Source organism: Astyanax mexicanus, chromosome 3 (genome assembly GCF_023375975.1).
Source record: "Astyanax mexicanus isolate ESR-SI-001 chromosome 3, AstMex3_surface, whole genome shotgun sequence".
NCBI classification, from domain to species: Eukaryota; Metazoa; Chordata; class Actinopteri; order Characiformes; family Acestrorhamphidae; genus Astyanax; species Astyanax mexicanus.
The window spans coordinates 34194154-34333687 of record NC_064410.1 but is presented as its reverse complement, the minus strand read 5'-3'; the positions used below and the strand labels follow the sequence as shown (position 1 = coordinate 34333687).

Below are 139534 nucleotides of genomic sequence, written 5' to 3'. Positions count from 1 at the left end.
TTTTTTTACATTGTCTTGACTGAAAGTGACAGCTTTTCTCTGCTTTAGCTGTGGAGAGCAATAAAAAAAAGTAACAGCCCAAAACAAAAAGTTCTAAAGCACTTCTAGCAGTGTTTTTAGTTTTACTGTAATAAATGTAAATGCTCAAACATTTAAAAACAGAGATACTTCTCATAATTGTACCCTGAAAGTTATAATATTGGTCTTTAGTGGGTCAGATGTGTTCCCTCTGAAGTACAAAGTCTTTCCTGACAGCAGGAAGTACATATTTGTACCATTTAACCAGCCATTCGGTTTTCTGTATCACTGTACAAATAAAATATATACAGCTCTGGAAAAAATTAAGAGACCACTTCCGTTTCTAAATCAGTTTCTCTGGTTTTGCTATTTATAGGTATATCATGTTTGAGTAAAATTAACATTGTTGTTTTATTCTATGAACTACGGACAACATTTCTCCCGAATAAAAATATTGTCATTTAGAGCATTTATTTCCAGAAAATGGGAAAAGGCTAAAATAACAAAAAAGACACAGAACTTTCAGACCTCAAGTAATGCAAAGAAAACAAGTTTATATTCATAAAGTTCAGAAATCAATATTTGGTGGAATTAGAGTTTTTATGCATCTTGGCATGTTCTCATCCACCAGTCTTACACACTGCTTTTAGACAACTTTATTTCACTCCTGGTGCAAAAATTCAAGCAGTTCAGCTTGGTTTGATGGCTTGTGATAATCCATCATTCTCTTGATTATATTCCAGAAGTTTTCAATTTTGTATAATCAAATAAATTCATATTTTTTTAAGCAGTCTTTTTTCAAGAGCTGTATATTTGAATAATAAATGTTTCATTTAAACGGCAGCCTATTTTGAATTATTACATTCTTGAAACTTATTCAATTGATGATAATGTTTATAATATTTATAATCTTTACTGGTACAAAAAAACATGGGTACGAAAAAGACTAAAAGGGAATCTGCTGTACCTCAATATAAGATACAGCCCTAGCGACAAGCTTTGTACTCTGTGCTTATTTTTCTAAGTGTGTTTAGGAACAATGAATTAGCTGGGTGCAAATATTACAACATACGTTGACTGTAACTCATGGACTCAAGGAGTGCTGTAACAGTCGCCAAACAGGCTATACAAACACACACACACGCACACAAACACAGATAATGAAACAGTTAATGTGCTGATTGATATAAACAAGCTCTCCAACATCAACATTTAATAATATCTTAGCATCTTTTTTTTAAATCCTTTTCAAAATGGTACACACTACTTATGCCAGCCTCCAAAAGGGAGATTTAAATAATATAGAAGTACATTCTGTGAAATAAAAAAAGGAAAATAAATTAAATATACATAAAAAAATCACAGGTGACATTTCTATGGAAACATGAGAAGAGGGCAGAGCATGTATTATTTAAACTGTATCTTTGTTAAATCGGCCTTCTTTTGACAAAATGTTAATATTTTGACGTGTTTTATGATGACCTTGTTCTGTTTCATAGATATATTCTGAATTTCTAAACTTATTTTAATTACCATGATATTTTTTTTTTCACAAAAGGTATCCTCAGCTAAGTATGACAATATAATACAATATAATAAATAAAGAAAGAAGTAAAATTAATATTTTAATGACTAAAGGACTTTAAACCATAGGATAACATACGTTTATATTTGTATTAATGTATTTATTCAGAGTAAGTTTTGAATAATGTATTGTTCCACAATATACAGTGTGTATTAAATTTAAACAACTACTCTCTGGACACAAAAGTCACGATATATTGAACCATATTGATATTGAACCATAAGTATGTTTCTGCAACATGTTTGCTATGTAGTCACTTTCATATGTGGTCCTAGTTCGGACACATATCCTGATTTGTGGGCGTGTGACATGAATGTGAATGATCAGATTGGATTTCATGTTTATTTTGCCCATACGCATGTGCATGGGGCTGCTGTCTTCAGCCAGATACAGGTCATGTACATTTATAATGTGTACTGTTAAGACAGCTGACTGTACTGTGTTCCAAACCACATCAATTTGTCTGTATGTGTTTTGAGCAGGTTGAAACAAGTTTTTTGGCTTTTTGGTGATGAGACTGGTGACAGTCAAAGTGATAAATCATTTTAATTGAAATTTTTTGTCAGACTATTCACAATATAAACACAAGTAGAAATATAAATTGTGGACTTCTATTTTACTATTGGTAACATTTTACAAAGGATATCTTTACAGCAATACTGGATTTTGTCCATCACTATCCTGTTGAAATGTAGGGTTTTACAGTTAATACGTATCACATATAAATCAACGCTTTGAGCTCAAAGATCTTTGCTTGTGTGTTGCTCCTGCACTGCATCAAGGCTGTGTTGCATAAAGCGAGACATGTACAACCACATTCTTGTAGGGCAATCTTCTCACTTAAAAGGAAGTGACAGGTCAGGAAATCACCTGTAGTTATTACCTACATCTTGAGAAACACGTCACTGGTTACAAATGAAGATGTCTTTCTTTTGTTAAAATATTAACTTGTCATTATTTACAGAAATACCTACCACATTGTGCTTCCTCAAATTGGCCACTTTATTAGAAACACCTACCTTGTGCTCCACTCACTGGCCACTTTATTAGAAACACCTACATTGTGCTTACACTTACTGTCCACTTTATTAGAAACTCCTACCACCTTGTGTTTTCACTCATTGGCCACTTTATTAGAAACACCTACCTTGTGCTTCCACTCACTGGCCACTTTATTAGAAACACCTACCTTGTGTTTACACTTACTGGCCACTTTATTAGAAACACCTACCTTGTGCTTACACTTATGGCCACTTTATTAGAAACACCTACCACCTTGTGTTTACACTCACTGGCCACTTTATTAGAAACACCTACCTTGTGCTTCAACTCACTGGCCACTTTATTAGAAACACCTACCTTGTGCTTCAACTCACTGGCCACTTTATTAGAAACACCTACATTGTCCTTACTCTCACTGACCACTTAATTAGAAACACTTGTCTTGTGCTTTCAGTCACAACCCTGGTTAGTTTCTGCTTACCGGACTGCTGTAGTGCATATATTATAGGGAAGGTTGTTCATTCTCAGCACAGCAGTGACTCTAACAGCAACTCTGTTTGTTTGTTTGTGTGTGGTTGTGCATGCCTTTGTTTGGTAGCAGTGGACAGGAAAGATACTATATGGTCCAGTTTCCCAAGTCTAGTCGTACACTGTATTTTTCTTTCAATAGAAAATCTCTATTTATAATGCAGCGCAGTCCAAGACTGTACCTCATAACCTCAGTGGCTACTTTTTCACATGGAACTTCAGAAAGTAAAAAGCCTTGCTTTTGTGTGGGAGTGCAGTGCAGCTAACATGCTGACCTAGTTTATGAATTGCTGGTTTACTTTACTTTTGTGTTGGCTAAGATGCTGTATCCAATAGGGTCCACAGTTTGTAGTACTATGTAAACATTGTCCATTTTGAAATAACTCACCAGTTTGATGTCATTGTTTCTAGGGTGCCATGAGAACTTGTTTATATGTGTAATCATATTCATCCTGGGGAATGTAGCCCTGCATAGAGGTTTTTGATTCTGAGTGTTTTTTGAATGGGCAAGAGTACAGCCCAGCCAATCACAGAAGAGCTTATTTATATACGTTTAAGTAACTTAAATTTATATTGGGAGAATACAGCAAAGTTAAAATGCTTCCTGACCACTGAAGTAATAGAAATGCATAGAAATGTTAAAGTCCCTCTAATGTCTTTGGTTTAAAGCTAATAAAACATAATGTTGTAGATTTAAAGGTAAGCACTGGTGCTGTGTTGTAAATGTATTCTAGACACTGATACTGTAAGGTACAGCAGGTACAGTAAGGTACAAATGGAAGTTAAGATATACATTTTGTTTCTTTTTGTGAGACCATTTACAGCTTCCTATATTATTGGGATGTTTTATTATCTCTAAATAGATATTAGATCCACCCTCCATCCCCACCCCATCCCTGTTAGAGCTTTGGTGTTAGGTTCTAACTTATATCCAACATTTAAATGTTTGTGGACACCCCTTCTAATAAATGCATTTAGCTACTTTAAGTTGCACTCATTGCTGACACAGATGTGCAAGTACACACACACACACACATCTTGTCTATTCTCTGTAGAGAAGAACTGCCATTAGAATTTGATTCTCTTAAGCAGATAAACATGAAACTGGTGGGTCTGTGCCTAATGCAAGGTTTGGGCTAGAGCATTGAGCTGTGGAGCAGAGGAACTATGTTCTCTGGAAAAAAAGATGTTCCATACAATACTTTTGGGATAAGTTAAGGAGAGGTGGATGAGTGGATATGTTAGAGTGGTGATCACCCGATATCTGGACTTCAATAATGCTTTTGTGGCAGAATGCAGTCAAATACTTTCAGGCCTGTAAAAACAGTTACACCACCAAACGCAGGGTAATCTCTTCAGAAGAAACATTGATACACCGATGTGTGTATCAATACTTTTGTCCATGTAGTGTATTATCACTGTTGTGTTTATGTGTTGATGCTTCAATTCAAAGTATTTTTTTTCAGAGGAACTGATGCTCCAGTTGGACAGGGTGTGTTCTGGATTGAGTCATCTGTCTCTCTTTGTCCCACTCTCTCTCTTTCTCTCTCTCTTACACACAGACAAAGGTAATCCTAAAATCCTCTACTATGAGACTCAGATGTCCTCATCCACCAGTCTGAAAGTCTGATACACTCATGTTTGTACGTTTTAACACACTCTCTTGTGCAAGTTCACAGATACTAACAAGGGTTTGGAGTCACATTCCCTCTGTCTACACCTTGGAGATGTCAGTCTTCATGCTGTGACAGGTTTGTATCAGACTCTAGAGAACATGGGAACCCTTGTGATTTGTGTGTGTGTGTGTGTGTGTGTGTGTGTGAGTGTGTTAGTTGAACTATTCCCAGTGCTCTCCTAGAGTAAGGCCAGTTCTTCCAGTTCCCATCAAACAACTAGTTTATCTGATCAGTTCTTCATTAAAATAAATCAGGTTATCAGCTGACTGGAGTTTACAGAGAACTCATCATCCAAACCTACATTATTCTTACTGTGCTCTTCTAACTGTGCTTTTCAATCTGTGTTCTTTAAACTTAGTTCATCTATTAAGGTTATTCTGTGTTTTTCTCACTTTGCTCTTTTTAATGTGCTTTTATAGATGTGCACTTCTAATTGTGTTTCTCTACTTGTGTTCAATCTGTGTTCTTTAAACTGTGTTCACCTAACAGGTTTTTTTCTGTGTTCTTCTAACTGTGCTCTTTTAGCTGTGCTTTTCGAGCTGTGCTATTCTAACAGTGTTCTGTTACTTGTTTTCTTCTACAGTGTTCTTTTAAATATGCTCATTTATTAGTCAGTGTTCTTTTAATTGTATTCATCTACCTGATTTATTACCAACTGCCTAAAAAAAAAAATATATATATATATATATAGTTCTACACCATCAAAATTCCCAAAAATAAAAAACCTCTGAATAAATGAAAGAATGATGAAATGGTAAAAGAGTTGAGTACAAGTTTATTTATTTATTTTGTAGAAAGGTTTCACTTTTGTTTTTATTTTTTTAGTTCTGTAAATGCCTTTGTTTTAAACAGTGTTCTTCACTCATCACTGCACAGAACTGTAATTTTATCCAGTATGACTTGAAATGAACTAGTGGTTAACAGTGGAAGGGAATGCTTGCTTTTGAATCTTGGAAACTATTTCATACAAAGTACAAAACAGACAGCATATCTGATGGCAGCTAAATTACAAAATCCCCTGTGTGTTTTTTCCCCTCTGCATTTCTTGGAAACTTTAATTACAGTCGCTACTTCAACAGTCTCGTTTAATACGCGGAAGGGCACAGGACAGAGATGGATTTGTGGGGCACAGAAAAGAAAGACATTATAAAAGAACAATTCAGTTCACTGGTTGAGGTATGAATGGGAGAGTGACAGTATGGTGGCTGTATTTACAGTTTTACAGTCAGAATCAAACTGTCTTGTTGAAATGTTACAAATATTGTATTTACAAACTATATCAAAAACCACTCCAATGTTGGAATTACAAGTAAGAAACTCAAAAGAGGGAAACTTGAATAGTTGAATACTTCTGAGTTTTGTAACTGTTGAGTTACAAAAGTAGAGAGACTTTTTCACATTGCAGTATTTGTCCAAAACATTCCTGGATGGTGTCATTAGTTATTTTATTTCTGCATAAAATAATAATTTCCAGAAAGTCCAACAAATCTATGCTAGCTAGCTACTTCAGCTAGAAGCTAACTGCTTCTTTATCCACACAGTTAATGACATTGTTCAGTTACAGCTAATGCAAGCCATCTAGCATTTTATAAATATCAGCAATTAGGCCAGCAAAAATAATGTTTTAAGTCAAAATCACAATATTCACCGATCACAGATCTTTCAAAAACATCTCTATTATGGCCAACTTTGCAAGAAGGGCCACTGCCACTCCACCAGGATCAACATTACAGTATCTCTGGTCAGTCATTTCTATGGTGTTTCCGTAATGGAATGTAGGCAGAGAGCAGAAACGACATCAGACATGCCTGAAGTTGTGATCTTGTTGTAATGTTTGCAGTCTCTCATTTTTCTTTTTAATACACATTGGTGAAATCAAATGAACCTGATTGATCACTGTACCTCAGATCCAGTCATTTAGCCAAGACATGTCTGGCAACTGAAGTTTGCTTCTTTAGATTTCAGTGAGAGATCCTAAGCTATCGTTGCTAACACACACTGAACTTAAGCTCTGTAAACACACGCCCAAAACGTCTTTTAGCCTGCTCAAAACACATTCAGCTCTGCATAAAAAACACTTCTCTGAATGAACTCCTGAGAATGAGAAGAATGAACTTCTCAGAATGTGCTGAATGTGGTTGTGAGGCTTAAAGGGTCAGTCCAGTTGAAGACTAATGAGAGGAAAGGTTTAGCTGCCTTACTAGACTAACTGCTAATTGCTAATGCCATCGTATTTAACTACAGTGAATCTGCAGTGTCTTAATAATTAAAATTGAAAACCTTCAGAAACATTGAGTTTGGTAAAATTGGCCACAGAATAGTGTATAAACAGCATTTTTACTTCAATACATAGTCTAATATTATCATTCTAGATCCTCAGTCTCCATTACTTTCTCTCTTTTTCTCTCAGATTCTAACTAGTAGATTTTCTATCCAGTAGGTTTTTGGGAATAAAATTAAATAAAAAAAATACCTGAATGGAAAAGATCAAACTATATAAAAATTAAACATCATAAATATTGCAAACGTACAAGGGCAAGGTAGAAGCATTATATCACTAAAGAGTATTTGTGAATTTTGAAATAAATCATTATGTATTGTATCCCTACATAAAATAACAATACTTTCCAGAAATTCCAACTTTACATCAGCTCTAAAACGTTACAGCCTTTGAATAAATAGCTATGTTTGCTAGCTGCTCATATCACCAAGCAGTTACTGACACTGTATAAAAACATCTGATTTAAGCTGTCAGAGGACTAAGGAAAGGTAGAAATGTTATATTAGTAAAGTCAATTTGCAAAAACTAGTTTTAGAAAAGTTTTTTTTGAATAAACGTTGTGGACACAAAGATAAGCTGTTTTTGCTTACAGCGGTTGATTGTTTTCTTAACTGTGAGAATCTTTAGTAGTACATTTTGGTGGGGTTTAATAATGGGTTTCCTGATCTAATGTTTGACACAGCTTTTTGTTTCAGTAAAACAATGTAAAAGTGTCTCTCTCTCTGTTCTCACACACTTGGGCATGCTTGCACACCAGCAGAAGCACTCATTGTATTAAAATGCCTCATGAAGGATGTGAGTCACTGAGCTGCCTGTGTGGCCACTGGTTGTGTTCAGTAAATGAGTCAGACTGTAGTTAAGCGCTTTGATGTGCCCAGTCTAGTCCTCTGGATTTTAACCCCACAACTTTTTGCCAGTGACTTTAGACTCCCATTTCCTTCTTGTTTCTGACTCTTTTATATTGTTTTTTTTTAAATAATATGCTGTTGGAAGAGGATACACACAACATTTAACCCTTAAAATAAATGGTTTACCCATTTATGTGAACCACAGTTCATTATTTAAAAACCATTATGACTTTTAACACTTGGAGCCCTATCGTACAGCCTGTGCAAGGCGTGTCTCGATGGTCATTGCTATCTTACATCTTACACCCTGCCAACAGTCCTGCCAACAGCCTTGCCGAAGGGCGTGGTGGCCTGGAAGTGAGGGGTGTTCAGGTGAATTTCTGGTGTATTCCTATCTTGGCTACTCAGGTGTTCCACGCCAACACCCCAGCACCCCCTTCCCCCCCCCCCCCCCCCTCGTTACAAACACAAGGATACAAACCCAACTTTTATATCAACTATAAACAGAATATTAAATAAAATAACATTGCTGGTCCTGTAAATGACCTACTCACACACCTTCACAGCGTGAACAAGTAGGTCAGTTTCCTCTGCTGAGTAGAGCAGAAGAGCTGCTTCGTTAAAATAGCAATCCGTCAAAGTCAGATTGCACCTGGTTCTTAAAAGTAATAGCAAGTGACACGCTGACAGGTTTCTTTCACTTTACACCCAAAACACACCCATGATAATTCAAAAGAATTAGTACATGCCTTTTGCGTGTTTTGATCCGCACAAGGCGTATTTTATGCGTCATTACGATATTAAACACACAAGGACAAACCCTAAATCCAGCTGTATGGTGCACAGTTGACGGCTCACCTACAGATCGATAAAATAGGGCCCATCATCTGTTATAAATATTTTATTATTTACAATTTAGTAGCCAATTTTAATTATTCATTATCTATTAGTATTTATTTAGCGTCTTCTATGACATAATCAGTAACTACTATCAATGGTACAGTTTCTACTATTAGGGATTATTTAGCATATACATTTAGTTATCTATTATAAATTATTTAGCATCTAGTATGAAATATTCAATATATATTATGAATGATTTAGAACTAATTATGACTTATTCAGTAACCACTATAAATTGGTGAGCATCTACAATTAATTATTCACTAATTACTATGAGTTATTCAGTATCTTCTATGAAGAGTTTATTAGCTGATTGAGTTTCTAATTATTCTCTACATTGCCATACTGTATATGATAAGAAATATTATTCATAGCAAATATTATTAATAAGAAGACATTTTCTTTCACTTATTAGATCATAATGCTAAGATTAAAGTATTATATTTGAGGAAAAATTCCTCCATGGGCTCGTCTCACTCCAGGGGTGTAATTGACCCAGTGCTCTTACACATTCCTCACATACCACATGCTTCTCGGGGATGACAAACTGCCTGTCTTGTACACAGCCCTGCTAAGGTGTAATGCATTGATGGAGAAACTAAAACAAAGGCTCTTTGTACCTTCACGTTTGCACCTGTGCACTTATAGCAAACATAACCTGTACAGACTATTGCACAGGTAAACATACAGTTAGGAAAACTGGTTTGGAGTGAACAGCCTGTAATGTGTATAAGGGTTTTATTCATACTAAATAACAGATCACACTCACATACTGATAAATCTTACAAACAAATTCATGACAACCTTTTAAACCTTACATTGTTTCATTTGTTTATGTCCTGCCTTTAATATGTTAGAACTAAACAATCAATAAGATGATTAATGAATTTCCTTGACTTGATTATGTGCGTTTTGACAGACACATGATTGTGATTTATTAACATATTTAAACGTTATAAGATTTTACAAGATCAGAATAATGCTTTTTTTATAATGCCTTGCTTTTCTTTACAAACTCTCACTTTATGTCAGGGAAGAAAATTCAGATTTCTTAGGTGTCATTTTCTTTAAGAACCACTGCTTGTTGAAACCTGCAGTGAAATAAATCCACTTCTGCCCCGCCCTGTCAGCAGCAGTTGACTGGAATCTCACTCACTACAGCACTTAAAGGGATAGTTCGGTATTTTTGACATGAGTCTGTATGGCATCATCATAACCAGTGTCGTGCATCCACACTGACTTACCCCCCACAGCGTCCTGTGAGCCGAGTTCTTGTCCAGTTTAGGTCAAAGCGAAAGTAGTCCGGCATGTTTGCTGGGGTCAGGAAAATAACTCCTTTTTCTTCCCAAAGCAGTACGTGTTCAAAAGAGTGATTTATTTACATCACAAAAAACTAACCCTGCAAAAGTCACGCCTCGTAAATCGCTTGGGTCCTACTTTCTCTCGTTCCATATCAATGCGCGCAGCGCTGCAACCTGACAGCTAGCCTACGTGTTTGGGTCGCTTTGTTTACTTCTCACTTGTTGACGCGTGCGCAGCTCGCTGTCAGAATGACGCGCACTGATACGAAATGAGAGAAAGTAGGACCCAAGTGATTTACGAGGCGTGACTTTTGCAGGGTTAGTTTTTTGTGATGTAAATAAATCACTCTTTTGAACACGTACTGCTTTGGGAAGAAAAAGGAGTTATTTTCCTGACCCCAGCAAACATGCCGGACTACTTTCGCTTTGACCTAAACTGGACAAGAACTCGGCTCACAGGACGCTGTGGGGGGTAAGTCAGTGTGGATGCACGACACTGGTTATGATGATGCCATACAGACTCATGTCAAAAATACCGAACTATCCCTTTAACTTTTACACAAGTAATGATTTGGCTTTTTTTTGTTTGTCAAGTATTTTTAAAAGCACTGATTAAAGTAAAATATATATATATATATTTTGGTCCAAATCCTTGTGATGATTGCTGACATCACAAAGGTTGAACACAGGTGGAATTCAGCTTTTTATCAGTTTTATCCTCTCAGAATTCTATAAAGTTTTTAATATTAAGAGAAGTGAAATTATCTATTTTATATGGGGCCCTATTTTATTGATCTGTCTGCAAGTTATCAACCGCACATCGCACAGCTTATTTAGGGCGTGTCAGTGTGTCTTTGGTATCGTGGCGACTCAAAAAAATATGGTTTGCATGACTCCAAATGCACAAATGTTCTCTTAATTATTTATAGGTTTGTTTTGAGCATAACGTGAAAAAGAGCCCCGCGCTCGGCGAGAGAGCCCCATGCCCGGCGAGTGAGCCCCCCACCCGGCGAAGCTATGCCCCGCGCTCGGCGAGTGAGCCCCGCGTGAAAGACAGCTCGTCCCTAGTGAGCACCTCTAGTGGTGGTGATAAATTACCTGACTGAATAAGCTAGCCAGTTAGCTTACCTGTTCAGGAGAAAAGTAGCAGTTCTGGGTCAGTCTTGTAGTTTATTTGAGCTCTAAGTCTCCACCGTGTAAACTCACAGCCAATATTCACTCTAGTTAAATTCCTTCTTTGGTCACTGAGCATTTTGAGACATGCTTTTAGGTATTCTGAATATAAAGTTTTCTTGTTGTTTTTTTTTGTTTGTTTGTTTTTTCAAAATTTTCCCATTTTCTCCCCAATTTTGCACAGCCAATTGCCCAATCCACTCATTAGGATACCCCAACAGGGTATCTAACACGTGAAGACTAACACATGCTTCCTCCAATACATGTGAAGTTAGCCACACTTCTTTTCGAGCTGCTGGGGAATACAGAATATTGAAATACCAGACACTGTGGTGCACTGTGGAAACTAACAAAAAAGATACCTGTTGTCACACTTTTTAACACTACATCATTAGTATCATTATTGGATGGTAAAGAGGCAGTGAAACGAGTGTTTGAAGGGGGGGGGGGACTGTGTTCTGGTTTACAGCTGCTTTAACTGCTTTTGAGGGCAGGGTGTCTGCTGAGCTCAGTCTGAGAAGATATTTGACCTGTTACGAGTTTAATGGTGATGGTGATGTTCAGCTGCGACTTCAGGATGTATGTTTGGCCTCTGCTGCTGTGGTTAGTTAATGCTGTGTTGACAGGTAAGCATCTTTTTATCTTTATTGAAGCATCTAAATTGTAGAGAAAATATAATTCAATTTTTGACTAAATGAACTTAAAGTTAAAAACCTTTTTTTTCTCTTTTCTTTCGGACGTAAACGCATTCATTTTGGCAGCAGCAATATTCAGTATTCCTGAAGTTTTTTTGTCCATTTTAATAATTAAATAATTTTAACTCGTAATGTTAAGAGTAAAATGATCAACCATTGATTTAAGTAATTTGACTCATTGTAGACAATACAATAATCATAACAGCCTGAGTGCTTATGGCTTTTGTTGTATAAAGTGTTTAAAATTAAAATTAAGATCTAAGATATTATATAGAACCTTTTTAAAATAGGGTCAAATAAGCATTACATTTTTTTATTATTATAAAAAAACTTTTTTTTTTAACTTTAAGTATGATTATTTTTGAGTATAATTAGTTTGCTTTATTAAAAAAAACAGGCATAGCTGAAGGTGGATCTGATAATAAGCTGAGAATAAGAATAATACGAGTTTTTGATATTTATTTATCAAGAGATTTGTGCAAAATTACACTAATAATTTACTGAATTAATTAGCTAATCAAATAACACACATTATAGTTTTGTCCTGTATAATAGTTTTGTCCTAATAGTTTTGTCATGTTTGTTACTACATTTTCAGACAACTGGGTTCCTGATTTTGAGTTATCCAAAAGCAGTGTGTAAGACTGATGGAGGAGAACAGGCCAAGATGCATAAAAACTGTGATTAAAAACCAGGGTTATTCCACCAAATATTATTTTCTGGACTCAAAACTTTATGAATATGAACTTTTTTTCTTTGCATTATTTGAGGTCTGAAAACTTTTTTCAGCCATTTCTCATTTTTAGGATTTGGGAGAAATGTTGTCCGTATTTTATAGAATAAAACAACAATGTTCATTTTACTTAAAAATATGCCTATAAATAGCAAAATCAGAGAACCAATTCAGAAACTCCCCAGTGCTCTCTTAATTCTTTCCGGAGCTGTATATTATTAATTTACCAATATACCTTATCAGTATATTTGCCTTTTTTTCTGTTTGGATAATTGCAAAATAAGCGGATAAGTAGCTTATTTTATATAGCTTACATGGCATATTTCATATTTTATGTAAAGCAGGCTGAGTAGGGAGCATTAGTGTAGATTTATCCAATAAGTGTCCAATAAGTGAAATAGACACATTTACATGTATATAAACGTGTTTAGTTTAGCAATGTAATAGCAGATTAACTTTTATCTTTTTTTAATGCAGATGAAGAGCCAAAAAAAATTAAAGTAGGTTTACTAACATCATTTTACTCAAACATATAGCTATAAATAGCAAAATCTGAGAAACTAATTCAGAAACTGAAGTGGACTCTTAATTTTTTAATATGTTTTTTTTTTATTACAGACTCAAATCCCTCCATCGTGACTCAGTGGCCAGATGTGGTGGTGGTAACAACTGGACAGACCGTTACTCTAAACTGCAGCGTGGTTGAGTTATATTCACCGTGCTGCAGTGTGACCTGGTTGAGAACCTACTCTGATAACATGACCCTGAGTAAAACCGACCCGTCTAAAGTCACTATAAAGTCTTCTTCATACGGATGGACTGAGGTGTGCTCTGCAGTCATCTCCAGTCAGACAGTGCAGGATTCCGGCATGTACTACTGTGTGGTGGTGCAAGGCAAGTTTGCCCACATTGGCAACGGTTCCAGGGTTATTGTGAAGGGTAAGAATCTGTGCACTGCTTTTTATATTTGGCAATTTTGAGCCATTGTCATGTTGCATGTTCCACCTTCGCTTTAGCTTTAGTTTATGAACATGTTGCCAAACAGTTTACAAAAGCACTCTTTAGTGAATAATTAGTATTGGATTCTTTGATGTAAAGCTTTCCAGGCCATGGTGCAACGTGGCCCCAACCCATGACCTCTCTGTGCTTCACAGCTGAGTTGAGGTTCTTGCTTTTGCCAGACACATATTCTATAATCTTTTGGGCTCATCTGCCCAGACCCCATTGTTCCATTGCTGTTCTTTGTGGAGGTGTGTCATTAAAGTTAAACGTGAGCAGTCTTATTCTGATGATAGACGGATGTACTTTGACACCAGTTGTAGCAAAAGTATCCCTACCTGTGGATCCCATAATAACATTTTAGGAATGTGTTGCACATACATTTTTTCTTTGTCTGGACAGTGACCAACCCCTGAGAGCGCCACAGATCTCACCACAGTGATACCACTCACATCAACACACAAGAGTAAATAAACTAAACATCAAAGGGTTTAATATGTTTAAAAATACTAATCCAGTGTACAGCTATAATTGATCATTCTAAATTAAAAAATCTGTTAAACAAAATAACTGCATTACAAATTTTGAAAAGAATGGGTTTAGTACTTAATTAGGGGCTATGTATATGTAAAGGCTATTTATATAGTAGTACTTCTTGATTTATATAAGGTATATCCTTATATATACATGTACATTTTTGTACATACTCTAAAATATTTATTGAAATAAATTATAGTAATCAGGTTTTATGTAGACAATGCAAAATTATTTTGGGCCCTAACTTATTCAGTTTTTTTATTATTTTATATACAGCTCTGGAAATAAAGAATAATAAAAAGTTAAAAAAGTAAAAAAAAAAATAAAGTTATGAGTTTCTTTAATTTTAAGAATTAAGAGGATTATCACAGGCCATCAAACCAAGCTGACCTGCTTGAATTTTTGCACCAGAAGTGGCATAAAGTTATCCAAAAGCAGTGTGTAAGACTGGTGGAGTAGAACATGCTAAGATGCATGAAAACTGTGATTAAAGGGTTATTCCACCAAATATTGATTTATAAACTCGTAAAATTTAATGAATGTAAACTTGTTTTCTTTGTGTTATTTGATGTCTGCATCTTTTTTGTTATTTCAGCCATTTCTCATTTTCTGCGAATAAATGCTCTAAATGACAAAATATTTTTATTTGGAATTTGAGAAACTTGGGATATTTGAGAAATATTTATAGTCATTTATAGAACAAAAAACACAATGTTCATTTTACTAATGTACCTAAAAATAGCAAAATCAGAGAAACTGATTCAGAAACTGATTCAGAAACTGATTCAGAAACTGACGTGGTCTCTTAATTCTTTCCAGAGATGTAGATAGGGCAACACATTTTATTTGTATTAAAGTAACTAAAACTTTGCTTTTATTACATAAATTACGTAAATAAAAAAAAAACACATTTTCTTATGACTTTAAGAAAACAACAAAACGTCATTTTTTCCAAGAGTTGCTTTGTTAAGGGAGAGGGAAACTGGAAGCAGTACACAACATTAAACCATTTTTAAACATCAGCTTTTATGTTGTGTGAATGCATAATCTGTGGTCTACACAGCAGTTTTTAAAAGGGCAACTCAAAAGACCATCTGGATGCATGAATAGTAATTTTCTTGGTTAAGATTTTCTTTAAATATAAAGAGATTTATTGTAACTGGCTATATGTTGAAGTTTTCTAAAGTCAAAAAACGCTCTTTAATACTATACATTTTTATGCATGCGTATGATACCATTGCTTACTATGCTCATTATTTTCACACTCTGATACGGAATAATCAACTAATTATTTTTTTTCTATTAATGTTCATTACAAATATGTCTATTCCCCAGATCCCCTTGTGTCTCCAGAAGTGGAGGTCACCTCTTCCGTGAGTTCCAGTGCCTCCATCGTGTCTCTGCAGTGTCTTGTCACTGGCGTTTTGCCAGCTCAGGTCAGGATGTATTGGCTCCTCGATGAAAGGCAGGTGATGGGACACACTCACTCTACACTGACATACACGTACAGTAATGCCCCCGAGTTTACCATCAACCAGCTGATTATTTCTGCTGAAGAGTGGCAGAGGCATCGGCTGTGTGTGTGCGTGGTGGAGTACGGCAGAGACACCTTCAACAAGACGCTTCAGCCACATGGTTGAGTATCTTTAAAATGTATAGTTTCTACATTAGTACATACATACAGTATATCACATAAGTACAATCAGTGCCAACATAAGCTGAAAATCTATTTACTTACATAGTTTTTGATACTTTAAACTCAAGTTTCAAGAATTAAATTGTAAGACCACACCCCAGAGACCCAATACCCAATTAAAAATCACACCTAGATTTTGAGAGTCAACTAGGACTGTAGAATTCACTCAGACTCACCACCTAGAGACTCAAGACTTGATTTTGACTTGCACTCTATAATCCCAAGACTTGACTTTTGGGATTCAGGATTCAGATGACCCAAGATTTTATTTGATTAGTATCCAGTGGGTCACAGCGGCACTATTTATAGCTCTGGAAAAAATTAAGAGACCACTTCAGTTTCTGAATCAGTTTCTCTGATTTTGCTATTTATAGGTATATGTTTGAGTAAAATAAACATTGCTGTTTTATTCTATAAACTACAGACAAATTCCAAATAAAGCTATTTTCATTTAGAGCATTTATCTGCAGAAAAATTTAAATGGCTGAAATAACAAAAAGATGCAGAGCTTTCAAACCTCAAATAATGCAAGAAAACAAGTTAATAATTATAAAGTTTTAAGAGTTCAGAAATCTATATTTGGTGGAATAATCCTGTTTTTTAATCACAGTTTTCATGCATCTTGACATGTTCTCCTCCACCAGTCATACACACTGCTTTTGGATAACTTTAAGCCAATCCTGGTGCAAAAACAGTTCAGCTTGGTTTGATGGCTTGTGATCATCCATCTTCCTCTTGATTACATTCCAGAGGTTTTTAATTTGGTAAAATCAAAGAATAATTTTTAAGTGGTCTCTTTTTTTTCCAGAGCTGTATATATCCCTGTGTCAGTTACTCCACCCCTGTTTAAAAATCTGCAAGGATATTCAAGCTCCATTTATTGGGTTATATCAAGGACACCATTAAGAACCTCTACTACTTCATAAAAAGACACCTTGCATGATGTGTCACACATGCATTACACACTACATACATTTAACAGGCTACATTATTTTGTTTTGTTTTTGTTTCGATGTTAAATGGTTGATTAAATTTTCACATGATCCTCAGTAAGGTTTGTGGTGGGTTAAGTGGTCCGCTAATTGCAAAAGGTCCCATTCCTCTAAATCTACAGACGCTTAAAACTTAATTTAGGCACAGGAATAAATTATCAATCTCATAATTGATAATCTCAAGACTAAAATCATTTTGAAAGATTCATAACTTCACTCTTAATCTGTACAAGAATCAATTGACACACATTGAGTGTACATTTAGTTGTGTCATGTGTGTGTGCCAAATAGTTTTTTTTTTCATCAAGCCCAATAAAACATTTTAGAGGGTGTGAGAACATTGTAAAAATGTAACAATATGTTCATCCTTATGCACATCCATATCAAAACAGTCTAAATCATATAAATTTCACTTTGATTATCTTAAATCAATATTACATTACATTACTGTTGATTTTTCCCTGCAGACACATGCAGTGTGTGTGGTGTTCTAAAACACCTATACATGACTCTGTCTTTGGTCTCCTGTCTTCTGATTTTGATAATAATAGCTGCAAAGTTGGCTTTGAAATTCAAAAATCAACAGAGGTGAGTATGCACACATTTCTTCATTTATAGAACTGTATGTATTTCTGAAGTTATCTGGTTGTCTGACTTTTTTTTTTATCATTTACAGGAACTGAAAAGAAGAGAGGATTATATGAATGAAATGAAAAACTATAACTGAACCTTCATAAAGAATTACAGAAAGATTTCATGTATATCCTCTTTCAGTCTTATGTTAAAGGTAACAATAAAAAAGTTAATTAAATCAATTTCTGTCTCCTTAGTTTAGAGTTTATACGGATGTTCATTCTGGATGTCTAAATATTAATTAACTATTTTTAAAAATTGCAAATTGTAGCTTCTATCTAATTAACCCTTTTGATGCCCAACTTGCGTCAAAAGTGACCCAACTGAGTTTTACTTTTCTATATCTTTGCAATGAATTTTAATCATTTAGTAGTCAAGGTATTCCTTAATTAACTTGTTTTAGATCATAGTACATCCTTGTTTTATTCATATTTTATGTAACTTCAGGTATGGCTGAGGGTTTCTATGATATATCTATGATAATAATTTCATTTAGCCACTCAGAATTAAAGGTATTTCTCAATTAACTTGTTTTTGATCATAGTACATCCATATTTTATTTTTACCTTTTTTTTTACTTTTTGAATAAAAGCCCTTTTTGAACTACCTCTCTAATTCACATATAGGTCAAAAATGACCCGCATTCATTTTCTATGTGAATTCATGTATGGCTAAATGTTTCTTTACCACAAAACTTTTTTGTTTTATATTTTTAAAGAAGCTATTGTATTTCTACATCTATAGGGTTACACACTCGGGTCACTAACTTCTGTTCAATAACTCTGAACCTCAGTAATGGTGTGTAGGTGTGCAAACGTGCATAAGGGCAGGTTTGTGTGCAGGATTTGTTGATGTCAGGTTGGTGTAGTGTGTGGACAGGAAGTGGCTGATTTTCTGCTGTTTTGGGGGCAGCTCTGTGTCCTCATTGTCTTAATGTGGAACGCAGCACCTGCAGTTAAGAAATTCAGTTCACTAATCATCCCATCAGCAGAAAAAATGCTGTTCTGAGAAGACTCTTTCACCGTGACCACAATCTAAACATAAAGGTACTGTTTCTGTGGTGTTACCCCTCTTCTCCCTGGGGTGGTTCTCTCAAACATATATCTTTATTATATTTTTAGGGGATATTTGTATTATATTCCTTTGTACCTTTTTTTCATTTCTTTTAACTGATACTGTTGGACCTGAAGAGTCATGCTGTACTTTTTGAGGATACATTTGCACTGTTTGTACCTCAGAGAAGAAAAATGCACCAGTTCAGTACCTTTTTTCTGACAGTATTTAAAATAGATGGTTAACACCAGACAGAACTGTATGTAACAAAAGGACAGTGACCCCAAAAGCAGTATGGAATGGACTAACATCAGCTTTTTAAAAAAGGCCTTTGGGGCCATACCTGGAAAGTATTTTCAGTATTTGTAATTTTAGTCTGAAGAGTCCGAATTCTACCAGAAGTTTAATGCTGACATTCTATATATATATATAAAAAAATGAAAAAGTATTTGCACACCTAAAGATGTCTTTTGTTTATACTTTTTTGTGATACTAATATTGTTTAGATTATCAAACAAACTTAAATGTCAGACTAAGCTAACCTGAGTGAATGTAAAAAACACTTTTTAATTGATAATTTAATATTTAATAAAGAAAAAAACTATCCAAACCAAACCCTGTGTAAAAAAAAGTGAAAAAGGAAATACTTTTTCACGCCACTGTATATAAACCCTCTAAATATAGAACTTTTGCACCAAATTCGAATTATATTCTCCTGACGAGAACACAAAAAAGAACAATAAACCTTTGGACCCCAACTGTTCTTACCCAAACTGTGTATACTTACATTTAACCAAAAATCAACCAAAACCACCCCCAAAGGAAGAGTGTAATTTATGCTTAAAAATATGCCTTTATCAAAGACAATGGGCTTAATTTATTCTCTGGAATATAGTATGTTTTTTGTGTCCCAATATTAAAACAGGTTAATGAAACAAAGCCTAATGTGATTTTAACTATCAATATTTCTTAAAATTAACATGTAACCTGTTGTTTGGTGTCAGTGTCAGTGTGTGAGTGGGTTTTGTAGTGTCAGTAGAAGACCAGAATATAAATAATAAAGTGGAAGAAAGTGAGGATGTACTCATCGTTCACTCAGTGGTTTAGTGTGTAGCGGTTACATGTTCAGCATGGACGCTCTGCTTCTGCTCGCTCTGATTTTTTTTGCTGCTTTAAGAGGTAAGGCATCCATATTTGTCTTAATATGTTTTTTTAGATTATTAAAGCTGAAAATGTCATACTAGAATTATTATTATTATGCTGACAGACACAAGCCGTAGCTGTAAAAATTGTAGTTATGTTTTGGTATTTAATGTACTACATTTACATGCACTCAAGATTCCAAAACTAATCAGGTTATGCATTTATCTGATTATTCGAGTGTTCATGTAATGCTTACTTGTGAACTCCAGTTAAGAGGGCTGAATTTAACTGTAATCAGATTTTCTGCACATGTATATGCGTAACTGTGTTCATTCGTTCGTTTTTCTCAGTCTGAGCATGCACACAAAGGTGAGTCAAAATGAACATGTTCACATTAAAGTTTTAAAAAATATATTTTATTTGACGTAATTTCCAGACACTTGGTTACTGTTGTGGTGAGGTCGAATTATAGTTTTAGACCCCAAATATTCAGCAAACTTTATTTAAATTGTGTATTTTTTTTTTCAATATAAGCTAAATATAACTGAAAACCATTTAAAAAGTTCCATTTGTGGTATAGATAAAGAAATATATTACGTTATCACTCTGGTTTTATATAACATGGTGTTTTTAATCCTGCTCAACTGCTACACAACATATGACTAAATTGGTTTTGTTCAAAATCTGTATTTCTGCATTTTTTGTATTGATTTGTACAAGTATATAGTATATATAGTATATTTGTACATAGTATATAGAGCCAAAATACAAGTACAGACAGAAAACATCCCATTCACTGTCACAGCAGATAGGTGGAGAAAAAGAAATTGAGTGTCTGATATTTGCCTATTGAATTAAAAGCAAGTCATCTGCTCATTTGATTGTATCCAACCCCAGAATTGTAGCGGCTTTAGCTTTATTTATCATCGCAGTAGTCTGCGATGATAAATAGAGACACAATGTCACAGTAGAATAAAAGCCATTGTTTCAAGAATCGTGGTTTGGGATTAAACCATTTAAATATAATAGTCTTTTTAGCAAAGATTAATTGCTATAAATCCCAAGCAAATCAGATATTGTAAATAAGATGTTCTCTCAGAATTTAGAAATCTGTATATTTTATATATAATTTCTCTCAGACAATATGTATTGAAATAAATACCTTGAAATATGAAATAACTAATTTATTTAATCCGTGATTAAGCTATTTAAATTTAAATAAAAAATATAAAGATAGAATTGTTGAGATACACACTCATATGTGAATTAAGTCAAATTGTTTAGTTTAGTTTTTTTTTTTTTTTGACTGAGATGCTTTAACGAAACCTGACCTAAGCATACAGCAATGTTCACACTTGAATTCAACATTATTGTACAATATATACTTTAATTGAATTATTTTAGTAAACTTAACCCAACACCTTAACTGGGTTAAGCAAGGTAAATCATTGTTTTTGTGTTTTATTACTTAATTGACTACTATTATATACCAAATAACAGAAACACTGACAGTTGAGTATGAGTTATTATAACTTGTTGTATTTAAGTTGTCCCAATGCCCAGTTATTAATTTCTTGAATACTTATTTCTTGAATATTTGCATTTGTTCAACACAGCTTGACATAAGCTATGTTACAAATTGTATTTTTGTAACATTCAAGGCTAACATTGTGGTTAAATTGCTCAACATACTTTATATTAAACTAATTATTCACATATTTTCCATGATATTTTTTTTCCATATGGGTGCCAAAATCTATGAAACATAATGTGGTGGTAAAATCAGTAGTTGCAGTTGTTTTTCCTTTCATAAATAAAAGCTGAATTGTGATTTGGAATTTGCAGTGCTGGCTGGCAGGATGGTGCAGTTCCCCCCGGTGGTGAAGGTGAGGTCAGGAGAGTCAGTAAGAATGAGCTGCCAGCTGAACGGAGTGAAGGCCTACTGCTACACTGTGGCCTGGCTGAGGGTCAGACCCAGCAGAGGGACACTGGCCATCAGTAAAGAAGCTTCCGGACTCCTCTGGAATCAAACCCTCCTCACACAGGGCACAGTGTGTCCAACAGTCATTCATAATGCAAAACCTGAGGATTCTGGGATCTATTACTGTACCGTTACAGACAAAAAGAAGATCTATATTGGCAATGGCACAAGTGTGTATGTGCAGGGTAAGTGTGTATGTAAATCTTCCTCATATCTCAGGACAGGTTAACTCTTTAGAATATATATATTTAAAAAGGAAAAATATGATTCTTTCATAATTATAATATTTATTGAATGTGTGATAAAATAGTAAAACTATTCAATTAATAAATAACACTAAAATGTATGACTATTTAAATGTAATATTAAAAAATACATTAATTCTAAATGGCAGGTAAAATTCTGTGTATTCTTAGCAGGCAAAATACACACAGGACACACTGTGTGCGGGGTAGAAGAAGTGTTTAATGAGGCAAAAGCACCCACGCATCTCACCCTTACTGTCTGGATCACAACAGACTGGAGGCCATTCTACAGCTAGCTCACCATCCCACACATGCGCAGACGTTCATCATTTTATCAGCTTTTAATTATGTTTAAAAAGTAGAAAAAACTGTATTCGTTTCAGATCCTGCAGTCTTAATAATAGTGCCACCAGAGCCAGGTCATGGACAGCTTGTCCACTTCCTATTTTCCTCAATATAGTAGTAAATTATTGCCAAGCACTAGAGGGAGCCCAAGAGTGAGTCCTGAAACAACAAATATAGCATATATATATATATATTTGAAATATACTTGGTTACTTTATTGTTTTTTGCAGTTATTTTAAAAAATGTCCAATCTTAGCTTTCATTTTTGTATTTCTGAGCTTCTGAGTTTTAGCACAGTTTTTACAGGTAGGCGGGGTTTAGAAGAAGACGTTCCCCTTGAATCTCCATTGGTCGCCTGATATTGGACTGACAGGTCTCTTGAACCCTCAGATGAGACATACCAAAATCGGGTGACCAATGGAGAATTAGGGGGAACGCCTTCGTCTAAACCCCGCCCACCTGTGAAAACTGCCAAAACTAAGAAGCAAAAAAAGGAAACCAAAACCAAATGAGAGATTTCAGAAGCAAAAAGTCTTTAGCAACAAAATCCACAAAAAATCCACTAAACTCAAAAATAAAACCTTTGAAATGGAACCTTTTTCGGTATTAAATTTCAATACGCCACCCTTCTTATAACTGCAGTTTAAATACTTTAACAATTATGATTTTGGTACTAAAACATTTGATATTGCTCTGTGCTACGAAATGAATACATTTTTCAGTATAAAATGATTAAATATTTATCAAATACGATTTTGCTCAGTTGCTCCATTAAAATCCGTTCATTTTGGACTTAATCAGGAGCGCCCTCTAGTGTCTGAAAAAAACAGCACAATTTCTCATTCTGCTTTCTGAAAGTTCTCTTTTCTTGTCTGAGCAGCACTCAGCTCCACAGCGCCCTCTGCTGAGCTGATCTGGTTCCGCCGCAGCTCCGCTTCCAGCTCTGCAGTACCTGTGCAGTGTGTGGTGAAAGGTGTAGTGCCATCACGGGTACAGGTGTACTGGAGTAAAGGTGTGAGGCGCGAGCGTGGTCAGGTGGAGTGTGTGTGGAGTGAGGGTGAAGTGTTTATAGTGAGTCAGACGCTGCTGAGGCCTGAGGACTGTGAGAGAGGAGAGAGCTGCGCCTGTGTGGTGGAGCATGAAGGACACACTCTCACCAAAACACTGCAACCAAACGGTAAGAGTGTAAAACCTAGTCTGACACTTATAAATAAATAAATATAATGGATAAACTAAAATATTAATCATAATAATAAAATAAATAAAAGTAATATAAAAATGGAGACAAATAAGTTATGATGTGAATGTATGTCATATTTACTAAGTGTGATTTTCTATTAATAGCCTAGTGTAAGGTAATATAAAATGCTATAGTTTAAATATAATAAGAGCAAAGTCACATATTAGAGAAAGGAATACTAGGTAACTAACTTTCAGGAATGCACTGAGAATTTTTTTTTTATTAAGAACAGTAGCAGGCAGTATAGTTTGCCTTTCTTGGGTGTCAAACAAGGCTGGTTTATGTGCTCAAATCATTAAATAATAATAAAAAAAAAATGTTTAAACGTCCATCAGTCTAAACAGGGTCAGGAAAACATTTATAGATTTCCCCTTTAAACACACATGCAAAGTGAGAAATGTGGAAAATGAGTTCTTTTAGTTAGAGTTAAACACAAAAACAGAGATATGTGTCAGAAATCTGGGCCCTAAATAAAGGGCCCTATTTTAGTGCCCTATAGGTGACACAAAGCCCAAATTAGGGTGTGTCAGTGGGCCTTTGCTATCATCACAATCTTTTGTATTCCCATCATACCCATCAATTAAAATAAATGCTTGTAGAGGTTTCATTCTTTTATTGGATCATTTAGCAGTTTTTATGTTATGTTATATTAATTTACCTAAATTAAATATTAGTGTTCTCTCGTTTCAATTTTGATTCATTAATATGCTCTCCATCATTTATCATCAAGGGCACTCTACTTCCAACCAGATACTCTAATGAATTTAATGAAATGTTAATACAATGTAATTTCAAGTTGCTGATGCCTCTAAATGTGGCTTACATAAACTAAGGTCTCTGATCTCTTTCTCACAGATATGCAGGAGGGATGCTACGCTGATGTTGCTCTACACCGAGCTTTAGGTCTCACCGCCTCTCTTCTGCTCTTCATCACTGCGGCCACAGCAGCGTCGTGCTCCACCAGGAAACAGCATGCAGTAGAAGTGTGATGTGTCACGTTTCTACAGAGTGAGTGTGAGGTTCTGGAATCAACATCAGCATCCAAGTCCAAAATGTAAAAAAGTTATAGATTATTTTAATTTTAATTATAAACATATTTTGTTGTTTTAAATCTGTAAAAAATATATATATTTAAAAAAATAATTAGATCTGATCATCGTTTTGAACAAAAATAATTTTTACTACATTGTTTGCATTTTTCAAATTCAAAATATTTTAAATGTGTGTAAATAATGGATTATTTTTATAGGTTCTTCTGTATATTCAGTACATTTTCAGTTTTATTTAGTGCTTAGATCTATATATTTATTTAAACCTCTGCTGTAGACTAATTACCTGAGCCTCACCACAAGCATTTCAGTGCATAATTGTCCTGCCATATGTTGTGCAAATGATAAGTAAACAGTGAAAAACGTTAACAATATTCTTTGTCATTCTCTAATTGTGGGTTATTTATTTGAAATAACTGGTTTAAAATGGCTACTTTTATAGCAACACCATTAAAAGTAAATGTGTAAAGTGCAGATGCTCTTGTTTACAAACAGTCTGTTGATATCTGTTGATGCTTGTTTGTAATAAAAACATTTTTACATTCGCCTGTTTTTTTATTATTCATGAATGTATTTATATTCATGTTTGCATCTGTTTCATTATATATAATTTCAAACAATGTGTACAAATTATGGTCATATGATTAAGCATGTAAACTATGCGAATTAGAAATATCTCTAATGCAGAAATAAATACACTGCTACACAAAAACCTTGCATAATTTAATCGTCATTTTTCACTTTTTTTCATATTTTAAATCGAGCAGTTATTCTTAACATATAAAGTCATAATAAATGGATCAAAGGAAATTCTTAAAAATGACCTCCATTGAACCTTTTGGAGAGTATGTTTTTTCTTCTTCTGTACTGTTTTTGTGTTTGTGATGTAATATATTGTAATGTAATCCAAAGCAATTTGCACTAAAGTAAATTATCTGCTAACTGGATATGGATGCTGTAATGACCAGGTGGGAGGGACAAGGGCAGATCCTTAAAAGAGGCTTTATTATGAATGGACAATACCAATACATTCAAAACAGGCAGCGAGAGGCAAAAATACAAAAATCAGCAAATTATTGGGTTAGTTTAAAGTCTAAAGTCGGTACATGGTAAAACAAAAACAATACAATACTCAAAAATCAGGCATGGGGTCATACACAGAGAAAACACAAAAATGGAAAATGCTTTGCAATGAATAATAGATTACCCAAATAAAACTCTCCAAAGAACTATGGAAAACAGGAGGTATATATACTATGGGGACCAGGTGAATCTACAAAATCAGGTGATTAAGAGCTAGGGAGGGAGAATCACGTGTTCAGTACAGTGAGGGGTGCAAGAGTCCGGGCACATATTTACATTTTATTTCAAATATCTCTTTTCTTCCAACAGTTTTAGTTTATAGTCAGTTTCTCTTTTAGACACTAAAAAAGAGACTTGTCAGTACAAGTAAGTATATATAATTGTATATTTTTGCTAAGCTGGAAAATTAAAGAGCTTAAGTTTTAATCAAAGGTTCAAACACACTGTGGTCTGGATTATAGCAGGAATATTCCACAACCTGCAAAAAAGAAAGAAGATCCATAACTTTAAAGATGCTCTATATAGATAAAAGGTAATCATCATCATGTCTGTGTTTACTCACTGTCCAGGTCTCTGAGGTGGGCTTCAGTAAGTTTTGTTTTCCTGTATTTAATTCAACAAAATTGTATTGTTTAGGTACCATAATTATATTGTATTTTTATGATATATTTGTATATTTGTTGTTTCATAGTAAGTTATTACCATGATTCTTCTGTTTGTCCTGAACCTTCCCCCCAAGGCCCCTGAAAAGACATGGATGCAGTTATAAACAGAAAGGCATATACACATCTTAATCCTACATTATGTTAATAAATGTACTAAAGGAATTTGGGATTAAAACAAAGGAATAACAAACCTTTTAGCTGCAGAGAAAATAAAAAATAAGGTAATTATGATATATGAGGACCAGTAAATAAATCTATTTATTTGAGTAACTATTACAGATTGTATATATTTAATTAATTAAAACTGAAATAAAAATTCATACATTTAGATATTTTTCTTTACCTCTGCAAAAACAAACGACAACAGTGACAGTGACAGTGACCGTGACGAATGCAACCCCGAAGCCCAGGTACAGAGGCCAGGTACACACACCTACAACTACATCCATAGAAAAAAAAAAATACAAATAAATATAAAAATAATGTTTCAAGATTAAGAAATACATACTGTTAATAAAATAAATAATTAGATGAATACATCTATTTTTATAGAAGAAAAATAAGTCCAAGGTCAGTACATGGTGAATCAAAACAAGGCAATACTTAAAAACAGGCATTGGGTAATACACAGAGAAAACACAAACAAGGAAAACGCTTGTAATTAATAATAGTTTACACAAATAAAACCCTCCAAAGAACTAGGGAAAACAGAAGTTATATATACTAAAGGGACCAGGTGAACCTAAAAGTCAGTTAATCCCTTAAAATACACTAAAAAGAGTCTTGTCAGTACGAGTACATAGTAGTTATAATAAGTAAAATACATCATTAGATGAATACATCTATTTTTATAGAAGAAAGTTAATAAGTCAAAAAAAGAATGACAAATGTGATGAGGAATGGAACAAACCAACCAAATATATAATTACCTTTCCATAGTTGGGCTACTACTACTAAAGCACATTGCTGGAATTTTTTCTTACCCTGTTTCTCCAGACGTTTAGAGGTGTTTTTGCCGTCGTATGCGACGAAACACTCGATCAGATCAGCTTTTCTCCACTCCTCCTCAGAAAGAGTGATCTGAGCTCGAGTGTATTCCTGAGCCGAATCACTGTTTTCTGTCCAGCTCGACTCTGTCCATCCTTCACGCTCAGTTTGGTCAATGATCCAGGAGACCTGTACCTGAGAGGGGACAGCTCCTATCACCAAACACTGCAGGGGAACGATGGGGCCGGACACGTCCAAAGGAGAGTACAAGATGATGGATGGATTGAAACGGGCAGGATCTACAACAGAGAGGACTATAAGTTATTCTGGAGAAAACACAGCCAATAATATGATAAAGTTAACTGCTATTGGTATCTGCTCAGTAACATGCCTCACTACAATATGTGGACGTTAATGGGTAACATATTTTTAAATATGTTTTATTTAAACTTTCGCATAGAACTTAGCATAACGGCAAAAGAGATTTATTACAGTTAGTTCGCCTAACTTTTATAAACTGCAAAAAGCCTCTGTTGCCATTATGCTAAAGTTCTATGTAAGACATTAAAAAGAAAACATTTTAATTTTCTTGGCTGCGTTTCCCAAAAGTGTTCAGGCCCAAGGTTGATTCTTAAATGTTTAAGCAAGTATTCCACTAAATCCTCTCTCTTTTATGATGATCCTAACACTAACGTGCTTGAGTGGAACTCTGTCCTGTATATTAACCCGTTACTGAATGTTATCACTTAGGAGGAGGAACAGACAAGAGACTAATGTTCTTTTTTGATTGAGATAGAGCGTAGTTTTAAAGGGAAATTGCAATTACAAAAATGAAATCATTGTGGGAAATGAAGATGGTAATTGTGCTATAAAAGGGTTGGTGGGAAAAGCAATCTTTAAAATGCATTGTCTGCAATCTTGTGCTTACCTTAACTCTCCTGTTATGTTTATTTGTCAGAAACAGCAATGGTGTTACCGGGTTAATTTGACCCAGTTCATGTATAATTATTCAAAAATCGGTCTGAAACTAAAGAAATCCTAAAAAGCAGTGTGATTACATTATTACTAACTCTATTGCTAATTAATCTATCAATATTTAGTGTAATGAAGTTGCATACCTCTTGCAGGTAATGGTTCAATTAGGATAATTTATTTGTTTTTCATAAAAAAAATACATGTTCAAACTTTTGTTTAAATATTTCACTATTTTATCACTTTTGAAAGACCAACATATAAAACAAAATTTTGTTTTAGTTTTTGCAAACGTGTTGCATTTTTTTATTGTGGCACAACCTATTTTTTACAGTGCTATTTTTTCTATGTATTTCTTAAGGTTGTCTGATTTTACTTTTTTTTTTTACTGATTTAATACTAAACTCACCCTGAAAGGTTCTTCAATAAATTACTAAAATCTGGTTACCTGTAATTTTATATTTTTTGACCAGTTACCACTGTCATTTGTAACTTTTGCAATTTTTCATTGAATTATTTTTTAATCTCATTATTAAATTATTTATCATTATATACATATTGTGTTTCAATTTTTATTACAGTATTCCTAATAGAAAATGTTGTTTTATGTAATCTTTGGTATTCCTTCTAAAGTATATTGTACTATGTCATGTTCTAACTGTACCAACATTGCATTTCCTGTTTTGGAATGGTGATGTGCTGATGTACAGAACTCCTGAAAAGCTATGAAAGTGATGAACTAGCCAGCAAATTTCGATGATTCTAAACTGCTACACTTATGTACACATATCTAAATTTTATTATTTTTACTACATTTACTACCATCTAACATAAATGTTGTTTTAGCGGCTATAGTTCCTACTTTACCATTATTTGTCTGTTTTTAAGGAAGCAAGACAGACAATATTAGAGGATTTATCCTAGATTTATAGTATCTGCCAATAGTCGTGGAATCATATAAGAATTTACATATTATAGGGACCATTTGCTGAAGTGAAATGCAGTGTTTGATAGTTAGAATCAGTACATTATCTTACCTGTGACGATGACCCGGGTGCCGTTTCCGATTAAAGCAATTAAATTATGAACACCTGTGCAGTAATACATGCCTGAGTCCTGCAGGGTCGCATTTGAGATGGTCAGGCTGCAGATTTTACCATTATCTTCAGGCTGGTCAGTTTTAGGTCCCTGGGATAGTTTTTGGATCAGTTTTCCAGTCCTCGGATCCATTTTGTGCCAAGATGTAGTAGAATAGCAATAAGAAACCGGCAGCTCATGGAGGCATTTCACTTTAAATGTATCTCCAACAAACACATGAAGAAGACCAGGGGACTGATCCAGCACAGACGAGAGAGAGGCTGCAATTTTGATAAACAATTATTAGTCTATGTATAATTATTCATGTTTTTATTAATAAATACATTTACTATTGGCACCATCATACATAAGACTCTCTATTTCTGTCTCTACCAAATCCTTCTTTAAGATCAAGCACTGCAAGTACCGAAAGTCAATAAGAAGAGACGTCAGTAAGCAGCATTCATAAATGTAACAGCTTATCAATTAATATTAGAGAAGCATCAGTACATCACTTTTGTATTTATTCATTTATTTTAATGTTGATTTATTTGGAAGTTTTATCTGGTTTTACTAGCTTTTGTTTTGACTTCCACTTTTTTTCCAATTTTATGTTACTTTTCTTTTAATTTTAGTACTTCTAAGTTAAAATCTTTTGTAATCTTATCTTATCTTATTTTTTATTTTGCCTTTTTTTGCAGTTTTACATTGCAGTTCTGTATTACTTTTTCTTTTTTTATTGTATTGTATTTCTATTATAATTAAGAGGAAGATGGATCAAACTAAGATGAGCTGGATCAAATCAAGCTGCTTAAATTCTTGCACCAGGATTTGCATAAAGTTATTCAAAAGCAGTGTGTAAGAGTGGTGGAGGAGAACAAGCCAAGATGCATGAAAACTGTGATTAAAAACCAGGGTTATTCCACCAAATATTAATTTCTGAACTATTAAAACTTTATGAATATGAACTTGATTGTTCTTCTTTGCATTATTTGAGGTTTTAAAGCTCTGCATCTTTTTTGTTATTTCAGCCATTTCTCATTTTCTGCAAATAAATGCTGTAAATGTCAATATTTTTATTTGGAATTTGGGAGAAGTGTTGTCCGTAGTTTATAGAATAAAACAACAATTTTCATTTCATTTTCAGTTCATTTTACTCAAACATAAACCTATAAATAGCAGAAACTGGAGTGGTCTCTTAATAAAGAACTGTATATGCCAAATGCCAAACCCATTAAAAAAATACAACGAATTGGACTATATACAGTTGTGTCTTTCAGGTTTGTCCGAAGTAACTGCTGTGTGGGTGTAATAAATTTCATTTATATAGAAACACATGTGAATCATGTACGTTTATCTTTTTAAAATAAATCCACCGTCATTCCAGAGAACACAGTTCCACTGCTCCACAGTTAAATACTGGGGCCTTATTCCCCCTCTACCCCTACATGGCATTAGGGGTGCTGCCAACAGGTTCAATTTATGTACTCCAAAAAGTCAGATTTAACTGGCAGTACTTCTCTACAAAGGCTAAACAAGCTGTTTGTAGATTTGCACACCTGTGTCAGCAACGGGACATATCAGTAGTATTAAATGCATTTATTAGAAGGAATGTCCACAGCTTGTCTCTAAAGAACATTGTTTGATAACTGAAATTTTAAAGGGAGAGCAACTGTGAATGACTTATAAGATTGTGAGACCTTTCATAAATATTTTACAATTCCCATTGATTTAAGAATTTAGATTTGAATTTTATTCTAATTTAACTTTTTTTAGTTTAATTAATATACTTCTATAATTTATCATTTTTAGAAAATGCAGAAAAAATGCAGACAAAAGACTTACTTTTTAGAGCATACACACAAACAATGAGCAGGACACAGGAACTCATGCTGAAAGTTGAGAAGATGAAAGAGATGGAGGTATGAGTGAGGTTTTATCTAAACCATCTACATTCTCAGCATCACTGTTCATCTCAGAAAGCTAAAGAAAGCCGGCCCCTTACACGCTCTTAAAAATAGTCTGCTGTTGAATCTGTACAATTTCACTAACTATTATAAACATCAACCAACATAAAGATCAGATCAGGAGGTTTCAAAGATGCAGTATGTTATAAATTTGTAAAACAATACTTAGGCTTCATAAAAATTAAATAGTAATAATTTATTAAGTATTAAAATACACATAAATATCTAATAGCCAGCTCTATGTGGATCAGTTTATTTAATCCACATTAAGTAAACACACTGTCCAACTACAGTAAAAATATTTCACACATTAAACGAGTCAATCTCATTTAGTGCAAAAGACTAGATCAGTAATCAGGATTTTTTTTCTATTTGATTCATTTTTTTTAAATTAGATTACATTTTTTTTGGAAGAGTTATTTTGAGTACTGTTGATTTTATTTAGTGTGTGTCACATTGTAGAACTGTGTGGCGAATGATTTTGCAAAGCCAACTGTTAGGTATGTCCATATTTCTTCATTTGTTAAAGTGTATCTCTTTTTGAAACTGTTTGATTCTCTGATATCTTTTTAATATTGTTTACAAAAATGGCAACTTACATGAAGAGAGGGCCATAGGAAGAAACAACAGTAGATTAAACCTGCACCTTGTGTAAAACTGAATGTGTTTAGCATGTTTTAAGGTGTTTGTAGACCATAACCATTTAGTATACAGTGGTATATAAAGGTTTGGGCACCCCTGATCATTTTCAAGATTTTCCTTTATGAATGATTGGTTGTTTGGATCATCAATTTCAGTTAAATATATCATATAGCAGATAAACACAGTGACATTTGAGAAGTGAAATGAAGTTTATAGGATTTACAGAAAGTGTGCAGAAATCTTTAAACAAAATTAGGCAGGTGCATAAATTTGGGAACCCCAACAGAAAAATTACATCAATATTTAGTAGATCCGCCTTTTGTAGAAACAACAGCCTCTAAACGCTTCCTATAGCTTCCAATGAGAGTCTGGCTTCTGGTTGAAGGTACGTATTTTGGATAATTTTCTTTACAAAACATCTCCAGTTCAGACAGATTTGATGGTTTTTGAGCATAAACGGCCCAATTTAAATCACACCACAGATTTTCAATAATATTCAGGTCTGGGGACTGAGATGATCAGAATTTTGTACTTGTTCCTCTGCATGAATGCTTTAGTAGATTTTAAGCAGTGTTTGGGGTCGATGTCTTGTTGAAGTATCCAGCCCCGGCTGTTCTCTGGAATCTGCTGATAATGACTGGAATCTATGCGACGCTTAACTTTTAACAGGATTCCAGTACCTGCAATGGACCATACAGCCTCACAGCATGATGGAACCACCAACAAGTTTTAAGTGTTTGTCTTGTGTTAATTTTACGCCATTCATACCTCCCTCCAAATAACTAAATTTTAGTTTCATCAGTCCACAGCACCTTATTCCAAAATGAAACTGGCTTGTCCTTATGTGCTTTAACATACCTCAAGCGACTCTGTTTGTGGCGTGTGCACAGAAAAGGCTTCTTCTGCATTACTCTCCCATACAGCCTCTCCTTGTGCAAAGTGCGCCAAATAGCTGAACGATGCACAGTGACCCCATCTGCAGTAAGATGATGATGTAGGTCTTTGGAGCTGGTCTGTGGGTTCACTATGACTGTTCTCACCATCCTTCACCTTTGCTTATCTGATATTTTTCTTGGCCTGCCACTTCGGGCCTTAACTAGAACTGTCCCTGTGGTTTTTTTTCATTTCCTCACTATGTTCCTCACATTGAAAAATGACAGCTGAAATCTCAGAGAGAGCTTTTTGTATCCTTCCCCTTAAACATAATGTTGAACAATCTTTGTTTTCAGGTCATTTGTGAGTTGGTTTGTTGCCACTCTTTAGAGAAGATGCAAAGAGGAGAAAAAAAATGCAGTTGGCCACCTTAACCCTTTCTCATAACTGGATCAACCTGTGTATGTAGGTCAAGGTTTAATACGCTTATCAAACAAATGTGTTCCAATAATTAGTGCTAATGGTATTCAAATCAATAAAACAACAAGGGTGCCCAAATTTATGCACCCACCTAATTTAGTTTAAAGAATTATTGCACACTTTTGTAAATCCTATAAACCTCATTTCACTTCTCGAATATCAGTGTGTTCATCTGCTATATGATATATTTAACTGAAATTGCTGATCTGAACAACCAATGATTTATAAAGGAAAATCATAAAAAAGATTAGGGGTGCCCAAACTTTTTCATACCATTGTATGTTATCTAGGATGAAAAGAAAAAATAAACATCTATTTTTAAATATAAATATTCAATTTAGCACCTTTAAAAAACATATAATGGCTGCTTTTTAGCCGCTTAACAATTACTAGCTAAGAGTACTTCTCTGCAGCAACAGTGTATTTTAAAGTATTTTCTTATACCTTTTTAAGACGCCTTATGCCAAAACACATTGCTTTGTCCGAAAAAGGATTTGTTGTTGAAAATAACAATTCAAATATTTTTTTTTAATTACTTTCTTAACAAAACTGGGTTTTATTCTAAATTATTTGCAACATTAATTGTTTGTGTTCTTCAAAATATAGTACAACATATAAAAATAAAAAAATCGAACTATACACTAAAGGATATTACATTTTTTTTTTACATCAGGATAGAATCAGATGTAGAATCAGGTTAAAGACTCACCACCTGGTTAAACAAGTGCTGGTTGTTTAGAATGAAAGTCTGCAGCTACACTGGCCCTTTCCGGATGTGGTTTGACACCCTTAAGTCAAGTCGAGTAGTTTTATTGTCAGTACTGCATATGTACAGGACCTATATTACTATCATTCCCAAAGTTACATCAAGTACAACAAAATATAATTATAAATAATAAAAGAATGAGAGACACTAAATGTACAATACAACAAGGTCACTGATATTGACATAAGTGAGACAAGAGATACAAGACAATAGTGCGATAGTGATGGGGGTGGATTAAAAAGGTAATGACCGTACCAGAATAAACAGAACCCGTATAAACATTAGTGCAAATATAGAGGTATAAAAGGCTGGTAAAGTGAATAAGTGCATACAGTTTTTTAAAGATAATTAAAGTGGGTATGGCAGTATAAGAAGAAGTGCAGGAATGGGATGTGTAAGTACATGTCAGTTCTTGAAAAGTTCCAGTACTGTTTAGATTCCAGTACTAAGTTCCAGTACTGGGGTGTCAGGATGCTGAGTGAGTGTGTGCTGGGGGCAGAATGAGGATGGGGTAGAGCAGGGAGAGAGTTGAGCATACTCACAGGCTGGTGGATGGAGCTGTACCTGTCTGCTGGTACTAATTTACAGCTCTGATTATAATTATTCTTAAAATAATAATTTTACACTTTTTATGCCACTAAATAATTCAACTGTGAGACGATGTGATGTGTGGTGCAACATGTGGCTATTGGCCTATGGTTATTTTTAAAGACAGTATGAAGTGTAAGCTGAATGTGTACATCTTGGGCTCTGTGTGGACAGGAAGTAACCTACAATGCTCTTTGTCGAGGGGCAGTTATGTTTCAGCGTCTTTCTTTTACTTGCGGTTGGACACAACACCTGCAGCTCAGTTTCGTACCACAGTTCAGTCCACTATTTGTCACGCAGGCGGAAAAACCTGCAGTTGAGAGAAAACTGCACCTCAACCACAGCAACCTCCTCTTTAACACCTTAGACTGCAGCCTTGTTAGAGTTTAAGATCGTCACTATTATATAACAGAAAAGGTGCAGCGAGTTCCTGTATGCTTTGATATGAAATAACCTTTCCATATTATAATCAGGGAATATACACTAATCTTGTTATTAAAAATTCCTAAGTGTTGGGGTTTATTTGTGTTGCTCCTAAGACTGATAAAATGCTTAAAGCTAAATTTTAAACGGGAAACTACTCTTTCGAACATAAATTACTTTGCAATACCTGAAACATATTATACCTGGGGAAAATAAGTTTTAAACATTTCTAAGAGTTTGGGTTTATTTGTGTGGTGAATGTAGTAAAGGCAGTTTCTCGATGAAGCTGTTTGCGTGCACCGCTGAGATGCTCTCTCACTCCAAAGACTGATAAAGTGCTTCAAGTAGTATTTTTAGTGAACTAAAAAGTTCAAAAGCAGTTAATAGTGTAATTTTTTATGTCCTGGATAAACAATAACTTAAAGATTAAATAATAGGGTTTGGTAAAATGTTTCTATGTTATCCACAAAGTGTGTATGTAAACTCTAGAAATGTCCCAATCTGAAAGAACACCAAAATGGCATTTGTTTATAGCTGTTTGTAGTTTATAGTAATTATCTGGTCAGGGCAAGCCCAAGCCTTTATTGGGCTTTTAGCAAAATCTCATTTGAAACCTCCACCACCTCCATGGAATGCTTTCTATTCGATAGGCTACACTGTGTGTATGATGTATTGACTATCGTTATCATTATTTGTAATTAGCTTACATTATACCAATGTTATTCTGGCTATTCTATTGTTTTAACCTTACAGGGGTAGCAAACTCACAAAACATTTTCCAATTAATTTTCAATTTTAAATACAGAGTGCTGTATAAGTGAAGCATATTTTCTTTCTTGTGACTGTTGTGTCTTCTGGGAACCTGACTGCAAGACACGTTTACCTTTGGCAAAATAAAAAAATATATAGGCAAATTTTACAACCCATCAACTCTTATCCTGTAAAAATTTAAATGAGGCATATTTAATTTATTTTACAACTTACTAGGCTACGGTCCATATGGAATGTAATACAATCCTGTCAATAGGTCCATGCATGCACTGGTAGGCTACACCCCAGTCTAGAGGTTTTCATTCATCAACTTTAACTAAACCCCCATTACTATACACTAATGCACCAAAGTCTATATTTAACAACTTAAATTTCCATTTTATTTGGTAGCCTATCTAATGTTAGTTACTGGGTACCTTGTATTAGCTAGCCAGCCTACCTGTCCAGAAACTAAACAGAACTGAAGGCTTGGGCTGTGAAAAAATGCTGTCCTACTCTCTCATTAGTGTAGATCACTACTGTACTTAAGTAGTAAAAGGCTGTATCGGTACTTTATTGGATATACTTTTTTCTCCTACTTCCACTTTTACTTCACTACATATTTTCTATGAGTTTAATACTTTTGATCAGATACTAACATATTTTTAACATGCTGCTTCGTTACTCGTTACCAGGGCTATTGCCAGTCCTTTTTAGGGGCTTAAAGGCCGCCAATAATAATATACGTTCTCTCCACTGAGCACACACACGTTTTTTCTTGTACTTCTGCTTTTAGTACTTGAGTAGAACATTTTAGAATAAACTACTTGAAATACTTAAGTACAAAAAAATTTAATACTTTAATACTTCTACTTAAGTATGATGCTTAAAGAACACTTCAACTTCTAGTCAAGTCTCTTTTTTGATAGACTACTTATACTTTTACTCAAGTCTGGATCTCTAGTACTTTATACATGTCTGATTATAGAGATATGTTATCAACAGCTGGAATTAATGCTATTTGAATTTCTATAAAATTCATTTTGCAATCTGCTCCCCAAGCCCACATGTTTTTTCAAGCTTGTCAGTCAACTTAACGTGACTTAATTTTAAGAGAAATACCTCAAATTACTGTGAGTATAACTATTGATTTTAATAAATTATCTGTGCACTTTTATAGTTCTTAGTGCCTCGTTTTACATGTCAGGATCCTGAGAATTCTACCAGTGAAGTGTGGAGCTACTTTAAGCTTGTTTATGAAGTAAAAATATGATTTCTTTGCATGGATAATGCTATGACCCTATTACTAGCATTGTAAGCCTGTTAGAAACTTTGGCTAAAAGCACTGTATTTCAGAATACTGGCGGTGTATGGATGTGGGTTATTCAACAAAAGTTTGTACTCGTCATCATGTTTCACTACATCCCAAGTCCATTTCACACCAGATTTCTACTTTAAATTACATCTTTGAAACAATGCAACACATTAGAACAATGTCAGAACCCAACCCTGCATCACTTACCTGACTTTTAGTAGACACCACCCCCACACCTAAAGTTAGTGAAGCTCTGAGCTGATCATTAAGTAATTTCTCTGCCTGTTATAATCACGCTGTTTAAAAGATAATCCTCACATTATTGAACTACATGAAGAAAACCTGAAATTAACTGTGCTCACCGGCTCGCAGTGTTGCCAGATTGGGTGGTTTCATGCCAAATGTCCAGTTGTGTCTGAAATTGTCTGGAGGAAACGCTGTGACTTGACAGGCGAACAAAACTACCAAGTGTTAGGAGTTTGGAAATTGAACTCATCAGTGTTTTAGTTAGATATTTAACCTTGCAGAGACAGAGCTCCTGCTGATGGAAATTTGAAGCTGTGTTTATGTTCGTTATTATATGTGAGTATTTATTTCTTTCATTGCTTGCAAGCTTAGTTTTATGTACTCTATTCATTTTTTTTGTTTGTGTGTCCATTGATACAATGCACAAAACACAGAATACAAACATGCAAATTCATTTAAATATATACTTTTTTGTAATTAGTGATATTTAAGATATTTAAGGTATTTGATTTAAGATCATGTTGGAATAAACCCTGTAATATTATTGACAGCTCTTTGGGTGGTTTACTCAGTATTTTGGCGGATCTGAAACACGTTTTACCCAGTGAATTGCGAATTATCTGATACCCACTGTAACAATTTGGCAACCCTGGTGGCTCGCTGTCCGCTCCGTTTGTCTGTTGCTTAGTAGCGAGACCTGCAATGCATGTTGGAATACATATAGCTCGCTTAGTAAGCACCGATGTTTACTATTAATCATGATGCATAATGGAAGTTTTTAGTGCCCTCAAAATCATGTTCGAATCCCCCCTTACGTTTCGGACACTCAAAGAAAAATGGCTGACATACTCAATAGTGCCCTAACTAGTAAATAGGGAGCCATTTCGGTCAATGGCGGACATATTGACCACTGAAGTCGTGTTGTCATTTTGTAGTTGGCCCATATTTGGGGTCCCTTTGGGGTTCTGTGTCTAAGCGGTTCAAGTCAATACGGGATTTGAATGGGCTTTTCAAAAACTGTCACATTTTCTGGTAAATAAATATGTTCAGAACCCTGTACGTTTTATACTGTGTACATTTACCTCCTTAATATCACTGGATCCTCTGAATTTCGAGATCGTTTAAGGGGAGTAATTAGAAAAATGCTAACTTTAAGCTAATGCTTAACTGCGTCACAGCACAGCGGCTGAAAATGCCTCCGGACTGGATTCTGCATAACAACAGCGAACTCCGGCCAGATCGTGTTTTGGATTATTATGCTTCTTCACAGAGGATCATTAAAGCATTTAAACAGGTGAAAACTCTTTCAGTAATGTTGAGCAGTGTGATGTTGAGCAGTGTAGTCTATGTTAGAGCTTTAAAAGGCAGATAATAAGAGAGAGTGGTTCTCAGTTAAGAAGCGCTTCCCTGAAGAGTTTAGTATTTAATTACGGTCATTAGTTTATACTAATTACAACACCTGACCCAAATAATCAACTAACAACTAACTAATCAACTAATCAACTAACTACCTGCCCTCACTGAGGCGACAACGAACCAGAAACACCCATTTATTTCACTGGATAATAAAGAGGGTAAATGTTAAAACGTGTTACAGCTGGTTCTGGAGTATCACTGACCTGTTTTAGTGATTTTATGCTGTATCGAGCTGCTCTCCTCAGTAAGGGCAGTTAGTTCATTATTAGGCTCAGCTGTGTTTAATATGCTCCTTAACTTACGGCCGGAGTTCTTTGGTGTTGCGCCGAAAACAGTCCCCTGCAGCGGCGCTGGGAGTTCAGTTCACTCCGCTTTAGCATTAGCTTAAAGTTAGCATTTTTCTCATTACGACTCTTAAACGATCTCATAATTCAGAGGATCCAGTGTTTTTCAGGAGTAAAATGTACACAGAATAAAACGTACAGGGGTCTAATCAGATTTATTTACCACAGAATGTGACAGAGGCCGGATTCTGAAAACTATTCATTTTTCTCATAGGGAGAAACCGCTTGAAACGGAAGCCGTACGAGGACTAGTGGGCGTGGCTAAAGGGCGGAGCATGTGTCAATAGGCTTGTTCGACTTAACCCGGCGCTGCGCAGTCCGATCGCCGCCTGGCTCGGTATGGTGCATGCTGGTTAGTTTTTTTGTCCGACTTGCGTCTGCGCCTTCATCACGTGACGATGACTTCCGGCGTTATAGTCCCGCGAGTGAAATCTGCCTGCAGCCGTCTGACCCAGGCGCTGCAGTTGCTTCCCACCAACTGCGGGAGCCTAGAGCCGCCCTGATGACGACAGAGATTAATCCCCATTGGTTAGAAGATCCACCGACACCTATCACGTGTGAATCTTTTTATTTTAAAATATATATCTCCTCTAAAACCCCTTAAAAACACAGTATTTACACTGTCATATCTAGTAGCAAGACAGTTCATTTTCATGCAGTATTCAAAAATATTTATTTGTTCATAATCTGCATTTTATATCATAATAAAGCTCAACTGCTATCATTTTTACTGTTTTATAAAGCGCCCTGAACTGCTCTTATTAATTATCTTTAAACCTACATAACTATTATACTGAGATCTACTTTTCTTTTCTTCTATTGTTTTTGTGTTGTGAAATGCGCTAAACAATTAAAGCTGTGTAAATGAGCATGATGTATTTATTTCCAAGAACAAAGGACAGAAAAGCTGGTCTGCAAATAAAAATTTAATCCCATTATTAATTTAGTACTACACAATACATCTGTAACATGACAGTATGTTTTGTGAATATTTATAACAAGTTTTTATCTCAATTTAATAACACTCATGTTATCTCTGTTTCACTTTTGCGATTTTATTCACACCAGAAGTAAACAAACAGCGCATTCATCGCGAGATCCTGTGTTGTTCACGTGGGCTGCAGGTGGAGACTGTCCGACCTGACTTCTCCGCTCCTCCACCCCGCCCACCTGCACGCGGCTGCTCTCGCTGACCAGCAAGGCGAGGCGCAGCCGCATCTCGAACAAGCCTAATATTTTTCGACTGCAGCACTGGGGCTCCGGCCTGCAGCATCCATTGACAGTATATATTAACTGGACCAAGCCATCCCGCTGATTTCAACGGAGCCAGGTGAGGCCAATCGTGTCACTTCCTGATCGGCTTCTCGTGGGGTGTTAACCGGGAAATTGAGAGACTGTGCAGGCGCCAGCATGACGCGAATCTTCCGCGTGCCGTGCAAACAACCGTACTGTTTATAAGAGCTGCACAAAACTATTTACTCCACAGTGAGAAAAGCTCCATTCCGTCCCATAATGGGGCTTTTATTGAATGAACAGCAGATAAAAATTCAGTAGAATTACTGATATCCAATATTAGTCCACGGATTTACTGAAGAATATTCATAGTGCGTCTATATAACAAGCATTTAGAAACTCAGTAATAAGAATAATAAATGTGTAATATAAATTACAGTTATATCTATACATTATAATTATCATAGTCTATCTTACTTCTATTTACTACTATCTTACTATCTACAATGTATTATAACTGATAGTAGTAGTATTATACTTGCATAATAAGAGGTTACTTTGACCCTGCTCTAATTCAATCAGCTCTGTACTTTTAAATTAAGAGAAGCAACTTCTCCAAACATTACAGCACGGTATTTTGGGTCGCTGTCGTTTTACGTCATTGTTAGCATAGTTGTATAAAAAAATATTTTCTAAAGCTATGAACAGATTATTAATCTTATGGATCAAAAGGCAGAAAATCTGTTCTTTGTAGAAAAGAACACGGGCCGTGTCATAATCGAAAACGGCTTGGAAATACATTTATTATTGGTTCAAAGACACCCCGAAATGAATGGATAGCTTTGCTCAAATGGTCCTCTCATCCCTTAGCAGCACACTTCCGGTGGCACGTTTTGGAAGGGAAAAGCTGAGGGCCTGGCAGCATCACATAGATGTATTTCGGTCACAGCCAAGGTGTGTCCTTTAATTAGTCCCCCCTGCACATAGGAACTAAACATCAGGTTGTAATGTCATGCTACAGGAATTATTTGTAATAGTTTAACATTGCATCACCACATTTAACTAACATTTTAACTTTTTAAACTATAGACCGTTTCAATGAGGAAAACAATAACAAAGCTACTGCGCATGTCTGTTCCTTTGACGCTTCCGGTGGCGCTATTTTCAAGTATACAGCTGTCAAAATGAGAGTGCATATTTCGCAAGTCTCCCGAAAACAGAGCAAACATAGGTCAGACATTAGTAAAAAGTGATCAAACCTCTTCTCCTGATCATTTTGATAATGATTTAAGAGGGAAGTTTTTTCCTCTGATTTAAAACGCTTGCCAGAGGTGATCACTATCTTGTTGAAACGGAGGCAGTGAAATCGCACCGCAGTTTGGGCGCATATAATTAGTTTCTCAGTGAAAAAGTTGGAAATACTTGTTATACCTGTAGTAGAGAAGGCATCATTATAGTGTATAGTGAGGTTGTAGCAAGTCAAACGCTATCCAACATGTGCTCTGCATGGTTTGTAGACAAGAAGGAGGGAGAAGTTGTGAGCGGACACTGTCACTGCATGGCAGGTTAGCAGTGTAAAAAACGAAAGCAGGCGTGTTTACTGTGGAGGATCAAAAATAACATAAGTATAAATAAATAAATAAATGTTGACATAAATAAATGAATAAATAAATAAATGTTGACATAAATAAATGCACATGATTTAATAAATAAATATATAAATAAGAAACGTATTTTTTTTACCTATACAATTATTTGTGCATGTGTTTCTTTATTTATATATTTATTTATTCATTTATATGTGCATTTGTTTATATATTTATTAATTTCAACATTAATTTATTTATTCATTTATTTATTTATACATTTATATGTGTATTTATTTATACTTATGTAATTTTTGGACCTCCATAGTTTACTTGTTTAAAGAACAATTTGACCTGATTTTCAATGTTTGTGACTCTCAGATTAGGTGAAGTTTGCATTCATGTTAAATTAAAAAGTTACGTCCACTGTTTTAAAAGCTGTTTACCGCTAAACGGAAGTGTCTTAGGAACAGCTACGTTACTTCCTACGCTCATTAATATTCCTCTGAAACGGTCTATAAAAGCAATACTGAATTATAATGAACTAAATATACAAATTATTTCCCTCTCACACTTATATCCTAGACATAGCACCAGAGAACGTCTAGAGAGGAGAATACCCACTTAAGTATGTGTTCTGAGTTTGTCAGGCACTAGAAGGCTCGTGGGCTCATATTTTCGCATTTAAGCCAAATCCTACTTTATAAATGATAATTTTACACTTAGGTCCACAATGCCCTCTGCTGGTTCAGCTACAGCTCTGCAGTGCTGCACTGATGCAAGTGTGGTAACCATGGCCTAAAAAACAACAGTGTGGTCAGTGAGATTGAGGGGAGAAAGTGAAGGGATGTTTGTGAATTACACCATGTTGCTTAGCAAGCCTTAGAGACACTGAGCAGAGGCACTGGTCACACAGTGATTAAAATGCTGGGATATTGGTTGCAGTGCTGTGGATTTAATACAGAGGTTTGTTAAGCTAGTTGCCACTACACTACACCTTTATCCCTCTCTGTTCAAGGGGTGCCATGTATTTCTCCAGACATTACACATATTGTAAGAAAGTTGCACATGACATTATTTTTTTCTTGTTGTTTATTTGTAGTCTTTCTTTTTATATCTTTATTTGCCACCCTACATATTATCAAGACTATTAACAATTTCAAAACGGCAAATGAGCCAAAGTTTATCCAAAAAGCTAATATTGACCTTAGCTCTCTGTGATGAGGCCCCATAACAGTTTATTTATTGAACAATGCAGTTGAAACCCAGAATACAATATATAAAATACCTTGAAATTTCACACAAAACACATAAAACAACAGATGAATTTAACATAATGTCATAAAGACATTATTCATAATAGCACTGTTGTGCAAAACAGTACCAGCTTAAAGTCTGGTCACACCTCTTCTCATTCAATTTAGAGATTTCTTTCTTTTTTATATTTTTTTACGAAGGCAACAAAGCTATACAGGAACATAAGCATAATTATTTTGTGAACAAAACGTGTGAAACAAACCAGAAATTAAAGTTTTATATTTTAGATTATAATAGCATATTTAGCTTTGATGAAAGATTGGCACACTCTTGCGAATGGGACCTTATCATAGAGCCCAGTGTGTTTAAAAAGAATATTTTTCATACTATGTTGTATTTCTTTTTTTTTTCCCCATATGTGTGCCCTTTAACATGTTGCCATTGACTTACTAATTATGATTAAAAAATCTGTTGCAGTAAGTTGTACTAACTGAGACAACTGTTTCCAGTTGATAGCTAAGCTTTTTCTGTAATTTGTTACTTAACAGAACAAACTAAAAGATAGTAAGAAATTACATAAAGAAAAAATTACTTCTGCTTCTTCAGGAATTATCTATTCACTGCAATGCACCAGAAAATAAACAGACTTTGTTTGAAATTAACTGATTACATTTTATTAGCAGCTCAAAGTATAAAGGGTTAAAATGTTTTACATGCATTTTAGTTTTAATTATAACTTCTGAAATCTGAAAGTGGTTTATATATATATATATATATATATATATATATATATATATATATATATATATATATATATATATATATGTGTGTATGATTACTTTCTCACAACAATGCAGGAGGGCTAGTACGCTGCTATTGCTCCTTATTGAGCTTTCGGTCCTTTCTTGTACTTCACAGAAAAATCATGTTTTACCACAAAACATGACATGCAGTATACTGTCATATGGGAGAAGATGTCTGCACTTCATTACATCAAAGATATAAAGAAATACACAAATTATACTTTATTAAATTTTATTATGATATATACAATATATATAAAATGTTTGTGAACATGCCTTCTAATAAATACACTTAGCTACTTTAATTCACACCTGTTGCTGACACAGATTTGCAAACGCACACACAGCTTATCTAGTCAAAGTAGAAAAGTACTGCCAATAGGACACTTTGGAGCAGATACACGTGAACCCAATGGCAAGTGCCGGGATAATGGGGTATAAACTCCCCCAGTATTGAGCTTTGGAGCAGTGGAACTGTGTTCTCTGCAATGATGGAGCTCCATTAACAGGTAGGTTCTCTCACATGCACATTTTGCATTATTATTGCTGCTGCTTTGTTCCTGAGGGAGGAACCGCATTTGGCCTCTGGTTTAAACTGTCGGGGTTTAAAGAGGAATACTCCACATCCTGCAATAAAAAAGTGACAAAAGTAAAATGACGGAGTTGCTTATATGGACAAGCACTACTTATTATTACATCCACTTACAGTCCAGGCTGGCCTCTCGGCTGCAGGCTTAAGTGTGTCTCGTTTTCCTGTGGTGGGAAAACAAACTTTCTTGAGTAGTAGTGATGAGGTACTTTATATATATATATATACATATACAGTGTTGTGCGTGAACAAGTTCAAAAGAATGAACACGCACATTTTTTCGTGAACGTTGAACTGAACGCAACACATTTTTTACTAAAGAACTTGAACGTGAATTAGTTCACAGTATGTGTCATGAACGGCAGACATTACTGTAAATGAACGTTGGCTAGTTAATGACATACTGACAACGACGCGGAGAGCGCAGAGCGCGAGGGCGAGAGAGATAGATACAGAGAAAGAGAGAGAGAGAGAGAGACCAATGACGGGTGTGAGAGAAAGCTCTGCAATAAAAAAAAAATGGCTAGTGGAAGTGATGGCACAGAGACAGACGTCGATTCTCCTTATATATATATATATATATATATATATATATGCTAGCTAATTCAGGTAGGGCTAAACTGTAATTGTGTAAATACACAGGTGATAAGTCATTTTGTAGGTAAAATTATGTGTTTAACAACCTGTTACAAATACACCAAAATGCAAGAAATCCATTAAACATTTTATGACACAAGTGCCCCCCCCCCCACATATTAAAATAGCATCTAAAACCCCTGTGTGTGCGCGTGTATATGTGTGTAAGAGAGAGAGAGATTTACCATAATTCTGTGGTTGGCTCTGAGTATTCCTCTTCCGGCACCTAAAATGACATGTTTTCAGTTTACATAATTATATAATATTAGACTATAATGTATTATGGTTTTTAGAATAAGAGCAAGAGACAAACCCTTTAGCTTTAGTGTCTTTCTGTCTCTCTAAAAGAAAAAAAAGAAAATAAATTAAATGAGACATCAAGTTTACTAAACAAATCTAATCTCTTTAATTGTTTATTAAATATTAGAGAAAAGCGAAACATACTATAACCTTATTTCATATTATTCCCCATTTCAGTCTTCCATAGCTAGACATATATATGTTTTGGTGAAACAGTTTGTAAAGTTCTGCCACATCAGGCATATATATTTTACCTTTACCTTTGCGTAAACAAACAGCAACCGTGACGGTGACACCAATGGTGAGGAATGCAACGCCGAACCCCAGGTACAGCAGCCATGCACACAGATCTATCTTATTACCTGATAAAGATAATGAAGTAATGACATTATTACATGTAGAGATACAAAATTGATTAAAAGATAAGCCAGGCTGATCAATGTGTATTAGTTAAAATAAAGACAAAACAGCACAATGTTTTCTCTGCTTGTATTGGACATTGATGAAATCTGACCTCTTCCTTTATTTAACCCATCCATGCAGTGAACACTTTTAGACTTTTTCACCAGACTGAGCTGATGCTGCTTAAATAAACAGCAGAAGATATAATGACTGAAAAGCTAGAAACTGTATTCACTTTAGATCACAGTATTTTGATGTTAAATTGATGTGTGATGACATGTAATGACACTGAACTGTTGACAGTTGGAAATACATTCTGAGTTCATTTCTGTCTACTGCTGTTAGGACTTTGCTCTACTTTTAAATAGGAAATGTTACTAAAATCATGGTGAACAGCACATATTAAAGTTATTATTAATTGCTAATTTGAAAGAAAGAAATGTGTGCACAAATGAATAAGGAACAAAATCTATAACATAACATTAAAACAATTCATCAATTAATATATATTTTAGAGGTGTAAGAAAATATTCATATATCTAAGTATTTTGATAATTTTGTTTCGCAATTCTGTTTTCATTTTTTTTTAAACACAGTATGAAATTTTTATTATTGGTTTGTATGCAAATATTGGTGTTGAAATTCTTTATATTTGTGTTGTGTTTAAACCCCTGTCATTAGATCCAGTTCTGATTAGATATGTTTTTATTTTATCACAGTTTACATAAAATCTTAATAAACCATTGCAATATATCACCTTGCTTACTGTATCGCAATATTATGTGCTATATTGAATTGTAACCCCTGTATTGCGATGTATCTCGCATTGCCAAGTTCTTGCCAATACACTGCCTTAACACATTCTCTGTAATCCAAAACCCTTAAATCTTTTTTAATATAATCTAAATCTGGCAGTTTTTCTTTATATTATTTTAAAATGTAAAGGGACTGTATTTATAATATAATTGACCCAATGCAAATTAAATTGTTATACATTGTTATTCATTCAAAATATGTTTTTTATTGCTGTGTCATGCTAAGTAGCACTTTTGGAGAAACAAGTTTTTTTTTCTTTCTTTGGATTGCTGTTGACATATTACACAAAGGACAATCTGTGTTTAAAGTTTAAAAGATGCAATTAAACAAACATATTTGAATATATCAAAGCCTTGTGATGATCTTACATTTATTATTTTATTTTACATATATAGGCCATTATTAAAAATTCAGCAATAAGAAGAATAAATGTGATTAGCTGTGATTAATCACAGCATATTTGTGTGATTCTTTTTTTGTTAATCGATCGATATCCCCAATTGCTATGTTACTGGAATTTTCTCTTACCCTGTTTCTCCAGACGTTTAGAGGTGTTTTTGCCGTCGTATGCGACGAAACACTCGATCAGATCAGCTTTCCTCCACTCTTCCTCAGAAAGAGTGATCTGAGCTCGAGTGTATTCCTGAGCCGAATCACTGTTTTCTGTCCAGCTCGACTCTGTCCATCCTCCACGCTCAGTTTGGTCAATGATCCAGGAGACCTGTACCTGAGAGGGGACAGCTCCCATCACCAAACACTGCAGGGGAACGATGGGGCCGGACACGTCCAAAGGAGAGTACAAGATGATGGATGGATTGAAACGGGCACGATCTACAACAAAGAGGACTATAATTTATTCTGGAGAAAACACAGCCAATAATATGATAAAGTTAACTGCTATTGGTATCTGCTCAGTAACATGCCTCACTACAATATGTGGACGTTAATGGGTAACATATATTTTTAAATATGTTTTATTTAAACTTTCGCATAGAACTTAGCATAACGGCAAAAGAGATTTATTACAGTTAGGTCGCCTAACTTTTATAAACTGCAAAAAGCCTCTGTTGCCATTATGCTAAGTTCTATGTAAGACATTAAAAAGAAAATTTTAATTTTCTTGGCTGCGTTTCCCAAAAGTGTTCAGGCCCAAGGTTGATTCTTAAATGTTTAAGCAAGTATTCCACTAAATCCTCTCTCTTTTATGATGATCCTAACACTAACGTGCTTGAGTGGAACTCTGTCCTGTATATTAACCCGTTACTGAATGTTATCACTTAGGAGGAGGAACAGACAAGAGACTAATGTTCTTTTTTGATTGAGATAGAGCGTAGTTTTAAAGGGAAATTGCAATTACAAAAATGAAATCATTGTGGGAAGAAGATGGTAATTGTGCTATAAAAGGGTTGGTGGGAAAAGCAATCTTTAAAATGCATTGTCTGCAATCTTGTGCTTACCTTAACTCTCCTGTTATGTTTATTTGTCAGAAACAGCAATGGCGTTACCGGGTTAATTTGACCCAGTTCATGTATAATTATTCAAAAATCGGTCTGAAACTAAAGAAATCCTAAAAAGCAGTGTGATTACATTATTACTAACTCTATTGCTAATTAATCTATCAATATTTAGTGTAATGAAGTTGCATACCTCTTGCAGGTAATGGTTCAATTAGGATAATTTATTTGTTTTTCATAAAAAAAAATACATGTTCAAACTTTTGTTTAAATATTTCACTATTTTATCACTTTTGAAAGACCAACATATAAAACAAAATTTTGTTTTAGTTTTTGCAAACGTGTTGCATTTTTTTATTGTGGCACAACCTATTTTTTACAGTGCTATTTTTCCTATGTATTTCTTAAGGTTGTCTGATTTTACTTTTTTTTTACTGATTTAATACTAAACTCACCCTGAAAGGTTCTTCAATAAATTACTAAAATCTGGTTACCTGTAATTTTATATTTTTTGACCAGTTACCACTGTCATTTGTAACTTTTGCAATTTTTCATTGAATTATTTTTTAATCTCATTATTAAATTATTTATCATTATATACATATTGTGTTTCAATTTTTATTACAGTATTCCTAATAGAAAATGTTGTTTTATGTAATCTTTGGTATTCCTTCTAAAGTATATTGTACTATGTCATGTTCTAACTGTACCAACATTGCATTTCCTGTTTTGGAATGGTGATGTGCTGATGTACAGAATTCTGAAAAGCTATGAAAGTGATGAACTAGCCAGCAAATTTCGATTATTCTAAACTGCTACACTTATGTACACATATCTAAATTTTATTATTTTTACTACATTTACTACCATCTAACATAAATATTGTTTTAGCGGCTATAGTTCCTACTTTACCATTATTTGTCTGTTTTTAAGGAAGCAAGACAGACAATATTAGAGGATTTATCCTAGATTTATAGTATCTGCCAATAGTCGTTTAATCATAAGAATTTACATATTATAGGGACCTATAGGGACATATTAAGTGAAATGCAGTGTTTGATAGTTAGAATCAGTACATTATCTTACCTGTGACGATGACCCGGGTGCCGTTTCCGATTAAAGCAATTAAATTATGAACACCTGTGCAGTAATACATGCCTGAGTCCTGCAGGGTCGCATTAGAGATGGTCAGGCTGCAGGTTTTACCATTATCTTCAAGCTGGTCAGTTTTAGGTCCCTGGGATAGTTTTTGGATCAGTTTTCCAGTCCTCGGATCCATTTTGTGCCAAGATGTAGTAGAATAGCAATAAGAAACCGGCAGCTCATGGAGGCATTTCACTTTAAATGTATCTCCAACAAACACATGAAGAAGACCAGGGGACTGATCCAGCACAGAAGAGAGAGAGGCTGCAAGCAAAAATAAATAAATAAATTAATAAATCAATGGTGGTGGAAAAAGTATCACAAAAAACAAATATTTAACTTAAAACTAAAAGTGATTTAGTAGCACAGAAGTGTTTATTCAGTATCTGATGACATACTGTGGGTGGTTTATCTTGTACATGACGGTACTCTTTACACTATAAATATCTTTATACATTTTAAATTATAGTGAATGTTTATTGTGAATAAAACATTGCAAACTTGCCTTTACACCTACTGAATTACTTAAGTAATTTTAGAAACAAGTAAGATTACTTTTAAATCGCAAAATATGTTATCAACTTCCATGTGAATAAAACTCCTTACACAGGCATAATTATTGCCTTTCAGTATATTACTGCTAGCTATAATTGTATGAATGTAAGGTACAGGTTTTTACAGATGGAGCTAATGAACACATTCAAGTCAGGTAAAATCCTTATGATCAGTGTTTAGTGTTTATCAGTAGACCAAACAAACTGGATTCAACTTTAAATTAACTGTAAATTTTAATGCTGAAGTCATGAGGAAAAATAATGTGGATAACCATATAATACTATCAAAACATGTTCAGAACCTTTTCTAAGCAGAGCACACTAAATTGTAAAGAACCATGTTTGTGAAACTTGAAATTATTACACTTATTTGACTTATTTGACATTGACTTATTAAAGGGCTTTTTATACACGTCTCATTTTAAAAATGTTTCTTCTTTGGCTTTTATTTTTAATATTGTTTGAATGCTCTTTAAATTTGTTCTTCTGAAACATCTCTTTTACAAAATGTGTGCTTTTTTATTATTCAGTAACAATTTCTTTAGTGAACAAGTTTTATGGCATCACCCTTAACAGGATTTAGACTGCAACTGAAAATATTTTTTTATTAAGTTACATAATATTTAAGTCTTTTTTTACAATGTTTGCCACTTATCATTAAAACTTACTCATAGAAACTTACAATCAATTATCAGGATGTGTAAAAAAATCAAAAGAAGCAATAAGAGTGGTTACCAAGTTAAAATAACTGATTAAAGTTATAAGAAAATTAAGGTCAATTTATCCTGCTAATATCTCTATATACTTAAAAAGACAGCAATAAGTTTCTTTCTGAATAGTTTCTTGTTGTTGCCAAAATACTAAAAACAATTTAAAGTTGTAATTTTAAATAACAAAAAAATAATTGTTTCTTTTAAACTGTATCTTAAATGTAAACATATTGTAATTGTATTGTATATATTTATGGTGAACAAAACCTTTTTTTTTTAACAGGTTTAGGGAGCAGAAATAGGAATACCATAGAACAGTTTAAGCAGATCAAATTTATATGCAGATATTTAAATCATGTCATTATCTGATCTATATTAATAATCCTATATTGCAGCTACTGTAACCTTCTAAATTTCAGCCTGATTAGAGATAATAAAGTCATGATTTAGAATAGTTGGTGAGAAAATGCAGAAAACAAAAAAAGACTTACTTTTTAGAGCACAAACACAACAAACAAGCAGAACCCAGGAACTCATGCTGAAAGTTAAAAAGTTAAAAGAGATGCCGGTACAAGCTCAGCCTTATCTGAACCATCTACATCACAGCATCACTGTTTCTTCTCCGAAAGCTGGAGGAGGCCGGCCCCTTACACAATCTTACAGATAAAATCTGTAAGGCTTCATAAATGCACTTGATGTGTCAGTTCAACATCAGCCGACATAAAAGATCAAAGAAAGGTCAAAGGACCAGTATCTTACATTAACTACAACATCTGTACATCGCATTGAAAAAAAAAATCAATAGCAATATTTTATGAAAAAATATGTATAAAGTTTGCCTGTGAAACTGATCATTTTTTTGAGGGTGGGGGGGGGGGGGGTGTATCAGAACCATATTATCAAAAATAAATCCACTGTTGAGTAGTAATATTCCACACTTTTACATCACCAGTACGAAAAGAACCAGGAAAAAAAAATATTCACAGTGAAAAACTTTACTTACAATTTGTAAATCAGATGTATTTGTTAATCAAATATTTATTTTTCAAAATTCACTGAAAATATGAGTAAATCTTAATATTTTGCACAAACACTTTTGTGTGAATTGCAGTAAATTTTAGAATGGTTTTCAGTGTATATCATTTTCATTGATTTTCACTGGAAAAAAATGTGAGGAGCGCTTTTTAAAAACAGCATATTTCAGTACTTTATGATGATTAAGTTAAAAATTGTGTTACAGTGAAATGTAGTTCATATACATGTCACACCAACGATCATTAAAGTATATATATATATTTTTTTTTTGTTTGTTTTTTTTTGTTTTTTTTTACAACCAAACTTTGAAAATAGCTTGCATTAAACAATTAGTTTTTTTTTTTTTCCCAGATTCCCATTGGCATTTTGACTGTCAGTCAAATGATTTACTGTTTCAATTCAATGGTTAATTTAAACTGAAATATTAGCTTGGTAACAGTAATAACTGGACCTTACAGTAACTAAGTACTTATAGCCACTATATATTTGAGCTTTGTTCAGCCATTCTGTCTGAAGTTAAACAGAATACTTCGTACTATTTTGAGCTTTGAGTTTTAAAATGTTTAATATTCTTGCATTTTTGTTTGAATAATACTAAAACAATGGCTGATATATTTTGAACAAATTTGTAAATGCATTTAGAAATTGTTTTGCCAAACAATAGCAAATGATTCTGAATGAACACGACACATATGGTAGTTGACTAATCTCCACACTTGACCTCCAGTGTATATCAGGCAATGATACTGGCAGGTAGAGCACAGATGTATTTATTTGAAAGATTTTGCAGGTGAGCAGTCAAAAATGTCTTGAAACTCAAGCTCACGTTTTTTTTGTTGTTGTTTAAATTTGTTCAAGTCAACACTGTCACTAACATAACTTACTATGTAGGCTTATTATTAAAATCTATATTTCAGTTTATTCACCATTGTTTCAACTGAAATGTTGCCACATGCACCTGAAAGGGTGACGGGCTCAAACCACAAAATCACACAGTCTCAATGTGTGTGGCTTTCAGCTGGCCTATATCATAGGTGTGATTGTATCAGTGTAGAAATGTAAAATTCAGGCCAGGTGTGCTGAGTTGTCCGTTAAGCGGACCCTCTCGACATCCTGCTTTGATTCTGCATTTTGCAGCTTGCTTTGTTCTAACCGCACGGGATACAGGAAAGCACAGCAGTGCGGCGCGAGCGCAGAGGGGCCACTTTACGCCTACGCCTCGCTATCCGCCTCAAGGTGTGGTTTTTCGACCCTTCACAAAAATCTACAGCATTTCTGACGCACGGTGGTCTATTCTCTTGCAGATCAGAGCAAAACTGACATTTGGTAGCAGCAAGGAAGCGAAAAAATTTATTAGTGCACTTTAGAGATTCAGAACATGAATTGTTGACTCTTTCTTAAGAAATTTGTCGCAGAAATATACCAATAAAAATTCACAGAGGTAACCATTACTGTGTTCAAGTTGTGTAAAGAAATGTATGAAGGTGCTTTTGGAAAGCGATATAATGACTTTAGATTTTTTGCAATGCTAAAACACATTTCAACTTTTAAAAAATAATAAACTGAAATGACTGTAAATAAGAATCTACATTTAATAAATCCTAAAAAGTTGTTTTTTTTTCAAGTAATTTACTTTACAGATGTATCTCACACAGTGTAATATTACTGGTTCCATAATATTTAAGTTTGTTAAAAGAAGACAATTGGAGTCATAATTTTAAGAGCAAAACAATCCCAAACCATTCTGCAGTTTCATGACTCTGACATAGACTGTTGGTTCAGACTTTCTCAAGAAAAAAATGTAGTCAACTCCATTTCCAAAAAAAATTGTATGATATGTAAAATGTAAATAAAAAACAAATTGCAATGATTTGCAACCTATATTTTATTCACAATAGAACACAGAACACATATCAGATATTACAAGTAAGACATTTGACCATTTCATTAAAAACAATCAATCATTTAGACCTTGATGGTACAACACATCCTTAATTAATTTTGCAGCAGATTTATTTTGCCTTTTTAAATTATGACTTGTATCTACCTGTTTTCAGAGACGTGAAGAATTTTCTGTCATCCAGTTCAACCACACACTGAACATCATCCATCCATTTCTCTGAGGGAAGAGTAATATGAGCTCTGGTAAACTCTAAAGCTGAATCGCTGTCATTCGTCCAGCCTGATTCTGTCCAACCGGTCATTACTCTCTTCCTAATGACCCAAGAAACGTGAACTTCAGACGGGGTGACCCCCATCACCAGACACTGCAGAGAGACATTCCACCCTGCACTCTCCTGTGGGACCTGTAGTATGAGTGTAGGCTGGCGATTGGGCTCTGGGGGTCTTGAAACTCAAGCTCACGTTTTTTTGTTGTTGTTTAAATTTGTTCAAGTCAACACTGTCACTAACATAACTTACTATGTAGGCTTATTATTAAAATCTATATTTCAGTTTATTCACCATTGTTTCAACTGAAATGTTGCCACATGCACCTGAAAGGGTGACGGGCTCAAACCACAAAATCACACTGTCTCAATGTGTGTGGCTTTCAGCTGGCCTATATCATAGGTGTGATTGTATCAGTGTAGAAATGTAAAATTCAGGCCAGGTGTGCTGAGTTGTCCGTTAAGCGGACCCTCTCGACATCCTGCTTTGATTCTGCATTTTGCAGCTTGCTTTGTTCTAACCGCACGGGATACAGGAAAGCACAGCAGTGCGGCGCGAGCGCAGAGGGGCCACTTTACGCCTACGCCTCGCTACCTGCCTCAAGGTGTGGTTTTTCGACCCTTCACAAAAATCTACAGAATTTCTGACGCACGGTGGTCTATTCTGTTGCAGATCAGAGCAAAATTGACATTTGGTAGCAGCAAGGAAGCGAAAAAATTTATTAGTGCACTTAAGAGATTCAGAACATGAATTGTTGACTCTTTCTTAAGAAATTTGTCGCAGAAATATACCAATAAAAATTCACAGAGGTAATCATTACTGTGTTCAAGTTGTGTAAAGAAATGTATGAAGGTGCTTTTGGAAAGCGATATAATGACTTTAGATTTTTTGCAATGCTAAAACACATTTCAACTTTTAAAAAATAATAAACTGAAATGACTGTAAATAAGAATCTACATTTAATAAATCCTAAAAAGTTGTTTTTTTTTCAAGTAATTTACTTTACAGATGTATCTCACACAGTGTAATATTACTGGTTCCATAATATTTAAGTTTGTTAAAAGAAGACAATTGGAGTCATAATTTTAAGAGCAAAACAATCCCAAACCATTCTGCAGTTTCATGACTCTGACATAGACTGTTGGTTCAGACTTTCTCAAGAAAAAAATGTAGTCAACTCCATTTCCAAAAAAAATTGTATGATATGTAAAATGTAAATAAAAAACAAATTGCAATGATTTGCAACCTATATTTTATTCACAATAGAACACAGAACACATATCAGATATTAAAAGTAAGACATTTGACCATTTCATTAAAAACAATCAATCATTTAGACCTTGATGGTACAACACATCCTAAAACGTAGAGGAATGTTGCGCACAGATCATAAGCTGTATGAGGTTCTGTTTGCCTGGGTGAGAAATTGAACCTCAGTCTGCTGCCTTCAGTGCTTATAGTCCCAGTAATTATTTGTTGTTTATTAATTTAATTTAATTTTTTAATCATTAATAAAAAAAAATAAACAATTTGATGAATATGTTTTTTTTTTTTTTTTACATTTTCTTACATACTTTACACATTTTTCCAATTACCGGTACTCACAAATTCAGGAGACTAATATTAACAACAAACTTCTATAACACTTCTAGCGAATCTGGCTTAAAGCAGTCCTGCTGTGATGTTCAGTATCAGTCAGGTCCAAGCTTGCATACTGCACTTCCTGTAATCAGTTCAGTAGTTAAGAATTATTTTACTTTAAAATGTTTATGAGATATACTGAGATAAGCATACTTTTCCGTACCGTTATGCACAATCCCTCTACTGTGTGTGTTCCCCGTTTACCTGAGAGAGAAAACAAAATTAGTATCTCCTAAATGACCTGAAATAAACTTTTTAACATTGACTTCCGATAAAGGTTAAGAATGTATAATCTCTGTCTTGTATAGTTGCTGTTTTGGAGATCCATGTTTTTCAGTTTACTAGAACTATAATCTGGATTAATTATAGTTAATTTTATTGGAACATTCAGAGTCATGTCTTAAATGTGAATTAAAAATATAAAGTGACAAACAATGGCTGAAACTAAAATAGAGCTACAGTCTATTCCCACATTGGAACTGTTTTTGTTAACTGTCAAATTCAGGAAATACATTTTTTCTCAGTAGCGGTAAATACATTAAGGTATTTGGTTTTAAAGTATATCATAAGCTTTACAACATACTACTACTACTACCAAGTGCTTAAAAGGTCTACAATTAAGTTTTTATTAAAACAATATTTTACTTTTGTATCATTACATAATAAGAAACTGAGAGTGATTTACCATTCCTGCGTCTGACCTGAGATGCTACACCATGAGACCTAAAATGAAAATAAGCTTATTTTTAGTCAAATGCATGGATAATCAGCTATGACAAACTGAAATGATCACAGAATGAGATACAAACCTCACAGTAAAACTCTTCTGTTTTGCTGAAAAATAACAGATCAACAGACAAATCGGTGAAAAATCATGTTCAGGCTTATGACAAGTATGAAGTGCTGTTTAGATCTTACCTAGGCATGTACGAACAGCAATAACGACAGTCACAACAATGATGACAAATGCTGCATTCAAGCCCAAGGAGAGTAAACATACATCTGAAAAGAAAAAAGTATATATTATTATTATTATTGTTGTTGTTATTATTATTAATTAATTAATTTTGCAGCAGATTTATTTTGCCTTTTTAAATTATGACTTGTATCTACCTGTTTTCAGAGACGTGAAGAATTTTCTGTCATCCAGTTCAACCACACACTGAACATCATCCATCCATTTCTCTGAGGGAAGAGTAATATGAGCTCTGGTAAACTCTAAAGCTGAATCGCTGTCATTCGTCCAGCCTGATTCTGTCCAACCGGTCATTACTCTCTTCCTAATGACCCAAGAAACGTGAACTTCAGACGGGGTGACCCCCATCACCAGACACTGCAGAGAGACATTCCACCCTGCACTCTCCTGTGGGACCTGTAGTATGAGTGTAGGCTGGCGATTGGGCTCTGGGGGTCAAGAAATGTAATTTGCATAAAAGTCCCACTTTTTATTTATAATTCTAGTTCAATTTGTTTTCATTTGGTTTATTCTATAACAACATACATTAAACTACCTTGTATTTTTATATTATTATATTATATTATCTGTTTACTGTACTTGTAATTGTGCATCTTCCAATGTGATTATTTTTTACCTTTAGAAGTTGACACTTTTCTTGCGTACGTTTTTATATAATAATTTTACAATTGATTTACGTTCAAATTCTGCATTAATAAGCTTCTGAAATCTAGTAATTGCCAAATAATTGTCAAATATGAAAAAGCTGTACAGGTGATACTTTTGCTGATGTAGATACACCTTGTGCTACAGGTAATAACTGTATATTCTAAGGGTCAACACAAAGGACAGCACAATTTGTATTTTCTGCCACGTAAATAAAATTACCTGTTACGATGACCCTGGAGCCGTTGCCCATGTACATCATAACAGTATACACAACGACACAGTAGTATATTCCTGAATCACGTACAGTTATGTTATGGAAAACTCCCAGACATTGTCCTTCTTCAAGCGTCTCAGTATTAATGGCTGTGGTTTTGTTCAGCTGTTGAGTTCTTGGGTGCAATTTATACCATGAGATAACATCGCACACTGTCATCAAATGCCCCAGATCACACTGCAGATAAGCTGTGCCTCCAAGTGGGACCTTCACGAGTTCAGGAGACTGACTGATGTTTGAAAGAACAGCTGAAAAACAGATAATATATAAAATGAGTATAAACAAAACTGCCATTAAATACAAACAGCACAGGTAATTTAAACAAATAGAAAATAAAGCTGGTACAAAATCCATTAATTAAAGCCATAGGTTTTCTTTAATTGTGCATAATTATGAGTAAATGTCATTAATCTTATATTCATTGAGATAAATTATAGAAATTGTTAGAATCAGAAAAAATGCATTTACCTTTTAAAGTGAACAAGCAATAAAGAATCAGTCTTCGATGCATCTTGAAAACAGCGGAAGAGCTTTAAAGGTAACCTTCATTCTCTGAACAGAAGCTGTTATATATACACCCACCCCTTCAATTGTGGCAAATATAGAAGAGGCCACTTTATCCAAACTAGCAAAACAGGCGACACATAAAAAAAAAAGAAAATAAAGAGTCCACAGGAGTAAAAAACCTTTTTAACTTTCAGTAATAGTCAATGTAATGACAGTCAATTCTATGTTTAATTCTATTCTAAAAGTAGGCATTTCTACTTGCCAGTTCAATTTTTTTAGGACAGCTGCCAGAATAACTTAATAGTAAAAAGTCAAAAACAGCTAAACTGAAGCTGCACGTTTTTTGCATGATAATGATTAGTGAGGACACCAAATACCCTAATAGCTGTTTTTCCCTATTTGGCAACTAGTCTCTGACTTAAACTGGAAGAAAGTTTTTTCCCCACTCCTCTATGCAGAATTCCCTTATTTGAGTGATATTTGAGAGTTTATTGCATACAAATGTTTTTAAACTGTTTTAAATTGTCCAAAATAATGCCAATAGGATTCAAATCTAAGCTTTGACTTGGCCAATACGGTGATCACAATTTCTTGCTTTTGATTATTTCTTGTGCATTTACTGGAATGTTTTGGGACATTGTCATTAAACATGGTTCACCTCCACTTTGCTATTCTTTTTGGACAGATGGTCTCACATTTTTTTAACTTACCTTTATTTTTATATGGGATATAATTGATAGTTGGTTATTTGATGGAGATTATTTAACCCAGACCCTCCTGTAACAAAGCAAATGCTGTGTTTATGACACAAATAATGTATTTTGTCACTGTGCCCAAACTCTAGTGTTGCCCTGATGTTGTGCATCTGGTGTTTCTGGTGATAGTTACATAAACTCTAACATTAGCTGTGACCAGAGCTACCTGTAGGTCCTGTGATGACATTTTAGGATTATTAGTGACGTCCTAACACATCTTGTGGTCTGTGCTTTTAAGCTGAACTTGCTAGGATGGTTGAATCTGGTCATGTTGGCAACAACCAGATATGAATAAAATTACACAGTTTAGAGAAGCATTTTGCAAGAATTTGTATTTTTTGTTTTTAAGCACATTAGAAAGTATAATTCAAATGAGCAATGAAGGACATACTTTAAACATTTCTGGACAAGCTGAGAGATATAATAATGAGTATAAAACTGATTAAATTAATGATGTGCACTGATGTGTTATAGTAATTTTGTTTGATTTTACACAAATCTACAAAGCTACCTGATTATAGTGAGCATTGTTCTGTTACATATAATAGAGATGTGAGTTTAAAGACCCATTAAAATGGCAAAGATTTTTACATCAAATGATGACAGTTTCTCACATTTACACATCTCTGTTACAAATATGGTTCTTTGTGGAACCTAAAGTGTTTCTTTTATCACATCTCAAACACCAACATTTTAGGAGTGTAATATCATGGCAAGACTGTACACACTGGTTTTACAGCAGTGGCCATCACTGTAGAAGACAACCAGGTGTTTATTTCCGCTTTTTCCTTTGGTCTAAACCACATAGGCGTCTCAAGTCAAATGCAGGAGTGAGCGAAGCGAGATGACCTGCAAAGCATAACGCCCACGGTTGCGAATGCTTAATGTTAAAAGCGGCATGACATTTGTGAACTGCTACAAAATCACTTTTGAGGTTGCCAAAATGCTGTCATGCACAAAGCAACAAAAACCCAGGTGCTGAAACTCAGTCTGTCACCTGCAGTCTTCATTCAACTGGACAAAACAGACAAATGGTCAAATAAAGCATATTTTATACAGAGGACCAATGCACAGGCCTCTTTGTTCACTGACACTCTATCAGCATCTTTCCCAATACTGGCTGGATCACACAGGTCAAATTTGCATTACTGCAAGTGTATATGACTGACAATAGCCGTGATATGTGATAATAATACATTCCCAGTTGCTAACTTAAATTAACAATAATGCTGGGCCCACTTCATGAAATTGATTAATGTAAAACGTATTGGACACAACTTTTTCAAATGTATCCTAAAGGAGAGTCAGCAGGACTTACAGTACACATTTTATAGAACTTAAATAAAAAAAAAAATTGTTTGTGAGATGTAATATTTAATGTTTATACATTTAAAAAATAAATTATTTTAACTAAAGACTTCTAGTTAGCATTACTGCTGGTAGTTTTCTTCAAATCTCAGGAGTATGAATTGGCTGCAAAACATTTTTCATTTTTATGGTGTAATACTAAATTACCATCTAATATTGTGAAGCATCTTTGGAGGGAAAAAAGCATTTAAAATACTCACATAAAACATATTGTTCTATTTATCATCAAGTGTTAGGTGAGGGGGGTGTTAGCAACAGAAAGAAAATGAATTTTCACATGATGACAGGCACTGTGAGAACGCAACAAAATGACTCATACAGTTTGTTGGAGCAAAATACATCACATGTAAAAGAACATACACTTTTTTTCGCCCTAAACTTTTTTAATACTGTTTTTGAATCGATAAATGTATTCTTTGGAAGAGAGCGTTCCTGTTTACATTTTCTCTCTCGCTATTTTTTGTCTGTATATGAAAGGTGTCCAGCGTTGTTTTTCTCTCTGGTAACATGTGGTCCACATTCTTGATCCATCAGAAAATCTGATAGGCTCAAGTCTGGAATCCTGGGCCATGTGCAGGATGCGAAGGATATTTATTGATCACAGAAGGAAATTATAGAAATTATACAGTGATAAGTTGGGGGGGTTGGGTTGTGGGAGGTATTTCTTCGGGGTGTAAATGGAAAACCAGTACAGCGCAGGCGCGTGCTTCACTAAAGTGAAGTCTTACAATCCTTACAGTGTCTCGCCTCCTTACTGTAATGTCTACAGCACATAAAATATAAATCCATTACACCAGCTAATGTAGCACAAACCACACAATAACCTTTATGGTCATAATAAATATATATTACAGCAAAATTCACAGTTAAACAGGATCTCTCCCACAGGAATCATTTGTTATTTGATTTTGATTAAACAGAAAATATCAATGTAACTGAAAGATACAAAAGCCTGTAGGCTTTTGTCCCACCTCATCCACATATTTTGACACTGGGACTACAATATTAAATGTTAAGTGGAGATGAATGCATTTGGCTAATGCTTTTTAATTAATTTTCAAAGCAGTCTAACAAAAATAGTTTAGCTTAAAAATTGTATTACACCAGTTTACTGTAAAACTGCTTATCTGAGTAACTAATTCCTCACTAGGTCTAACTTACTGCAGCGTCTGAAGCTTTTAGTTTCTTGTTCACATTTCCCTTCCGCCTTAAAAACACATTTCCATTCCACCTCAACAGTTTCCCTGCATTAAAACTAATTTTCTCTACGTAAGTGTTTTATGAGTTTTACACATTTGTGCTTAGGGTGTGCTGAAATCACAAAGAGTCCATATAAAACAGAATATGGATTTCCATTTGAATCTTTTGTTCCACCTTAAAAGCACCAAGAATAGTATCTACAGCCTGAAGCCTGTGTGCCGCGACAGCAGCATTTAAGGCGGAATGGTACATTAACAGCATTTAAGGTGAGATAGCAAATTCATGTGAGTTATTTATGTGAGGAAAAGTGTTTTTGAAGTACATATTTAAGAAAGCTAAGTAGATAGCAAGCTACTTACACTTAATGCTGTAGCTTGAGCTGCTTGCGTACCTTAACTTAGACGCCACCAATAACCAACCAGGCAGATAAACAAGAGGAATGCTTATTAACATGGAATGTATAATCCACTTTAGGGGTGTTTGAAATCGTTTCACAATATTCTTCCAGACATAGATACTGCATTGTTTTTGTAGTATTTAACATTACATGTAAGAAGTATATTTAAAAGTTTTGACCCCCCAAACTGTTATTTTTACCCCATGGGGGGTGATGACTTATTTCCCCCATAATTCGCACCCAGGCAGGCCACATGTCCATTACTTTCCCCTCTGAAAATATTAACTCGCTCTTGCTCTTGTTAGGGGTGAATCTGTAGGTGCATGCCTTCATGGTCATGTTTTTTACTTTTGTTTGATTACATTTTTTGCATAATTTGGAACAAAATCTGACCTAAATAAACTGACCCTTGAGAAAATTGTAGAAATAACTCCACAAGGGTTATTTGATGCTGAATGATATCAAAGTTACCACTTGGTAGCTATCTTTGCAATGATGTCAAGCAATTATCTCCAGTTATAAGAAACCATGCTTTGAAAATACTTGTCAAAATACTGGGAACTGATGATCAAATTACAGTCTTAAAATCTTATGAATTGATAAAAAAAATTAACAAGTTTGTGGTTTAAAACACATCCTGACTTTGACATAGACATTTTTATGACTTCTTTATTTCCAAATATAGTTTTGGTTTTGTTATTTCAAACAATTCTGACATTAGTAAAACCACAGCTCTGGTGCCCCCTACATGTTCACCTGCACCTTTACCATCCACTTCTTTCACTTCTTTTATCATTTTTTTTCTCTTGTGTCTTTTTAGGACGTTTCCAAGTTTAGTAAGAGTGTGACTGGCGCCATCTGGTGGTGATTAACATAAATAAATGCAACAGGAATGTAGTACGCTTTAAAAATAATATAAACCCAAGTACAAAAAAAAAACGTATTTTTCTATGCATAGAAACATCGTTAACTGATTTGTTTTTTAATATTTGTGAAGAGCGCATTTTTTCTTACTATTAAGTAAATTGCTATCTCTTTATTCTGAGATACTATCTCATTATTTTTAAAGAGTAAGTCATTATTTTGAGATAGTAAGTTATTATTTTAAGATAGTGGGTATGACTTAGAAGCAAAATAATAAGATAGTATCTCAAAATAATGACTTACTCTCTCAAAATAATGAGACAGATTCTCAAAATAATGACTTACTATCTCAAAATAATGACTTACTATCTCAAAATAATGAGACAGATTCTCAAAATAATGACTTACTATCTCAAAATAATGACTTACTATCTCAAAATAATGAGACAGATTCTCAAAATAATGACTTACTATCTCAAAATAATGACTTACTATCTCAAAATAATGACTTAGTATCTCAAAATATTGAGATTCTATCTTAAAATAATTACTTAGTATCTTAAAATATTGAGATAGTATCTCAAAATAATGACTTAGTATCTCACAAAATGAGATAGTATCCTAAAACAATGATTTAATATCTCAAAATAATCAGACAGTATCTCGACATAATGACTTACTATCTTACAGTTTTTCTCGATTGTTTACACACAAATATTGGTACTTGAAACACAATGACCACAAAATGTAACTCATGCACCAACCCCCTGAACCAATTCTGCTAAACTACAAGCACAATTCCTGCTTTACACTCAAATTGCAGTTCTAAAACACACTTTTTCCAAAACTCTACACACAATTGTCACGAAGAAAATCTCTTGTTTTCACAAGGAACACACTGTTATTCAAAACTCTAAAGTTAATTGCCCTACTATGCACACTGACTCCTCACATGGGCAAACACCTAACACACATGTTTCCACTCAGCAAACAGAGCTTTAGCATAAAAGGGCAACAGGTGAGCTCTTCTGTTTTGGAGCAATGGAGCCCAATGTTGTAAACAGAGGCAGAGCCAGAGCCAGAGGAGTGAGAGTAAGAGGAGGACGATGGGGAGGACGAGGACGAGGAAGGCCAAGGACAATCATTTCTGATGAGATCTGAGCCACTTTGGTTGACCATGTGGTCAACCATGGCCTAACAATGAGGGAGGCTGGGCAAAGAGTACAGCCAAATTTGAGCAGGTACACTGTAGCATCCATCATCCGGACTTTCCGCAATGAGAATAGGTAAGAAATCTACTCTCACTACAAAACTGCAGTACTGCATATCAATACAGTACTCAATGAGTACAGTAGTACGGTATTACCTGTGGACTGTTCTGTAGGACATTGTGTTTCGAGTATTTGGGAAATGTATTCCTACACAGTATTTACAGTATTGCACTCTTTGTATTGCAGAACTGAAAGATTACCAACAAGAGGTGGACGGGGCCGTCTTCTGTCTCCTGAACAGGAAACAGAGATCATGAACATGGTTCTTGAAAATAACGCCATTACCTTACGGCAAATACAAAGAAAAATAATAGAAAACAATGAGATATTTCAAAATATTGATAGGGTAAGTTTATCAACGCTGGACCGTGTCTTGCACAGAAATAAACTGAGGATGAAGCAGGTCTACAGGGTGCCATTTGAGCGCAATTCAGAAAGAGTCAAAGAATTGCGATATAACTATGTGCAAGTACGTCCTATACATTCCCACCCTTGATGCATACTGTCAACATTGTATATATCATACATATTTCTTTCTATTATATTGTAATCATAATGATTGTGCTTCACAATAGTGACCGCTCCATGTCTACTTCTGATATTGTCATGTGTGTTTCAGAGAGTCCTTGAGCTGGAGGTGGATGCAGTGGAGCACCAGTTCATCTTCATTGATGAGGTTGGATTCAACCTCACAAAAAGACGAAGGAGGGGAAGGAATATAATCTGCCAGCGTGCCATTGTTGAAGTCCCTGGCCAGCGCGGAGGGAACATCACAATGTGTGCAGCGATGACCCACCATGGCATCATCCATCACCATGCTACCCTTGGCCCCTACAACACTGCCCATCTGATCACATTCCTGGACACCCTACACAACACACTCATTCCACCAGATCAGATAGACGGCCCAGAGCAGCTCAGGTACGTTGTCATTTGGGACAACGTAAGCTTCCACCGGGCTGCTCTGGTTCATAACTGGTTCACTGACCACCCACGCTTTTCAGTTGTTTATCTCCCTCCATATTCTCCATTCCTCAATCCTATTGAGGAATTTTTTTCTGCCTGGAGATGGAAAGTGTACGACCTAAATTCAGAAACGCGTATACCCCTTTTCCAAGCTATGGAAGACGCATGTGGAGATATAGCAGTTGATGCTTTTCATGGCTGGATTCGCCATGCTAGGCGATATTTCCCCCGCTGCTTGGCCAGGGAAAACATTGCTTGTGATGTAGATGAGGTGCTGTGGCCAGACCGAAACAGAAGAAAGGATGCAGCATAGTTTATTTTGTTTTGTTTTTTTATTAATAACTGTATACAGTAAAATCTTCTGCACTGTATGTGCAACTTTGTGTCGGTTGGGATGTACACTGTGTACATTGTTTTGTGGGAAAAATAAAACATGTTTGTTACAGTATATTTGTGTGTTCTGAGTATAAAAACAATATTCTAAAATATTTTACAACGCACTTATGTATTTAATGTTTGTAGTAAGTGTAACACTGAACAAAAAGTCATAATGATGAATGGAGAATGGTGTTTTACACTGAGCACATCAGTGTTTAAATGCTTTTTTAAATTGTCTGTTCATATGATAGTTTGTGTGTGTCATCTGAACACAAAATGGCCTTTTGTGAAGAGATAAAACTGTTTTGAATGTAAAGTTTCATTTTGCAGGAGAATTGAAGGGTTTTGCCCATTGTGTGTGTGTTTGTTGGATTTGTGTGTAGAGTTCTGAGAATACGAGGCATGTTTTCAGAAATGTGTGTAAACAATCCAGAAAAACTGTAACATAATCAGACAGTCAATCAGACAATCTTAAAATACTGAGATAGTCTCTCAAAATAATAGGAAATAATGACTTAATATGTCAAAATATTGAGAAAGCAATTTATTTATATTTAAAAATGTGCTGGATTATTATTTTTTAGGTGGCAGGAATGGGCTTGCATAAATAAAATAGCAGTTTACTTAATAAAAAAAATGCGCTGTTTTTTTTTTTTTGGTGGTGGAAATAGGCTTCCATAAATAAGATAGCAGTTTACTTAGTAAAAAAATACGCTGTATTTTTTTAGGTGGCGGAAATAACCATAACCACCAGTGCAAATATATATATTTTTTGGCACGAACTAAATCTGCCCAGCTGATCTGCCCGGGTCGCTCCTGTCCCTCACCGACAGGTGGCGCCAAAACACATGAAAACTTTGCCCGAGATTTAACTAACCCACTAACAAAAGAAAAGCAGCTCTGCTGTGAGAGGCGACCAGGCGCACAGAGACTGAGAGAAAGCAGAGAGAAACTCCGTCAGGAGGGCGAGGACATGCGTGTTTTTGCTGCTGCTGGAACAGGGATTCAGCACACACGCGGCGTGCCGGGCTCGTTCGGGTTTGAGTTGTGTTTTGGGTCAAAGTGCGCAGATCCGCGGAGAAGAAAACAACGGAGCCGAGCTGCAGCAGCTCCAGCCCACGCCTGGACATGTGAGTACCTGATTAGCATCATCACCCCAGCAGAGCCTGAATAAAACCCTCTAAAACACACTGCACACTGATCCCAGAGCGACCAGCAGACCCGGGGGCTGTGTTTTTATCTGTTTATGAGTTTATAAAAGCTCGGAGGAGGTGGGTTTTTGGAGGCTGGTTCAGTCTGAGGTTAAGTTGGATAGTGAATCTTTAAAAACAGCCTCTAAACAGCCAACTGCTATTATTAACACCTGGTCAGATTAGCGTTAGATAACAAGCTGCAGCAGCGTGTTTACAGTACAAATTCAACAGGTCTAATGAACTCTCTCACCTGTCTGAGAGCTTGTTTTTGTGATTTTCTGCTTTGTATTTAACTGTTACGTGTATCTGGTGTTTGTAGTTCTCATGAGCTTTACTCTGCCTTTATCTGATTTCTGATAGCAGTAAGTAATTAGAAGGAGCAGCCTGAACCACACATGAATATTGATTCAGAAATAATAAGCAGTTTTTGTGTGCATGCACTCCTAATTAGGCTATTAATATCAAATATATACTAATATCTAACCTGCTTGTTGGAGATGGTCAGGTGTCTTTGAGGATCAGTGGCTGTGCTGTAAAGACAGTTATGTTCATATATAAGATGTTTATGCAGTGCCCAACCTCAGAGATCAGAATTGTAATTTAAACTCAGTTTATCCTCTAAATTTCAGTAATTAAATTAGATAGATGGCACATGGGTGGCTAGGGAGTGACTGTACCTTACCTTAGTATTATTTGTTGTGGTATAAGTAGATATGGTCTGTATAGATTGTGTGGGTGAGGTTATTCATATGGGTATGGATATAGGTTGTTACAGTGGTGTGTTTTACCAGCTTTTTTTCAAACACTTTTTATTTATGTTTGTCACTCCTAAATGTTTCAGATCTAATATCTAACCATTTAAAAAATGGTCAAAGATAGCACAAGTAAACATAGAGTGCCGTTTTTAAATTAAGGTTTTTATTATTAAGCGAGAAAAAAAATCCAAACCTACATGGATCTGTGTAAAAAAAAAAAAAAGTGTTAAAACATGACTTAACTGTGGTTTTTCAGACCAGAAATCTGTCACACCTGTTCTCAATCAAGAAATCTCTTATATAAAGCACCTACCTGATAAAACAAATTAGACCAAAAGATACTCATGCTAATGACCAAAAGATAATCATGCTAATGTCCAAAGACATTCAAGAACAAATGGAAAAGAAAGTAATTGAGATATCAGCCTGCAAAAGGTCATAAGGCAATTTCTAAAGTTTTGGCACTCAAGCAATCCACAGTGAAAGCCATTAATTACTAATGGCGAAAACGCGAAACAATGGTTAACCTCCCAGCATAATCTGGGAAGGTTAATCAGATTTATTTGATTGCTAGAATTACTGTTTTATTTTCAAAATGGGATTATCGACAGTGTACATCTTTAGATATAGAAGCTTTCAGAGGGAATTTTAGTAGATTTTCATATTTTGAGTAATGTAAGGAGGTATTTTTGCAGCTTGTTCAGTGTAAAACCTGCTTGTGATGTTGAAGGAAGCTATTTGCTCTTCTAGCTTTTACTCCCTTTACAATAAGGGGAATTTTAAAATCTAAAATTAGATCTCTCTCTAAATGGTTTTCTCCTATTTTGGCACATCTGCAAATACAAACGCTAATAAAATTAGCTTTAGTTGTTAAAACTACAAACATTTTAATCTTAATTGAGAATCGCTCATGCATGTGAAATTGAGATTATATTTTTTTTATAATTGCCCAGCTATATAGATTGTTATGGATATGTATTCATTTGTATGAGTATGAATATAAAGTGCTGTAAATTTGATTTATAGATTTTATTCAGCTGGATGAAGAAAGACAATATACTGTGTGCTGTACAAATGTCTTACAGACCTGAATCGCGTTGTCCATGGTGCACAATAGGATACAGTATGAAAATGGATAGAAACGTGTTAATCCTGCAGAAGTGTGGGTCACATGCCTGCTGTCATTTTTGCCATTTAGCAGCCTGTCTTGTCCAAAGCATGTACAGTAGTGTTTAGTTGTCCACTTAGTATATATCCCTGGCTAGTGTGATTAGGCTAGAGTACAAAGATACTTAAGTTTTGATATTCCCAAAGGTCAGTTGTGATCCCTAGATACAAATGCACTAGATGCACAATCCCTGACAGCTATAATAAACAAGCAATACATTATTCCTTATGTTAGAAATTCGGCCTTCAGGAACCAGGTGTCCGATTCAGGAGTCAGGAGACGGCTTCAGAGTTGACTTGAGTTTATTCACGTGCAGACAGAAAATCTACACGGGCACAGCTTAGTCAGTCGATCAGAAGCAATCTGACTAGGGATATTTTGAGGGGACATTATATACATTGGCTCCTGCTTTGAACACTGCAGGGTGGTCACTTTAATGGGGGTTTCAAATTAGCATATAAACGATGAGGGTCCCTGCAGAGGCATTCTATCACTTGCTACTTAAAAATAATGTGAAGAGAATTAAAAAAGTAAAGAAATATATGTGCAAGCAGACTCTGCTGATGTACACCTGTGGTTAGCACAATTTTATTTATTTTTTTTTTCAGCTACAATCCTGAAGGGCTTAATTCAACATAACTTGATTCAAGCACAGCTTGGTTCAAATGATCAAATTGTGCAATGCAGTTGTACTCCAAGTCCAGGATTAAGAACCACTGCCCTGTAACGCCTGTTTCAGCTCATCAGTTCAATTCAGGCCCAAGAGTAGTTGCTTTGTTAGATCAGAGAAGTCACCCAACCCTGGGAAAATCTGGCCTTCCAGGACATGTTGTGGGAGTGTTCCAGAGCAGGCTTTGGAGTTTTGGACTGTACCCAGTCTGAAGTGTGCACACTGACCACACTAATCGTCTTTTCTCAACAGTGCGACTCTGGGTCATGCAGCAGAGCCAGCCTGTGGCTGCTGTCCATGACGCTGCTATTTGCAAACTTTCAGCTGAATGAAGAAAGCTAATATACTGTATGCTTTAAAAATGTTTTACAGAACGGAATCTGGTTAAATGGACTGTTTTCTTCACATAAAATGGTACACAAAGAGAGTCTTACTCAGTATGAATAGAGATTTATAAAATATGTGTTTAGCCTGCAGTTAGGTTTGATTCCCACACTAAGCTGACAGTTTAATAGTGTGACCATATTTTGAACAAAATTTGAATAAAGAAAATTATAACTGGCACCTTGTTGTTGCTTAATCTGCTAATGCAACACGCTTAATGATAATAATAGATCTGTGGGATGTTTATGCTTTTGGTGTTTATCCAATACAACACTACTAAGAAAATGCTTGTGCTCCATGATCTATTATGTCCATAATGTCTGGTGCATTGATGCACTCTGAGTTATGAATGTAGGAGTAAATATTTATTAAGATTTTATTCAATTTACAGAAAGGCTTGTTATAGATAATGTTGACTATATTTAGGTTTTGATCCTTTTATTTGTTTGTATAAACTGCAAACTTTAAACAGCTTTTGGTGCTTTCTGTCAATGACACTGGGTGTCCTTGTTCTAGAAGTTGACCTTGCCCTCAAGAGACCCGTTGTGATACCGCAGCCTCTGTGGCTTGGAGTCAAAGAGGGCATACCTGATCTCACTCTCTGTGGGTGGTATGGATGATCTTTAAGGAAAGCATGTTTTGGCCCTTATTCTTGTAGTTGTGGAGGCATTGTGTTATAAGTAGTGCTAGTTAGTGTTTGACTACTTTGAGCAAAAAAAATTGTGGGGAAATGAACTGATGAAAGAAGTAAAGGCAGTAAATGGCTCAGATATTTCCCGCCTACAGCACTTCAGTCATTTTCCATGTTTGAGAAGTTTTCTGGGTCATAATTCATGTGTGCTTAATTATGTAATAATGAAGTAGCTGTTTGGTTTTCCCATACTTCAAGCCCCCGCCCACTTTCTTTTGATGGCTCATTTTTCCGTTGGTTCCTCTGTAACGCCCAGTGTAGAGGAAGCTTGGCATGGTCGTGTGAAATGAAGAGATATTTGCAAACTAAGAGATTATTTTCCCTCCACCCTGCTTCACCCCAGCCCCTCCCTGCATCAGAGCGTCTCTCACCTCTCTCTCACTCTTTTGCTCGCTCACACTCTTGCTCTCTTACTGTACTGCCTTCTGTTATGGTTGTTTACCCCCAGGTATCTTTCAGTTTAAAATTCCTGCAGAAAGATCCTGACCTGGTTGGTTTTCTCTGACACAAGGAAGTGCGCTAAAAGGTTTTTATTGGCACTTGTGCAGATTGATCTGATCTGATCTGACTCTGCTTCTGCTACTGTTCTTTAGGCATGGTAATTTTCACTAAATAAATCAACATTTTGTGGTATTTTTATCCATAAATTACAACTCATTTTCCATTACAACTCAGACCATTTTTCATTGACATGTTTTGTGGTTGCTGCTTTGGATTTAGCATGCCAGCATCTGCACAATGTAACTCTGGTTATAGAACGTGTCCACTAGCATTCGGCTTTTCATGTGGGTATGTCTGTGATGTTTTTGAATTGAAATGAAGCAACAGAAGCAGGCAATAATAAGTTCATACGATTTTAAATTTTAATCAACCTTGTTGTAATCTATAGTTCTGTAAATCCATAGTCTAACATTCTCAGCTTCTCTTCTGTGGTTACAAGGTGGCTGTTCTGTGTGTGTGTGTGAGGCTTGTATATGTGTGATGTAGCAGCCTACTGTTCCCAGGTTGGCTGGACGCAGCATGTCAGCTGGATTAATTTGAATAAAGTTGAGCTCTGCTGAACTTTTTTGCCAGACAGGGGGGCTGAATTCAACGCAACGCAACGCAACGCAACCTAGCGTGCACCACGGCATGCAGCGGCTCTCTATGTTGAAATATACTTCACTTGGTTCTGTATTTATTAGGTTGTACAGAAATGCATGTGTATAACTTTCATTTCCTCAATGTAGGAAATAATTTTTTGCATAATTCTGCTTTAGGTTATCCTGGACTATGGCTCTGAATTTAATCTGCATATTAATCATTGTTTTTTACTTTTTAATAGTCCGCAAAACTCTATACTAATAAAAGTTCTAGGTTGCACTTTTATGGAAAAGTAATTTTAACTAAGCTGTGTCTGTGATTGGTTAAGCAATGTGCTCATGGAAAGTAAATCAGTGACTGACATTATAAAATTACAAGAAACTCAAACTAAAGTCTAAGCAGAATGTAGCAACTTTCTTGTAGCTTTCTTGCTGAGGGTTGGCTCCTGCTGGATTTCCTTCACTCTGTGTCCATATATTTAGCCTGTTAGATTTGATTGCCTGGGCCTGGGCGATCTCCTAGATTATTCTTTGAACAGTTCACAAATAGCTATTGTATCACCAAACACAAATTTACCTTTGATTTGAGATAATATTTCATTATATGAAGGAAACGTAGCCTTAGGCATCTGATCTTAATGCTGTTTAGAATTGTCAGCTCTGTTTTGATTGGCTCTTGGAGTGTCCATGTCGATGAATGCCAGTGTGTATGTGGTACATCTTTCAGATTAATTATTGTTTTGACCAATTTTCTTTATATAATTTTCATTCTAAAAAAATTACTTCGTTTTTTAGACATTAAAACAAATATGCTTGTTATTTGTTAGCAGTTTAAACTACTTTTATAACAAGTTAAAGAAACATACCTCTGCAAAATTGATAATTTAATCTGCAGCAGTCACAGAAAGAAGATGTGTTGGCTTGTTGACTACTGGGTTTATTTGGAAATACTGTGCATTTTATCAGTATTTGATCAGACACTTTGGTCGTCTTGTGAGCAACAATAAACACATCTCTTTTGTCTAGAATAAAATAAGGTTTGACATCACTGATGTCAACGAGAAGGCCACGAGTGCTTATTTCCTGCAATCAGAAAGACAAGATGCTTATCATTTCCTGCCCTGATTTAGAGATTAGATCTTTGTATAGTATATAAATACGTTTTTTATTACTGTTTGAATGTCCTGTTTTTTACACGCTGTGGAACAAAAGGGTTGATCTGTGGAAAAAGAAAGACTAAAATCTTTCTAGCTTGTGTAAAGTCACAGTTGAACAGTGTGTGTTCTCATGTGCACATCTCTTTTGTGAAAGGAAATGCTAAGAGGATATGAAGAGAAGAGAAGCAAGAGGCCCTAGTTCGCAGAAATGCAATAAAAGGAGAACGCTCTGTCAGAAACGAGCTCTGTTTTTTTTTTTTTTTTTGCAATGTTTATCACAGTCTGAATGCGGCCTGTTTTTAGTTTATGTTTTGTTTGAAAGTGACTTTCATAAATTCAGTTTGTTCATACATTAACCATTTCTCATATATTCTCTGTTTAGAGGTATAATGGTATGTATATTTGTGTCGAACCATCACAGTAGTTTTGTGTGTGTGTGAATACAAAATACATGGTACACTGTAGTCAAATGATTGGCAGTACTGCTGTCAGAAATAAAGAATAATAAAGAATAATGATTCATGTAGGTTTTTCTCCCTTATAATGATTGTTGATCTGTGTGGTGATTGACAAAGATGATCCACACGCAACTAATAGATCTGTTCTATGGTAAGTTGGGCTCTGTGTTTGTGTTTCATATATGTAAGTGCAGAAAATGCAGTCTTCACTGACTGACTGTTACCCAGTAATGCAAATGAATGAAATCATTACTGTCTGTTTCTATACAACTTCATAGTATTAAGATCATATTATGATGATGGTGTGTGTTTCATGTGATGCTCACACTAAAATTCAACAATTTTAAGGTCAAATGCAAACCAACCCGAACTAATCATGTATAAGCGCTGATTATAAGTCAGACTACAAAATGCTTAGTATTTCAGGATTGTAATATTGATTAGCTGGGCTTTATGTAGGTAAACTTCTGTATAGCTCTGATACATCTGTATTGCTTTTCTCTGCTAGCTTGCTAGTTAGCAAGCTAAAGGCTTCATGTAAAATGACAACCAAAACTAGTGGGGCTATCCCTCAGATCTGCAAATATGCATTTTGACCACCTAGTACACTTGTACGATTCCATATTCTAAAGTAAACACATCGTTTGATATCATATTTTCTTCACCTTATCCCAAATTTGTCTGTGTGAATGTGTTTGCAGCCACTAACGCTGTCACGCTGTTTATCGATGCTGATTTATGACCGGTTAGCAAGGATGCTAATCCAGCAAGCTATCTACACAGCCATCTACTACCGTATTTTTCACACTATAAGGTGCACTTAAAATCCTTTAATATTCTCAATAATCAGTAGCGCCTTTAAATCCAGTGTGTCTTATGTATGAATTTTACCAGTCAGGTTGTAAGGAGCAGTAAAGCCACTCTGCCATATTGCAGCATTATACAGGAGTTTCTGTTTAAAAGAAAGTTTTGTTTACTTAGCTTTGCTTTAATTAACTTACACCATCCAGCAGCGAGACCTGCTGGATAAAAAAATAAAATAAATAAAAGTTCCTTATAGTGTCTATAAGTTTACTTAAAATGTGCCTTACAATACGGTGTCCCTTATAGTGCGAAAAATACGGTACTAAATTTTCTCACTCACTCACTCTGTCTCTCTCACACACAAACTCGTGCACACACACTCGCACGTGTAGTACAGTTAAAAAAAAAAAAAGGCTGCCACACTACAGTATTTATACTATGGTATACTTTCCAAAAATACAGGGAACTACCAGCATTTAAAAAAAACATTTGTTAAATCTCTCCAATAACAAGCATAGCTAAGTTTACATGTCTTGCTGATTAGCACACTAAGGCTACCTAATTAACGCAAATATGTGCTGTCAGAGAACTTAACCTTTTTTGGGCACCACTTAAACCTCTGCTGCGATTGGCTGTGACTTGTGTAACGTAGCTGTGATGTACATTAGAGTAACATGTTTAAGTTAGCTAGGAAGCTCTAAAAACAGTGCTAAAACAGGGCCTGAATCTAAGCATAACATAAACGCTAATTCTGTCACTTTTAAAGCCCTGTTTAAAATGTCGTTTGATGGCTGAAATTTGACAATTACCACTGCTCCTTATTTTCGAGTATCAAAAACAATGCAAAAATAGATAGGTGCTATTCTTTAAATCCTTTTTTATTCTTTGTTTTTCCCTTTTTTGCAGATAGTAATGGCACTAGAGTTTGCTTCTAATAGTGCAGCACAGTTGTATTGTGGAAGTAATGGCTAGATTTTGGTACAGCTGTGTTTAATGTGTGTTCATTACTTGGTGTAAATTACAGTGTGTTTTGTATTTTGTAGCACATTGTTCCCTTAGCAGGCTGATTACAAGCTCACTGTCAAATAACAAGGTCTGCATACCTCATGGGATATGCTGTTAAACATGTAGGGGCCTGCGAGCGGGAGATGATGGGTGTTTGATTCTTCTCTGTGGGACACTGTAGGAGTCTTTTCATGTTGGTGCCATGGATTTTGGGAAAGTCCCCTCGTATCACTGGATACTGAAAATGATATTTCTTTTAATTATAATCAGGCTTTGAAGGAAAAATGGTAAAATGTCAAATTTATTTTGAATAGTTTTCAAAATGACAATTTTGAAAACTTGACTCCTTATCACTTGTGAAATAAGATTAAACATGTATAGTTTACTCTCAAGACATATATGCAACCTGGGTCTTTGAAATTTGACACAGCAGCCAACAGATGTCTGTGATGACCAACATTACAATGGGGATGATGAGGGGATCTTCCACCCAGAGAGAGAGAAGCAGCATGACTGGGTCTTCAGGCAACCCCATCAATATCAGACTGCTGAGCCACTCCAAACTGCTTTTTGAATGAAGCGCAATAGAGAAAAGCCAATTAAAAGAGAGATAATTTATAAGTCTCAGTTTCAGCTCTTTCACCTGGTTTTAAAGTATCACTGGTACTTTTCTGTCCTGGATCAGTGTTGAAATGGTGCTTATAGGTCTTACTGGACAGCAGCTGTGGCTGAACTGACCAGGATATATTTGTCAGTGTGTTGATCCTCCTCTGGGGTCCACAAGCGGCCTCCTGATGGTTAAACCTATTACAGAGATTGGAACTCAAATGGACAGGAGCAGTGAGTGTGCAACTTAGACTTTGATCTGCAAGCCATGGTTCAGCTGTACTGTCAGTACAAATTCAAATCTACCCAGTGATCTTTTGCCTTTCTGCATACTTTCATTTCTGTATAAGTTTCAAGTTAAGTCTTGTCTGCTTATGACTTTCAGATAGGAGAAAGCTAATTCTAGAACTACACTGATGACTTTTACCAATTACATCTAGTTACCTCAAGTAAAGAGTATCTGGACTTTTTTCTTGAATTAACATGCATTCACACTTGGTAGTCAAATGCATCTCCAGTTATTCACATTGAAATTTGATTCCTGTGTGGGACAGATTATGTAAAGTCACTTGTTGCTCAATGATTTTACTGGTGTTTTGGTTGTACTAGGAGGGCTTTTGGTTGTCAAAAGTGTCAGAAAGATGAATGTGTTTACACTGCAATGACATTGCTAAGATACATCTTTAGGCCTGACATAATTTGCGTGATCGAAATTATTATTATTTTTTGTGGTCTGGCCTTATCTTGTGCATGCTTGAAATGACTAGGTATTAAAAGGGTCAAAAGGAATCTTGCTTAATCACTTCTGGTGATTGAATATTGTAATTCTTATATCCTAATTTGAATGAATAGCTATAATAAGTTCCTTGCACTTAAAGAGTGTACTTTATCCTATTATTGCATTTTATTTAAAAATATAATTCATTATGCTGTTATGTTGTCATTGTATCAGTGCCATAATCACATTTATTAATAATAATAATAATAATAATAATAACTCAAACTAAAATATTTATTTGTGGCCTAAATAGATCTTAACTTGTTTATTGTATAACAAATGCAACATCTTTAAATTGTGTAAAAAATACACTGGTTTAAAAATTTAATTAAAATGCACTTTACATTCCCCTCATTTAACACATTCATGGCAGAAAATGCACTCTCACTAGTGAATAGGGCAGTATTAACACCTCAGTGTCTGGGGAGCAGTAGGAAGGGGAATTATTTCTTCAGAATTGCTGCTGCCTGTGTTCTTTCACAACCCCCATTTGCTCATCTTCCATTATAATATCCATTATATTGGTGTTTGGTTCTGTTCCTGACAAAGTGCTTTAGAGCAGAACTTAAGATCAGTGGCCTGTTTATGTTTTACAGATAATATATTTAAAGGCACAGAAAATCAAGCTGATGCCAGTCTTTATGGAAACAAAATATACAATCTTTGCAAAAAATAGTTCTTATAGTAACAAACTAAATATCAGACTGACTTCATACCTGGAATTCTTTCTGTCTGAATTTTATTTAAAATGTTTTGTGCTTAAGTTTGGCATGTTTTATACTGTATGAAGAGTTAATTTGCAAAAACAGATAAAGGTATGTTTAAAGAACAACTTGCCTGTTTCTGCAAATTAGGTCTTCATATGTCAGTTATTGTTATAGTTAATAATTATACAGTTATAATATGATTAAGTCATAATTCTAGTCTGGCTTTAAAACTTAATTAAAAGTTTTTGTGGTAAGTTTTAAAAGCCTAACAAGAGTGCAGGCCTCTCACTTCAAAGCAGAAGTTTTGTAATATTCTTATTTTGCAATATATAATGTTTGCCAGTTATTCATTTCTTTTTTTGTCTTTTTGTGTGGAAATGATAGATGAATAATTTACTTTTGCAATACATCCAGTAATATTACAGTAAATGTTTTGCAAAGGAAATTTAGTCCTTCCTTTTGACCCGCAAGCATCAGACACTCATTATACGGTTTAGTTCATTTTTGTCCTTGCTGTCACACATTTATATTTCCAGTTTTGATATTTTGCTGTTCACAGTTTTGAAATAATTTATATTTTATCTCAATTTTTGGATGAATGAATCAATAAAAAGCTTTAAAATTACAGTGTTTTTTTTTACCTCTGTAAATTTTCCCATTTTGGAGATTTGAGGAAATTGCATGACAGCGACAGTGTGCTGTTTTAAAGTGACACATTGATCATACTACTGACCAGCTGTTGTGGTTTCAGTAATGTGATGGATAACAATTAAGCAAAAAAGGATGAGCGTGTAAAAGCATGCAACATTTAATCATTTCTTTTGCAACTACATTCATAAAATTTGAGTCTTTTGATGGAAGTGACTCAGTGGAACTGGGCTTACTCAGACTGGACTTAATCATGTGGTTGTAAAAATGGTGAAACTACACCAGTGCTGGACTGAGCAGACTGACAGGTCTTTTTCCCAGTGTGAATTAGAAAGCTTTGTCTGTATTTATTTTAACAGTGCTAAACACACTGTCTGCATTACTTTAAAATTAATTGATTTAATAAAATGTTTGTTCATTTGTATTACTTTATTTTTCGCACTATAAGGCTTGATTACAATCCTTTAATTTTCCAAAAAATCATCAGTGAGCCTTATAATCCGGAGCACCTTATGTATAAGTTTTACCAGTTGGGTTGTAAGGAGCAATAAAGCAGTATTGCTTTATTCAGGAGTTTCAGTTTAGTTCTCCAGCACCAAGACTGGAGCAGTATTGGCATTAGCCGCTGAGCGTGTTAAGCGCTAGCTATTTCGCCGTTCAGAGGTGAGTATTTTTGGTCTGTTGCCTGCTGCTCACCCCGGCTAGCGCTGCTGGAGCAGCATAAGCATTAGCCGCTAACCGCACTAAGCATTAGCTCTTTCGTCATTCAGAGGTGCGAATTATTGGCCTGTAACCTGCTGATAACCCTGGCTAGTACTGCTAGAGCAGCATTAGCTGCTAACTGTGCTATGTGCTAGCTCTTTTGCCATTCAGAGGCGAGAATATTGGACAGTAGCCTGCACGTTTACTGTGTTAAAACAAGCTAGGTGGGAAGAAACTCTAGCTAATATTGCCCTGGCTTACCGGAACTCTCAAGGTTCCTCAGTGTAGTGCTTTCAGGAGGCATTAACTAGCGCTAACCGCGCCTTGTGCTAGCGGTTGGCTGCTAATGTTAATGCTGCTGCACCCAGCCTTAGTGGAAATCTGGAAATCTAAGCTTACTGTAAGTAAATGGAAGCTCTTTACTCACCAAAATAAACGGTTTTCAGGAGAGAAATCTGTGTAGATTAACATCCAGCGCTCGTTTAAAAAATTAGTTTTGTTTACCCCACCACCACCCATCGGTGAGACTTGTCAAATTAGAATGAAAACACAGCGATAACCCTGTTTCTTACTAGTGTCACATAATGCGCCTTATAATCTGTTGCTCCTTATAGTGCAAAAAATATGTTTTAAAATTATAATATTTTTTATATATAAAATGTCTAGTCTCTGTACATCATAAATGTGTATACCGCCATCTGCATCAGCAGTAATATATGCATCTTCCCACATTGGTGCATCCCAACAATTACATTTCAGTATAATTTTTTACACACTTTACAAGGGAAATATTCAAAGAAAAAAATAACATCACCTTTGAAGCCCGCTACTGATGGCTACATTCTGTGCCAGCATGTTTTTTTCCTGTTAGGATTAGTTAATTGCTTTGCGGTTTTGAAGTATTAGAGATAATTAATAACACACAGTCTTCAACTTTTTTTCTATTATAAGCAAATTTGCAGAGCTGTCCTGAAACAGTCTGAGATGGTAGTGAGCACGGGTCTTATTTGTGAGTAAGGAAGATGAGTGATGCAGATTAATGGCTGGATCTGTGTGAGGTAAGCACCTCCTGTCCAGACAGACCTTACTCAGCTCAGCCCTGGTGCATGAGAGAAAGCCTGCTGACATATCTGTGTTAATCCCTCCATATTAAGTAGAGATGAGTAATCCTGTTATGTATGCTGATTGGGGAGTTGTGGGCTCTGGGCCATCAGAGTTCTGCAGTGGTGCATGAAAGATTTTTAGTTTTGTTTTATTGTTTTTTAGTTGTTGCACTACTTTCAGAATTTTAATCCAGTAGCACATGGGACTGAATATGAACTGTAGTCACACTTCAGTAAAGGAAATTAAATAACTAAAATTTGAAGCAGCATCATGTAGCATATTTTTGTCCTAAAATAACAGCATTAAAAAAATTTAATGCTTCATGGCATGTAATTAGGAAGAATAGCAATTGTTCAGTTATTATTCTGGGACCAAACACTGCTTACTGCATGATGCAACTTGTATAAAAATCCGGTAATGTAACTTTACTCTCAGTCCTCATTATCTTTCACTTTCAGAAACAAGTCCTGAATCTCTCAGCATAATGCAGCTTTAATTTTATAGAATTTGATATCAGAACATTAACATTTTTGAGGCCTGGCTCTGTATTTCTTGGCAAAATCCAGTCTGGCTTTCCTATTCCTCTGGCTAATTAGTGATTTGCATCTTCTGGTGAAGCCTGATTACAGTTATTTTAGGGTCTTTGTTTTTTTGACCTACAATATCTGTCATGCTCTTCTCCTGTTTACTTTGACCTACCTGTTGTTCATCTGTTACTTAGTACACCAGTGACTACTTTCTTCTTCAGGACAGTCCACACAATTTTACTGGCCATGGCCAATATTTGTGCAATGACTTGCACAATGGATTTTCCCATCTTATCTTAGTTTTCATATTGGTTACACAAATGTGAAACTTAGCATTGACATTTAGCGCTATTTATTGTTTGAATAATCAGTGTAATAAACCACACCTAAGTAACGAAACACACCTGGCAGTACAAGAAAAAATTGTGGGTCCCAACAGAAGGTACTATCTTCTGAACTGTTAGATCCAGATGTAAGTACCTGGAAATAAAAGCTGAAGCATTGATATTTATTCCAAACCCAAAGGTTTTCAGTCTACGGTAGGAATAAAGGGTTTGGCTTCACTGTTCCAGTCCCTTTAGAGGGGAGTGTACATTTGATATTTAAAGGTCCCCCGTTATGTTGCTGTAATTTGCGTTGAGGCATGGACTTTAAGACCTTTAAAGGTGTCCTGTGGTACCTAGGCTACTTTTGTGTGTAGCAGTTGTACACACTTGCAGAACCTCTTGCCATGGCTTTTGACAGTCAGACTCTTAGTAATTAGTCCGAAATTAGTCTTTGTCTCTTTGCATTTTGTTTTGTAGACCTAAAGCATGAGTCTGTAAAAAAAAAAATAGGACCAAGATTTCTCCCTAGAAGTCTCTTTATCTTTGTCATTTTCTGTATAACTTAATAGCGGTTCCCTTGTCATCACAATACTATCATCATGCTTTAAAATTGGTGTGATGTTCTTACTTGAAAAGCAGTTTTACAGTGAGTGCTCATTTCATCTGAAAAGCTCTACTGTAGATTTTAGAGATGCATTATATTTGAAAACTGAAAATATTTTGGCAACTCAAAATACATTTAAGATATTTAAGATTTAAGATATTTAACTTTCATGCAAAATACATGAAAACCTTCGGGATTTAAATGAATTTGTTCAGTTTTGGTTGTAAATTACTAGGTCAGAACTTGTTTTCAGAGCCCATCAAAGTGTTTATCATTACATGTATGGTGAGTGTTTGTATTCTTGGTTGGCATTGATTTCCACTGAGCCGTACCTTCATGAATCTCATTTTTTCCTCAGTACAGCTTAACAGCTTTACATTGACTTTAGTTAAGGCATGTGAGGCCTGCTCTTCTTCAGATGTTTTTTTTCTGTATCTTTGTCCTGTTGTGGTTGTTTTTATTCATTGCGCTTGGGGAGATTTTAAAAGGGCGTCCACTGTTGGGAAAGTTCCAGACTTTCTCCATTTGGACAGTATGTCTTTGTTTGTGTTATGGTAGAACTCTACAGCTTTAGAAATGACATCTGTAACCCTTTGCAGACTAATGGGTGTTCACATCCCTTTTTCTAAGGTCTTTAAGAATCTCACTTCCATGTGCCTGATGGGTCAACCTGTGTGCTGCCAGGTACATTTTGATTCAAAGCCCAGAGTTTGATTTAGTTTGAATAGGGTGGGTTTAAATCAATGGCTTGTTGTTTATTGCAGCACTCACACTGATTTAATGATTACTGATCTTTGTTAACTCTTAATTCAGTTGCCTTATCTGGAAAAGAAATGATTGCAAAATTGATACCTTCCACAAATACATCCTGATAAAAGTACAAAGCTTGGTCAGTTTTCTTGTCAGAGTCTGCTTACACACTTTTACAATTAACTACATATTCAAACTACATACTACGAAAGAAATGCACAAATTCTGGCAGTAATGAATCTTTGCACAACATTCTATGTTTGTCTTGGATGTCATTCAAGCAGAGGATCCAGGTTAACTTATGAAACAAAGCACAACTAATAAGTACTGCTTTGTAATCACCTTGGAGTTACTGCTTTTACTGTAATAATTTGCCCACAAGGCTGTGTTCCCATTTGCTCTTCCTTGTTTAGTTCTGCATCCTCCTAAGGGTTTTGTTTTTAGCTGTTTACCCCTTTCACATTTACAAGAACAAACCTTGAATTACAGTTTCGGGTTTACATCCCACTGCACTACAGTCTTTTTCATATAAAGAACAAACTTTGAAGTTTGTTAATCTTGACAGTGAGTGAATATTTTTACACACATGTTTATGACCCCAGGTTTAAAAAGTTAGTATATAAGTGTGTGAAACAGAACTACGTGTTATCAGACCCTTGCAGCAGATCTAGAGCACAGCAGCACAACTCCTCTTCAGTATTTCTAAATTCACTTATGCCAGCTCCAGTGGTCTAAACCAGATCTGGACCTAAGCTGAGAGGGTTTTTTAAGCATTTTATACCTGAAAGTCTGAACCAACATTCGGGTTGTGTTTTTTTTATTTATTTATTTATTTATTTATTTTTTGGGTGGGTACACTTGGTTCCGGTCCAGTTAGTTTTGGTTTCATGCTGTGGTTTAGTCAGAACACTTAAGAAATGTGCCATATCCTGTCATAATCACCTGACTTGTCTGTGTCGTCGTCATTTTCTGTTTTTTAGTGGGTGACCTATAGTCTGCCTTAACTTCCTGTAATTGGAACAATCCAAAAAAGGTTACTGTAAATGAATTGGACCAGGGCTCAGACTGATTCAGACCAGGACCACTACTTTTTGGTCTCTTTTGGCTACTTTCACCTTACCAGGCTGTTGTGACTCAAACCTGATTTTTTGCTCAGTGTGGCTCAGATCTGACTTTTTTATTGCTGTGTGAATGTGGCAAATCTGATTAGTTAAAATCAGATTTGAGTCACTTTCATATGTGGTCCCAAATTGGATATGTATCCAATCCAAGTACATGCAACATGAATGTAAACGGTCAAATCGGAATTCATGCTTCTTTTTTCTTTTACGCATGCGCTACGTGCTTCTCTCTGGTATTGGTACACACATCTCTTGGTGCAGCTGTGCAGCTATAGCTGCAAAAACAGCAAAAGCAAACCGCCTGGCCTTTTTTCTCCTCCTTGACCTGAGCATGTACTTTAGACCAGCTGTTTGCTATTGAGTCGTGTCTCAATTATGAGGTTTTTTTTTGTTGTTTGTGAAGAAGGTGACCTTTATACACAAATTAATGTGCGCATGTGAGACGTTTCAGGGACAAATTCGTTCACATTCACAAATGTAAGGTCACTTACAATTGTGAATGTGAACAGTTGAGATATTCAAATCTGATCTGAGCAAAACATCTGATTTGAGCACTGTGGCTTGTAATGGGAACGTAGCTTTAGTCTCCTGTAGTACAGACTTTATTTTGAGACACCTTTTACACCTGTTATTAAGATTTGGACTAAAACGTCTGAGCATCTGTACAGTGTTGCTTCATCTGTATCCACATACAATAAAGAATGCAGCAAATATCAGTTTATATTATATTGGCCATGCCACTCTTAAAAATAAATAAATAAATAAATAAATAAAATAAAAATAAAAAAATTATCGGTTAAATTATCCGATACAAATAGAATTCTGAAGCCACCATGCATTTCTATTCTTTTAATATTAAGACTAATTAAATTTAGTCTTTATAAACAACATTAACTTAGTTAACTTAAGACTCTTTTTGCGTAAAATAACATAGTAATAATAAAACATTGCTAATAAATAATGCAACCAAAAAAACATTGTGCCATCACAGAAAATGTATAAACTGCAAGTAGAAATAATTATATAAAAGAAATATATATAAAACTTTACTGTTAATAGCAAAACAAAAACAAAATAGACTCTTTTCAAGTCAGAGTGTGCATTTAATCTAAATATTATTTTATTTGTTATTTGTTATTTGGCACTGTCCTTCCAAATAATCCCTTTTCAACACATGAGCAGTAGTGAACACTATAGTGATCAGCATGTTTGTGCTGTATGTTGCAGGACTTTTCTGAATGGAGTAATATGTCCATCCATACCGTCATATGATGACAGCATTTGAGTGATCAGGTGTGTGATTTTCTGATGGACGAAAAGTTCCGTTATGACCGTATTCTGGCATGCTAGTTTGTAAATGTGAAAGAGGAAGAAAAGATGTCTTCAGACTTTAGAGGAAATGATGACTTATCAGAGCCTCCCTGGTGTTCCTGCTTTGAAGTAAAGCTGTCTGTAATATTGTGCTCTGCAGATGAGATGACGGCGGCTTTCTGTAAACAGAAGTGTTGTGTCTGTGGAAGGACTGTAGCAGATCTACACGCCAGCGCACAGGCTCGCAGTTAGCTGAACCATCCAGCCTCGTCTCCGTTCTCCTTCAGTTCACGATGGCGTTCTCACGGCTGCTCTCTGTCTGTTTATCACTGATCATCCTCATCAGCGACTGTCATGGTACCGCCATCCCTCGCATCACCTTTCCTCTGGGTAAGTTTGTTTTAGATATACACACCACTGAGCACATGCTTGAGGTCACTTTCCACATTAATTCTGTCATTAGTAATTAACAGTGGCTTTAAATACTGTATTACAAAACACAACTTCAAACTAATTTTATTGATGTCTTTATCAAAATACCAGTTCATCCAGGATTTTTATGAAGTGCAAGTATTTGTTAAATAATGATCTAATGCATTTGCTGTATTTATTTTCTTTTTATGATAATGTTTGGATTGTGGAACTTGTAAGTATTGATATTATTTAAAATTTTCATTTCATTGGATCTTTATCATTGATATCAATACCAATTTAGAATTAAAATCGGGTATTAATGTCACCGAAATGCCATACTCGATATTAAGTAGATATGAACTAGATTGTAACACATTTCCAGTATTTACATTATTTCAAACATCACTTTAAATATACATATAATTAGAACATAACTCTGGATATTAATATCATTATAATTGTTGATATTGGTTGAGTTAGATCTATGTATTAATAAACTGAAATTATTTAAAATCCTTTTACATGTGGATATTGTAGTACATATACCATTGCAATTTACCATTGCTGTGTACTAATGTCATAAAATTATCACTCTGGATACGAATATTCTTAGAGATTTATACAGGACATGATTTAGTCATTGAGATTCAGTACAAAAGAGTATCTTTAGTAATATATTATATTACAAAAATATTTTATCTCTGTATAGAATATTATCTGTATCAGTTACATGTAAAACACTAGAATTAGATTGAACAAAGACTGTAGGTATAAATGGTCAGTGAAGTTATTAATGTGTAAGTTTGGAAAACAGAGGTATGGTTGCTGTATTTTTGCAGCAGACATATATCCACAAATCCAAAACAGAAAAAAATGTAATTAACTAAAATGAAAATAAGTGGAGAATTGTGTGTGTATATAGTGCAAATGTTAACATTTAATAAAACTACAACTAACTACAAGAAAATATAGACTTCAGTCCAATATAGGGAATGTAAATTAAATGTGTATGAGTGTAATTAGGTATAAATTAGCAGTTATTTAAATATTTGAATACTGTATTTTATTAATTTTTTCACACCAGCAATTTCAGAGAGCTCATCATGGGAATTCCAAATTACTTATTAGCGTTTTTCCAAATTAGAAGCTTATAAATGTTTTAAACCAAATATTTTTTTAGATTAGAGAGACACAGAATACAGTTAACTATTGATGGAATATTAGGCTTAAAAAAGGTGAATACGTCTAAAGCCCAGTGTGATTTCCAGTATTCTGGTAGTCTCTAATATCAGTTAAAAAATGCCTGACTACTTTTTTTAATTGCAGTCATATCATTGTACTAATTATGTAAAAAGCTTTTGCCTCATTTACATAACAAAAATAATGAAGAATGAGTGAAAATTATATTGTAATGCAGTTTTAAATATTATTTGGTGTTTTTTTTTTGTTTTGTTTTGTTTTTTACTTATGATTGAGACATATATTGTTATTTATATATATATATATATTTTTTGTAACTGTCAGTACCAATAAATGTATGCAAAAATAAAAATTAAGTGTTAAATGCTACCTCTTAACCTCTTAAGGTGGGTCCAAACATGGAAAAGTTTGGGAGCGCCGCTTCTGTAGACTTACCAATCTAATATTTTCCCAGTTAACAATTTGCAAAATATAAATATAAATTTAGTATGAATTTCTCTCTCTTTTTTTTATTCTCATTAAAAAACACTTATGAAGGTTGACTCAGAGGTTGCAGTTCTGTCTGTGAATGGATAGAACTACAGTCGTTCACAAACAAGACAATAAGTCTGGTTTATTGCCTCTCACCAGAGCTCTACTTTTGATGGAAATTGTATTTATTGCTATAGTTCAGGAGTTGTTTTTCAGAAAGGGAAGATGTGGTCCTTTTTCTTTATTTATTTTTTTTGTTATCAAGGGCAGTTGTGATCGTTTTTTCTCTTTTAAGGGGCAATTATAGATGCCGCTATTGTCTTGGACTTGGATAAGCAGTCTGTTCTTAAAAGTAAACCTTGTTACAGCAGTTCTTCCCAACTTAGAAATTAGGTTAAAAAGACTTTAACTGGGGGCGCTCTCTTGGAGCTTAAGGAGTTGTAAATACTAATTTGTTGACTTTGCTCCAAAAAAAAAAAAATATAATATATATATATATATATATATATATATATATATATATATATATATATATATATATATATATATATATATATATTTTAAATAGTGCTTTATTATTAGACCTGTCACAAGATCTCTCTTAATTTTAAGACACTTTTATGACACTGGTGCAATGGTAATGTAATAGTAGCAATAAATGTAACATTGATTCTTTGACCCATTTGATGCTACACTGTAAAAAAAACACTGTAAAATTTACGGTAAAATACTGGCAGCTGTGGTTGCCAGAATTTTACCGTAAAATAAACAGTTGCCAAGAATTATACTGTAATATCTTTTACATGGCAACCGTTTATTTTACGGTAAAATTCTGGCAACCACAGCTGCCAGTATTTCACCGTAAAATCAACAGTTGTAAATGTATAAGATATTACAGTTTAATTCTTTTCAACAGTAAATTTCACATTCATAAACCGTTTTGTTTACAGTATATTCTTGTAAAAAAAAGTATATTACATTGTAAAAAGCCTACTGTAAAAAAAATTCTTGTCAAATTTACGGTGAAAAATTGGCAGCTGTGGTTGCCATTTTTTACCGTAAAAAATACAGTGATATTGTATATGGCTTTACAGTAAGGTATTTTAACACTTGTAAAAACAACAGTTTGAAAATGTACTAATAAAGAGGAGTTACTGTTAAAATAATGGTGAAATTGTGTATAAACTCATGGTATAGCTGTATAATTCACAATGTAACCCTGTTGCTTTTTAAGTGAAAAACTATCCATTCCACAGCATTTATTGTCCTATTTTATGGTCAATTTTTGTTACAACACTTGGTATGTGGTTGTGCAATAATTTTGATTCTTGCTGTAAACGTGTGTTGTTAACAACATACAGTTTTAAACAGCATGATCTTTATCAAAATCATTTCATTAACTGGACTACTGCTCACTTACAGCACAGAGATGTGCTCGGAGAGTAAAATCACTTATATATTCATAGTGTAAAACCCAGCCAAGTGGATAAAACCGCTATGAAACTACATCATGGTGACTTCTCTAAACTAAACATCTAATTAACATAACCACGCCCCATAGACAGCTGCATTACATCCCATTCAGACCCTGCGGATATCAATAAAATCCAGGAGCAAACAAACTCATTATATACAATGCCCTAATAATATCCTTCTCCTTCAATGTAATATACTTTTTTCACAAGAATATACTGTAAACAAAACGGTTTATGAATATGAAATTTACTGTTGACAAGAATTAAACTGTAATATCTTATACATTTGCAACTGTTTATTTTACGGTGAAATACTGGCAGCTGTGGTTGCCAGAATTTTACTGTAAAATAAACGGTTGCCATGTAGAAGATATTTCAGTACAATTCTTGGCAACCGTTTATTTTACGGTGAAATTCTGGCAACCACAGCTGCCAGTATTTTACCGTAAATTTTACATTTTTTCTCAGTGATTATAGAGTAATATGCTGTTTTTAATATTACAATCTATTACCATTGCCATGTCAGTTTTTTAATTTATGGTAATTCAATGTTTATTCTACAACAATAAGCTAGTTCTTGCTTTACGGTTTATTTCTGTTGCCATTTCACAGTTTTTCACTGTAATTTTCACGGACATTTTTTACAGTATTCAATGGTGAAAAGAATATTATTCATGACAAATAAATGTAGAAATTACAGTTTTAGCCGTTATCCAAATAATATGGAAATTTATTAATGGCTTGTGTATTTAACAGTAAAAAAAAATATTAATCACAAAAAATGAATGTAGAAATTACGGTTTTGCCTGTTGAGTAAAAATACGGAAATGTAATAATGGCTTGTATATTTAACAGTAAAAACATGTATTATTCACAAAACATGAATGTAGAAATTACGGTTTTGCTTGTTTAATAAAAATACGGAAATGTAATAATGGCTTGTATATTTAACAGTAAAAACATGTATTATTCACAAAAAATGAATGTAGAAATTACAGTTTTGGCTGTTATCTAAATAATACGGAAATGTAATAATGGCTTGTATATTTAACAAAGAAAAAATGTATTATTCACAAAAAAATAATGTAGAAATTACGGTTTTACCAGTTATCCAAAAATACGGAAAATTTCTGTTATAAACACAGTGCAAGAGAATTTTACGTTGAAATAATGTATTTTTTCCAGAGAAAATGTGTAAAAATTAGTGTATTGGATGATATATGAATTTACGGTATTTTGTTGTTACCGAAACAGTATTTAGCCTTTTTAGCGTTTACAGTCTTTTACTGTCATGGTTTGACAGTTTTTCACCGTAAATTCTATGGACATTTTTTACAGTGTAGTTGTAATTCTTTTTACTAGATAAATCCATGGGGGTATTTGTAATACTGTGTACTGGTCTGTGTTTACTGTAAATAGATAGGGAATGGACAGAGTTTTCTTACAAGGAAAAACAGGTGTTCTTAAGTAAAGGCAGTAGTTTTATACCTGACCTGGTGATATACGTATTATTACACATTCAAATGGCAAGTGTTTTGACTTAAAGTGACATCTCAAAGAATCATATGGGTGCTTTAATTGTTCTTTGCTTGACCATAAAGGATCATCACCTAAACAAAAGGTTCTGCACAGTGGTGGGAGTTAAATAATCCTTTTCAATTATACTTTTCCTTAAAGAGATTTCATGTAGACAGCAATTTCATTATATCAAATATTTGCTGGGTAGCAAACCAAATGCTAAGTATACTTCATCACTGTTGTTCAAAAACCTTCTATTTGCATGTTTTGCTTTTGATATTTTTTATGTATATCTAGCGGTGTCCCATTGTGACAAAATTCCACTTTATAAGGACTTTAATTTAAACAGTCAGAAAAACAAGGTTTATGTGTGATCTCTAAACATCACTAAACACACTGTTATTTAGTGATATTTAGATCTGTTCATTTAAACTTGTTATGCTCCATCCAGGTTGTCAAACATGCCTTTGAGTTTCCCAAGGGCCTCTGAGCCACATTTAAAGATCTCTGTAAAATGATATTGAGCCTGATATTAAATAATCTCTCTTAATTTCTCGACATTTAAGATTATCCTAATATTATACAACTTTAGAGAAAATAGCTTTGAATAAACCATTTTGTACTACTGGAAATTAACCAGTCGGCTCAAACAAAAAGGAATTATTGCAGATATGATTCTAGTGGCAGTGAGCTCCCAGCACTCTGCAGAAGTACCCTTTCACACAGGCATGTGCTTCAGGCATGGGCTTGTGCCTTTGTGAAAAAGCATGTTTTTAACACTATGTAAGTGTGGTGAACTGAAGCGCTTCCTCTTTCTGGTGTAAAATGCAGTATAAACTCTGCTCTGTTTTAAACATAGAATAATGTTTACACTGATGTGGGTTCCTCGACCCACTCACCCCATGCAGTGACTCTGTCAAGGGGGCAGCAACACAGTGTTTGACAACCACTGCAAAAAATAATGTTTATCACATTGTCAAAAAATTATGAAAATGTAAAAGAAATAATCTTGTGGCATGTTTATGCTCAGTAATAGTCCAAAATTTAGAAAATAAAAATGGTCTATTTGTGTTAAGCTCTGATCTAACCATTGCCCCTGCTGTATATTTATTTTTGTGTAGATTTTCTTTTAAATTAAGTCAGCCTGCTGCATGCCTGTTCTGTTAGAAAAATAACTAAAAGCTTTGAAAGTTAATGTTGAGTTATTTATCAAATTGTATTTACCATTTCAGACCCGAGTTATTTTCTAGTGATGGAATAATATGAGAGTGCTGTTTTCTGTCTGTAATGCACATAAAATAAGACACTACAGTCCTAATATAAATTCTATATTAAAATAAAATGTTAGTAATAAAATATTTTTTTCTTTAGTGTTCTTTAGTAAATTTTTTGTCCAGCACAGAAGGATGGGATTAAGCTACTGTTTAATTTGAAAGAAGATCAACATGATGTCCATTGTAATTGATGCAGGGCCTGAAAGGGTTATTAGATTTGAATTGGAAAACTTGAGCAGTATGTTAGGTGCTACAAATTGTTAATTGTAAATGCTAATTTAAACAGTTTATTTTTTCTCATTCTTTTAAACAAGACCCTTTATGGCCACGTCCCAGACTGGGATTAAGCCTAGTCTTAGACTACACAGCATTTATTTTGAACTGAAATTATCCATTGAAAAGAAAATATAATCTAAGACTAGGCTTAATCCCTGTCCAGGAAACTGGACTGACGCCAAGTGTTTGATATTTAGGTGAAGGAATTGCGACGCAAGAGAGGAAGTAGAGTAGCCCAGTTTGAATAGAAACAAGAAAGTAGACTCATGAAATTGCTGATGTGAGTAAAAGGTTGTTTTGTTTCTGTTTTGTAGCTTTTAAACATGAATGGAAGCCTTGTTCTCCGGGGGCAGAGTCTCACTAAGGAACACCGAATGGGGCCAGTTTGTTGAAAGTCAGGTCATTCAGAAATAGTGTTCACTGCTCTGTCTTTTCTTCTCCTCCTCCTCTCTCCTGAATCAGTCTACCTGTAAAGAGCTTAATTATATAGATTTTTTAAATGCAGTCGTCTGCTAAAAATTGAGGAAGAAGAATTAAACCTGATCAGAATATACTGTCTTAGTATGAAGCAGACATTTGAAGACAGAAATCATATAAATTGTGTGCATTTGGGGAGTTTTGTGAGATGAGGTAAAAAAAAAAAAATATATATATATATATATATATATATTATTATTTTTTTAAATTAGTAGGCTAACTTTGTGGTTAACTTTGGGGGAATTTTTCAGTTGCCCCAAAAAAGAAGTTTGATAATAAACTAAAGTCTTATGCAAGTTGTTGTGTCCATTTAGTGGATGTTTTAATTATAAATAAGTGAACAAATCCTAAATATGGCCATTTTCTCAACATTTTAGACAAAGAGTTTAACAAATTGGTAAAAAACATGACCAACATAATGTGCCATTACTTTTTGCAATATGTTCAATTATACAAATAAATAAGAAAAATCAGTCACACAGATTTTTGTGAAAACCAATTTCATCTCCAATTTAATTGCTAGAAACACAGTTTTATAGGTTGAAGTTGTTTGACATATATACTCTGCATGCATGCTAAAAATATGACAAACAAAGAGGCAATGCCATCATTTCTTTTTTTTGTTACAGTTTCTGCTCACAGCAACTTGTTCTCATCAAGATTCGCACCTTGTAGAAGGGGCTTAAGGAATCGCAATGTCACCCATACTAACTGTGAACATCCAGATCTCGCTTACAGAGTAAAACACTGAAAAAACATTTTATTTTAAATACTTCTTAAAGCAAATACTAAACAAATCATTGCTTTTATTTACCTTTCTTTTTAGAAATGTAATTTGCCGAACTTATCTGGAGTGGAATAAAAAAAAAACATACAAAGAGATCATTAAGAAAGTGTACAGAACCCTCAAACATTTTTGGCACAACCTATTTTTGCACCTAGGTCTAAGTAACAGTGTGTACCATTACTAAAACTATTTCTATGGAAGTGAATGTACAATGCGTTTGTTCAGTGTTTTGTCTTGTTTTTTGCTCTATTCTTCACATTTTTACACAATTTAAAGAACTGCCTGATTCAAATAATGTTTAAAATGAAAGACAACATAAATTGAGGTACAGGATTTTTCCTTGATGGCATTTTGCATTCTTTAAACTACATTTCATAACACAATATAGCAACTAGAATCTCTCTTTTACTCACACTTTACACATATATTAGATCGGTTTGAATCAAATTGCCATTTTAAAATCTAATAACTGTGCTTTACATAGGTAGTCAGTTATATTTTACCAGCAAATTGGGTAATTTTCACACCTGTACTTTGTTTCTCTGGTCTGTATCAGTTGAAGATTTCACGTACTTGGATCATTTTCTCCCTCTGTTTGGTTTGGTTTCACACAGGCATAACGCACCAAAGTCCTCTCCAATAAACCACATGATCATGTTATCTCCTCTGATTGGTCAGAGCTGTCTTGCGCGGGAGCAAGAAAGTAAATATAGTGAGAAGATTCTGTGTTCTAGCGCGTACAGTATATCTGTGCAGTGTGAAGCTGCTTTAACACTGAACGCTGAAATGCTGCGCTTTCAAACACAGTGTTTTCAATAGGACGTGTAGCGCAGATGTACATATAGTAAACATAGACGCGCAGCTGCGAGCAGTGAACACAGCACAGACTGCGTGTGCATGAAACAGAGACAGTGTTTATTCATAGCTGTGGTAATCAACATCTGGCTAATTCATCAGATTAAACTGCTCCTTAACAGCAGTTTAGCTCAATTAAAAAGGAGTATATTTGATAGCTGGTCAGAACCTCTCCAGAGATCGTTTGGGACTGAATGGAGACCCCCTCCTCTAGCTGATCTCGGTCTAGTTGTTTTGGTCTGCACCTGAGTGTGATTACTGTGTTCACACACAAGGTTACAAACTAACCGGTTTGTTTTAATTAGACCAATTTGTTCTTGTGTGAAAACTCTCTAAGATGTACCCATTCATTAGGTTACACTGCACTTCAAAGTTTTAAATTATGGGGTAAAATTAGCCTCCCTGTGTTGCAAAAGCTACTTGTGCTAATAGTCACTCCCACATTTTTTTTTTTGGTCAGAGGCTTCAATTGCATATTGTTAAACTTTGCAATGTAGGTTTGTGTATGCTATGCTGGTCGGCACAGGTTGAAGTGCTAATAGCGAGTTATTTTTTTGCTGAGCAAGAAACAGCAAGTGGTCATGTTTTGGCTACACAGCAGTTCTCCCCTGATGAGTCTGGTTTCAGGTTCCTCTGGGGTTAATAAGGCTTATTGGAGGCCCTTGTGTTCCCTGGTACCAGCAGTGCTAATCAGAGCTGTTAGCACAATATACTTCGGCACTTGTTTCATCTAATTATGTCAGCACCAGCATATGATCCATGCTAAGTACGGACGTGGGTTAGGATGGGTAGTTGATTTCAGCTGTGGCTCATAATCAACTGCAATTTTATTTTATTTTATTTTATTATAGATTGTTAGTTGTTACTAAAGATTGAGTTAAAAGTGGCCTTTACCTCTGTCAGAAAATGAGGAAATTAGCTCAGTGTGCCTTAGGTAATCAGCTGGGCTACAGACATTGTGCATATTCTGTATTTATTCCCTTTTTTGTGTTGTTTGTATATTCATTATTTTAACAAAAATCATGATAATAATGGTGGTCCACTCAAAATATTATGACTCTTGTTTTTATACGTGTTTGTTAACTTATCTCCACTTTGTGGTTCTATAATTATAGATAGTTGTCCTGTATCTGTTTTTCTGCATACTTTTATTATCTTCCTGTCACACTTTTCTCAGTGATCAGAACCAGGGGTGGCTCAAGCACTGTATTAAGGTGGATGTGCTACCCTGCTAAAATATAAGACCAGCTGGTGATCCAGAAAAAACATATCCACTGCTGCTTTTCCTGAATGACCAGCTGGTCTTGAGCTGGATTTTTTAGCAGGGTAGTCTCTATGTGTATCAGATAATTAATGTTAGAGAATAATAGAACGTAAGAAGAGACATGTGATGTCCCACTCCTGATATGGTGTGTGTGTGTGTGCGGCCAGTCAGTCATGGATATTGTGCTGTTTTCTAAAGTAAAGAACCAGATTCAGATTAATTGGAAGGTCAGGTAGGAGAATAATGTAAAATAAATATGATTGGCTTTCACTGTCCAGAGTAAAGTGAACAAATGCACAAAAAGAAAAATCTATACTGAGTTTTGAGTAGCTTCCCACTTTTAGATATTTAAATTGGACCAGATGACAGAGAATGCAGTTTTGGAAGAAATGTTTGGTAAAAGTGTGCTCAAAAGTTTTATCTTCTAATCTACTGAAAAGATGTTTAAAATGTACACACCTGTCCTCTGTACATAACCGTACATTTTTCTGATTTAAATCTAATATGATGATATAAAAAAATTCATTATATATATATATATATATATATATATATATATATATATATATATATATATATATATATATATATATATATATATATATATATATATATATATATATATATATATATAAGAATGGAGGGGGTGGCGACACTGGGTCTGGGTTTGTGGGTGCTCAGATCCTAGAATTTCCCCTTGTCAGGACCCCAAAGTGCATGTATTATTCAATATTGTGATTGTGAGTCAGTGTGTGTTGTGCAGGTAATAATAAATCGGATACAGCAGTGCTGCTGGAGTTTGTAAAAACCTCAGTGTCACTGCAGGACTGAGAATAATCCACCAACCAGAGTGATGTCCTGTTGACTGTGTCCTGGAAAACCGGAGGACTACAGTCTGTAATTATAGAATAACAAATTGCTTTAATATGATCAGTACTACTGTTACTACAACTGCTACTACTAATAGCAATTGTGATTATTTTAATGTCCATAATATTAATAATTATTCAAATGTTACTTTTACAACTTTTTTAAAAAGCCATGACAGGTTTTATTTCCCAGCACCTGCAGACCTATAGCAGCCCTATGAGAGCTCTAATGCAGATTCAGGATAAAACTGGTTTGTTTTTATAAAGTTCAGGAGTAAGTTAAAGAATGAGCTATAGGAGAGAATTCCTTCTCTAATTTAAACCAGTTCTGAGTAAATGTGCCCCTTGCTTTTGCAATTCCCACAATTCCTCAGCACTGTGTTGAGTTTCACATCCTCATGCTGAGAAGGCCTCACCACACTGACCACCCACAGGCCAGCTTAGCTGACTCTTGTCTGTTTCTAACCAGCTTGGACATAGACTCATGTTAGGGGTTTCCTGTATTTCCGCTGAACAGTTTTTCATATTTAACGAGAAATTTGCGTGTGTACAAAATAAAAAACAAACAACAGTTTTTATAGATTATCATTTTTATGAAGATGATTATCTTTATTCACAAGCAGATTAATTGATTTAGGTCATGCTCTGTGGGATAATAATAATAATAAAAAAAAAGAAAAAAAAAAAGAAAATGTAATAAATATTAATATTATTAATAAATAATAAAAAAAATGCAAAGCATGCAGTGCTGAGTTCAGTTTTTATCTTTGATCTCTGTTTGTGTTTGATGAATGATGACCTAGATCCGTTTCTGAAACCTCTGGCACGGTTCGGTCATCCTGTAAAAAGGTTTCATATAGAAATGTGAAAACTGCATCTGATGCTGAAGTGTTTTAGGACTGACAGAAGAAACAGTTTGATTGTTTAAATTATATTATCTGCCTACAGCTAATGTTGTACTGAACTAAACAAACTAAACTGACAAAAAGAAGGTTAAACAAGTCAAAAACAAATATTTTATAGTCTAAAATTGAGAGAATGCACATTTCTGGTACACGCCTATTGGCCAGGTATGCACAAACTTTTGCATCCATTTGTGTAAGATCATATTGAAGTATCGCAATATTTTGTTTTGCAATACTGTATACTTTTTCCAAAACACAGTATGAAGGAGACTAGGGGTGAAACATTATATCAATACATTACAGTGATACGTTATTAATATGTGGCATCAAATATCAATATTTTTATTGAAACATCTCTAAACTGGCTGGTGGACCTCTGCTGCAGTGGAAAAGGGGCTGGCTTTGGATTTTCTAACCAACAAACGTTCCTCCTGAGAAGTTGTCTTGTGGGGCCTGCCGGACCTGGGCTTGTCAAAAACATCTCCAGTCTCTACAAATCATTTTTTAATTCTCTGTACTTGATGCAGAGACACATTAAAGGTGCCAGCCGCCTCTGTAGTGGATCTGGTCTTCAGCCTCTTGATAATCAAGGCTTTGGTTGCTGGGTGGATTTTTGGCATGTTGTCAGAGGTCAAGTTGCAGTTCAAGTGAAGGTCAGGGGTGCTGGAGTTGATCAATATTTCTGCAGTGAAGCAATTTTATTTTTGTAAATTAAACCTCATTTGGGAGGGTTTCAGCTATAAGTAATTTCTTAAACCAATGGATGAATTTACACCTCACTATATAACAGTGTAGTAATGTTGTTAGGTCCCACTGTTCTGATTGCATAAAATGGAACCTTTCCTTTTACCATATTCAGATTTTATAAATGACTTAATTTAAACAATCTCAGGATATTGCCTTGCTTAAAATATTGCAATATGTTACTCTATATTAAACCGTAACCCCTATATTGTGATATGTTGTGGTATGTATCACCAAGTTCTTGCGAATTCACAGCCCTCAAGTGACATGATGTAAGTGTAAGAGTCATATCCTGGGCAGTGAACACGGTTCCTGTTAACTTACTCAGTTCAACATATTTTCATGAGGAAAAAAAAAAAATTCGAATATGTTTAATCAATAAAAACATTATCAAATTTATCACAGTAGAGATCAATTATTTAATCACGATTTATCACAGTTTTTCTCCCTTAAGACTAATCTTTTTATAATGTGAATAAAATAATCAGGGTTAGAAACACAGATTTGTTTTATTGGTGCCATTTCCTTTAAAAAATTCTCTATTAATCACAAAAATATTCTGTGACTAATTCTTGGATAAACATTGATTATATATATATTTTTTTTTCATGCTGGTACTTCACTGTGTTTTTGGGAAGGGGATAAAAATAATGGTATAGTGTGATTTACATTTTGCAGACTAGATCCTTTTTTTACTGTATTATAATATCTCAGGTTAGTTTTAATGTTTTATAATATCTCAGGTTAGTTTTAATGTTTTATAACATCTCAGGGTAGTTTTAATGTTTTATAATATCTCAAGTTAGTTTTAATGTTTTATAATATCTCAGGGTAGTTTTACTGTATTATAATATCTCAGGGTAGTTTTACTGTATTTTTTTTTTTCCAAACAAGAGTACTGTACTTTGCTGAATTACTGAGTTTAACTGGAAGTTTTAATGACGAAAATAAATGCTAGTGTAGCTCCATATTCCACACTCAACAGCCTGAAAATAGGAAAGTGCAAACAGCTGAGTGTGCATGACCCCACGAGTGTGTAAGAGAGAGAAAGGGAGCATAAACGTCAGCATAAATAAAAGGTATCTTCTGAAATTGACAGTAAGCCTGGCTGTGTTATAATGCTAAATAAAACTGCTAATGAGTCAACAGGCGCGATTACTACAAGTTTTCAGATTACCCCCATGCGATAATGCGTTAATGCTGACAGTGCTAGTTTGAATTGTTTATTTATTTATTTATTTATTTATTTATTTATGGGGCAAAAGCTGCTTTTTCAAGGGTTTATATGCCTGTATGCACTTCTGAAGTATAGCATGTGTATGTTATCCACAGTCTTTAGCTCTGATGTCTGCTAAATGAAGGGCTGACCTGCTGATCGGTCAGCTGTTGCTCATTAGGACAAGTGTGATGCAGTATGGGTGGGAGTTCTCTTCCCGGAACTGGCCAGAGGCCCATCCTGATGGTTTTCAGTGAGGGGGAGGAAGAAGAGTTAGAGGAGGAGAAGGAGGAGGAAGAGTGCTGACGTCAGGTTAGCTGAGCAAGACCTGAGGGAGGACAGCTGGTATGCTGCAGCTCAGCCCTGCAGATTAGGCCTCTGGACGTAGCGGTGTGTGTGTGCACACGGCTGGACAGGGAGGTTTAAAACTCCCACAACTTCATAAACCAAGCAAAGGAAAACACTGGCTTGCGGTTCTGTCATTTGCTCATGTTGTTCAGCACATGTTTAAACAGGGACGTTTTCTTGCCAATGGAATTTCCCTTTTGGGTGTAATTGGGATTCATTTGAAGTTAAGCTAGAATAAGTTGAGGCTGTAATGGGAGCCTCTGTTTGCTACAGAGAACACATGCCTATAAGAAAACACTTCGAACAGTAAGTTTTTGGGATTGGGAGTATAGCCAAGTTTTACCCTAAGCTTAGCCCTGTTTATTTGAAAGGTAGAATTTTTCTTTTCTCTTTTTCTCTTCTCTTTGATAAGAAAGTTGTATGAATTCCAAACTGGCGCTTCAGAAAAGAATTGCATTGTTGCAAATGGAATATAGATCAGATTTCAATACCACTTATTGAAGTGTTGATGTCAGAAAATGTCATTTAATGCATTTTTCTGTTTACACAGAAATGACACGTAAAATATTGTATTTTGGCCACATTTACCTGCTAGTGTGGCTGTCACCACATATCTGGCGTCATTGTGCTATCTTAATAACACTTATCTTATTAGTTAACCGGTTTGACCAAACTGGTGCTTCTTCTACCCAGGATGTGGCTTCTTTGCCCAGCCTAAGGACTAGCATAAGTTGCTAAGCAACAATATCATATCTTTCTGCTACTGTATTATCGAGTTATTGGTTCAGCATGTGCGGGTGTAAAATTTAAACATGACTAATTGATCTGTTGATTTTATTGATCCCACCCACTTAACAACTTTGCACGCAAGACATGCATTCCCTTTATTCTGATTGGTCAGCCTAGTTAAAAATGACCGGCTACTGTCCACTTAGGCTCAGTTTACAAAGCAGGCAAAATTACCCAGAACTGATTTTTATTTATTTTTTGTATAAATATGTTTATTAAGAATGTACAATCTTCAATGAAGTTTAATAATTGGTAAACATAAAAGTACATTTTTTTTAGAACAAAAAGAAAGAAAGAAGGAAAGAAAAAGAAAACCTATCGCCCCACAGCCCTCTCTCTGTATACAATATATATCCAGAACTGTCTGTTCACGCAATCTTTTTTAATGTCACTCGTATCTGAAACCTGATTATACGGTGCACTCTTATAAAATCAGCCTTCTTATAAAACAGCTCGATCTGTTGATTCACTCAGTGATTAAGCAGCTTCATCAAACCCGGTGACAGTGCAGAGCATCTACTGCTCTGGCTTTAGTGATAATGTGGATTTGGAATGATTTCTAACTTTTGTATAGTTGTAATGAAATATAAAATAAAATATGTTTTGCAGTAAAAGTATTAAACTCATTGAAAATATGTAGTAAAGTAAAAGTGCAAGTTGGAAGAAATAAATGAATACAGAAACAGTATTTTAATATTTAAGTACAGTAGTGAAGTAGTTATACTTCTTTGTTATACATCTCTAGTAGAAACAGTGTATTGTGATTTGTTGGTTAGTCTGGCTTTAATGGTAAATGTTAAAATGTGTGGTGTTCAGTTAAACCATATTCGGTATTTAGCCTTCAGTTCAATGTTTAACTGCGCTCAGTTTAGGCCAAAAATTTTTTTTGTGCATCACTGATGATTTGACCAACCTTTTCTTTTTTGATTATGATTCTGCATTCCATTTTGAGTTTCTGATTTTGACTTTCTGCTTGGGGCATGGCATAGGCTGCTGTGTGGTGTGTAGTTCACTTTTTATCTTTCATCTTTGTGAGTGATGTAAAGGAAGATGACCTGCATCCGTTTCTGAGCCCTCAGGCACACAGTCAGATGACACAGCAGCCTGTTGAAGGGCTACATTTAGAAGCCTGAAAGCCACATCTCATATTGAAGTGTTTTATGACTGACAGGAGAAACTTGATCTGGTTGGTTCAGTGATTATATTGTCTGCCCGCAGCTAATGGTGTACAAAACCATCATTGCTGGCAAAAAGAAGTTAAACAAGTCAAAAACCAAGTCGTGACATTTAGATAATGGGGTGCACTTTTATGATGTCTACTGAAATAAAATAACATTCACTAATATACAGTTGGATCTCTTTAAAGCTGTGTTTAGACATCTGTTGTTAAAAAATAACAATAATAAAATGTGATTTACAAATACAGCTCTCATCAGTTTCTCTGATTTTACTATCTATATGTTTAAGTAAAATGAGCATTGTTGTTTCATTCTATAAACTACGAACAACATTTCTCCCAATAAAAATATTGTCATTTAGAGCTTTTATTTGCAGAAAATGAGAAATGGCTGAAATAACAAAAAAGATGCAGAGCTTTCAGACCTCAAATAATGCAAAGAAAACAAGTTCATATTAATACAGTTTTAAGAGTTCAGAAATCAATATTTGGTAGAATAACCCTGGTTTTTAATTACAGTTTCTCTGCAGCTTGCCATGTTCTCCTCCACCAGTCATACACACTGCTTTTGAATAACTTTACGCCACTCCTGCTGCAAAAATTCAAACAGTTCAGCTTGGTTTGATGGCTTGTGATCATCCATCGTTCTCTTGATTATAAGAGTATAAGATTGTGATAAGATATGATTATAAGGTTTTCAATTTGGTAAAATCAAAGAAACTCATCATTTTTAAGTGGTCTCATGTTTTTTTCAGAGCTGTATAATACAGTTGGACTGAAGTCAGTGTAGCACTTGGCTTTGCTTTGGTAAATGGTTGAAAGACATGGCCTACATTCTTATATTATTGTATTGGTTTATTGTCAATAAAATGTTTTGTTGAATTAAAGAGTCAGGGCAGTTTAGAGGTCAGTTGAAGTGCTCTATGAGTTCATGCAATTAATTCAGCAATGAATTCAAACATTAACCTTGTAAATTCTAGATGCTGAAATGCTGGATACTGGTTGTGGTGCTGTTCATGTGCAGTAAGCTGTGTGGGTTGTGCTCTCAGGGGAAGAGAATGATCTGTCTGTCAGTTCTGAGCTGTTCACAGGTGTTCAGACAGTTGCTCTGTGAAGCTTTCATGCATGTTGTGATCGCATTTAGAAGCCTTTCTTAAAGGTATTCTCTTTCTACATTTGGTCTGAATAGAACCAAGAGAACTAAGAGCTCCTTGTGTGTGCTCAAAAGGCCTCTATCATGGAATCTGTTCACTGGAAAAATGTGTAAAAGTTAAAATGTTACATTTACCCCCAAGCCAATACAGCTCATAAAATCCATATATGCAAACTAGGCTCCAAACCAGTGTATTTACAATCACTGTACACTGTAGAGCAGCCAAGCATGAGACAAATTATTAGACTAGATGATGGATACAAACTTGCAAATATAAAAAGATATAAAATACAATGAAATAGTTGGGTAGTTGTATTTTTATGTTTTGGTTCATTGCTTAGTTAAAGGGTTCTTCAAAATGGTTGAAAACCTTTTAAAAATGGTTCTTCTAGAGCCTTTTTTTTAAATAAAAAAAAATATATATTTGACAGTTAAAAGGGCTCTTCAATTTTTCTTTTTGCTTAGAGCGCAGCTAAAAAGCTGTAATAGAGGAAGTTACTTCATGGTGCCCCAAAGAAAGCAATATTCTGCAGGAAATAAAGGCTACACTGCAGGGTGAAGTTTATTGCTTTAAATAAAATCTTGGATTCCAGGTGATGTAATACAGCCTGGATTCATCCAGACACTGCTGTGGGTTCAGCCCTTCTACTTGACTGAGATCCATCATTGTTCCCAGCAAATCACTGAGGGTGTGTTCTAAAAACAAGGTGAGAAATCAAATGTAAACAGGCAAGTACAGGGCAAAGATACACTCAATTTGATTAATGATAGAGAATAGACTGTTCGCTCTGTGATGCACATTTTATTGCATCTTTTTGATACTTTGTTTCATCACTGCATGCAAGTACGTCCTGTATGCAAATCATTAACAGTAAACAAAGACTCGGTTCAATGGTGCTGAACTCCTTAAAGGGAAATGGCCCTAATATTTTTTGTTGGTTTCAGTTTTCTGGTTAATAAAGTGTGAACATGAGAACAAAGTCAACTTACAAGTCAACTTTTCACAATGTCGCCCTCTTTAAAATGTCATTGTTTTGGAAGAAATCAATGCAAATGAAATTGTTATTTTTGTGTTGTATAAGATCACATCAGTTGAATTATACAGATTTAAAAAAAAAGGCATAACTGGAAATATATTGAATGTGATTTTACTGTTGTCTACAATAAGATCATCTAGATTGTGGTACAGTTAAGTCACAGATGTCTCAGTTTTGGCAGGCTCTGGGAGGAATGCACTACGTTTGAATGTCTGAATACTTCAGTTGCGCAACATCACCTCTCATGTGATCCCTTCCCCAAAACTCCAGTTCGTAGAATTTGTATGAGTCCTGTTATTCAAACACACATCTGCTTGGCTTTTCCTTGGGATTATGAGATCATAGGTAGTGATAAGGGGATAGTTTGGTAGAAATTTTAAGTTGTCAGTTTTCTCACCTTAATGCAAATGTAGTGATAAATAGCAAAGTTTGCTGCTTTATTTTAAAACTGGTGCTACAGGTTTATTCACCACCAGATAATGAAGTAAAACAGGGAAAGATGACCCAATCCAGCACCTAATACCAGGGGTTACACATGGTTCATCCTCTTCAACTACTGTGTTGCATGCTCTTCACAGGTACACGCCTCTCTTTATTAGTGTTTTGTTGAATTAAGCCCACAACACGTACCAGTGAGGGCTGATATCCCAGACTCACTCCAGGCTCATTTCACTAGCCTTTTACTAACTCTGTACTAAACTCTATAGCAACACTGGCGACTAAAAGTTGAAAAGTCAAACAGCCATGGCTGATCAATGACCCTAAATTCAGTGAATCTGTCCGACAGTCAGTTTAAACACTTTATTTTATTGCGAATTAATCATTTTACCAGGTATGCCCCAACTTTTTGTCAACACAGTGTCACTACTACTGATTTCAGAAGGTAGATTTCTTTTTATTTATGCTGAAATATGTAACATATTTTTCACACTATAACACCTTATAATACTTTATGTATGAATTTTGTCAGTCAGATTGTAAGAAGCTGTAAAACCTCTCTGCTGAAGTACAGAGCATTAAGTGCTAGCACTTTCGTTGCTTAGTGGTGAGTATTATCGGCCTCTAGTCTGCTGCTAACCTTGGCTAACGCTGATGGATCAGCGTTAGCCACTAACCACGCTATGCGCTAGCTATTTTGCTGTTCAGAGGTGAGTATATCAGACTGTAGCCTGCATGTTTACTGTGTTAAAACAAGCTACATGGGACGAACCGCTAGCTGATATTGCCCTGGCTTACCGGATCACAGTGTAGTGCTGTCAGGTGGCATTTACTAGCGCTAACTGCGCTATTAGGGGAATTCAAGTTCATTGTAAGAGACTCTAGACCTCATTGTTTGGTTCTCACGCTACTTTGTGACTGTACTCAGGCACAGCAGTATAGAACATGTGATCGAAATTGTAGCACTGGCCCACAGAAACCTCAGCGCATTCAGGCTATCTTTAAAGACCTTGTGCATCTTCAGCCTGTGCTATTTTAAACTTTCCCCCACCTCCTCAACTAAACCCACCGCTACCACCAGCCCTTCCCCGAATAAAAGAAAAGAAACCCACAGCTTCTTTCCGTGACCCTGATCTGTAGCTTACTATGTAGATGAGACTGCCTGCAATGTGTTACCTTCAAAACTACGTCTTAGTTTTTATACACTGAAACAAAGTTCATCAATGCATAGAACGCTTCTTTTGTATTTCAGTAAAGTAAATCTGCTCGAGTTGGTCCGTTAACTCAGTGTTTGTATTTTCCTCTATGTTGCTTTCACATCTCAGACTAGACTGGGTGGTCATTTACTTAGAAGCTCAAAATGCTGTATTTCATTTATTTTTGATTGATTGCCCGGCCCTGTACAACAATACACTTATATTGGCCTCTTCGGTTAAGCCTACCAGTGCAGAATTTAGCCTAAATTAGCTCATCAGCAGCCTCTTTCACACTAGTACATCTTCATGCTGCTGATTAGCCTGCTAGTTCTAGTTATCTGTTCCTGTATTTTGTGAACCTTGAATTGCTGCTTATTCTTATTGCCAGCATGAATTTGTTAGCGTTTTGTTAGAATTTCAGCTTCCGTATAAATTAGATTTCATTTAAATGTATATAAACCTTGCAAAAGACTTATTTCCTCCACCTAATTATATGACATCTGCCTGGATAACTACAGAAAGGTCACCTAGCTATGCAGGTGTGGTTGCCTTGTTTAATGTTCATTTATGAGTGAGTTCTTGCATACACAGTTTGTGGTTAACTTGGTTAGGGATGTCCTAGAAAATGTTTTTAAAAAAATCAATACTTGAGGCTTTTTTTAAGATCTGGTTAAAGGTGGCCTAGTTTACCACTAACCGCTGTACCTTAGGTTTCCGTTTCCCATCAGTTAACCACCAGCTCATTTTGACTCAGTAGATTTTTTTAAAGCATGGCAGCTAGTCCAGCTAGAATAGAATAAGAATAAGGTTTTAGTTGCCTTTTTAAAATTCCACTTAAAACAAGTTATCCCTGTCAATTTCTTCTCTGTGTTTTTCCTGTTGTTGTTTTGACCTCCCAAAAAAACACACCACTTGACGGACCGGTCTTTAACAGCTGACTTGAGCCTAAATAATGTTTATTTAGTTATAGTGCTAGATAAATGTGTTTTCTACTGGCTTTTCATTAGGTCTAAGAAGAATCTGACCATAATTTGATTAAAAAAAGCATGTTATTGCATGGTGCAAACTAGGGATAGGAATCACAATAATACATTTTCGATATTTGTCATGTTACACTGTTTTATTTTCTGATATGCATCTGTGATACTGTGTTGCCTTTGGCAGTTTGTCCTTTCTATCTCCCTGTACCCCTTCTTAGTAGCTCCTCCCCTCTTCTTATTAGCACCTCCCTTCTTCTTCAGTTTAATTGATTCTCCATTTTGAGTCTGTTCAGCTCTCTGCAAATCATCATCTTTTTTCACCTGCTGTACAAAGTATTTACAAGATTTTTGTGGATTAAAGCATCTAGAATCTTACCTATTCTTCTTTAGTTGAGTTGAACACTGTCTGGCAGATTTCTTGATGTGAGTACTGGTGTGAACTCAAACTTCAGGGACAGTTTCATAGCCTCACACTTACAGTCAAGTTATTGAGTCAGAATAATATTATTACATTCCGTGTCCACGATAATGATGATTTCACTATACTACGATTCTGAGCTACTCGAAATATTGCCAGACAATTCTCTACGATGCTTCACACTATCGGAGTTACTGAAGAGGATAAAATATTCCTTAATAAGCAAATACCAGGGATTATGTATTTTTTGGGTAATCGCAAACATTCTTCACCGCAGGTTTACCTAATTAATGTTATTTGTGCAACCTTGTGGAGTAATGAAGCAGTACCTTAAGTAAGTCACATTAGGGGACGAATGTTAGGAAGTTTAGAATGTATTAGGGGTGAAACGATTACTTGAGTAATTCAAGTTACTCGATTTAAAAATTGATCGATTCATTTTCTGTGCCTCGCGGAATTGTTTAATTCATTTTAAAACACAGAGCACTTTTAATGTGAAACGGCACACTTAGCCTTTCGTCACCGACACACAGGAAGCAGGTGGAGGAGGCGGAAGTTTACTCGATTAATCGAAATGATTTTTCAGTAGAGTATGCGATTACTAAATAATCGATAGCTACAGCCCTAAAATGTATATATTTCAATACAAATATAAATACTTGACACCAGTCAAACAGAAACAATATGATATGTTATCGATTTATACAACCGTAGTGTAAATGGGCTAATGGGTGTACTTGCCACTTTTGTGTAATTTTTGATTAACCTTGAAGACATGAAAAAGTCCTAAAATATACTGGTTAAAAAGTGTATGAAACCTGAAGACTGATATTCTGCAAGCGCATGTTTTTGGTGTGTTAAATGTGCACACATCACACATGACCAAAAAGTCTGTGTGTTTTCACTTCCCTTTTTTTCTCATTGCTTAACACAAGTTTGACTGTGACTAATGGAGTTAAGCTATGGAGCCAGTGGAGTACGGTTGGAATTTGATTAACAGTGAATTTCCATGTTTATCGCTAACCTATACAACAATATGATGGTTGAAGCACAGAGGCAACACGAAGCAGAGCAGATTCATCTGGATTCATTTTCTTCAGACAGAGGACAATCCTTTCTTTCCTTTAATTCATCCTCTGTTTCTGACAGCAGCATCCACAGAATCAATGAATATATTGAAATGGTTTGTTTTAGATTTGAGATTTATCTGTTTAAATTCTGCAGAATGTTGTGTTGGTCATTAAATTTAGCTGTAAAGTAATCTTGTTTTGTTCAGTAGATTTGTGTTTGCATTTAAAGTTAGTTGATACATTTTGGAGATTTAGGACATTCTCTGCAGTGAGAATGTGTAATTGCAGATTGCAGTGAGCATTTACATTGAGCCCCCTCTTTTATAATAAATACAGTGCCAGTCCAAAAAAAATAGTCAGCACCCAAAAAAAAGGTCACACACTCCAATATTTCTTTGAACCGCCTTTAGCTTTGATTGCAGTACACATTCACTATAGCATTATTGCAATAAACTTCTGCAGTGTCACAAGATTTATTTCAATCCAGTGTTACATCATTTTTTTACCAAGATCTTGCAGCATTGATGATGGTAGAGTCTGCACGAAACCTTCTCCAGAACATCCCAAAGATTCTCAATGAGGTTAAGATCTGGACTCTGTGGTGAACAATCCATGATCCGTGAAAATGATGATCTCATGCTCCCTGAATCACTTGTTCACATTTCCAGCACCATGAATCCTGGCATTGTCTTAGCAGAAAAAATCCATTGATGGAATAACCTGGTCTATATTCAGTATATTCAGGTAGTCAGCTGACCTCATTCTTTCTGCACATACTGTTGCTGAACCTAGACCTGACCAACTGCAGCTTTAACCCCACATCATTTACTGGCCACTTTTTTGCCCAGGCAGTGTATATTATATGTTGTATGGATAATATCATTTCCCCCCATCTACACTTAGGAATACTACGGATTGTAATTGAAGGGTGAAATTTTCAGGACTGATGCTTTAAATTCATGATTATAGTGACTGCTTTTTTTATACTGTGGAGTAACTTCACCCTTGGCTATTTAATTCCAGTAAACACATGGGCAAAACCATCAGTTGTAGCCATGTGTTATTTTTTTGTATTCTATATCCTATACCACGCTCCAATGAATACACTTTTAATAAAGCCTTTTTTTTACGTTTTGGGATGTTTTAAGAAGTACTGCTGTGTCAGTCATGTGTTGACGGCTTAAAGAAGTGCTTCACTGCTGTATCTGCTGCCTCACACTTCAGCACCTACCACTGACTTCTGTTAAAGTTTGTTTAGGTAAACAGGTTTTTGCTCTTTGTAAGGAAAATGAAGCAAGCTATCTGTGCTCATCAGTCACATGCTGAAGATGAAACTGAGGTTAGGTTAAAAAAAACGCTGCCGTGTTTCTTTAAGTCTCATGCTTTACCTTCTGACCTAGTGCCCTTTTAAATGGCTCACATCTTAAGTTCTCTTCTGAGGGGATTACATGTACGTGGGGTCCTGGGCTAGTCTTTTTTTTCCACTGGAGATCCACTGTGATTTTATTTCTGTCTGGATCGGCCATATCTGTTTTTCTCCCTCCTCCTCTGAGAAAGTTACAAGCTGAATTACCTGTTGGTTTTAAACATGTATTAGTGGTTAACCTATCTATCAAATATAATTATAAACCTTTTTCCACATCAAATATTCCCTGGGTTCTCAGATTAATTCAGTTGCCTTTTTTCTTTTCTTTTTTTTTAAGATGTCAGTTTTATTTTTAAGGAAAGAAAAATATATCTTTGTGTGCGTGCACGTGCATATGGTGCTAATTAATAAATACTGTTCTCCCCCTTATAAACTAATTTCCTTCTTAAAACCAACAAAGCAGACTTCACATAAGATATATCGTTATTAAGCCGCTTTACTTTGGTTTAGGAAAGAAACTGTCATTAAACCGCTTTAACCCACAGTGGAAACTGCAGATATCTCAAGAGCGTGGCCTGTGGGCTGATCCAGGCCTTCAAACTCTTCATGTATTTGTCAAGGCTGAGTCACACACCACCAGGCCTTGACAAATACATGAACTCTCCAGTATAATGTCCTGTGATCCAATACTATGTGTTTACTAAATTATATATAATTTATATATAAAATACATGAAGTAAACTACGCACACAACAATAAAACAATAAAAAAAAACATTAATTGTGCATTAGAATGTATATTAAGTATTATATCAGCTGTTTAAGCTCCTGGATGTTTGTGTCTTGGTTCTAGGTTTTGGTTTAAGGTTTTTTTTTCTTATCTTTTTATACAGTATTGTGGTGTTTTGGCATTTACTTTCTACACCTTCACAAAAAACCCTCTTAACCAAATCCACTCAAAGACACACTCCTATGAGTATTATTATGCACGTACAGTCAGTGAGGTTTTCTGTTTTCTGAAGAAGTGTTTGAGCACTTTGGTTATCTTTTGCTGTCTGTGGTCTGATGTTGCATACCTCAATAAAAATGTCTCTATTTAACTAGCAGAGGAGAAAGTAAAGAAGGCCTAAGCTTCCTAACTCAGTTCAGCCTGTTGTTTGTAGTGTTTGATAGAATAGGTGAGCATAGTTTTGTTTTTAACTACATACCTTCACCAGCTATTCAGTAATTTGTAGTAGGGCTGCACAATGTATCGTTTTAGAATCAAGATCGTAAAGTACACAGGGCAATTGTCACATTGCAAAAAGTACAACACCAAATACATTTTTTTAGAGCGTTATTGCTGTAGTGTAATACAAAGAAAAATTCACACTGTTCTCATTTTTACATTACAATATCTACCAGATTATCTATTATATCTACCTAATACCATGCATTTTATTGTATTATTAATATAAAGACATGTTAAATCATTTGACTTCTTGTGAGATTTGGTAAGATTTCTGTATTTTTAACATTGCAGTCTGTACTGAAGAACAACAAAATACCACAATGTAATTTTTTTCCAAAATAGTTCAGCCCTTTTTGTAGTTTGTAGTGCTAAATGTGTACACATATTTAAGCATCTGTTACTGTTTGAGGTGTCAGTATTTAGTCCTATCTGGATGGAATTAGTTTCTCAGGGGGACATCTGTGAAAAATATTTCACACTTCTACTCAGTGATAAAAATCTTGCATTCGGACTGCAACTGAAAAAACAGGAGGACCATTGAGGTTTTTGGCCTTCTCGGTCATATGAAATAACGTTCAGTAGCTCCTCCATTTCCACTCTCTGTTGTTTTTACGTGGATCTACATGGAAACACGCACCCAAAGTGTAATTACAGTATGAAGCAGTGGACAAATAGCTATTTTATGAAACGTGAGGTGACGAAACTCAGAGATGTGGATCTGGACAGGACTAAAATTACCGGAGGACCAGCGGAGATCAGCGAAAAACAGTAGGTAATTCAGTCTGTAATTTTCTCAGAGGACGCCTGAGAAAATCACATACATGGTCGTTCCGGACGGGAATAAAATCACAAAGGACCCACCATAAAATATAGAAAAAATTACCCAAGGACCCACTGAGAAACTAATCCTGTCCTGTCTTTTGAGCTTTGCTATTTAGAAATAAATGTTCTACTACAGGAAATAATGAATTAACATTTTATAACCGAACTAAATTTAAAAAACTAAATTGTGAGTGTTACTCATTTTGGGAGTTGTATGTCTATTATACCAGTGCCATCATCTAAAAATAAAGCTCAAAGTCTCACAGCTCACAGGAAGCATGTGGTCCCAAATTTGACTAAGCAGAACTAAAGCAGTTCTCACAATGTTTTATTAAAATAATGTGGGAGCTGTTAATTTAGGGTACTAATTCTCAATAAGTTTCATGTCTGCAAGGTACCCAAATATTAAAATGCACAATATAATAAAAAAAAATATTGGAAAGAACATGCCTAGTTCTGGAGTTACTGATTAAGTGCACTGCAGATTAATAAGTAAATAATAAGCCTGAGGCCACCAGTCTGTTTCATACTGAGGCAAAGAGTTTAAACGGCTTCACTGCATGAATACATCTGTCACACAGCGTTTCTCTCTGCCCGTCACACCTCTCACACACTTTCTCTCTCTCTCTCTCTCACACTCTCTCTCTCTCTCACACTCTCTCTCTCTCTCTCTCTCTCTCACACTCTCTCTATCCCACACTCTCTCTCTCCCGCTCTATTTCCTTCCTATCCCCCCTTTTTGCTCTCTCCACTTATGAACTATTCTAATCAATACTTACATATATTTAGATGTGTTTGACTGAGTAGTGTAGTAGAAATATACAGCCAATATAAGCTAATATAATCCTTTTTCCTCTTGTTTCAATTTGTCTTTTGTTTTAAACCACAACATTTCATTACATTTTATGTGTCTATCGGAGTGTGTCACCTGTAGACAGACCACTACAAACTCTGTTTGCTTGTGAATTGAAAGTATAAATATATCACTGCAATACTGAAATGAATCAAAATAATTGTCTTTATATTAGACATAAATTAATTTTTTTCAGTGGCTCAGACAGGTTCTATCAAAACTTCAGTCTGTTTCAGTTTACCCTCATCGTACTGCATGTAGGTGCTGGACATTGCAAAAATAGTTTGATAACTGATACAAATAGATTTGTTTAGTATTTTGGTGGCCATGAAATTTTAATTTTATTGCAGCTATAGTGTTATTTTATCATTTACGGCTTAAGATTGTTTAAGATGTTTTTTCTGTACATAAGTCTGATGAGGCTAAAGTATGGTGATCTGAAACAGCTGCTAACACATGATTTTGTTTTCTTGTAATTTGACTTTTGTAACTACTGGGCAAGGTGAAAAGGTGAGAAGTTGAGCAGCATGTCAGAACGCTGCAGTCAAGGTGTTAACCACAACAGGCAAAAGAGTGCAGATCACATCGGTTCACACTTTGTTGCCCTGGCCTCTAGTTTCTTAGAAAAGATTTTAAAGCACTCCTACATGCCTTCTTTTAGATCTTGCACAGCTTTAAGTACCAGATTGAGATCAAACGGGCAACATTTACATTGTTCTCTGTAGGCAAAATACTTACTATAATCTCTTTTATGTTAAATATTGGTGGATATTGTATTATTTATAAAGTTTTTTTTTTTAAATATTAACATTGCTCTTTCATAATATACATTTGTTGGAGTTTTAATGCTTGTGTTGATTATTTGATTACTAGAACATCATTATCTTTTTTTGCCATTGCTTTTTTATTCAGTTAATATTATGGTATGTTTTTAAAATAATATTTTACCACATTCTTGCTGCTCATATGATCTCAGAGCTTCTGTAAAGCTTATTTTATGTATTAAACAGACTAAACAAAAACACTACTTGATTTCTATAAAACGTAAGACTCAAGATATAGGGATATAAAATAACATTAACATGAAAATCACAGGTCAAAATAAAATAGTTACTCAACACGTTGAGTAAATAAAATGTTTTATATTTTTGTCAAACACTAGATAATGCATTGGTTGTATTTTTTTTGTATTCTTTTCATTCATTTATTCTTTTTTAATCTCTAAACTTTAGAGAGACACTATATGGTACCACACAAATCACTCTGCAAATTTGCCTAGTTTTCCATATAAATACTGAGCGATTCTAATGATTATGATGTTATAAAGGCAGTAAGGGGTTAAAGAGGTTGAAGTAGAACAGTGTGATCTGAATGATTTGTATAATGACCCCAAGCTGTTTATCAGCGAAACCGATCTCTCTTCCTTGTGCTGTTCAGTGCTGTTAGTGTGTTGAGCACTGTGAACGCTTTCAGATGCCCCCTGCTAACATACAGAGACAATTTATGCTGCTGCTTTCTTTTTTTCTGCGTTTGACTTTTTTAAGCCTGTTTTTTAGCCAGCAGATTTAGATTTAAACATTTTAAAATTTTAGAGAGCCGCTTCAGCAGGTGTTTATATATAATGCAGAACCTGATGGTTGTAAAAAGGCCAATGGATATAACACAGATGAAATGTGGCACCTGTCAAAGTGATTTAGATCAGTTTCTGTCCGTACCAAAACAAACCGAGTGGGGGAAATCTTACCAGGCCTGGAGGGGTGTGTGTCTGAGTGTGTGTGTGTGTGTGTGTGTATCTAACTGCATTACTGTATATTGGTCCACTGCCACTGGAAGCCAGTTATAATAAAACAACAAAAATTCATTGATTCAGTAAAGCTGTTTCCCTCGGAGTAAAGTTTATTAAAAGCATATAAATATGTGCAGTACACTGTTTAATGAACCATTATTGAATATATTGTATGTAGTAACTCATAATATTATCATGGTGTATAATTAGATATTAAAGAAACATGCTGAGTTTAAGTACAGTCAGCTCTTTTCAGCCTATTTTAACTGTGCAGTATGTCATGGTATGCTGTGTGGGATCGGGGGAAAAAAAATTCGAGCCTGTGCATGTTCTGCCCGAGCCCGACCTGACCCGCCCCATAAATTTTCATTATGAGCCCGATTTAAACCACACATTTTTTTAGTCAGTAAAAAAACAAAGTTTGATTTTGTTACTTTTCTATATTGTGATTATCACGCCATAGCTTTATATAAAATAAATATAGCATTAAAAACAGACGCGTACATCACAGATTATTTTCTTGAGCCCGACCCAGCCCGAGGAAAGTGGTGGTAAATCTCGCCTCGAGTTCGGGTCGGGTCTGGTTTGGGCAGAGAATCTAAGCTCTAGTGGGTTAAATCCTCCAAAACTTCCAACCACCATTCCCCCAGTCCCATTTCCACAGTCAGAGTTGCCAGGTATAGACAACAGCATGCAAACAGTGTGCTGCAGCCATGGCAATGGGAGAGCTGGCAATTTTTCTATCTGAGCTTCAGTAAGGTTGCTAAACATAGCTAGGTTATTTACCACAACCATTAGGGTAGTAAAAACTGGCATTTTGGACACTGAAACACATATATTTACTGATTAACTACACAGTAACACTCGTCATCGCTTGCCATAGTATGTTAATATGGCAACCCCCATTGTTTTGCGTCTGGGGAGGAGCGGGAAGAGCAGAAATCTTTCCCCAGTGTTTGGTACTGGAGTCCTGTAGCCATTTAACATGCTTGCTTACTCATTACTGATTGTTCTTGTAAACTAGTGATTCAGCCTACTTACCCTAAATACAGTTGATCAGACTGTAGAGTGTTTTCGGCTTTAGCTGTAAGGCTGATATAAGGCTGATATGGTTTCTTACAATGTATGGCATGCTGTTATATATAAACACGGACTTCTGCACATTGCTTTGCCAAAACCAGAGTTTTTTTTAATAGGCTGAGGAGTTCTTTTGTTGTTTAAGATACATGTTTTTAGACAATAGTGAGTCACACAGTGTCAGAAAGCACATAATCAAGACCGCTAGAGATAGCTTAGCCCTTGACTAGCGTAGATATGTTTTGTTTACGTTTAAACATGCTACTCACAAGTTATTTCCTCACCTGACTTGAGCTAAATACATAAACTAAACTAAAGTGTGTGGAGCTGTACTGTAAAAATACACATAATAAGACATCATAATTATGTTAATTTTTATGTTTATGATTCAAAGTTAGCAATTGTTAGCATGCTAATTGCTCCAAATTTTAGAACATTTTCCATTTTGTTGTGTTTAAATGTCGGAGTTTCTCTGGCTATAATTTCTCACTGTGTGAATTTTGTGTGGTTGCAGACAGTCCAGGTCGACCTGTCGGCCTCTTCACTCCTCCAGATGTTTATAACTCCACCACACTGTTGCTGAGTGAAGATGAAGAGACGCTGTTTGTTGGTGCCAGGGATGCTCTCCTCTCTGTCAATGTCAGTCAGAGGGGAGGCCTGGTCCTTAACCAGAAGGTGGGTGTGACTTGACCTTATCTTACTTGATTTTTTTTTTTGAAAGATTGACATTCAATCTTCTTTTTGTTTGTTTGTTTGAAATACTGAATTCAGTTTAATTAGGTCTTCAGACTAACCTTTTTTTCACATCCACCCCAGTCAGTTGCTCCAATCAGAAAATTGCCAAAATATATATTTTTTATTATTCAACGTTACAGTTGTATTTGTGTATTTTCCTACTGCTATAAAGTCATCAGTTTTTTTTATCTTATCAATTTTTTCAACTATTTTTAGTCCTTTCTGACACATTGACATCCATCCACATCTACTCGTATTAAACGCACAGTTTAAAACGCACAGCCATTAATGCCAGGTTTACACTATGCGATTGTGATTGTGAAACGCTGACAGTTTTTTGTTGATATCCAAAAAATAAAATAAAAAATAACAATTGCTTGGAGGCCATTTTTCTCTGCACAGTTGTGTGTTATGAACTAGTGAAAAAGTCCCTAAAAAGTCACTGATGCCCGACAAATTTATGGCATGCTAAATATCTGATCCAGTCAGCGACTGTGAGACAAGAGAATCAACTTCCTACAAGCAATGGATCACATAGAAAGAGAACAAGAGCTGTTTATTTAGACTCTGACCACTTTCTGTTCCCCTGTTTATATCACTGTTAATCTCTAGCAGGGGCCCATGAGCAAGTTCTCTATAAATGGGGGTGAAAGGAGGTAAAAGCTAAAAACTTTAAATAAAAAATGGTAGATAACTTCTTGTTCTGAGTATTTTTTTATTTTTAAAAGTAGAATAATGCATTTTACAAAAAAAAGCAAAGAGAGCCTATCTGTATATTTCCATTTCTACAGCAAACAGGTTTTAGTCAGTAAAGGGTCTAGCATTACTGCTACCATGAGCTGGCTGGTTGGTGAGCTGAGCTTAAAAGCTTTAAAAATTATGTCTGTGGCACTGAAACATTTAATATAGTTTTGTGTTGAGGACATATTAAGTACATATTGGAGTATAAAAATGATGAGGCATTTATAAATTCTGATTGTACACAATTGCTTCATGTGAAACCAATTATTTTGGACTAGAGAGTCTATATTGAATTTTATTTGAATAGTTTTAGATTAAATCGTTAGAATAGAATAGTTTTAAAAAAAAACAAAAAGCTATAAAACAACTAAAAAATATTTAAAACCTTAATTACATTGTGTTATTCATGTTTTTTTTCTTTTTCAAAATATTTTTGCAATTTCTCTGTCGACACTGTAAAACAGTCTGTCATTAGCATCAACCAATGTTACCGGCCAGGAAATAAATCACTTCCAATAATGTGATTTCACTAAAGGGTCTGACCTTTCTTGTCCCAATTCTCCACTTTCAGCTCGACTGGTCACCCACAGAGAAAGACCTCAACGACTGTTCCATGAAGGGCAAGAAGAAGGTATGAAGTAAATGTGTTTATTGTTATTATTCTGACTCTTACTGGCAGTAATACAAACACAGACAGATTATTATTAATGTGGAATTGGTTCCTCTTCCTTATTCTTTAGAAATAAGTCACTAGAGAACTCTCCTCAGGCAAACAAGAATTAGTTTGATCAGGAACTAAATGTCCACAATTTTCCTCCACGCAATAAGTATATGAAGATGATAAGTGTCTGATATTTGCTTTGTTAGATTTGGAGCTAAATGTATACCTAAATCCACTTTCCTCAGACTGTGGTGGTGTTCATTAATCTCTAACATACGTGCTCATGTGGTTTTTAAAATGTTCTCTGTCTCTGTCTCTCCTTTACAGACTGACTGTCCAAACTTTGTTCGAGTTCTGCAGGTGCTAAACTCCACCCATATGTACGCCTGTGGAACGTTTGCCTTCAGCCCTCGCTGCACCTACATCGTAAGAACCTCACCAACACTCACCTAGGTCTTCTGTCTGTCTACCACTCTAAGAAACCTTGAACAGTGTGTGTCCGATCGAAAAATTGTTTTCCAGTTTAATGTCTGGCAGTTTTTGACCCAGTTTTTGGGTCAGTCTGTTCAGCACATTCTGGGAATATCCTAACTAACCTCTTTAGCCTGAATTTAATTGATCAGCCAACATATGTTTGGTGTCTGATATTTGCTTTGTTAGATTTGGTGCTAAATACGTACCTAAGTCCTCAGCTTATGTGGTTTCTAAAATTCTCTGTTTTTCTCTCTCCCTCTCTCTCACTCTCTCTCTCTCTCTTTCTCTCTCTCTCTCTTATATGATTTATTTATTATTTATTATATGTAATTTATATGTGTAAGCAGAGCTAAGTGGCTAGTAGTGTTAACAAGTAAACCCACATTTTATTAGCAGGGTGCTAAGTGCACACCTAAATAAAACACACACACACACACACACTCCTTTTCAGTAATCTTCTCTAATAGACCCGCTAGCACAGCCGCTCTTTTGTGTTGGTATTAAGCCACTGTCATTTCTTCGTTTGCATTTCTTATCTTCTTGTGAAACAGCTTTGACCACAGAGGAACTGTAAAACTGCTGATAGAAAACACAACGGCTTCAGATTTGGTGTAGTTAGCAGATTTAACTGTGACAACAACATGATAAATTGTTCAATACTATAACTGTTAATTATTTAAAATCTGTTTAAAGGTGGCCGCAATCAATTTATAGTACCTCGACTACCCAGACTGACTGGGTAATTGTTATTTTATTTGATGAAGTGCGTTCTTTCTCTTTTTTAGCGTTAATTCTAAACACACACAGAACGACAGAGCAAGTGGTCGCCAACACAGTCACACAGATTTGGCAGAACATGAGGAAAATGCAAGATCAAATGATATGCATACTTAAGAACATGGGATCTTACAAGTTTTCTAGGAGGTTAAAATGCTTACCAGTTATGCAAAATGCGTAGGTACATGTTGGCGATTTTTGCCATTTTATTCATCGATTCAGAATCGTTTAAATCGAGATCTAAGAATTGGAAACTTCCCCCAGTCCTAGTAAGTGCTGCATTGTTCACCACGTAATAATAATAATATAATAATTAATAACCAAATCAATAGCTTCCTCTACCTTTTCTGTTTCTGTGCTGTTTTTTCCCTTCATCCAGCCATAAAAACTACAAAGGCCTAAAGAGTGTTTTTAATGTCTGTATGGACATGTTTGTGAGCAGTGTGTTATTTGCTCATTTACTTGTGAATGTCTGTGCATGTGTGAGTGCATGTGTGTGCTTGTCCTTCACACATCAGCACCCATTCTTTAATCCTGTCATGTGAACAGGGATGTCTTGTCATTGGTTTCGTGCACTGCTGTGCGCTTTCGTGAGCAAGAGTGAAGTGCGTGTGTGTGTGTGCGTAGTAAGCTTCGAGGAAGAATGGCGTGTGAAGTCTTGAGAGAAGAGCCCTTCGCATGAATTGCTTCCTGGCCAGTGACTGAAGGATAATGCTGATGTTACTGACGTCTCTCTTGCTCACAAACTCAAACTCAGCAGAATAGAGCACAGACTTTATTCAGGCTTGTTATGAAAATCACACAAGATACTTGTATGTGTTGATTTTTTTATTCTTTAAATGTGATTCGGTTTTTAGAATAATTGTTCATTTGTTTAGATATATTTCAGATATGCCCCTTAGTTTTCGTTTGCAATACATGCAGTTCACTGCATTTTTTGTACTAGTGAATTAGAAAAAAGGATAACACTTCTAGGCCAAATCAGTCTAGATATGAGACATTTTGAACTAAATGTCTTAATTTTAATTAACTTTTTTGTTCTTATTATTTATTTGTTTAAACATTTTCATTTTGTGTATATGCTTTCTCTTAGAATGCTGCACAGTTCTCACTGGTAACTGGCAGTAGGCCTGAAGAGGGCAGAGGTCGCTGCCCTTATGACCCCTACCAGAAAAACACAGCCATTACTGTGGGTAAGACTCTCTAGTGGTAAATGTCTGTAATGGGCCGGTTCTGCTTTCCCAGTAGAGTTTAGTTTTAATCTAATCTAATCTAACAAACAAAATGCACCTAATTATAGAGCTCAGGAACAGGTGAGTAATAAAATAGGATATATATATATATATATATATATATATATATATATATATATATATATATATATATATATATATATATATATATATATATAAATATATATATATATATATATATAAATATATATAAATGTATTTTAGGCCCATGTGTGGGAGATTTTTTTTTTTTTGGCCTCATCTTAGCCATTAGTTTTTACAAAGAATTCTAAAGTTGTAATTTATAAACACATTGAATGCAATGGGGAAAAAAACAAAACACTCAGCAGGTTCTAAAGAAGAGTATATATCGCCACCCGCTGGCCAAGGTATTCATTTTTAAGGAGACGGTTCCAGCCATTTTAACAATAAACATACTTTAATGAAATGTTTTCTTTTCCATATAACGAGTTTTAACACTATTTTATAAAGCAAAATCTTTAAATACAAATTTAAAAATTGTTGTTGTTCCATTTAATTTACATCAGGGCTTTAACTGTAAAATATCAAAAAGTCATCTCCCTGTTTTATAACAATAAGGACAAAAAAACAATTGAGCTGTTCAGTGAATTTAACTGCTTTAGTCTAAAAATTTGTGTCAATATTTTAAGCTGTGTCTTGGCTCTTATGTATAAAATATTATTCTTAAATGTAAATTGAATGTTTTGGAATATTAATAAATGTATTAGTGATTTTAACAAATATGTTTCTTGTCTTAGTTTTGAATAAACTTAGAAGTGTAGATAAGTACTAGCGGCCCTGTGGCTTCTGATAAACATGACAAAAAAAAACGAGCTGTGGATGAAGATAAAAGGGATTGTAACAGACCAAGGAAGTCGGGCTTAAAAAAAGCGAAAGTGAGCTCTTATTGACTGTGACATAATCCTCATTCTCTTAAGCTCCTGATTGGCTTAGGTTAGTTTGACATGAGTAGTGTATGTAAAGCAAATAACTAGACATACACTCTATTGATCTCTGAAAATGACTAAGTTAAAATTGCATTTGCATTTTACTGTGTATTAGCTTAATTTAAGTAATCAAGTAAATAAGTCTTTCAGAGAAATAGTAATTTCAGTTTTTGACAAATGTTTTACCGTATTTTTTGCACTATAAGGTGCCCCATATTATAAGGCACACTATTAATGAACGTGTGTTTTCTGGTCTCTTTTCATACGTAAGGCACACTGTATTATTAGGTGCATTTTAAGAGACGCTATAAGGAACTTCTAATTCAGCAGGTCTCGGTGGGTGGTGGTGGGGGGTAGGTTAGCTAAGTTAGGTAAAGCTAAGCTAAGTAAACAAAACTGCAATTATAAAAATGACTTTAGTCAACGAGTGCTGGATGTTAATTTACACAGATTTCTCTCCTGAAAACTGTTTATTTGGGTGAGTGAAGTGCTTCCATTTATTTACAGTAAGCTTAAATTACAGAATTTCTGTAGCACTAAGATTGGAGCATTAGCATTAGCAGCTAACCGCTACAGCAGTGATGGCCGGGGTTGGTAGAAGCAGTGGTTAGTAGGAGCAGGTTACAGGCCGATAATACTCACCAGTAAACGTGGGAAATAGCAAGCATGGTTAGCGGGTAATGCTACTCCAGTCCAGGTGCTAGAGAACTAAACTGAAACGTCTGTATAACGCTGCAGTTTGGCTGAGTGGCTTTCCTGCTCCTTAGAACCTGACTGATAAAATTCATACACGAGATGCACCGGATTATGGATTATAAATATTCTATTCTTTAAATATGTTTATGTATACTTTTTTTTGTTTGTTTGCTTTCATCGTGGCCCAGGTTTATAGTGGCTGTCTGCTTGTTCCTACTGCTAAATCTGCACCTGGTTCTGTTTTGTGTTCACTGGTTGTAGTATATAGCTTTTAAGACGAGCAAAGGTGTGTGTAAATTAAGAGTATTAAATGTTTCATTTTTATATTTTCATGCATAAAAGTTTACTCAGGTTTCTGTGTTCCCCTGTGTGTTTTAGATGGAGAGTTATACACTGGTACAGTAGCAGATTACAGGGGCAATCGACCCATTATCTCTCGTCATCTGAGTGAAGGAGAACATGTTGATGTGAAGCTGGATGATACAATGGGCTGGCTAGAAGGTAGGGGTGCGAATCTCTCAGTGTCTGGCCATTCGATTCGATTCCGATTTTTGGGGTCACGATTCGATTCAGAAACAATTTTCGATTCTGGAACGATTTTTCAAATCAAATGGCCTATAAATTTTGTTTAAATTATGTGAGAAGATAAAAAGATGAAAGGACAATGTAAACAAATAGAACATTTATTTAAAACAGTAAACTTAGGTTCCTTACTGTATTTAATCTTTTTGCAACATAGTGACAGTGCCATAATAATGAATGGCTAATTTCTAGCATGGTTAACTAATCCTGAATTCATTTCTAAAAGGAAGACATTGTTAAAACTGAAAAACACTTATCAATGTAACACAGCCACAAGGTCAAGAGTGGAACTAGATAGGCTATAATTACGTAACTAAATACACTAGATTTTAGCATGCACACAGGGAGAGACAGTCGCGCAGTGACGCGCAGAGCTTTTTAAACTGTACCACAGAGCTTTTTAAACTGTACTGCAGAGCTTTTTAAACTGTACTGCAGAGCTTTTTAAACTCTACCGCGGAGCTTTTTAACTGTACCGCGAAGCTCTTTAACTTTATTGCGAAGCTCTTTAATTTTATCGCGAAGCTCTTTAACTGTACCACGGAGCTCAGCTACGGAGCTGTACCACGGAGCTTTTTAACTGCGACAGTAGCTTCACCCAAAAAAATCGAGTTTTTGAAAATGAGAATCGATTCTGAATCGTTCAGTGTTAGATTCGCGATTCGAGCTCGAATCGATTTTTTCCTGCACCCCTACTAGAAGAAAAAAAAAAACATACAAAAAATAATCCACCATTCCTCACATTTTGTATGACCCTTAATGTAGTTTCAAGTTTAATCTTTCTTCTTATTTTCCTTTTTTTCTTTTCACACACATAGATCCCACCTTCATCAGCTCCACCTTCATTCCCAGTGAGGAGAAAGTCTATTTCTTCTTCAGTGAGCTCGCCGGAGAGTATGACTTCATCAACAAGTTCACAGTGTCTCGCATCGCTCAAGTTTGCACAGTAAGTGATTTCTTGCATTTTATTTAATTAAATCGTTTTATTAAGTATATCCAAGACATAGTGGACACCAAATAAGCGGGAATACTTGCGACAGTTAGATGCAATCTAACTGTTATGTATCAAGATTATTTTTATGTTAATATACTGTAGAATATTTAATAATATAAATAACATTGCTATGTGCTATTCTATATTATAATTTTAAAAGATACTTTAAAAGGAACAATCAGTAATAAATCTGAGCGAGTGTGTGAAGTGGTTACAGGAGTTCAATTTCCAAACACTGGATAGAGTTTTCTACCTTAAACACAAAGCTCACACAGGTTGCCAGATTGATACAAAGTGGCAAGTGACAACAAGTCTTTCTCTGTATCTAATCTGTGAATATGTAAGTTATAAATATAAGATTTAATGTCCAAAATTTTCGTCTCTACCATGTTAGTGGTGGTGCTAAATTGCTCAGCTAAGATTAGCAACCTTACTAAGGCTCAGTGATTACCTTGTTCAGTTCACTCGTTTCTATGGGTGAAGCACACTGTTTGCATGCTGTTGTCTATGCCTGGCAACCCAGGGCACAGATACCACAGATTTCTGTGATGTACCATACATTTCAAATAATTAGCTCAGTGTTTTTCCTTAATATCTGATAATAAGTTCTGATCTTATATCCTAATGGAAATATAATACTTAATGTTTTTTTTTTAATTAGTATATTTGCTGTTACTTTGCCTTAATAGTTCTAGTACTTCTGTTTTTCCAGTACAGTGGATGGAACCAAGTTACTGTTTCATTGATTTATAAAATTGTCCATCAGAATAGGCCATGAACCAGCCAATGATCAACAGCTCTCAAATAGTGTTCTGAAACTAAACATGTTTTTCTTATTGTTCTTTTAAGATTAACATATGTAAATTAGCTTTTTCCTGATTGAAAAGAGCACTGCGCCTTATTCTCAACACTGATCATAACTTCAGTCTTTTAATAATATATATGTTGTTTAATGATACAATTTTCTATTTGTACCCAGAGTGATGTTGGAGGTCAGCGTACCCTGCAGCGGCGCTGGACCACCTTCACCAAAGCTCAGCTCCTTTGCCAGGCAAACGGAGAGCTGCCTTACAATGTTCTGCAGGACATGACCACCCTTCATCCACCAGAGGGAGCTTCTGAGGACGACACACTGTTCTACGGCATCTTCAGCTCACAGTGGTGAGTCCAGAGTACAAACATTACCCCATAGACAGGTACACAGTCTGATCCCTATTAATGTAACAGACTTTGGAGTGAGCTGTAACACTCTTATTCTAGTAAAAATCCATACATTTACAAAAATGTGAGTGGCTTACTCATTTTTGTGAGATAATGTATGTGATGTACCATTTCCTCCACACCATGTAACATCTTAGTTGAAATATATTTATGGCTGGATAGGCCAAATACAGACCATTACTATCTCAGGCCCACCTTTTATCAGCTTCACTTTTTATAAACACTATTTATATTTTACTAAGTTGTGAGCCTATGCTGGTGTGTGTGCAGGTCCGTGAACTCAGGTCGCTCTGCAGTGTGTGCATTCAGACTCAGGGCCATTAAAGACGTGTTTTCTGGAAACTACAAATACCTGAACAGGGACACGGTGAAATGGAGCACCCGAGTGCAGGAGAAGATTGCCAACCCTGGAGAGGTGAGTTCTTAATTGTACTGAAATCATAATAAAGCATTGAGTGTTTATTAACAGTGATTCTCATTTTGTTGAACTTCTCATTGTTTTTGTATCTTTTCTCCGTGCAGTGTGGCCTCCACAATGCCTCAGATAACACCCTGCGCTTTGTGAAGGAGAACTTCCTGGCTGATGAGAGTGTCCTACCTGTCAATCAGGAGCTGACCATTGTGTCACCTGATCACCAGTACAGCAACATTGCAGCTCAGAGAGTGCGGGCAGCTGGTGGGAAAGATTACACCGTTCTGTACCTTCTCACAGGTTTGTTTGACACAACTAAGATGTTCTAGATTTTAGGTCAAATCCAAGGTCAAATCCTAAAGTTTATTATACAAAGCCACAGTGTGTGTGTGTACACACAGACTTACCTAAAAACTTGCGTACACTGGTAAAAACTGTTAAGTTTCACAAAGGTATTCGTAGGTTTGTTTTCTGTGCGGTATAGATCTCCAGGTAAATAATTCAAGAATATCTCAAGTATTCTCAATGTCTCAACCTTCTTGATATATTCTAGATATATTTGTTTTTATGTGTTTTAAAATCTGTTTGTCTTTTTGTAAAGAAACTGGCTACCTGCACAAAGCCGTGCTTCTGGATAAAGGTGCCCACATCATAGAGGAGATCCAGGTTTTCACAAAACCTCAGCCAGTGAAAAACCTCCTGCTGTCTGTCACCAAGGTACATCTAAATTCTCAGTTTTTGCTCAGCAGCTCTAGGAATCACAGTCCAATATAGTATTGTTTATTGCTAGACATATTACTGGACATGTGAGCCCTCAACCAATGAAAACCTCTTTCCACCATCTGTCAAAATCTTAGCAAGCATTTGAAATATCATAACTACCACCTTACACTACCCAAGCACCCATTAGTTGTTATAGCGAGTTGTTTTTGCATTGTCTAATGCTTCGTCTCCTGTTACTTCTGCAGGGTCTGGTGCTGGTGGGAACTTCTGAGGGAATAGCGTCTGTACCAGTCTCAAACTGCTCGTACTACTCAAGCTGTGCTGAGTGTGTTTTAGCCAGAGACCCTTTCTGTGGCTGGGACCTCTCACGAAGAGCTTGTGTTGATATCAACTCTGTTAGGGAGAATGTGTAAGTAGAGTTGTATATTCTTATGAAAGGGAAAAAAAACACTTTTAAAGCCTCACACTGATGTGATGGTCCTGACTGCTCTGGATTCATAGGGAAAGTTTCCCAGGCAGGGATTAGCCTTACTCTAATTACGTAGCCTTACTCTACTAATTGTTAGTTTCATTTCATTCAGGGCTTCTGTACTAAGAATATCTAGAGGTATATCGCATCTGTATCTCTAGATATGTAATGTATGAATGTTATGTTTATTTGCATAGCTTATTATGTAAAAGTCCCTATAGTACATTAATTTTTCATTATGCATTAACTTGTCTGTCAGCTTTACAGCACATTTTACATTTTAAAAAGATTTCTTGTATGTACACTGTACACGGTCATGAGATGGATTGAAAACTAAAATCTGCACTTAGTTGTGATAAACTACAAGTCAAGAAATATTACTAAAGATTATGAGGCATTTCTTAGTGTGTGCACTACAAGAGAATTCACAATATACTAGAGGGTTAACAATAACAGGGTGATTAATGGGCTGTTATTAAAGTGTTGGTCTTCATTTTTTCCAAAGTGGTCAGGATGTGGAAGGAGGAAACGTGTCTGAAGTGTGTAAACCCAGATTACGCTCCTTCTCTCCGAAATCTCCTGCAAGTGAGTAACAATGCATTACAGACAAGAACCTGTTATTTCTCAGAGTTTGAGTCTGAAAATATGTTTATTTTGTTTGATGTTTACTGTAGTATGAGCTGCTTTGTATTGTGTACATCATTAAATTGTTGTGTTGTCCTGTGTCAGAAATGTCTTTCCTTTTATATGTGCTTTTTTGTTTATAATGATCTTCAATAATATCAGTCAGTGTCATTTAATCTGGTCATAAATTAAACAGTTAAATAGTGCTTCGGAGCCGGCTTACATTTCCAACCACACCACACCTCTTCTCTTTTTTTAAGGAAACTTATCAGCTAATCATGCTACATGTAAACTCTAAATGCTATTGGAAGAGCAGCAGCGTTTGACCAGAACAAGCACCAAACTGTTGTGTCTGAGGGTTAAGATGGTGGTAGTATTTTTTTTTTTGTATTAAGTGCAAATGGGTTTATCAGTCACCACCTTTGTTAACTAGTTTACATTGTTAGCTGCATCTAAACCAGTATTGCATATATTTCTCTGAAGAAAGGTTCATCCTAAACTGATTCATAATAGTGCCTCCAGGAGAGCTTGAACTGTTTATTTGGTGAATTCAATTTGGGATAGAAATGTAACCTGCTGGACGATTTAGGGCATTATATAGATTTACAGCATTTACAAACCTGTCCAAAAAGAATGTTGTTCATCCTTTGTCCAGGTTTATCTCAAAATGTATTGATTCTACTTTAAATCCATCTGTTTACTAATGTAGCTAAAGTACAAGAATCAGAAAACATATTTAAGTTATTAGACAAGCTTTAGGGCTAAATAAATAAAATTAAAAAAAATGTTAACTTCATTGCATTTTCTTTTCTTTTGGTAATGTCACTGATCAACCCTGTTACCACAGTCTGTTGTCTGTTGAAATCAGCAGCCATTTTGTTACCTGCTTAGTCTGTGTCTTTGTGTCCCTGTCTCGTGGTGTCCTGTGTGTGCGCTCATCCTTGGCACCTAATCCTGACCACTTCAGCCACGTGTCCTCCAGGTGAGCTGGTCTACGTGTCTCTGAATGAAGTGGTCCATCTGCGTTGCCCAGCTGCGTCCCACCTTGCCCAGCTGCACTGGGAGCGGCTCAACAGCCAGATCTCACCCAAAATCTACATGCAGCACGAAGACGGCAGCCTCAGCTTCCTCGCCACCCCATCCACCCTGGGGCAGTACCTCTGCCAGGCTGTGGAGAACGGTTTCACGCAGACCCTCTACGTTTACCAGGTCAGACAGAAGAGCAACCCCACCGTACAGCCTTCAACGCCCAGCAGACCACAGATTACACGCACATCTGAAAGTGGACAAGGAAGCACGGGTGCTACCACAAAAGGGGTGACCACACCACAGACTAAAGATGAGACGGTAAGAAAATATATGGATATCAGTGGTGATGTGTATATTCTTATGTAAATTATTTGACACCTATGGTCAAATGGCATTTTGTTGATGGTCTACGTTTAAATAAGTGAACAAATCTTGAATCAATTTTATTCTTAGATCACAAATTAAATATATAAACAGTAAATGATTCTTATCTATTATGATTCTTCCTAAATGATGCAAATATCATAAAAACAGCAAAACGTACAATTGCTAAGAGCTTTAAATCTGTTAAGACCTGGCACTGTTTGTTACAATTGCTAGCATTGTTAGCATCATGGCTCATTTGTTATTTTTAACTTAATAACTCAGGTTCAGACATTATACACATATCATTGCAATAGATAAAACTTATCCTTTGTAGTCAGTGCAGTTTGTTCAGCCTGTCATCAAGTATCAGTGAGTAATCCAGACTAGAAATCATATAGCATTGCTGCTAACCTGCTCCAAAGCTGCAGAGTCTAATGTGTCTGGTAGCATTGCGGGTCTATAATAATAATAAAAAATATATATAATAATTAACATTATTTGTTTAGCACTTTTCATACATTAAAGTGCAGATCAAAGTGTTGTACAAAAACAGATGGGTGAACAAAACAGCAACAAAATTAAGAAATACACGAGAAGCAAGTAAAAGAAAAAACGAGAACCAGAAAATGTTATGCTTCATAAGCACTAAGTAGATGAACTTAAAGACTCTATTTGGAATTGTATTCAGTCAGCAGTTCAGAAATGTAAAAAGGTTCTAAACTGTTTATTGATTTATATTTACTAATTAATTAAACCTTAAAACCAATTCTAAAAGTCACAGACAGCCAGTAGTAGAAAGCTACCACCCAAAGCCAGCTATTAGCACAGGCTGGCTGCTGTGCCTGTCAACATTATGGCTTTAGCCTGAATGAGCCTTACTGTTACTATAGAGACAAACCAAGTTTCGGTTTAGAATAACAGAATAACATAAATGATGTAGATTTACCTTCTCTAACCAGTGCAGTGACTTTAATTTGTCAACAATTATTGGCAAATAAACCAGCTCAGAAAAACAGTTAGATACAGCCCCATCCCTGAAGCCTTCTCTGATATGGATGAATGTTGCACTATTTAAGGTGAACAGAGAAAAAAAAATCTATAAGAATCTGTCTCATGAAATGTGTCATGTATCAATAAGCGACTATATTTTAACACTTTAGTGTGAAAAAATAATGACTGTTATTAGTTAACTAAAAGTGGTGTCTGTCTTTATCCTAACACAGATGGAACCGAAGCCCACGACAAAGGTGCTGGTGCCCACCATGCCTGCGAGAAAGACTCCAGCAGCGACCACAGGCAAGACCACCAGAAACAACGTCACCATCAGGGAGGAAAAGCTGGAAAAGGAGAAAGTCAAAAGCCTTGAAGGGGAACGCCAACTTCTGGCTAAAAATCCCAGCTACCTGCAGGAGCTGGTGGTGGTCTCTGTGCTGTTAGCATTGTGCATTAGCGCACTGCTAACCATCGCGCTGTTCAGTTTCAGGCAGCGGTGTCACATCAGGACAGCCCCTCACAGCCCAGGCTCACGAAGAGACGCAGAGAGGGCAGGGGAAGACGTGTCTCATGAGAGAGAGGCTCTTAAGGGTAATGCACCAGGGGCAGGAAAACAAAACGGACATGCCCACGGCGTAGCAAAATCTCCAAACTCCCTCAGCAATGGAGCGCTAAATGGCTCTAATGGCCACCTGCCTAATACGCCTATCTGAGGCTGACTAATGCCGTTTTTTGTTTGCTTGTTTGTTTGTTGTTTCCTTTACCTAGGGCTGCACAATATCAGTAAAATAAATTATTAAAATAAAAATAAAATTGCTGTTAGGACTGGTTCAAGGAATACTTGAATGAGTGTTATTTTCATACATCATTTCGATTTGTTTCTGGAGACTTTGTATTATTTTATCGATAATTATATCCAGGCGGTTTAATTAGATGAGACCTTTAAATAGAACCGTTATTGTTAATAAACTAAAAATATTAAAGAATGAAAAGAGTGTGGACACTCTAATTATAATAAATATATAAACTTGACAATATATTTACTGCTTGACAAACTGGGCATTTTCATGGACCACTAAAAACTGGTAACTAAAAGAGTAAAAATATCTGAGAAATTAGTTACTTTACATTTTTGGACAATACAAAAAAATGACCAGTGCAGAATGTGTGGTTAGTCAGAGGAATCTTTATAACTTATTTTACCAACCTGCTTTAATATAAACATCTGATTTCAGTTCATTTGCACTTTCACCTGTGTACACAAAAAATACATCACTATTAAAAGAGCCCCCTCCTGGATATATTTCGAACTGCAGTAATTCATATTTGAGTACTGCTTCAGAAATCCGGTATTTAAGGCCTGTGAAACTCTGTGAAAATCTGGCAGGCCATAATTGCTGCGTATTATGAATTGAAATTGTGATATGCCTTGTAATATTTTCAAAGCATTTCGAAGTATGTGTCATGTGTGCTTAAAGCATTGACCTGCATTATTTTTAGCAACGTTTTTAAAGTACAGACAGGTACTACTACCGAACAAACAAATATATTGTGCAGTCCTAGAGGGAACTATTCAGAATCTGACTGAGTCTGTATAGCCAAACAAATGCTGAAGGTCAAGAGGTTCACCCATCACCCATCACCTGTTTCTGAGCCATAACTGTCTTAGCTTGACCTGCAGTGGTGGTCCTCATTAACATCCACATAACTTGCTACTTTTAGCCCAAGAGGGAAACCCTTTTCTTTTTTTTTTCTTTTTTCTGAGGTCAGCACATCTCACCACAGCTCACAAGGACAATTTGCCATTATTGGACGTGATGCTGAGCTACTTTTTGCACTTTCTTATGTAAACATTTCTTCAGTCTGTACATATTTAACATGTAATTCAATTCAAAGTGACAAAAGTGTTTTTTATTAGTAGTATAGATGTGCACATGGAAAATGTCTATACACCAACTGTCAAACAACGTTTGTGCTCAGCAACCCTGGTTATAATGAGGTGGTCTTGCTAAGAATGGACAAAGATTACTTTTTGAAGACTTCAATGATTTTTTTTTAACTGATCCGAATTCAATTCAATTGAAATACAACAGTGTTTACCTTAAGAAATATCCAACAGTTAAGAAGTTACTGTACTTGAAAGGTATATAATTTTTCCTTTCCCTACACTTTAATGTAGTAAATATACCAAGACAGGTTTAGTGTCTGATCTTTTTCTTTTTTAGTTTGAGCACTGGAGCTACAAGGCTAATGTATCCAACAAGTAATTGATGCCTAAACTTCACCAGTTAGCTTCAAACTACCTGCCTGATAGCACCAAACATCAGATACCAAATAGGTCTTGGATTAGCAACTGTTCATGGCAGTAAGAGGGAAATTGTGCAAATCCTTTGATGTAAATCTTTTGAGGCCACTGATCTTCAGTATTATTTCTTTATTTCAGCTGTTGAAAATTTCTACTTTCTTACCCTGACAGTATAATTCTGTCGTAATGTTTTTTTTCTTCTGTGTGTAATTTACTAAATTTCTTACCTGTCTATTGGTTTGCAAAATGTGGAGCATGTGTTAATGATGGGTTTATGTGCTTATTTAAATTGCCACCTTCTTATTTTTCGAATATTAAAATCACTCACCATGGTACAGTGTAAGCTAAAGTGATAATGTCCGTTGTCTGAAACTTGCTAATTAATTAAAGGGTAAATCCACTGTTTTTTTAAATCTGTTATAATTCAGTGGTTGAGATGTAAATAGTTATTCAGAGTGGAGATTGGTGTGAAATGGTTCACTGTAAAGAAACATCTTAGATTTAATTAAAGTGGTGTTGATGGGATCCAGGATTGCCATGAGTCGTAAGTATAATCTGTTGCTCATATACTGCTGCGTGACACACGAGAATGCCAAGGGGGTCGTGTTCTGCCGGGGAGGTGGAATTAGGCACGACAATGGTGCAAGTGCAAGTTTTAAGAGCTCATAAATCAATATCTGGTAGAATAACCCTCCTTTTTAATTACAGTTTTCATGTATCTTGGCATGTTCTATTCCACCAGTCTTACACACTGCTTTGAATAACTTTATGGCACTTCTGGTGCAACATTTCAAGCTGTTCAGCTTGGTTTGATGGCTTGTGATCATCCACACGAGGTTTTCAATTTGATTAAATCAAAGAAACTCAACATTTTTAGGTGGTCGCATACAGAGCTGTATATCTAAACAGTGTACTTATATCCATATTGTGTAATAATGTTTAAAACTCTCCTAATTTAGCACCACTGTGATCAGTTCTGACTTAGCATGTTTCTCTACAATGGAACATTTCACACCAAACCACAATTGTGCTTATTTATTTTTTAATCACATCTTAATCATTAAATCTTCCATGTGAATGCCGCTTAAGGGAGTTTGCAGGACGGGAGGGTTTAAACAGGGTGCTGCTAAATATTCATATTAACATATTAGGGTCTTAAAAATAGTTTGATACTGTGGAGCTAATGTGAACTGCCTGGATGTGATTAAAAACATGTAGCACCTCAAAAATCATGCAGCGCCACCTAATTTGTGACAATCACTTGTGAACTTGTGATGTTGCCAAATCTTGTAAAGGTACGAGGCAGACCCTGCTTTGGTCTGAACAATTCAGAGTTACAGAGAAAAACTTGGCTGATCCTGTTATTTAATGTCACTTTGATGATTTGATGATGCTGTGATGTACTAAATAAGAACTGGAATGTTTGCCAGTGTTGAACCTGTGTTTTCTTTTTGTTTTTTCTTTAGTTTTTCTTTTTTTTTTCTTGGCAAATTCAGCTCACTGTACATCACTGTTAAGAGAATATTGTTTTATTTTTATACAGTTGTTTCAAAATAAAAAAAGTGATTGGTAAAATGCATTAAACAACTTGTTGGGATTTTCAACACCGTTCAGGTTACCCAGAAAAGCACCATTTCACCTGCTGTGTGCATTATTCTCACTGTAAAGTTTAGTTGGATTGCATTTGGTGGAAGGGTGGCTGTCGTGATGGTGTGTCCATTAAAACACAGGAGGATGAACAGACTTCAACTGATGCAGTTTATTCTCAGAGTCACAGCATATTTCACGATGAGGCAGAGCAGGTGTATGAATGGACAATTAATGCATGGCTGAGGAAAGGATGGATTGAGGAAGGAAGATGATGTAGGGAGACATAGGGTGAATGGAGAGATTATACAGGATGGTTGTATCTACAGGATGGATACACAGGATGGATGGTTTTATCTACAAATAAACAAAATACAAGGATCAGTAAAACAATACAAATAGTGCAACAAAAGAAACAAACCAAGTGAGCAAACAATAAACCCAATCACAATCAAATTGGACAAGTTAACATAAATGAATTAAGTAATAAATCAGAAAACTTACACAAACACACATCCATTGGAAGCTCAGTCCACAATCCAAAAGAGGTTCAAATCCTCAGACCATGCCAAACAAAGAAATAATAAAATGGCCGACAGTGCCATTTTAACCTCTAAGCCCCGCCTTATCCTGCTGCAAAGAATTATGGTCTATGTAGTTTACCTGCTCCCAGGGAATTTCCAACAGCCGCCCCTCAATATGTGTGCATATTGATGAATTTAGGAAGAAAGAATATTAGATTCAGAAACAGCCTGAAGTGGAATAAGACGAGCTACAGGTCTAATATAACTTTTACCATTTAAACATACTTCAGCTGTACGAACTTGTCCGTCAGAACTTGGAATAAGGCGAGAAATTTTGCCTACTGGCCACATACCTCTAGGCTGTTGAGGGTCCATTACAAGTACTGCTGTTTGTGAGTTTGGGCCATCAGTCAACTGTTTCCATTTATGTCTTAGTTGCAAAGTGGGGAGGTACTCTCTAATGAATCGAGTCCAAAATTGGTCTGCCAGGATTTGGCTGTGCCGCCACAGTCTCCGTTTCAATGCATCAGTCTGTGCATACACTGCTTGTGGTAGTGATGCATCCCGCCGCCCCATGAGCAGAATATTAGGAGTTATTGGATCCAAGTCAGAGATATCTGAAGATACATAACCCAGAGGTTTTGAGTTTAACATACCTTCTATTTCCACCAGTACTGTTCTCAAAACTTCCTCAGTTACAGACTGATTACAAAGAATGGTTTGAAGTGCTGTTTTGATGGATCTGATCTCCCTTTCCCATGTCCCACCGAAATGAGGAGCGTTAGGAGGATTGAAATGAAAGTTTATCTGGTGTTTGGCCAGTATTGTTTTCAAGTTAGAATTGAGGTTCTCGAAAGCTTCTTTCAGTTCTTTACTTCCACCTTTGAAATTTGTTCCTTGATCAGACCACAGCTCATAAGGACATCCTCTCCTGGAAATGAATCTTCGAAGTGCCATTAGAAAACTGTCTGTGTCAAGGTTATTGAGCAGGTCAATATGAATGCACCGTGTAGTTTGACACTTAAATAGTATGCCCCATTTTTTCTCCGTTTTGCGGCCATGACTAACCATGAAAGGTCCAAAACAATCCATTCCTGTAGCCCAAAAGGGGGGTTGCCATACCTGCAAGCGAGACGATGGTAGATCTGCCATTTGTGGATTGATTGGTTTTGCTCTCCATCGTCTGCATTGCATACAAGACCACTGGTGTTTGCGCACAGCTTGCCGTCCGCGCAGAATCCAGTAGTACCTTCGAATTTCTGAGAACACTCTCTCTGGACCAGAGTGAAACAGGATCTCATCATAATGCTTGATAAGGAGTGATGTTAAAGGGTGCCTGGGATCTAGAACTATTGGATGGATGGTGTCTGGTTCAACAATGTCTAACCGTCTTAATCTACCTCCCACTCGAATCAGTTTTGTATGGGGATCATACTCAGGTGCTAAAGCTGAAAGTCTGCTGGAGTTTGGAACAGGGTGGTTTGCTTTGAGGGCATTCATCTCTTCAGGGAAACTTTCGTTCTGGGCTTGGGACAACAGCATTGCTTCCACCTGTTTCTGGGTAAGGTCTGGGACTGTTGGAGTTAAAGACTGATGTGTTTCATTCACCAAGTCAGTCCAGCTGGAGTACTTTGTGATGTCAGGCAATGGACTGGGCACATCAGCTCCTGCATGACCACAAAATTGTTTTCTCATTTCTACTTTGATTGTATTTTCAGGGCAAGGAGGCATGTATGGCCAAAGATTTTGTGTTTTTTGGAGGAAGGATGGACCATAGTTCCATTTGGAGGATGATGCCAAGGAAGTTAGGTTAAGACCTCTAGTTATATAGTCTGCAGGATTATTCTTTGAGTCCACATAATGCCAGCCATCTGGGGAGGTGTGTTCTAGGATCTCTGTCAGACGATTAGCTACGAAAGGTTTGTAGCGACAGGATTCTGATTTCACCCATGTTAAAACTACAGTGGAGTCAGACCAAAAGAAGGTTTGGTCTATCTTCAAAGTTAATTCGGTTCGAAAGAGTTTAGCCAATTGCACCCCTGTTACAGCAGCTAACAGTTCTAGTCGTGGGATGGATATGATTTTCTTGGGTGCAACTCTGGATCTTGCCATGAGAAAGGATATGTGGATGTCACCTTGAGCATTCTCTGTTTTGATGTAAGCTACAGAACCATATGCTTGTTCTGAAGCATCACAGAAGACATGCAGTTCACTTGCTTGATCACTTGTTCCATACCATCTAGGAAAACGAATGTTATGCAGACTTGGTAGTTCTTCTTCCCATTCCTGCCAGGATTGTTGCAAGGAATCTGGTAGGAGAGGGTCATCCCATTCTCTCTTTTTTGACCACAATTTTTGGAGAATGATTTTGGCTCGAGTGATGAAAGGACTTAGGTAACCTAATGGGTCGTATTGGGTGGCCAGTACTTTGTACACATTCCTCATTGTTAAAGTGTGGTATTTCACTGGACGGTACTTATAACCGAGAGTGTCAGAAGTGCAGTCCCAGGTTAATCCAAGCGTTCCTTCAAGTGGATTGTTAGCATCTTGATTCAAAAGTTGAATTGTGCTGGTTGCCAGAGCTTCCAGTGGGAGTTCATCAATCACTGCTGGATCATTGCTAGCCCACTGACAGATGTCAAAGCCACCTTCAGCCAAGATTGTTCTGATCCTTGTGATGAGTTCTTTAGCTTGTTTTGAATCTTTCAAGGACTGCAAACAATTGTCTACATAGAAAGACTGCAAGACTGTGTCTACAATGTCTTTATCTGCTTGAGGGTGGTTTCTGACATGAGTTTGGAGCGCATAAACAGCACAACAAGGACTGCAGGTTGTCCCAAAGGGTAGTACTTGCCATTCGTAGGTTGAAGGAGCTTCAGTCATCTGCTCACGCCAGAGAAATCTAGTGAATGGTCTGTCTTCAGGAAGGAGTCTGATCTGGTGGAACATTGCCTTGATATCGCCACTGATTGCAACAGGATGTTCACGAAATCTGAGGAGTACACCAATTAATGTAGGACCAAGGATAGGTCCTGGAAGGAGTTGCTCATTTAGAATGTAATCTTTGTGTGAGAAGGAAAAGTTGAAAATGCGATATTTTTGGTTATGTTCTACTAAATGATGAGGAATGTACCAGGATGCATTGGACTTAGCTTCTTGTTCTGGGGATACTAAAGAAATATAACCCAAGTCTTTTAATCTTGTGATCTCTTTGGCATAGACCGCAGTCAAACATGGATCATTTTGCAGTCTTCGTTCTGTGCTACGAAGCAATGGGAATACAGCTTCCTTTCCAGATTTAATGGTAGGCATTTCATCTTTCCACAAAAGGGGAGTTGAGTGACTTTGAACACCATCCATTTTGACTGTCTGAGATTTCTCTTCCAGCATGGCCAGGGCTCGTGCGTCCTGTTTAGATCGTGTGACCTCTCGTTCATTTTGATAGGGCAGGACATCAACTTGCCACAATTTCTCAACATTGTGCATGAGTTCAGCAGAGGAAGATGTGGAAACATGCATACATTGGACTTAGCTTTTTACCTTGTGTAGGTAAGTTGGTCCTTGCAGGGTCCATCCCAATCGTGTGTGAATGGCCACAGGGGTTCCAGCCCTCACCTCTTCTATGGCAGTTATCAGGTAAGTGTTGTCTGCTCCGATGAGTAGCATTGGCATGGCATTGTCAAAATCTGGCAGAGGAAGATCTTCCAGGTGTTGGTAGTACCTTTTGAAATAGCTCATTGGATAGCTATGCTCAGTCAAAGCAAGATTTGAGGATGTGAACGCTCCCTTGATTACATATTGCTCAGATGGATTATCTGCTGCTGCAATATTGAATGTTACAGATGAGCCTTGTATTTGTTCAATACCTTGCCGAATGGTGTGAAGCTCCAAAACTTCAGGTGTTCCTTCAAGTTGTAATGTGTCTGCAGCTTGTGACAAGATCATTGTTCGTTCTGAACCATCATCAAGAAGAGCATATGCATGGCAAGACTGACCTTTGTAACTCAGAATGACCTTTACCATCTTCAGAAGCACTTTGGGGGAATAGCTTGATGGGTTCAGGTAGAGTACCTTGGAGGACGAATGCTGAGGGACTAAATCATCTGTTTTCCTGTTTGCTTCATGAAGAACACCAAGGTGTGGACCCTGACATTTTGGGCAGGGTTTCTTAAGGTTACATTCCTTAGCTTGATGGTGTTTTGCACATCGCCAACATAATCCGTTGCTTCTGATCCATTCCTTCAAATTACTTGGGCTTAGTAGTCTAACTTGGGAACAGTATGTCAAGCTATGCTCCTGACTTTTACAGTATGGGCAGGATTGAGTTCTCGCATGCACAGATAATAGAGTTGAATTCTTGGCTTGGGCTTTAGCTTGTTGGAAATATGAAGAAGTAGGAACTGTAAATTGGTTCTCACGTTTGAATGACTTGATGGGGGCAGATCTAGCTGGTCTTGTGTATTCACTACTGACCAAAACACCAGATGCTAGAGCTTGGCATTGGGCTTCTCCTTGAAGCCAAGCACTGAACTGCATTAAGTTATACTGGACATGGGGATGGTGTAACTGGGCGTACCGTGCATAGTTTGCAATTTGGTCAGTGGGTAATTTGCTTAATAACTGTTGGACATGGGATGAACAAGACAACTCTGCTGTCCCAGCTCCTGGACCTAGTGATTGAAGCATTCCCACTAGGGATTGTACTCTAAGGGCAAAGGCATGAAAACCCTTTGAATCTCCTGGACGTATTCGAGGGAGTTGCAAAATAGAGGATATCTCTCTCAGGGCAAGATGGTGTGGCTGACCATATTGCTGTTCAAGAGCTGCTACTGACTTGGTGTACGGTTGTGGGTCATGGGCATATGATAATGCTATGTAGCGAGCAGAGGGTAGCAAAAGGTGGTCCAATAAAACATGATACTTAAACATCTCAGACTCATAGGGGGGTACCAAGTTGTCTAATGCCATTTTCAACATAATGAATTCATATGGGTCATCACTACGAAAATCAGGAAAGGAAGGAGTAACTATACGGGATGAACAATGGCTAGTAACAGGAGTTTGGGAAGGGGAGTTGGTATAGTGAGCCTGAGGCGCATAAAAGCTATGGACAGGAGCAGCTAAAAGCTGTAGGCCAGGTAGAGGAGGGACATAAAGGTTGGATACAGGAGCAGGCTGTACTGAAGGAATGGGTTGGGGAGCAGGTTGGACTAAAAGACCAGGCTGTAAAGCCAAAGGAGGCAATGGGTTAGACTGGGAATCAGCAGGAGTTGGAAGATCAAATTGGGGGGCAGGATAAGACTGAGCAGGCTGGAAGTTAGGTTGGAGATTACAAGGAAGCAAAAAACCAGACTTTAAAGCTGTGTGGGGCTGGGGCTGAGACTGTAAAGAACTAGATGGGGAGGCAGGATAAGGCTGAGGAGGCTGGGAGCTGGACTGGGAGCTAGATTGAGTGTTATGAGGAGGAAAAACACCAGACTGAGAGGAAACCTGAGGCTGTACAGAACTAGATGGAAAGGCAGGCTGAGGTTGAGAAGGCTGGGAACTGGACTGGGAGCTAGATTGAGGGATATGAGGAGGCAAAACACCAGACTGAGAGGAAACCTGAGGCTGTAAAGAACTAGATGGAAAGGCAGGATAAGGTTGAAGGGGCTGAGGCCTAGGCTGGGGATTATGAGTAGGCACAACACTAGACTGGGGTGCAATCAAAGGCTGAGGCTGTACAGAACTAGATTGGGAGGCAGGATGGGGTAAAGCTAATCTAGATGGGGCTGAACATGAACTTCTAGCTCTGTTCTCTTCAGGTATAGAACATTGAAATTCTACACAACTGTGAGGTCTTTGTACAGGTTGGGAGCAATCAACATCAAAGTCATCATCAGAGCTAATGCAATCTTCAGAAACATTTACTGATTCAGAGTCTCTGTTACAAATATGCAGGGATCCCATACGATCAACAAGTAGTTTTATTGTCTCTTTCAGGCTGCATACCTCGTCCTGTAATTCCTTGAGGTCAGATTGTTGTTGTGCTGAGGCAGGATTCGTGATCCCTCTACCTCCAAGATGGGTAGCTGAAGGCCTTGGATTAGTGGTGCAGGGTTCCTGTGGCTTTCCAAAGCCCACTGACTCGACGTGATATTGCTGAAGATGGGTTGGAGGCCTTCTCTGCCGTGTGGATCGTCTGTTCTCTTGATCTGTATCCATCATAACTGCCATTCCCGGGTTTCGGCACCATGTAAAGTTTAGTTGGATTGCATTTGGTGGAAGGGTGGCTGTCGTGATGGTGTGTCCATTAAAACACAGGAGGATGAACAGACTTCAACTGATGCAGTTTATTCTCAGAGTCACAGCATATTTCACGATGAGGCAGAGCAGGTGTATGAATGGACAATTAATGCATGGCTGAGGAAAGGATGGATTGAGGAAGGAAGATGATGTAGGGAGACATAGGGTGAATGGAGAGATTATACAGGATGGTTGTATCTACAGGATGGATACACAGGATGGATGGTTTTATCTACAAATAAACAAAATACAAGGATCAGTAAAACAATACAAATAGTGCAACAAAAGAAACAAACCAAGTGAGCAAACAATAAACCCAATCACAATCAAATTGGACAAGTTAACATAAATGAATTAAGTAATAAATCAGAAAACTTACACAAACACACATCCATTGGAAGCTCAGTCCACAATCCAAAAGAGGTTCAAATCCTCAGACCATGCCAAACAAAGAAATAATAAAATGGCCGACAGTGCCATTTTAACCTCTAAGCCCCGCCTTATCCTGCTGCAAAGAATTATGGTCTATGTAGTTTACCTGCTCCCAGGGAATTTCCAACACTCACACTTTTGTCTATCTTTCCTGTGTTTGAAATGTCTTGCTGCCCACATTATCTCATTTAAAAAAACAGTATAGTGGTAAAGGTATTTGTATCTGAATTAAAAGGAAAATCGTTGCTAAGGTATGAACAGCTCACTGCTGGATATGAGCATTTAGCTGTGTTGCCATTAGCTATTAGCATGTTTGCCCAATAAACAATAGGCTGGATAGATAAACTTGAGTTTAGACAGGGTTGTGCCTTCCTGCCTCAGAATATTGCCTGGATATGGAGCCTTTTGTACATTTCAGAGTTCAGTGTTCCTAGATTTGCAATTAGTTTTGTAGATGTTGAAGATGTTGCATTTGCATCCCTTCTATCTATCAATGGTGTAAAAAGTATTCACATTAATCACTCAGGTAGAAATATAAAGACTATATACGGTTTAAAAATACGTATTTTTACTGAAGTAAAAGTGTAAAAGTACAGGTTTCAAGTATAAAAGTAAAAATAATGTAAAGGCCAATTTCTAAAGGCCATAATGGCTGTTATATTAAAAAGTTAATGTTGGAAAAAAAATTGTGATGCACTTGGCTACCTGTTTAAGCCGCATATGTGCACATAGAAAATAAATGCATTTTATTACAATGCAAATGTCATTTGCAGGTGCAATGTATGGTATAAAAACAATACAGTTTATCGCAGTTTATAGATAAACTGTTAAAACTGTTAAACTTATAAAACAGTTTATACAGTTTACAGCGTCTGAAAAAATATTACTCCAGTAAAGTATAGATAACCATAAATTCTACTTAAGTAAGGTATAACTACGTGTTTATAGTTCATTATTTGACACCTCTGCTATCCACCTGTAATATCGCGGTTTTTATTTTAATAGGGGATATAGAAAAACCTACAGGAAAACCTTTACATATCCATTGTAGCTGGACTTCTCTCATCATGACCTACTTTAGCTGCTCAGTCTAGACTCCAGCTCGTCGCAGCCATATAACCCGGCCTTATGTCTCTGACCTATGAGGGGTTAAATGATTTCATCCCTCGTCCCCTATCCTGTGCTCTCCACACAGTCTTCGGGTAGGCTGCTCTGTCATTCTCCTCACAACAACTTAAAAACTTGTTTTAGCTGGTTTTCGCAGGTACGTGTTCGTGTACGTGTATTTCTGAAGAAACGCGTCCCAAAACAAACGAGCCTAAACGCATTCCGTGTGAGGTCTAATAGGAATAAATAATTCTTGCCTTTGAAATGGATAGCTGGGTGTAGCTGTGCTGTAGCTGTGGTGTATGCGCTGTATTGATACATTTGCTTCCCTTTTGGTGTTTGTTGTGTGTCTTGCTGAAAAACTCGTGGTTTGAGCATC

At 35.7% G+C, this 139534-nt stretch overlaps 5 protein-coding genes across 12 annotated transcripts; 3 read left to right on the top strand and 2 right to left on the bottom strand.

Annotated features, from left to right (window-relative positions):
* The first annotated feature begins 10755 nt into the window (after window positions 1-10755).
* Window positions 10756-17778, top strand: LOC107197760 (uncharacterized). Its single transcript, XM_015607234.3, has 5 exons — window positions 10756-11941; window positions 13362-13682; window positions 15615-15914; window positions 17435-17555; window positions 17644-17778. The coding sequence occupies exons 1-5, from the start codon at window positions 11860-11862 to the stop codon at window positions 17648-17650; spliced, it is 831 nt and encodes a 276-aa protein (XP_015462720.3). The 5' UTR covers window positions 10756-11859; the 3' UTR covers window positions 17651-17778.
* A 3353-nt stretch (window positions 17779-21131) lies between these two features.
* LOC103029955 (immunoglobulin alpha-2 heavy chain) lies at window positions 21132-25215 on the top strand. The gene is made up of 3 exons (XM_022683063.2): window positions 21132-21962; window positions 23248-23544; window positions 24463-25215. The coding sequence occupies exons 1-3, from the start codon at window positions 21656-21658 to the stop codon at window positions 24594-24596; spliced, it is 738 nt and encodes a 245-aa protein (XP_022538784.1). The 5' UTR covers window positions 21132-21655; the 3' UTR covers window positions 24597-25215.
* Window positions 25216-25644: 429 nt separating this feature from the next.
* On the bottom strand, window positions 25645-61774 carry LOC103029421 (immunoglobulin kappa light chain-like). 6 transcript variants are annotated; one of them, XM_049476403.1, is made up of 8 exons: window positions 51225-51425; window positions 49413-49733; window positions 47600-47703; window positions 27388-27586; window positions 26748-26843; window positions 26442-26482; window positions 26302-26342; window positions 25645-26217 (listed from the first exon to the last, which is right to left on the bottom strand). In XM_049476403.1, exons 1-7 carry the CDS (start codon window positions 51268-51270, stop codon window positions 26325-26327), a joined length of 825 nt encoding a protein of 274 aa, XP_049332360.1. In that variant the 5' UTR covers window positions 51271-51425; the 3' UTR covers window positions 25645-26217; window positions 26302-26324. The 6 variants fall into 6 exon arrangements, with proteins under 6 accessions (XP_049332360.1, XP_049332361.1, XP_049332362.1 ...); XM_049476406.1 differs by lacking the exons at window positions 25645-26217; window positions 26302-26342; window positions 26442-26482; ... (1 more) ...; window positions 27388-27586; window positions 51225-51425 and adding exons at window positions 44230-44756; window positions 44836-44882; window positions 45540-45580; ... (1 more) ...; window positions 45915-46016; window positions 61698-61774 and having other exon boundaries at window positions 47401-47703; XM_049476401.1 differs by lacking the exons at window positions 25645-26217; window positions 26302-26342; window positions 26442-26482; window positions 26748-26843; window positions 27388-27586 and adding exons at window positions 44230-44756; window positions 44836-44882; window positions 45540-45580; window positions 45668-45695; window positions 45915-46016 and having other exon boundaries at window positions 47401-47703; window positions 51225-51406.
* LOC107197759 (uncharacterized) lies at window positions 55173-58094 on the bottom strand. The gene is made up of 8 exons (XM_022683062.2): window positions 57945-58094; window positions 57422-57724; window positions 56692-56982; window positions 56497-56580; window positions 56388-56412; window positions 56264-56301; window positions 55742-55782; window positions 55173-55660 (listed from the first exon to the last, which is right to left on the bottom strand). The coding sequence occupies exons 1-8, from the start codon at window positions 57985-57987 to the stop codon at window positions 55586-55588; spliced, it is 900 nt and encodes a 299-aa protein (XP_022538783.2). The 5' UTR covers window positions 57988-58094; the 3' UTR covers window positions 55173-55585.
* Window positions 61775-66064: 4290 nt separating the features above from the next.
* Window positions 66065-130850, top strand: sema4ab (sema domain, immunoglobulin domain (Ig), transmembrane domain (TM) and short cytoplasmic domain, (semaphorin) 4Ab). 3 transcript variants are annotated; one of them, XM_049476399.1, is made up of 17 exons: window positions 66065-66312; window positions 83650-83715; window positions 83894-84123; window positions 113733-113893; window positions 115266-115325; window positions 115683-115781; window positions 117700-117799; window positions 119881-120003; window positions 120903-121030; window positions 122058-122239; window positions 122570-122714; window positions 122822-123011; window positions 123313-123428; window positions 123680-123843; window positions 124409-124488; window positions 125495-125874; window positions 127146-130850. In XM_049476399.1, exons 3-17 carry the CDS (start codon window positions 84027-84029, stop codon window positions 127626-127628), a joined length of 2508 nt encoding a protein of 835 aa, XP_049332356.1. In that variant the 5' UTR covers window positions 66065-66312; window positions 83650-83715; window positions 83894-84026; the 3' UTR covers window positions 127629-130850. The 3 variants fall into 3 exon arrangements, with proteins under 3 accessions (XP_049332356.1, XP_049332357.1, XP_049332355.1); XM_049476400.1 differs by lacking the exon at window positions 83650-83715 and having other exon boundaries at window positions 125510-125874; XM_049476398.1 differs by lacking the exon at window positions 83650-83715.
* Window positions 130851-139534: the final 8684 nt, after the last annotated feature.

Coding starts and splice junctions, on each gene's coding strand:
- LOC107197760 (XM_015607234.3), top strand. CDS start 11,860: ATGGTGATGGTGATGTTCAGCTGCGACTTCAGGATGTATGTTTGGCCT. Junction 11,942..13,361: donor AGTTAATGCTGTGTTGACAG/GTAAGCATCTTT, acceptor TTTTTATTACAG/ACTCAAATCCCTCCATCGTG. Junction 13,683..15,614: donor TTCCAGGGTTATTGTGAAGG/GTAAGAATCTGT, acceptor TCTATTCCCCAG/ATCCCCTTGTGTCTCCAGAA.
- LOC103029955 (XM_022683063.2), top strand. CDS start 21,656: ATGGTGCAGTTCCCCCCGGTGGTGAAGGTGAGGTCAGGAGAGTCAGTA. Junction 21,963..23,247: donor CACAAGTGTGTATGTGCAGG/GTAAGTGTGTAT, acceptor TTGTCTGAGCAG/CACTCAGCTCCACAGCGCCC. Junction 23,545..24,462: donor CAAAACACTGCAACCAAACG/GTAAGAGTGTAA, acceptor TCTTTCTCACAG/ATATGCAGGAGGGATGCTAC.
- LOC103029421 (XM_049476401.1), bottom strand. CDS start 51,270: ATGAGTTCCTGGGTTCTGCTTGTTTGTTGTGTTTGTGCTCTAAAAA. Junction 49,734..51,224: donor TTGTGTTTGTGCTCTAAAAA/GTAAGTCTTTTT, acceptor TTTTGCTTGCAG/CCTCTCTCTCTTCTGTGCTG. Junction 46,017..47,400: donor TAAACGTCTGGAGAAACAGG/GTAAGAGAAAAT, acceptor TATCTTTATCAG/GTAATAAGATAGATCTGTGT.
- LOC107197759 (XM_022683062.2), bottom strand. CDS start 57,987: ATGCATCGAAGACTGATTCTTTATTGCTTGTTCACTTTAAAAG. Junction 57,725..57,944: donor TTGCTTGTTCACTTTAAAAG/GTAAATGCATTT, acceptor TCTGTTTTTCAG/CTGTTCTTTCAAACATCAGT. Junction 55,661..55,741: donor TAGAGGGATTGTGCATAACG/GTACGGAAAAGT, acceptor AACTGATTACAG/GAAGTGCAGTATGCAAGCTT.
- sema4ab (XM_049476398.1), top strand. CDS start 84,027: ATGGCGTTCTCACGGCTGCTCTCTGTCTGTTTATCACTGATCATCCTC. Junction 84,124..113,732: donor TCGCATCACCTTTCCTCTGG/GTAAGTTTGTTT, acceptor GTGTGGTTGCAG/ACAGTCCAGGTCGACCTGTC. Junction 121,031..122,057: donor GCATCGCTCAAGTTTGCACA/GTAAGTGATTTC, acceptor ATTTGTACCCAG/AGTGATGTTGGAGGTCAGCG.